At 46.0% G+C, this 142,526-nt stretch overlaps 2 protein-coding genes across 2 annotated transcripts; both read right to left on the minus strand.

The window, feature by feature from the left end:
* Positions 1-15,456: 15,456 nt before the first annotated feature.
* Positions 15,457-21,046, minus strand: HSPA8 (heat shock protein family A (Hsp70) member 8). The gene is made up of 10 exons (XM_032868771.1): positions 21,037-21,046; positions 19,891-19,903; positions 18,938-19,147; positions 18,481-18,686; positions 18,114-18,266; positions 17,461-18,016; positions 17,050-17,252; positions 16,627-16,825; positions 16,191-16,423; positions 15,457-15,888 (listed from the first exon to the last, which is right to left on the minus strand). Exons 3-10 carry the CDS (start codon positions 19,140-19,142, stop codon positions 15,703-15,705), a joined length of 1,941 nt encoding a protein of 646 aa, XP_032724662.1. The 5' UTR covers positions 19,143-19,147; positions 19,891-19,903; positions 21,037-21,046; the 3' UTR covers positions 15,457-15,702.
* Positions 21,047-25,299: 4,253 nt separating this feature from the next.
* Positions 25,300-121,257, minus strand: CLMP (CXADR like membrane protein). Its single transcript, XM_032868772.1, has 8 exons — positions 121,120-121,257; positions 120,395-120,718; positions 46,743-46,900; positions 29,566-29,767; positions 28,785-28,952; positions 28,173-28,295; positions 27,067-27,208; positions 25,300-26,026 (listed from the first exon to the last, which is right to left on the minus strand). Exons 2-8 carry the CDS (start codon positions 120,423-120,425, stop codon positions 25,762-25,764), a joined length of 1,089 nt encoding a protein of 362 aa, XP_032724663.1. The 5' UTR covers positions 120,426-120,718; positions 121,120-121,257; the 3' UTR covers positions 25,300-25,761.
* Between the last annotated feature and the right edge of the window lie 21,269 nt (positions 121,258-142,526).

Genomic DNA, 142,526 nt, shown 5'->3' on the forward strand with positions numbered 1-142,526 from the left:
GATCTTAACACCCCGCCCCCCACCAAATTTGCTGTTGTCTTCAGCTAGGAACAATATTTGTGGAGATACTTCTGGTTTGTAAAAATGGAGATGATGTCTACCCTTTCTTAAGTGGAAGAGCTGGTGGAGAGGGAAAAATGGACATTTTACCTGAACCTCACATTAACGAAGAGCCTCACATTAGATCTTGACATTATCTCAGAATGAATATATCTTCAGCCACAGAGAAATACAGGATTGGAAGGAGATAGTCACCTATTTTTTTTTTAAGATTTTATTTATTTATTTGAGAGAGTGAGCAAGAGAGAACATAAGTGGGGCGTAGGGGCAGACGGAGAGGGAGAAGCAGGCTCCTCGCTGAGCTGGGAGCCCAATGTGGGCTCGATCTCAGGACCTCGGGATTATGACCTGAGCTGAAGGCAGATGCTTACCTGCCTGAGCCACCCAGGCATCCCCACCATCCAGTTTGAAACTTATGTAACCCTTTTGGACTATACCCACAGTATGTTCTAAGGAATTTTTAATGTGAATTTTTTTCTGGGACAAGTACATGGCATTGCTTTCTTTTTCTTTTTTTTCTTTCTTTTTTTTTTTTTTTTTTTCAGGCAGAGATCACAAGTAGGCAGAGAGGCAGGAAGAGAGAGAGGAGGAAGCAGGCTCCCTGCCAAGCAGAGAGCCCCATACGGGACTCGATCCCAGGACCCTGAGATCATGACCCGAGCCGAAGGCAGAGGCTTAACCCACTGAGCCACCCAGGTGCCCCGGCACTGCATTTTCTAAAGCATTCATTCATTCAATGTACCACAATTTTTGTTAAGCAAATTGGTATTTCATTGTATTTGCAGAGCCTAAAAAAATGGAAATGGTCCAGGCCTTTAGGAGACTCTGACCTGCCTCCTTATGACTATTTTTGTAATCAGAGGCACCTGGCTGGCTCCGTGTGCATGCTCAGCATGCAACTCTTGATCTGGGGGTTGTGAGTTCGAGCCCCATGATAGGTATAGAGATTACTTTAAAAAAATATAGTTGAAGGGGTGCCTGGGTGGCTCCATCAGTAAAATGTCTGCCTTTGGCTCAGGTCATGATCCCAGGGTCCTGGGATTGAGCTCCACATCGGGTTCTCTGCTCAGTGGGGAGCCCGCCTTTCCCTCTGCGGGACACCATGCCTGCTTGTGCTCTTTCGCTCTCTCTGTCAAGTAAATGAATAAAATCTTTGAAAAAACATATCGTTGCAATCAAATAATATTAAGAATGTAAAGTTGGCTTATTACGAAAAGGTTTATTATATGAGGTATCTAGAGTAGTCAGAATCCCAGAAACCAAAAGTAGAATGGTTAAGTTACCAAGCGGTGTGGGGGGGCGATGGGGTTGAGGAGGAGGGTGGAATGGGCAGTGGTGATTTCATGGATACAGAATGTCAGTTTTGTTCTGGGGATTTGTGGCATAACAATATAAATATACTTTATACTGTACACTTAAAACTATTCAAGGGATGCCTGGGTGGCTCAGTTGGTTAAGACTCTGACTTCAGTTCAGGTCATGATCCCAGGGTTCTGGGATCGAGTCCTGCATCAGGCTCTGGGCTCAGCAGACAGCCTGCTTCTCTCTCTGCCTCTGCAGCTCCCCCTCCTCCTCTCCCTGCTTGTGCACGCTCTCTCACTCTCTGACAAATAAAATCTTAAAAAATTAATAAAAAAATAAAAATGGTTATGATGGCAAACTGAGGGCTATTGGAAAGGGGAGGGGTAGAGGGTTGGAGTAACTGGGTGATGGACATTAAGAAGGGCATGTGATATAATGAGCACTGGGTATTATATAAGACTGATGAATCAGGGACGCCTGGATGGCTCACTTGGTTGAACATCTGCCATTGACTTGGGTGGTGATCCTGGGGTCCTGGGATCGAGCCCCACATTGGGGTCCCTGTTAAGTGGGGGGCCTGCTCAATGGACTGGGTTGAGAGAAAGGGACTAGTGGGATAGTTTGCGTGCCCTCTGCACCTTTCCCTTGCTCTTGGCTAGCTGGTCTTTCCTCTTCAGCATTCTAGAGCATCAGCCCGTGGAGATCCTTTATAAAAGTAGTGGGCTCTCAGGAGGGGTTAACCCTTGGCAAGCTACAGGGCTAGTCTTGCTAGTACCATTCACAACAAGGTCAGTAAAGGGTGGAGAGTAACCAGACAGGTTCAGGAGTCAGACTGCCTGTGTTCAAATTTCTGCCCATGTCACTTTCTACGTGACCTTGGGCAAGTAACTCGGTCCTCACTTACCCAGATGAAAAGTACAGTTACAAATGGCACTAAACACAAAAGGATTGTTGCTATCCGTGACAAATAATAAATGCTCGATGACTTAGCTACTTCTGAGGGCTAGGTACTAACCTACACCAAGTGTAATTTATTACCCTGTCATTTACACCTTTACACGCCTTGGAACTGGATATCACACACATCCCTTTTATACATGAAGAAACTGAAAGTCAAGTGGTCACATTGCCGAAAGAGACAGTGCCAGGGCTCTTGAACCTAAGAATCAGGGCTTGGGGTGACGCTGCCCCCTGAAGGTCACTTAGGAAATTTGTGGGAACGTTTTTGGTTGTTGGTCCAACTGGGGGCACCTCGGGCCTTCAGCAGGCAGGAGGGAGGGATGCCTCATATCCTGCAATATTCAGGTCAGTTCCGTATATCGAGGAAATTTCTACATCCCAAGTGATTTCTGAGTATCTTCCAAATATTCCTATAGGTGAAAAAACTTTTCATAATTAACTATGTTGTACAATAACATGAAATATTTCTTACAGTTTTAAAATATACTGAATTTTCCCTGAGTGCAAATATCATATAAAATGAGAGATGAGGGGTGCCTGGGTGGCTCAGTGGGTTAAAGCCTCTGCCTTCAGCTCAGGTCATGATCCCAGGGTCCTGGAATCAAGCCCCACATCAGGCTCTCTGCTCAGCGGGGAGCCTGCTTCCCTTCCTCTCTCTGCCTGCCTCTCTGCCTACTTGTGATCTCTCTCTGTCAAATAAATAAATAAAAAATCTTTAAAAAAAAAAAAAAAGAGAGAGAGCGATGAATGCCCTTTGTTTCAGTTGGGACAATACAAAGATTTGCTTACCATTTCAGAAAAGCATGTCTTGATGGCAATGTCACTCACATTGGAGCCACCAAAGTATTGGCCCGAATCAGTCTGAATTAGTACCTGGCTTTCGCAAAGTTTCTACAGGAGTGAGCATCTCACTTGGTTCTTTGTGTCTTCTGGTTTTTCTGAACTTGAGCATTTATCTACTGAAACACGGTATTTTATTGCAGGTTGTTTTTCTTTACTTCTCCTTCAGATTTATAATTACAAATGGAATACTTTGGTTATCTATGAATTTCACTCTGTGATAGGAAAGAGGATATTCCAAAATATTTCTTATAAAAAGAAGAGGTCTGAGCAGGTGGGGAACCCCACTGCATTATAGAATACACTTTCGAATGGCTGGCAGGATTTAATCAATCAGGTTTCCATTCAAATTGGGGATCATGCAAGATTGTCCCTTTGTTCATCTCTAGGCCACACCTCTGTTCCAATACAAAACTGGGTCCCTTCAGTCAACAAATATCCACAACTACTAAAAGAGCAGGTACCACCTACCTCTAAGACAGGTATCATTGCTCCCTCTTTTATAGATGAGAAAACCGAGCGTCTAAGAAGTTTTAACGTTGGTGCAAGTTCTTAGAAGGGAGTTATATTTTAAAGAAAAGTGTTTTCAGAGGGACACTTGCTTGAGGTTTTCACAGCTGGGGAAATATGGTATGCAAACCCCAGAGCTCAGGCTCTGTCCCATGATTCCCAGAGAGGCAGGGCCTACCAGAAGGGGATATATGAAAATGAAGAAGCCACAGTCCCCATCTCAGAGGATCTCCCTGTCCAGAGAGAAGACAGCCAGGCATGTAAATATCTCCAGAACGCGTGAAAAAGACTATCCTAAAGGTGCAAACATAGAAGGAATGTTGAATGGAGAAGTCACCAAACTTGTTTAGGAGAACTCCAGAAAGGGAATATTTCAGATGGATTTTGAAAAATGAATAGGGCGCCAGTTGGTTAAGTGTCTGCTTTTGGCTCAGGATCCCAGAGTCTTGGGATCAAGCTCTGCATTGGGCTCCCTGCTCAGCAGGGAGTGTGTTTCTCCCTCTCCTTCTGCCCCTTCCCCTTGCTGGTGTGCTTTCTCTCTCTAATGAGTAAAATCAAAAGGAAGGAAGGAAGGAAAGAAGGGAGGGAGGGAGGCATCACCAAGTAGAGTGGAAGAAAGAAGCCATTCTAAGCCCACAAGCCCTGTCCTGAGGATGTTATTCTGTCTTGATTCTACCTTTCTCCATTCTTTCCACTTGCATTAGCCCTCTTTCTCCATGCTGCTCTCTGACGGCAGCTTTGTCATGGACAGATCACCATGCTCAACAAATTTACCCTTCATATAAGCATAATACCAAAATCCAGTTGATTAAAAATATTTTTGAAAAATCCAAATTTAACATCACACTTAATGGTGAAATGTTGAATGCTTTCTTCCTAAGATCAGAAACAAGGCAAGGATGTCCACTCTCAATGTCATTCTACTCACTATTTTCCTGGAGTCTTAGCCAAAGCAATAAGGAAAGAAAAAGAAGTAAAATGTGTACAGACTGGAAAGGAAGAAATAAACCATCTTTCCTCATAGATAACAGGATTGTTTCTGGAAAAAATGTTAAAGAACTCCACCAAACCATCATAAAATTAATAACTGAATCCAGCAAGATCTCACAAAACATGGTTAATATTTCAGTTCAGTTATTTTCCTACAAAGTAGGAGCAATTAGTTGGGAAATAAAATTTTAGAACAGTTCTATTACAACAGCATAAAAAATATAATTAGGAAAATTTAACAAAAGATGGAAGGTTTCTTTCTTCTAAACTACAAACCATTGCTGAGAGAAATTTTAAAAGACTTAAATAGGAGCACCTGGGTAGCTCAGTTAAGCTTCTGACTCTTGAACTCAGCTCAGGTCTCAGTCTCACAGTTGTGAGTTCAAGACGCGCACTGGGTTCTACACTGGGTGTGGAGAAAGAAAAAAAGAAAGAAAGAAAGGAAAAGAAAAGAAAAAAAAGAAAAGAGGCTGCCTGGGTGGCCCAGTTGTTAAGTGACTGCCTTCGGCTCAGGTCATGATTCCGGGGTCCTGGGATCAAGCCCCACATCAAACCTCACATCAGGCTCCCTGCTTGGCAGGAAGTTTGTTTCTCCCTCTCCCACTCTCCCTGCTTGTGATCCCTCTCTCGCTGTGTCTCTCTGTGTGTCTCTCTCTGTCAAATAAATAAATAAAATCTTAAAAAAGAAAGAAAGGAAGAGAAAGAAAGAAAGAAATGGAGAGCTATACTGTATTCTTGGACTAGTGCTGAATATTAAGATGTCAAGTTTACCCAATTTAATCTATAAGAGTCATTAAAATCCCAATTACAATTCAAGCAGGTTTTATTTATGGTAGAAACTGAGTTGATTTTTAAAATGTACACGGAAAGGGAAAAGATCTAGAAGAGTCAAAACAAACTTGAAAAAGAACAGAGTTGGGGGAGTCATAACCTGATTTTAAGACTAACTGTAAAGCTATAGTAATCAAACTTACCCAAATACAAACTTAATAAAATCTAACTATTCCAGTTATCTATCGCTGTGTAACCAATCACCCTGAAACTGTGGCTTGATAATGACACTGATTTACTTTGGTCATCACCCCGGGGACAGATGGACTGGGCCCAGATGCCTGATTCTCACCAAGTCTCTCTGAATGAAGATACAGTCCGTTGAGGGCTGGGACTAGATCACCTTCAACCTTTGTCACTCCCATGTTTGGGGCACAGACTAGGAACACGCAACAGCTAGAGCTCCTCTTTCTATGTGGCATTTCCACTTATGGGCCTCACAGGAGCAGGGCAGCTGAAGATGCCTACAGTGAGTGTCCAGAGAATCAGGTGAAGGCAGCATGGATTTAACAATCCAGACTTGGAGATTACCCAGAGGTGCCTTCTCTTCATTCTGTCTTTCGGAAGTCAATCTCCAAAGCCAGCCCATACCCAAGGGAAGAGGAATTAGATGCCCTACCCTCATGCTAGGAATGCCCCCAAAAAATTGCAGAAAAAAAAAATTGCAGACGTGTTTTAAAACCACCATACGAACCAGACAATTGAAGAACCTGAAATAAAACTCACTTTTGGCCTAAAGAAAAATATGGTAGAAACAAGATAGCCTCTGATAAAATGATGGGAAATGCCACTTGGGACTGCCGAGTTTTCCTTAGGCTCCTGATAAGATTAATCAGCAATGGCAGGTGCGTAAAGACAAGAAGCCAAAATTTCATGTGCTTTCTCTCTTCCACCTCAGGCCTGTTTTTTTTTTCTTTTTTTTAAGATTTTATTTATTTGACAGACAGAGATCACAAGTAGGCAGAGAGAGAGGGGGAAGCAGGCTCCCCACTGAGCAGAGAGCCTGATGCGGGGCTCAATCCCAGGACCCTGAGATCATGACCTGAGCTGAAGTGAGAGGCTTTAACCCACTGAGCCACCCAGGCGCCCCCACTTCAGACCTCTTAAACGTGCTGTTCCCACTGACTGGTATGACCTTTCTCCTTCCTAGGACTATCCTATTCATTCTTCAGGTTCAGTGTACCATTTGCTCCTCCAGGAAGCCCTCCTTGACCCCCAAGCCAGGGTCAAGGCCTCTTCGCTGGGGTGCCATAACTCCCTATACTCTGCCCTTTCTCAACACTCATTAACGCCTTGTTGTCTATTTGCTTTTTGATCCCTCTGCTAGATCCTTTACTGGAGTTGAAGCTCCAGGAGGGCCCAAGGCAGGATTTTGTCCACCTTTGTCTCCACTGCACCCTAGTAAGGCTGATGACGGACTTTAAGCTAGGGTGTGTTACATTCCTGAGCTACGGTAGGACTCAAAGCCACACAGGAAGCAGCTGCAAGATCTCTTACTTTGTCCCAAGGTATTGTTCATCGCCTCCTTGTGCTGCAAACTAGAAGTGGGCAGAGCAGATCTGACAGCATGAGTAGCTAGTCCTTCCGTGTGAATAGCCAACACGGCCATGTCCTCCACCGTGGCCTCCCTGCTGGCCTTCCCAAATCAGCCAACTCTCCTTCCCAGCTCCTCTCTGAGAATAGATCGACCTGCTTCCCACTAAAACCAAAGACGCGATAATGGGGGGGGGGAAGGGTGGAGGGGACGACAATTGGTGGCAACGAGATGAACACAGATTAATGATGTGGACCTCGCCCTGGCCACCCCAGCCTGGGCTGGGGAAGGTTCATAGTTGATACCCATTAAAGGGCTTAATGAAATAATTATAATTCGCACCCCAGAGCATCAGAGAATCAATACTGGGGAACTTTGGACCACTCTGGGGGTGGCGTCCCACCGGCTTCGCAGTTCAGCACAGCAGGCAGAGCTGGAGGAAATAAATACGGCTGACACAGAAGTTGCATTAAAAGAGGGCAGTCATAGATTAAAAGCGGCCCGGATCCTGGCGACTGACCGTCGATATCCTTTATTCCCCACCTCGCCCCAATTCTGCCCCCTCCAGGCACTATTAGCCCAAATCAATGGGCTGTCAATTGACATCACCAGCTCCAGCATTAATGCAAGCTCACAAAAGAAGCCCGGCCCTATATTATCACTTCTCTCGCTTCCAAATTACCACGTAATGCAGGCCACCGGCTGCCTGTGCCGTTAACACTACACACGATTTGTTGGGATTGAACTAAACATTTCATGACTAAAGATTTCATCAGAGACTTGATGACAGAAATAAACTGCTACTCACGGGGAAATCACTGGCAGTAACAGAATTAGGCATTGTTTGGGAATCTGGAGGGATGATGGGCCGGTAAAGTGAATTCTGCCCACAGCTGGTGGCCTACAGTGGGACCTGCTTCAGAGAAGGAGACTCAAGAAAAATGCCTTTTTGTTGGTCCCATGAAAGAACAGGTATTTGGATTTTTGTGGAAGGTTTGCTCTTTTTAGGCAAAAGTGGGAAAGAAGTTTCCTCCTCTGTGATAACAGGGAATGTGACTGTTAACAGGTTGAATTGTGTTCCCTTGCCCACCCCCCCCAAATCTAGAGAAGTCTATGGAAAGTAATAAAGGGAAATCTCAATGAAGTGGACTTGATGCCAGAAAGGGAGGCTGGAAGGGGAAGCCTGGACCACTCAATGTCAATTGCAAGAAGAATTATCAGTTCCAGACCCCACCAGAAGGGAAGTCCACAGGAAAAAAGGTTCAATTACAGGCCCCAATAGGGAAAGAGGTATACTGCATCTCCTAGGAGAGATGGTGGATCCATGCAACTCAGCCAGGGAGAAATCCTCCTCCCCCTGACCCCTTTCATGCTTTTCTCCAGTGGACTTTTATTCAAAACAACTCCCCCCCCCCAACTTCCTCCTCCTTCCCCGTAAAACAAAGTTCCTGCCCTTTGTTTGTGGGACTTGCCTATGGTTCTGCGTGAGCTTGCTTGTCCTACATTGCCATTGTTATTCCCAAATAAACCCGTTTTGCTGGTAAAATCAGCAACAGCTTTATTTTTAAGGGTAGCAGATCCTAATGCCCTCAGAAGTTACCTTATTTGGAAATAAGGTCTTTACAGAGGTGATTGGGTTAAAATGAGGTCATTAGGGAGGGTCCTACTCCACTATGACTGGCGTCCTAGTGGAAAGCAGAAATTTGGACATAAACAGATGTGCACAGAGGGAGGTCAAAGTGGACATAGGCAGGGAGAAGACAGTCACGTGACTGGAAAGGTGCTCTACAAGCCCAGGAACATGTGAGGCCCCTGGAAGCTAAGAGAGTGGCCCAGAGCAGTTCCTTCCCTGGTGCATTCAGAGAACGTGGCCTGCCAACACCTTGACCTCAGACCACTGGCCTCCAGAACCGTGAGACTATGCATTTCTGGTTTAAGCCATACCGTTTTTGGTCCCTTTTTATGGCAGCCTTAGGAAATGTTAGTAATTACGACTGCTGTTTAACCAGTGGTCAGTAATAATAGTTCTTACTGAGCACTTATTCTAGGAGCCAGGCAGAGAGCGACACATTTACTGGCTCATTGAATCTGCATAACGAACCTACTAGCTGACTGTTACAATCCCTGTTTCTTGAGAGACTCGGTTTTAAGAGATAAGAGTTTGCTTAAGCTCACACACCTAGTCAACCGCAGAGCAGGTCTCAGACAGAAACAGGACAAACAATCAACAAGCAAATAAAAAGGTTTCTGGTCACTATCTCCAGTTTTCAGATGATTACTTGCCGCCTGCTTTCTTTCCAGCCCAATCTAATTTTCTCAACCCCTGGTGTGGAACCTGTATCTACTTGGATTAAGAGTCTACTGTGTCTCCAGCAGAAGTGCAGACGTTTGAAAACAACAGCACGGAGGGGGACAGGTTTGTCCAAGGGTACAAACTTCCAGCTCACAGGATAAAGAAGTCCTGGGCATCTCATGGAGAGCATGGTGAGTACATAGATTCTGGAAAGTTGCTAAGAGAGCAAATCTCAAGTATCCTCACCAGGAAGAGGAAGTGGTGATTAATGTCAGGGGACGGGGGCATTCCTAAGTGTATCAAACCAACATGTTACGCACCCTAACATTGCACAAGAGTGTACATCAAGTATGGCAATAAAGCTGGGGTGGGAATGAAAGGAAAACCGCTGAATAGCCATGATTACTTGTTTTCTTGAAAGTAAGAATGTTATCTATTATTTCTCCTCATCCATCTTCCCATTTGGCACTGCAGGGGACACACACACACACACACACACATACTCTTTCTCTCCCCTCCTTCCCATTCACTGGGGAAGCCAGCTTTCTAGCCTCTTTCCCTCCCCTTTTCTGACTTAAAAAAAAAAATCATAAAACTGCTTTATGGGGACTTACCACACAAATCATCCCTTAAAGTATACAATTCAGTATTTTTCATATATTCACAAAATTGCGTTTAACCATTACAATTTAGAATGATTTCATCATCCCCAAACAAAGCCCCATTACCTATTTAGAGTAACTCTGCCTTTCTTCCAGACCCTCCTTTCCCTCTGCTTCAGGGAACCAATCTACTTTCTGTCCCAAAAGATTGGTCTATCCCAAACATTTCACATAATCGTATAATATGTGGTCTTTTGTGGCTGCCCCCCTTTTCAGGGATACATTAGCATGTATTAGGACCTCATTTCTTTTTATATTTGAATAATATCCCACTGCAACTGTGTACCATTTACCCATTCATCAGGTAATGGGTTATTGGGGTGATTGACATGTCTCGGCTCTTACGATTGATAGTGCTGTGAACACCCGTGTACAAGTTTTATGTGTATGTATACTGTAATCACTCTTGGGGACATAGCTAGGAGTAAAATGCCTAGGTTGTAATGGCAATTCTGCTTAGCTCTTTGAGACCTGCTAACTGTTTTCCACAGTGGCTGTACTATTTTATCATCACACCAGGATTGTAGGAGGATTCCAGTTCCTCCACATCCTTGCCAAGTTGTTTTTTTTTTAATGACCAACATCCTTGTGGGGAATAAAGTTCTGTCTCACTGCGGTTTTGAGCTGAATTTCACTGATGGCTAAGGATCTTTCCATGTGCTTATTGGCTATTTGTACATCTTCTTTGGAGAAATGGCTTTTCAGATCTTTTGTCCACTGTAGAAATATTTTTAAAATGTATTTTTAGGGGGGGCGCCTGGGTGGCTCAGTGGGTTAAAGCCTCTGCCTTCGGCTCAGGTCATAATCCCGGGGTCCTGGGATCAAGCCCTGAATTGGGCTCTCTGCGAAGCAGGGAGCCTGCTTCCCTCCCTCTCTCTCTGCCTGCCTCTCTGCCTACTTGTGAACTCTGTCAAATAAATAAATAAAATATTTTTAAAAAATGTATTTTTAAGATATTCTGGATACCAGTCCTTTATCAGATACATGGTTTGCAAATACTTTCTCCAGTTCTGTGTGTTGTCTTTCTTCATTTCCTTGATGGCATCCTTTACCTAAGTTCTTAATTTTCAGGAAATCCAATGTCTTTTTCTTTTGTTGCTTATGCCTTTGGCGTCATATCTAAGAAACCCTTGCCTAATCCAAGTCAAGAAGATTTGCAGCCTTTTTTCTTATTGTTCTGGGCCTGACTGCATCCTCTGAACACCCTGAACTGAGGCGCAGCTTCTTAGGACAGGCCCCATTCCCCCCAAGCCAGGCTGCCTGGCTGTCCTCTCCAACTGCAAAGACTAGCTGCACTGCCTTTGCTCGCCCCACTCATCCACAAACTGCCCAGATTTCGGAGGCAGTCTAAAGACACCGGAGTCCATTAGGCAAAAGGTTTTGACAGTTGCCACTGCCAACTTTATTTGGCTAGAGTTATTCCCGGTTTGATCATTTCCTTCTCTCATGCAACTTTAATCTTGGCTCCCCAATTCTGCAAGGAGCAACTGTAGCAAAGACCTGTGGAGGGTCCTGAGCTCAGCCAGCCAACCTCTCACCACTCTATAGCCGTGACCATGACCAGACCCTTACAAAGAGAGGACATTCTACTACTAATCTCTTGGGTGCCTGCTTCACTCCTTTTTATTCTTACACTTGATAAATATTATATACTTATCATGTGCCAGACACTGGAAATACAGGAGTGTGTGAATACTCTTGCATTCTTGGGTTTGAGTTTGAGGGGAGAGAAATTCCAGCATTTCATATAAATATGGTTGAATCTCAGAAGTTCAAAGGTGATGAGGAAAATAACATAGGGGCTCAAATTAGACTGTATTAGGAAAGGCATGCTAACCACTGAGATTTACCTTCTTTCCCCCTCCATGTTTCAAGGCTCTGTATCTCCCCACCACCCCCACGCCCCAAGTACCCTGAGATCCCTACTCAAAGCCATAACCCCAACCAGAGCACTTGCTCTACTGCCTACTGGGAATGCTTTACCTGGAACATGAATGTGAGTCTTCAGTGCGGACTTCCTTCCTCAGCACTTGCTTCCAGGTTAGGCAATTTGTGAAACAAAAGCACAGACTTTAGGGATCAAGTTTCAGGAGCTTTTCTCAGCTGCGTTTGGAGTTGTTTTCTAAATAGCTACTGCCATCTAGTGGAAAAAGAGGTCCTTACATCCAAACGCAGACCCCGAAAATGAAAATTCTCAACTTTTCCCTATTTATGTTCCACCAATCACTCTCTTCTACCTTACCAGAATTCAAAAGGCTGTTTTTCCTATTAAAGTATAGGATACCTGGAAAACTATAGGTACTCCATAAATACTGTTTGAGCAAAGGATTGTTTGCAGGTACAATCATTCCATTTCTTTGTATTACATTTTAAGTACATAAATAGTAATATTGTTGGGAGTAAAGTATTGCTGTGGCTTTGCAGATAAAAACTACTCCCTTACTAGTTTAACAAGTGCAACAATTACTGTGGATTAAACTCAAGGTATTGCTAAATACAGTACCTGAAACCAGCATTAATTCTTAAAAAGCTGCACAACGGAGGTAGTTAGCTTTTTTTGCTCCCTCTGCCCAATCCAGTGAAGCCCTATGCAAAATTATGAGCCAGCCATCAAGCACCACATTTCTGCTTATAACCACAACCTCCTTAACAATTCACCAGAATTAAAAACTGCCTTTGCCACCCCACATATACTTACACGTGCTGGGACCATTTGACCATCCAATCTTCCTTCCTGGGGAAGGTCGTTAAAAGAATCAAGAGGGGTGCCTGGGTGGCTCAGTGGGTTATGCCTCTGCCTTTGGCTCAGGTCATGATCTCAGGGTCCTGGGATCAAGCATTGGGGAGGGGGGAGGGGTGTCTCTGCTCAGCAGGGGGGCCTGCTTCCTCCCTCCCTCTCTGCCTCCCTCTGCCTATTTATGATCTCTATCAAATAAATAAAATCTTTAAAAAAAATAAAAGAATCAAGAAAAGTGGAAGCCATCTATTAACTCTAAACAGAACTGTAAGTGTTAAATACTGCCATCCTCTAGGACCACTTCTCTGCATCTTCTTCTAAGGGTGCTCTAACAACTTCTGGTACTTCTAGCTAGGGTCTTCGCACCAAGCATGCCATTTTATACTGTGTAAAAGCATTTCATGGTTACCAGTTGATCTTGTGTGGGTCAGCCTCCCCTGTTACTCTACATATACAGAAAGCCAGAATACATTTTTACCAGCTTCAATCTACCCCATAAACCAGGCTTATCTCACAGCAGGAACCTCATTAAACACAAAACTAAAAGTTGGTTTGAGTCACTGAGCTCCTTAAATGCCCATGATTGCATAGACTACTTGCAAAAGGCAAAAATAAATCACTGACCATGAACGCAAACAAAGACTACCAGATGAGGACAGAGATTAAGTTAACTAAGTACATGATTGCATGTGTTGAGGAGCAAGATACAAAACTCCCTTTAAGAAAATATTCCTTCCAAGGACACCAGGGTCCCTTAGTCAGTTAAGCGTCTGCCTTTGGCTCAGGTCATGAGACCAGGGTCCTGGGATTGAGCCCCTCCTCAGCAGGGAGCCTGCTCCTCTCTCCACCTCTGCTGCTCCCCATGCTTATGCTCTCAAAAATCTTTTAAAAAAATATTCCAGTAAGTGTGAATCCCAGATGCTGTGCTAAGCTAGTGTTTAATTCACGCTATAATGGAGCAAAAATACAGGTTTTGGAGTAACGCCTGCTAGAATTTCAATCTGGATCCCTCCCCTGTGGCATCTGAGATCAACTCAACTCTGAACCTGTGTCAACTGTAAACATAACCTTGTTCAGATTAGTTATAAAAAAAAATCTAGCAAATAACTGAAGTTCTTAACAGTAACAAGAACTTATCAACTTTGGTTGGGGTTTGTCTTGTGCCGGTTTTCACTAATCACATTTAACCCCCCCCAATTTTCTTACCAAAACCCCATGATTTCAAAGAAACAAACAAACAAAAAAAGATTACATTTCTTTTGAGCAGAGTACTCCAATTGTTTGCTTCAGTTCATATTAACGAAAATAAATAAAACCAGGGCAGATAAAAAGGTGGGGGGAAAAACATCAAGTTATATACATGAGGTCTGGACCTTTCCCAAGAATCATGTATGGTTTTTAAATTTGTGACCCTTGAAAAAAGGAAAGCGAACATAAATCATGCATGGTACCATAAACCTCTGGAGACTAAGCATTACGTGGATACACTCCTAAATCACAGGAGTGTATTATCAACCATTAGGTTATTACCAACCATTTAGATAATGACCTCTGTATGAATGAGGTTTTAGCTATTCTTACAGACCTTGCATAACGCTCTTCAATGTTGCAGTTACTGCAATCATCATGCAAAATCCAAACATGTGTAATACCAGGTCACCCAGGAACCAACAGTTCCTAAGACAGGAAAGTTGAGTAGAGATCAAGGTTTGGGTTTTTTTTTTGCTCAGTTAAAATCTTAGCACATGACAGGATTCATTTCTGACCACCAGATGGCAAACGTGTGGCACAACCAACCCTTGTCAACCTTGTCAATGTATTTATCACCTCTCCCTGGTTTCCTTGCTTCAGGCTTGAGAACTGAGGCCCATCACCACCAAATGACACATACACATGAATATTATGGGAGTCAAATTCCAAGGCCAAGTACTTTTGGTACATAGCACACCACCAAACATTTACTGTCAAAGCCAAATTCAACGTTTACTAACACACCCACTATAACCAAAGACAAGCATGCAGGGATTTGCTCTGAAACCACTTATCTAAAGGCAATCCAGTATTTAACAGAACTGTACTCAAATCAGCTCAGCTTTCAAGTCTTTGAGGTTTAGCCCCATCAACCGAGATCAGAATTAGCCATTTCTGGCCTTTCCTTCTCAGTTGATTCTATGGTAAACAAACCCCAACCCACCACAACTTTGCAGCCAGTTCTGTCAACCAGCCTTTAAAAGTTGAGAAAAAAAAAAAACCAGAATGCAACCCCCACCCCCAGAACATGGATGCTTCAGAGAAATATGCTGCCCTGTACTTGGGTCAGTTCCACATGCTCAATAAACTGCTTCCATGGTCTGGTTATTCCATTATTCAGTTGGCCACCCTCAAACTTTAAACTCAGAAGGATAATCTGTTCAGCAAGCCATTAAGATTTGTGACTCCCTTTTCTTCTTCCAATCAGTTTCTCCTCCACCCCCCTAACAGCTCCCCAAGCGCTGGAAAGCCTATATACAGTTCAATCCTATTTTACTGCTTAGCATCTAGTCATCACAAAATCTAGCTCATCATGAACCCAACCCACTTTTTATACGGACTCAAGTTACTTGTTTGAACTGCTCTATTTGACAATCCAAATACTGTTTTTGGGTGATTCACCACGAGGCCAAACCACAAGGCCAAAGGAGTGTCCAGTCCCCCAAATCAAACGCTGCCCTTGTATACATGGATTCAGACAATTGTATGGTGCCAATTTTAAATACAGTTTTATTTAAGACATTGCATTTTCCACTTAACAATACAGTGCTTATAAAGTGCAATGTTTATTTCCTTTCCCTGTGCACATATTCCATATTCAAGTATCAAGAATGCCCAGTTTTTTTTTGCTATAGCAGCTCAACGTTACAACTGCCATGGAATTTGCTACAAATTTGGGTCCTTTGAATATTGTGTGTGGAACAATGCTCAACCTATTTATTCTCAGGTTGGTTTAGTCAACCTCTTCAATGGTGGGCCCAGAGGAGGCACCACCAGAGGGAGGAGCTCCACCACCAGGGAAGCCTCCAGGCATTCCTCCTGGCATGCCCCCTGCACTCTGGTACAGCTTGGTGATGATGGGGTTGCAGACTTTCTCCAGCTCTTTCTGCTGGTGTTCAAATTCTTCCTTCTCTGCAGTCTGAAAAGAAAGAAAACTTTACTGCAGGTCCCTCAAATAAAAGAAACTTCACAACATGTCTGGTGCAATCAGTTGTGAAGACTATAGACAAAAGCTTATCATTCAATTCTTCCCCGCCCACGAAATCCTGGGTCACTCAGACATCCAAGGAAGGAAGCTAGTTGCCAACATCTGGAATTCTGGTGGAAACCGCGAATGTTTGGACCATTCATCATTGTGACCCGTATAGAAAACCCATCTAATCTTTTGCTGAAACCCTATAACCAACCCCATCCACTCTCAATTTAGTTTAAATTACAAACCTGGTTCTTATCAAGCCAGTTGATGATTTCATTGCACTTGTCAAGAATCTTCTGTTTGTCTTCATCATTTATCTTGCCCTGAAGTTTTTCATCTTCAACAGTTGCTTTCATGTTGAATGCATAAGACTCCAGTGAATTCTTGGAAGACACCTTGTCCCGCTGTTTCTCATCTTCAGCTTTGTACTTCTCAGCTTCCTGGACCATGCGCTCAATATCTTCCTTGCTCAAGCGGCCTGTGAAATTAACCAGTCTTTTTGTTGAAACTGAACTCTTGAGTTACCCTGCAACGACTATAACCCACTGAAGCGGCCAATTCCAGAAAGTGATTCCTTGGCCCTAGTATCCTTGGGCAGTTAAAGTATTTAAAAAATGATCCTTATGACCCGAACCATCTTAAAATGTCAAGTTTAACTCTGAAGTTGTGCTCTTAACTTACCCTTGTCATTAGTGATGGTAATCTTGTTCTCTTTTCCCGTGCTCTTATCCACAGCAGAGACATTGAGGATACCATTAGCATCAATATCGAAAGTGACCTCAATCTGAGGGACACCACGAGGAGCAGGAGGTATGCCTGTGAGTTCAAACTTTCCAAGTAGGTTGTTGTCCTTGGTCATGGCACGCTCACCTTCATACACCTTGGTAGCAAATAAAAATTACTAAGAAGCTGCAAAGATTAGTGCCCCAAGCTCCTAGCTTGGTGTAAGGTCAAATAAGAAAGGCTGCGCTCAGACATCCAAGGAAGGAATTGGCCAACACAAGACTTCTGGTGGAAACTACGAATGGTTTAGGTCAAATCATCACAGCGGGCCGTCTTCCCTAAGTTTCTCAAGACAAAGTACCAATACAATATAAAACATACCTGAATAAGCACACCAGGCTGGTTGTCGGAGTAGGTAGTGAAGGTCTGCGTCTGTTTGGTAGGAATGGTAGTATTACGCTTGATGAGAACAGTCATGACTCCTCCAGCAGTTTCAATGCCAAGAGAAAGTGGAGTGACATCCAACAGCAGCAAATCTTGAACGTTTTCAGATTTGTCTCCAGAAAGGATGGCTGCCTGGACAGCTGAAATAAAAAATATTACTTAAGAAAAGAAATCCCAACCACCTCATTAATCCAACAAATTTCAGTCGCTCAGACATCCAAGGAAGTTGTGCCATCATCAGCTAAGCTTTTGGTGGAAACTACGAATGTTTGAAGAATCAATCATCACAGCATGGGGCCTGACAGGCCATATGTGACAACTGTTTAACTAGGGTAAAGGAATTATTACCTGCACCATAAGCAACAGCCTCGTCAGGGTTGATGCTCTTATTCAGTTCTTTTCCATTGAAGAAATCTTGGAGAAGTTTCTGAATCTTGGGGATACGGGTAGAACCACCCACCAGGACAATATCGTGGATCTGAGACTTGTCTAACTTGGCATCCCGAAGGGCTTTCTCTACAGGGTCCAGGGTGCCACGGAACAGGTCAGCATTTAATTCTTCAAACCGGGCACGGGTGATAGAGGTATAGAAGTCGATTCCTTCATACAGAGAATCAATCTCGATACTGGCCTGGGTGCTGGAAGAAAGTGTACGCTTAGCACGTTCACAAGCAGTACGGAGGCGACGAACTGCCCTCTTGTTTTCACTGATATCTTTCTTATGTTTGCGCTTGAACTCTGCAATAAAATGGTTGACCATTCGGTTGTCAAAGTCTTCTCCACCTAAGTGGGTGTCTCCAGCTGTGGACTTAACCTCAAATATCCCATCTTCAATAGTAAGGATGGACACATCAAAAGTGCCACCTCCCAAGTCAAAGATTAGCACGTTCCTTTCAGCTCCAACCTGCAATTAAAATACAAAGTCATTACTCCTCGTCCATAATTTCCAATGGCTCCAACATACGGTAAAATGAATCCTACACTTTACAAATGGCACATACTTTCTTGTCTAGGCCATAAGCAATAGCAGCAGCAGTTGGCTCATTGATGATGCGAAGCACATTGAGACCAGCAATAGTTCCAGCATCTTTGGTAGCCTGACGCTGAGAATCATTGAAGTACGCAGGTACTGTGACAACTGCATTGGTAACGGTCTAGGAAAAAAAAAAAATTGTTTGTGGTCCATTCCTAAAAATGTCAGTCCCGTAATTACATTGTCTGCCTCTGCATGCACTTGACATTGACCATTAAAAAAACAAAAAAAAAAAACCAACCTCAGTCAAAACTCCATGAATTCCATTTATAGGAAATCTGGTGCATAATGTTCCAACCTCCAGCCACCTCCCTTTAGGGTTGCACACTACTCACCTTCCCAAGATAAGCCTCTGCGATTTCCTTCATTTTCGTCAAAACCATAGAAGACACCTCCTCTGGATAAAAGCTTTTTGTCTCTCCCTTGTATTCTACTTGGACCTTGGGCCTGCCAGCATCATTCACCACCATGAAAGGCCAATGCTTCATATCAGACTGGACAACAGCATCATCAAATCTCCGTCCAATCAGGCGTTTGGCATCTGTAAAAGGTCATCAAATGCAAATGTTATAACACTGCCCATCTATCCAGTAAGAATCCTAATCCACCACTACTCAAACACCAAGAGGATTTATATTCTGAGTTACTCAGACTTCCCACTTTAGAATTACCTTTTTTTAACATGTTATAAAAACTTTCCTGGCTGCCTTATATTCCAGAAACTTCGGACTCAAATTACACGCAATCTAAACCACTTGAACTCACGCCCTAGTGCCTTAATTAACGACTTACCAAAAACTGTGTTGGTGGGGTTCATCGCAACTTGGTTCTTCGCAGCATCACCGATCAATCGTTCGGTGTCCGTGAAGGCGACATAACTTGGGGTGGTCCGGTTTCCCTGATCATTGGCAATTATTTCCACTTTCCCGTGCTGGAAAACACCCACGCAGGAATAGGTGGTGCCAAGATCAATGCCAACTGCAGGTCCCTTAGACATGGTTGCTGAGGAAGGTTAAAAAAAAAAAATAAAGCCCGTTTTGATTTAGCGATCAGACGCTTGGAGCGTTTATGGTGGAACGCAGGCCATGAGGTACGAGGCACTCTGGTCTCCCGTCTCACTCAGCACCTCCCCCAGAAACACTGCCCTTGTGTGAAAACCACGCGGTAACGGCCAGACCAAGAAATGCTGCAGTCGTGGTTGCCGTGCCAACCGCAGCTGGGCTCAGCTCAGACCGAAGAAAGCACCTGCCCCGAGGGTCTGCGACAGTACCGAGCACGTGGTCTCGAGCCCAGAGCTCGAGCTTCTCCCCCACCCCCTGCGCTCCAAGAAACAACACAATACGACCGCATTCCGTGCTCTAATGGACCCCCCCGCCTTGGGTGCGCGCCAGTGGCCGCTTCCTGCTCTGAGAATCTAGGGAAGGCCCGCTCCAGGGCGCCGGACTTCCGCCCCCCCCCCCGCCCCCGAGCGCGGATGCGGCCCTCGCTCAGCACTCCGTGCGGGTGCCGCCCTGACCCCGCGGTGGCCATCACGGCCTGTAGACCCCGCCCCGGGTTTCCCGATCGGCCGCAACCCAGGTCCACCGCTCTCTTCAGGGAGAAGAGAGCCGCATCTGGGCAGGGGGCTCAGGGCCCCCCGCCAACGTGAACACTCAGAAACCGCCAAAGCGCCGCAAACTCTTATTCCGGGCGCGGGGCGCCCATTTCTGAAGAATCACCACGAGGTTACAGAACGGAGACCTTACCTTATGTGTGGGCCTGGCTCAGGCTGAGAAGACAGCAATCCAAGGATATAGCCCCGCGTTCAAGGAGACCGGTTTCCGCCCGCCACCCTGTCTCTTATACCCTGCCTCAGAACCTTCCAGAAGGGGTCCACCCCCATCACCTGCCCATCATGACTTCTTCAGCCAATGGGCGCGCGGCCACCTCTACGAGGTCCAATGACTAAGCCGGCTCTACTCCTCGGGCCTCGCCCACTCCCGCCCCCATCCCTCCCCACCTCGCGATGACGCACTCACCGCAGCGTTCTGGAACTTTCATTCTCGCCCCCGCTCTCCGAACGGCCCGGGGGAAAGGGAGGGTGGAGCCGAGAGAGCCCGCGCGCGGGAGTCCTCAGTCACCCCAGGCGGGGAGTGGCGGCGGCGGCGGGCGGGGGGGGGAAGCCAAGGAGCGTCCGCTTCTGCGCAAGCGCTCTCAGTCAGCGCGGGTAGGAGGGGACGGAAGGAGGAGGAGGAAGAGGGGTGGGCAAATTTGGAACCAGCCAATGACAGCAGCATTGGCCGAGATCTGGATCGACGCGGAACCGGGAGAGGACGAGCGCGGGGCCTGAAGGGAGGGGTCCGGAGCCGGCAGCCCGGGAGGGAAGACGGAAGTAGAGCGAGGACAAAATGGCCGCGAAGGTTGTTTTGCCCATCCCCCCAAGTCCTCATTCTGTTTCCCCAACCCCCGCTTCGGCGTTGTACGGGGTCCTCTAGGCCCTCCCGGATTCCTTGTTCCCACGCTTCTGTCCAGTGTGGCTTTGGGCTAGGTCAGAGCACTAGGAGCTGGGGGGCGGGGGGAAGGTACCGACCCCTGGGCGCTGCCAGGGTGACTTGCCGCGGGCGGGGGTACGCAGATGTGGGGCTGGAGGGAGCCGCGCCCAAGCGGGGTAGGAAATGTTAGCCGGGCCAACCCCCAGAATTCTCAGTCACGATGTTGCTGAAGAAGCCGGCAGCCCTCAAGGCAGAAGTTGGAGGGGGTCCGGCCTCTCAGAACCGCCTGGGCCGGATCCTGTGCCGGACCCCCAGCGAAATAAAGAGCCAAACCTGCTTCCCCGAGTCCAAACAAGTCCGCCACTCCCCACGTCCCGCCAAAAACAGGTTCGGCTTCTCGGACTGGCTCTCTCCCCTCACCCAAATCCCGCGCTTCTCAGTCGTTTGTTAAAGAAAAGAAAACCCGAGTTTTCTCCGTGTAGGAGAGTCGGGCATTAGGAACCTGGGTTCCGGTAACCCCGTGTCCTTGATTTAGACCTTCTAGAACCTCTCTTATTTTTAGAAACATGATGTATTTTTCCTTCCTTGACTTACAAAAAAAACTAAACGACAGATCGTTTAGGGGCATCTTGAGAACATTAGTAATCGAGTCCGCAAAACAATAGTACTTCTAATTGTGGTGCGTGGTGGCAGGTATATGGGCCTTGTCATTCAAACAGCCTTTTACAGTTCCTTGAAATGTTTCCCAGGGTGTTCTTTCAAACAGGCAGGGCTGCTGCTGTCTTGTTTAATAAATAAATGGGCAGATAAATGAAAAAGATTATTTTGAAACTACCTAACAGTGGTGTGGCTGGAGTAAGAAAGGCCTTCCAGACAGTGCCTCCAAAATCTGTCAGAAGAGGACACCTTGTCCTTGTCAAAGCCAGTAAATCCTAGAGACAGATTAAACCTAAGAAGGAAGAATTTTCTTTTCACATTTGCCTTTTTGGGGGCGGGGAGCGGTAGCAATGTTGGCTTGAACACGTGGAGGTATAAATTTAAGATTTCTACTCACCTCCCAAGAAATTAATTTTATATGATGCTTTTACAACGTACAGAGTGCTTTCATTTGTTATATCATGCAATCCTCAAAATATTTTTCTGAGATATGTATTATATGTCCCGGTATTAAGAGAAAAATGAAGTTCAGAGATGTTATTTGTAGAATTTACAGCTGGATGAGCTAGAATGGAAGCTAGTGCTTTTGATTCCAGAATCCTTGGGGTTTTTTTTTTTTTTTTTTTTTTTGTTACATTATAGTATAATTTCCTTTCTAGAAACACATGTAACTACACAACTCAAGAAGTAAGATGTGTGCTGTGGGAGGCTCCTTTCAATTTTCTTTGGTATCGACAATCTTCCTTTTCCTACTCAGCCTATCATGTACAGTCTCTAAACTGTACCCTGCATTTTGCCCCTTGTAACCTCGGGACTACCTACAACATTTTAACTATTGTACCACTGGAAAGGAAAACAAGGGCTCAAATCCAGTGGCTGGGAGTGAATAAAGTAGAGTAGGTAACCTGTCTCCAGTCACTCAACATACATTGTAGAACACGGACTATGCTCTTATTAAACAGAATGATTCAGACTTTATGTATTTAAAGCTCAGTAAGATCAGTGTCCTGTTTCCACCTCTTCAAATACACAAGGTTTCAGACACATTCAGGATGGAAAATTAAAGTTTGGGGTGCATAGGGACTGCAGTAAAGAAGTCTGAAGCCAAAAAAAAAAGTCCAAAGCCTAGGGTGTCTGACTGAGGGATGGGGTCAAGATGAACATATCTGAGTCCCTGTCACATACCAAGCACTGTTCTAAGTGCTTTACATGTATTACCTCATTTAATCTTGTGAAGTTTTTTTTTCCCCCAGATTTATTTGAATCTCTCAGTGTTTACTTTTGAGATTGTTTGAATCCCTTAATGTGTAGTTCTGTCAGCACTTCACCTTGGTGTAAAATATTTGCTTCGTAAATATTTTGATAAAGTCCTTAAGAGCAGGATCTCTGTCATAAGATCCTGCTGAGCACCTTGCTTTGTGAGAAAATAGTACTTGGTATATTTGTCACTGAAACAAATAAGTAGTAGATCATATTCAGACTGAGTTCTGTTCTTCTTTTGGCAGCAAGCTAATGAACAAATTTTCAGTGCACGTTATATGACCTTGAACTTGCCCTACGGTATCACCTTATTTATTTTTTAATTGCTGATACAGATACATCTGTAATAAATATTTGGTTTTTGTGATCAAATACAGTCTCAATTACAAGGCAACTTAGAAGTTAAAATATAAACAGCTTAACACCAGAAATGAAGCAAAATTCTATGTCTTTTTGCAACAGCAACTCTGAAGTTATTTTTATACAGTGTTAACAACAAGGGCATCGACTTCATTATTTTCCAAATTTAAGTTTGGTTTATATATTTTATTGAAACGGTTATTCTCCAAACATTCACATCATTCCATCGGTATCTTCTTCCCACAAACATTTCTTCTACTTTTTAGCTAACTTACTTTTTTTGTTTGTTTCATATTAAAGGATCAAATTTATTTGACTTAAAGTTAATAGAATATGGTTTGAAGCCAGTAGTGTCTCAAAACTTTATCTTAAGCCCAGAGCTTGCCATATCTGAACCCAAAAACCTGACTCTAAGAGAAGTGCACTGTCATTGCTAAAACTTCACCTTATCAGTCGGAATTTTCAATTCCTTAGAATTTCTCAGATTTTAGGTAGTTACCTGCTTTGTGAATTTTTCTGTAGATTTCCAGTGTGAATAGATGTCCAAAATCTGGATATTCAACTGGTATTCTAGCCTTTTAATAACTAACTTGTTTAAATAACCTAAATCTCCATATCATGCAAAGGGGACTGATTCCTGCTTTCAAAGGCATATACAGGAAACCTTGGGTTCAAAGGTAGTAAATAATGATAAGAGCAAATTGCTTGTGATGGTACAGCCGCAGCCTCCATAGTGTACTTGTTTGGCTCAGGTACTCTAGAAATGAGAATTCTCAGAGTTACATAGCAGAGGTGATAGGTTACCACACTACTAGAAAAATAAAAAAGAGTATGGAAGGGGTTTCTATCTTACAATGAGGCAGTGTTAGTATAAGAAGCATTCCAAATATGCCAGCCTTCTTAAATTAATAGCAGACATTCCTTGTATCACTTCCTCAATGTCTCTTATTTCCCAGCTTTTTTTTTTTTTTAAGAGGAAGACAAACCTCAGATTACAATTTTCACCCGAGCATAAACCCCCATTTCTTAAAGAACCTTAGAGGGAAATGCATTTGCACTATATGAGGACTGTTTCATGAGAATTAAACGTAGAAATGAAAAACCAGAGAAGTGGGGCCAAATCCCAGATCTCCCTTTTCCGTTCAAGCATCTGATTTCACTTTTAGAAAAAAAGTTTCATCTCTAGATTCATCATGGCTTTCTCTTTACTGTAACTTGCTGCCCTTTTAATAATAAATATTTGCACCAATGGTGATCTGTTGACATTTGCCCTAAGGTCCTTGCAGGGCTATTTCAGATCTACCGTTCTTGCCATAGGATGAATTTGACTCACAGAATAGTCACCACTATTAAAAAGGCAAGTTCTTGTCTTGGAAGCTGCTGCTTTTCTTTTTTATTTCTCACACACCTTTCTTCCATGAATCAACTCTTTGATGGTAATCCTGGTGAATCACTTCTGTTCATTGTTTCCAAGTTGGTGACAATTTGAATGTTAGCAGTCACTAATCCAGCCCTGTTCTGCCACCCAGGAGTTATCCTCACCATCCCTTCCCTAAATAAAATTCCCTTTCCTTCCAGACCTGGACTTCCTCAGACGCTGGGAAATTACTGAATTTCTCTGTCTCTCAGGAGGGAATGATTATGACATACTTATAATGCCATTAGGAAACGTTGACGATCCCTGATCTTTTTGATAATTTAAGGCCTAGAATTATCAAAAGTCCCAGGTTCACATCCTTCTCCTAAAATGAAAGAAATGGAGGAAACTCCAAGTTTGGTGTAATAATAAGATTATTCTCAACATATTAAGAGAAAACTGATCTAAGCTCCCTTTCTAGTTTAATCAGTCTTAAAATGCTGATTTCGTATGTTCTCAGAAAAGAATGCAATGATCTGTCAGATGACCTTTTAGCAACTCTGAAAGATCTTTCTCTAAAAGACTTCTAAGAACATTGTCAAATGACACACAGTGAATGTTTTTTTTTGCTCCAGAGATCCAGCAGGAAGGTCCTCAGAGGCGTCTGATTTGAGGGACAATCCACAATTATTCCAGCATGTATTTCTGATATCTGTCAGTAACCCTCTGAACATCATTAAGACAGAAAGTTCTTCACAGTCCCCTATCACACATTTTGAATTCCTTTCTCAGTTCCCTTATAGTTGAATAGAAGTGGGAGGTTAGTAGTGGATAGAGGGGGAGAAACTCAAATCATTCTTCACCTCCCACTAGTTCAATTCCTTGTGAAATTAATATCCAAGCCTTATGGTAAATGAAGTCAGGTCAGAAGAAATGTATTTCCTTTTTGAAATTTCTCAGAAGCAATGTGCCCCGTACATGGTGCAGCTAGGTGAAATGTAAGGCTGTGGGTTCCACTTGACTCTGAATAATCACAATAATCCAGTAGGTTTGCAGAAATGCATAGAAAATTTATGAACAACATCTCATTTCTTCTTGACAATGGTGAGCCGAAGTATTGATACAAAACATCTCAGGGGAGAAGTTTTAAGTGTGTTCAGTTCCCCTTTCCCCAACCTTTTCCACCCCAGGTCCTGGTCAACAAATACACAGATTTGGACCCCAGCTCTTCCCCACTCTGGTCTGGAGGCACCATGAGATGCCTTTTTGGAGAGGATCAGTTTACATCCTTTTTCCTGTTTGGTGTCCTATAAAGAAAGTGCTCACTTGAGTGGGTTTCATGCAATGCTCACTGCTACTGAAATGGCCTTTCATCTGGTTGGAGGGGGTTGTGTGGCTGGTGTCTGAGCTTCAAGGACTAGAAGCCTCCTAAGATCCTGACTCTGAGGAAAGCGTGGGAGTCAAGTCCACTCTAACTCAGACGGTTCAGAAGGCTCTGCTCTGGCTGGGGATCATGCTGGGTGCGGTTCTGCTTTGGTCAGGGTAGCATGGTGGACCTTCTTTGGTTCAGAACCCCTCCCCTCTGGCCCCACTAGGCTGTATGTGTGGGTGGCCAGCCCCGGCTGGGGCGCTGCTTCGGTCGACAGTGTCCGCTGGCTGCGTGAGGCACTATTTGCTGTGGAGCGTGTGGAGGAGGAACCCGAGCGCGAGCTCTGAGAGCCTGAGGAAGAGGAACTAGGTTTCACGAGGCGGGCTTTGGGGGCTTCCGCATCTTCCCTGAAGAGAAGAAAACAGCAGAGGTCAACTTTAATCCTGACAAGACCGCGATAGCTTCCACTATGGTTGCTTCCTTCTGAGGTTTCCCAATAAATTCCTCAAGCTGTAAACTTCACGTGATACCACGGGAAGGCAGCCATTTAGGGGATTGGGGACTTGCCCTGTCCCCGAGACTTCATGGCTGACTGACACACATGGACGTTTTCTTAGCCCCGAAGTCAACACTGTTACTCTGGGAGAGTAGGCACTTACCGCTGAGACGGAGTTGGGGTTTGTCTACAAAACCCCTTATTTATTTGTTTGTTTATTTTTTGGTGGGCAGCAAAGCAAGGTTTACTGAGGACTGCAAAGTGATAGTGCAAAGCTCCCAAGGAGGGAGAGGACCCCAGGGGGTTGCCCAACCCTTTTATATTTTTATTTTTTACTTTTTTAAGTCAGCTTCAGACCCTGTGTGGAGCCCAACGCGGGGCTTGAACTCACAACCCTGAGATCAAGAGTAACTGACTGTGCCCACCCAGGCATCCCTACATAAACCCATTCAGTGGCCCAGAGGTTATGCCCATTCTTTATCACAGGCACTGTATAAATGGAAGTGAATCAGAAGTAACATAAAGTTGATCTTTTAATTCTCAGCTGAGGATAGATAGTTTCACAATAAAGGCAAGATAAACCAGACCTTCTGTCCTTAAGCTGGAACTCCTTACCTAATCAGAATAATCATTTTAACAGATTCATAGTTAAGAGGAAATGGGAGGGGCACCTGGCTGGCTCAGTTGGTTAAGGTTAAGGGTCTGCCTCAGCTCAGGTCATGATATCAGGGGCCTGGGATTAAGCCCCAAATTGGGCTCCCTGCTGGGCAGGGAGTCTGCCCTATCCCTCTGCCTCTACCCTGTCACTCCCACCCCCACTGCTGCGTCCCTCTCAAATAAATAAAAAATCTTTAAAAAATATGAGGAAATGGGACATTTATGTTGGCTGGTCACTATAGAGCTAGCTCTGGAAAGGAAGTCTAGTAGAAGGGATGTTGAAGGGAGGTTTACCGAATTTCATTAGGTCTCTCTTCTTCCTCGTATCTCTCTTTGTCTTTCCTTCGGATCAGCAGCCACACCAAGAGGAAAATCAGCAGAGCTCCAGCCACCATGCCCGTCACTGCTCCTGCTATCATGCCGATGCTCTGTACATCTGTTTTCTCAGAAACAAAAGCAGAGGTAAAACGAAACATAAGCCAAGAAATACACGCACTCGGGGACCTGGGTGTCTCAGTCGTTAAGCATCTGCCTTCAGCTCAGGTTATGATCCCAGAGTCCTGGGATCGAGCCCCGCATTAGGCTCCCTGCTCAGCAGGAAGCCTGCTTCTCCCTCTCCCACTGCTTGTGTTCCCTCTCTCGCATGTCTCTCTCTGTCCAGTAAATAAATAAAATCTTAAAAAAAAAAAAGATACAAACTTAAAAAACATAAGCCCTGGGACGCGTGGCTGGTTTAATGGGTGAAGCATGTGACTCGAGTCTCAAGGACTCTTGATTTTGAGGTTGCGAGTTTGAGCCACATTGGGAATAGCATTTACTTAAACAAAAACATAAGCCCCGGACAGGGTGAGTATTTCCAGATCTTTCTATCTTCTTACCCTTGCTGTATGACCAACCCCCTCAATATCAAAAGGTAGCAGATCACGCCACCCCAAAATATGCCTCTGTGACATTAGGACTATTTTAAGCTGGTTTGTTTGAGGTAGGCTCCACACCCAAATTGGGGCTTGAACTCACGGCTCTGAGATCAAGAGTCTGTCCTCTACTGGCTAAGCCAGCCAGGTGCCCCACTTAAGCTGATTATCTCTAAGAAACAGCAGACACAGAGGAGAAGTTCTAGAAACAGAGTAAAAGTTACCCTTTTATAAGGGAAATTTATATTTATAAAGAAAATCTCCATTCGGTCCCCTCCTGGACATAAATTTCTTCAGGAAGCTGACAAATTCGCCCATGTTCCTAAACAGAATTAGCTACCTCAGTGCAACTACTGGATTTATTTTAGTGCTAGCCATGTCCTTCTGGAAATAAAGGTTTCAACCTTGACTTTCCTCTTCCTTGTGATTAAAAGTGTTTTACACGGAACCAATGGGAAAGCAGGAGCGAGCCTGTTGGATACTTACACCGTACAGTGACTCGCACCACACAGCTTTCCTTTCCAGCCTCGTTGCCCGCCGTGCACTGGTAGAGCCCAGAGGACGACATGGTGAGATTGTGCAGCAGAACTCGTCCAGGGTTACTGTAGTCTACACACAAGCAGAAGGATGACTGTAATCCTCTTAGTCACAGGGTCTCTGTCTACTGCTCACCTTACTGCATCATTGACCTAGGATTCTCTAATACAGTGTGGAAGGATGAAATGATCGATTTTTTTGGAATGTGGAAAGGAAGGTGAACATTCTTTGAAACTGCACATCCTCCAGACTTAACAAAAGACTGGGAATGTGGGAGGGACAGTAAGCATCGTAATTAGCTATCATGGATACCCGCTACATCTCCCCCTTGCTTCTGCCACTTTTATGTGCCATTTGAGGAAAGAAAAGACGGGTGGTTTTTCTTATTTTTTTGTTTGTTTGTTTGTTTTCTGTCCAGGTTGACGGATGAAAAATAGAAGCTCAAAGAGGTTCGGCAGTGCGTTCAAGGTCACATGGTGAGTTGCTGACCAAACGGGACTCCAAGTTCAAGGCTAGAGTACCATTCTGTTGTCTCAGCAGACTGGCGGAGAGATGACTTACCAATCCTGGACTTGGGAGGGAGACGCTCATCCTCTCCCTCCTTCTCCCGGAGTCGCTGCCAGTAATACATGATGGGCTTTGTGCCAGAGGCTGACTCACACTGCAGAGTGACGTCACTTCCTTCTGTCTGCTCTCCTTCCAACTCGCATTTGGGCTTTGATGGTCTCACTGGCAAAAGGAAAAAGCTTCAAAGATCACCAAACACCCGATTCAGTGGAAGACCCGTGTCCCGTTGAGCTGCTTCTCTAGCCATCTGTTACGGTCCACTGCTGAGTGGGTCTTTTGGTATGTAACCATGCTTTACAGCACCCCCAAAATACACCCTCCTCCACCCCCCTACACACACATACACCCCATCCCAGCACCTTCTGCCGGTGCCACTGTAATTTTCAGAGGCTGCCCCAGAAACTCCCTCGCCCCCTCTCAAGACACCTTTCAAAGTTGAGTGTGATTTTATTAATACTGAAACAGGGACAGAAACCCATTCACTTGGACGCAATTAAATAGAACTTAGTAGCTTTTGCTGCCAGAAACCAGAAATGGAGTTGAATTGTATCTGAGAGATGTAAGGTAAATACAAGAATGCCATTTAAACATGAGAGGATATTTAAACTTTGTAAGTGGGCTCCCATGGAAAATCGTGATTATTCTTTCTTCTTTCATTATGTCTAAAATGTAGAACGTACTTCTTCCCAGGAAACTGGACTATGGGGCATTTGGCTGTTCCTCACAGAGACCGTATTAATGAGATGGAGGTGTTTACCTTGGCACTCTAGCTTACCTAAGACTTTCAAGATGACATGACTCCACACGTAGCGCCCTGAATTCTTCACCTTGCAGCTGTACCGGCCCTCATCGCTGGGCTTCAGAGGCTCTATCTGCAGGGAGGCGTCTCCTGCCAAGAAATTGGAAGCAAAGGCCACTCGGCCCTTCTGCTCCTCTGTCAGGTTACTGTAGACATGACGGCTGGAGTAAGTGATCACCTGGGGGACAGACCAAGGCAGGGTGTCAAGCAGTGCGGATCTCGGCCTTCATCTTTTGCTGATGTCAAGATGAGGAAAGGGAACACTCCTAATGGAAGAAAGCAGTCATGCCCAAAGCTGATATCTAAGGGTCAAGAGACCTTTTGTTCTAAATGAAGTTAAAAGTACAACATGTTGGGGCGCCTGGGTGGCTCAGTGGGTTAAAGCCTCTGCTTTCAGCTCAGGTCATGATCCCAGGGTCCTGGGATAGAGCCCCGAGTTGGAATCTCTGCTTAGCAAGGAGCCTGCTTCCTCCTCTCTCTCTTTCTTTGTCTGCCTCTCTGCCTACTTGTGGTCTCTGTCAAATAAATAAATAAAATCTTAAAAAAAAAAAAAGATTTTAAAAGTACGACATGTTTGTCTAGGCCTCCTTCTCCTTCCCAAGATAATACCTCTTTTTGTGTGTGTAGCATTTTAATTACGAAGTAGTAATTGTTTCATTAAATGCTCAGAGCCATTTCATTTCATAGGTAAGGGATTTTTGCATTTGAATTACATGTTCAGTGTAGTTCACACAGCTAAGTCAAGGGAGGAAGGGAATGCATCATAAATGCATATAAGAGTATCAAGAGTTGGGGGCGCCTGGGTGGCTCAGCGGGTTAAGCCTCTGCCTTTGGCTCAGGTCATGATCTCAGGGTCCTGGGATCAAGCCCCACATCGGGCTCCCTGCTCAGCAGGAAGCCTGCTTCCCCCTCTCTCTCTGCCTACTTGTGATCTCTCTCTGTGTGTGAAATAAATACATAAATCTTTAAAAAAAAAAAAAGTATCAAGAGTTGACTGTGAGGAGATTTGGCAGAAAAGGATGGAGAAGAGATCTACCTTCCCCCTGCAAACCCCCCCTTTTTTTCTTTTTGAGAGAGAGAGCATGTAGGCTCTACAGCCAGCCCAGTGCAGAGCCCAACACAGAGCTTGATCCCACCACCTTGAGATCATGACCTCAGCCGGAATCAAGAGTCAGATGCTCAACAGACGGAACCACCCAGGTGTCCCTCCCCTGCATACCCTTTCTGACTTTTTAATTTCCCACCACCTGCATGTGAGCTATTCAAAATACGCTACACTCCTTTTGCTCAGCAATTTTACACCTGGTTTATTTCTCACATAGTGTTTTTGCAAGTTAAGTAGTTTCTCCCCTTCTCTGTGGTTTCACTTCCTGTGGTTTCAGTACCCGAGGTCCAGAAGCAGATGATCCTCCTTCTGCCATATTGTCAGAAGGCCAGCTGTGTGATAACACCGTGCACAATGCCTGTGTCGTCTCCCCACGCTCTGTCTCATCACAGAGGCACTGTATCATCTCACATCACAAGGCAAAGGGTGGGTATGGTACAATAAGATTTTCAAGGAGGGAGAGAAAAACCACATTCTCATAATTTTTAAATTATTTTATTAATTATTCTTAATTTCCTACTGTGCCTAATTTATTTATTTATTTTTTAAAAGATTTTATTTACTTGACAGACAGAGATCACAAGTAGGCAGAGAGGCAGGCAGAGAGAGAGGGGAAGCAGGCTCCCCACCAACCAGAAAGCCCAATGTGGGGCTCCATCCCAGGACCCTGGCACCATGACCTGAGCCAAAGGCAGAGGCTTTAACCCACTGAGCCACCCAGGTGCCCCTGTGCCTAATTTATAAATTAAACATTACCATAGGTATATACGTATAAAAGAAACATAGTATATATAGGATTTGGTACTATTCATGGTTTCAGGCATCCAGGGGTGATTTTGGAACATATCCTGCACAGATAAGAGGGTAATACTGTAGGCATTATCCCCATCTCACAGGTAAGTAGCAGAACCGGGATTTTGAAAATAACCATCTAAGGCCATTTAGGTCATGGTCAAGGTATACCAGTTACCTCCCACTTCCTATGGCCATCTGCATTCATTACACGGCTCATTAAGTCCTCTTCCAGAAAGTTTAGAAATGAAGGTGGAAAAGTGACACTATAAAATCAATCTGTTTTGTTCTTTTTTTTTTTAAGATTTTATTTATTTATTTGACAGAGAGAGAGATCACAAGTAGGCAGAGAGGCAGGCAGAGAGAAAGGGGGAAGCAGGCTCCCTGCTGAGCAGAGAGTCCGATGCGGGGCTCGATCCCAGGACCCTGAGATCATGACCTGAGCCAAAGGCAGAGGCCTAACCCACTCAGCCACCCAAGCACCCCAATCTGTTTTGTTCTTACAAAAGCGTGAAGTCCAGTCGAAGGGACTGGAAGAGTTAAAGAGTAGAAGTCAACGCTTAAAATTCAGGTCTGATACCAAGGACTTCATTATTCGGCTTTCCTTTTGGGAGGCTTCACTGCCGATTAGTAAGAGGAAGTCAGTTGGGAAAAGATTATATCCCTTCCTACCATAAAATATGTATGAGGTCATGTCTTTGTTTTCCCAGGCAGGGACACCAAAGTTTAGATTACTCTAACAACAACAACAACAACAAAATCCTGGAGCACCTGGCTGGCTCAAACGATACAGCATGCCAGTCTTGATCTTGGGATCGTGTGTTCAAGCCCCACTTTGGGAATGGAACCTACTTAAAAAGTAATAATAATAATCTTGAGTATTAGTGAAATTTCATCTGCCTGCATCATAGCCTATAGGCTTGGAGATTTTTTTCAGATTTTTAAATTTATTTTTTCAGAGTAAGAGATCGAGCAAGTGTGAGTGGGGTGAGGGGCAGAGGGAGAAGGAGACTCCCCACTGACGAGGACCCTGGGATCATGACCTGAGCTGAAGGCAGATGCTTAACCAACTGAGTCACTCCGGCGCTCTAGCCTACATGGTTCTGGAATCTTCCCTGGTTCTGTGTGTCCATCACCTCACTCCTATTAGTCACAAAAACTGTGCTGTTCTAGTCCACCAAGACCTCAAATTATATAACTTCAGCTTTGGCCATTCTGCCACTCAGCATATGCTTAAACTCATTTGATTTTAAATGTCAGCGAACAGTTATGGGACAACTGCTTCCCATCAAGTCACAGGGAAGCTATTCAGATGAGTAAAAAACCCTCTTCCTGTCTTCAAGTAATTTATAATCTAATGGGATTAGCAAGGAGAGAAGTATAAACATAGAAAAAGGATTAATGAACTTGAAATAGTATCAGAGAGAATGTCCCAGAAAAGTTGGAGGCATTTGAGTTAGGCTTTGCAAGACAAGCAGACTAAATGAGAGATGATAAAGTCAGGGAGAAGGCTGCGGGGAGCATTCCAGATACACAGAAGGACACTAAAAACAGGCACACAAGCATTCGGGAGTCTCCCGAGCACATTTCTAGCTGCAGCTGTTCAAATTGTTTCCCTCTGCTCAAGTCCTGAACTCCATCCTCAATCACGTGACGCCTTGCAACACATCAGATGCTTTCCTGAAAAGACTTGAACCCAGCCAATAAAATGTCCATCAGATCTCTCTCGATTATATCAAAATTCTTCAGTATCATCCATTTTGCCCTCACCATTTTTCTTTCTTTTTTTTTTTTTTTTAAGATTTTATTTATGTATTTGACCAAGAGAGATCACAAGTAGGCATAGAGGCAGGCGGAGAGAGAGGAGGAAGCAGGCTCCCTGTTGAGCAGAGAGCCTGATGTGGGGTCGATCCCAGGACCCTGAGATCATGATCTGAACGGAAGGTGAGGGTTAACCTACTGAGCCACCCAGGCACCCCACCCTTACCATCTTCCTGACAAATGTGTTTTTTCTTTTCTCTTCATGCTCTTTTTCATTGGCAAATTATTTATTGAGCTCACAGGCCAGAGTACTGTGCCAGGTGCTGGAAAACAAGCAGGGATAAGACCCAGCTCTTACCCTGTGGACTTCACAGTCTTCGGTGGGGAGGGGGGCAGGTGAGATGGGGGAAAAGAAAGTAAGAGAAAAGTAAAGGTAGACACTGTAGCTGATAATCAATTTAAGACATTTTCCGTTATCCAGCTTTGCCCACTCCCTTCAACCAGCACGGCTGCTGTGATAATTCTCATATCCTTATCTCTATCCTGACTCAGTTTTGAACTCTGGTTTACCACTTCCAGCTGTCTGGCAGTTGTGTATTTCTGCCCACTCCAATCTACCTTATTATATCACGATGTAAGTGGATGCCAAGTTAACAGTAACGTAAAACTCACATCAGCTCTTTTCCAGCTCAGAACTCTTCGTGGTTCCCTCTACCTCTGAATGAGGACAGGATTCAGTCTATAGTTCTCGGCATTGACTTCTGCGTTACCTTCCCAGTCCCATTTCCTCTTTTGTCCACCTCCCTGGGCACCGTCAGGTAACACTGCCTCCCTTTCTTTAGTATGATTCATGCCCTCTTGTACTCAATGCCTTTGCCCACTGCATTTTTCCATAGAGAAACTCCTTCTTCTCCATCTCTTGACATGAAGAACTCCTATTCATTCTTTCTGGGTGCCTTGGTGGCTCAGTCTATTAAGTGTCCAACTCTTGATTTCAGCCCAGGTCATGATCTCGGGGTCATGAGATCGAGCCCCTTGTTGGGTTCCATGCTCAGCAGGGAGTTTGCTTAGGATTCTCTCCCTCTGCCCCTCTCCCACTCCTTCTCTCTCTCTCTCCCCCCTGTATCTCCCTCTCAAATAAATAAATCTTCAAAAAAATAATAATTTCCTTTTATTCTTCTAAGTCCCAAATCAATCTTAACCTCTTACGAAACCTTCCAGGTTATGACACTCAGACTAATGGCCTCTTCCCTCCCCACTCCCAACTCTTTGCATCTTTGCAGCATTTTTATGAGAGGAGAAATGGTGAAAGACTTGGGCACATAGATTGCTAGATCCCCTTCCTATCATGCTGGGTGTGGACCAGGAGACCCTTGGGACATTCTGGCTATATATATGTCTGTTGCCCTTAATTGTCTTTGGCTAGGCTAGAATGCAATTCTGCAAGCCTTTATTGAATACACATTTACTGAAAACATACTCCGTGCTTAGCACTGTGCTAGAGATGATATCAATACAAAGAAAATTGTTTTGGGGCGCCTGGGTGGCTCAGTGGGTTAAAGCCTCTGCCTTCAGCTCAGGTCATGGTCCCAGGGTCCTAGGATGGAACCCCGCATAGGCTCTCTGCTCAGCGGGGAGCCGGCTTCCTCCTTTCTCTGCCTGCCTTTCCCGCCTACTTGTGATCTCTGTCAGATAAATAAATAAAATTTAAAAAAAAAGAAAAAGAAAATTGTTTTATGAAAGTGTTGAGGGCCAGGATGTGCCACCCAGAATAAGCCACTTTGCATGTGCATAAGAATTTCAAATACTAAAGGCATTTGAGTTCTTGAAGTTGCTTGACTTCAAAGCAGAGTCTCCTCTAAGAATTTAAGTGTAATAAATCCCCTCCTGAAAACAACTCTAATCTTTTCTTCTAGGAGACCAGAAATCAGCACCACACCCAGACAGACAAGATCACAAGCTAGCATATCTCTAGCATTCTAGCATCTCTAGCATATCTCGCACTCGTTCTTCTAAGGGCCCGTTTATCTTCCTCAAAGGTCGTTTTTCCCAAAGTGTCCTTCTTCCTCTTCTCTTTCCCCGACTAAGTTAGGTCTGTAGCCCAAATTCTAGCCACCCCTTGGAGTTACATCATCTGTGGGTACTTAATCTCACACGTTACCTACATGGTACACAGAAGTTAATAGACTTCTGTTTGTTTTTCTCCTATTAACCCTTCCCTTTGTTGTATACCTGAAACTAATATAATTGTTCTATGTCAAATATATCTCAGTAAAAAAATTTTATAAAATTTTTAAAGAGAGAAAACAAACCAACTAACAAAATCTGTCTTTTATTCGTCTCATTTACAGTGCCCCAGCTAGAAAACCTAGGAAGGGAAAGGGGAAAAAGATTTCCCCTCCTCCTACAGTTTTAAAAGAAAACTTAAAAAAAAAAGGGTAAAATTATGACTCTCATATACAAAGAAAATAAGCATGTGTCAAAGATTTTATTTAACTCATTAATAAATGATGGAACCAGAAAGATTTTACAACAGGTTCAAATGAGAATCAGACAAAGACTTGTAGTCTCCGTGGGACAAAATTCCTTTGCATCTCTATACACAGGACCCACTGCCATGCTGTGGATATGGAAACAGGGACATTGCTATGGGCATTCCACAAGTTAATTTCTATTTCTGTGGAGATTAATATGTGAGGAAAATTAGATCGTAATTTATCTGGAAATATGGAGTCTGAGCATGAAGATGATGTCTGGGAGGGACCTCCCTATGGTATACTGTATGGGGGGTGGTGGAAGCAAGTGTTCAGATTTTGGTAGGGAGAGATCCTCTATTGGTATGACTGGTATGACAGTAAGGGGAACTAGATTCCTTGAAGGCTGCTCCCCTCTGCCCCCCACTCCCCTACTGCCCTCCCCCTCAGCAGGTGGTTTCACAGTTCAGCTCTCTGGGTCTGTAAATGAGAATTCCTGCTGGAGTACCCAGAAGAGCATTCGTTTCCTTCGGACTGGAATGAGGGCTGCCAGGGAAACGGGAGCTAGCTTCACTGGGGCAGCACCATCGGCTGCTCCTGAAGGCTCAGATGAACTCTTCAAAGACATTTTGCAGCCAATTGGCAAGCCTGACCAGTTAGAGAATGTTTAGAATGAGAAGAGACGGTCGGAAGAAGAGGAGTGATCCATCCACCTCCACCCGGAAGAAGAAATGCGGACAAAGGCTGGATTTGAATGTTAAGCTGAAAAGACCCAAGAGCACAGTCATTTATTCAACAAATTTTGAGCCTCCACAATTTGCCAGCACCTGTTATAGGTGCCTGAGGAAGATCCATGAACACAGCAGGTGAAAATCCCAGTCCCTGGGGAGGATGCATTCTGGTGGCAGGAAACAGACACGGAAGACCACTGTATGGTACATTTGACAATACTACGAAGATAACAGAGCAGGGAAGGGGGTGGTAGTCCAGGGGGACAGACTGCAGTTTAAATAAGGTGGTCAAAGTAGACCTGGCTGGAAGGAGACATGAGGGCGTGTCTTAAAGGAGACGCCAAACTAGCCTTGGGGAAAGAGAGTTCTTTTTCTTTTTTCTTTTCTTTTTCTTTTTCTTTTTTTTTAGATTTTATTTATTTATTTGACAGACAGAGATCACAAGCAGGCCGAGAGGCAGGCAGAGGGGCAGGGGAAGCAGGCTCCCTGCCAAGCAGAGAGCCCGATGCGGGGCTCGATGCTAGGACCCTGAGATCATGACCCTATCCGAAGGCAGAGGCTTAACCCACTGAGCCACCCAGGCACCCGGGCAAAGAGAGTTCTAAGCGAAAAAAAGAGGCAAAGCAGAAGCCCTTAAGGTAGAAGCATGCCTTGGCGTGTTTGAGGAACGTAAGAGAGGCCAGGGCGCTGGAGTAAGCCAGGCGGATAGCAAATGAGGTCAGGCAGTAGGGTCAGATCCTGCTGGGCCTCCGGGCCATTGTGAAGATGATGGTTTTCACTCTGCGGGAAGTGGGGGCTATTTTAGAGGATTTTGAGCAAGAGTGTCATGATATGATTTGTTTTGAGAATAGGCTGTAGGAGACAAAAAATGGAAACAGAAAAACCAGTCAAGAGGCTATTGGAGTTGGGGAGCCTGGGTGGCTCAATTGTTAGACATCTGCCTTCGACCCAGGTCATTCATGATCCCTGCGTCCTGGAAGTGAGCTCTGAGTTGGGCTCCCTGCTCAGCGGGGACCCTGCTTCGCCCTCGCCCCTCCCCCTGCTTGTTCTCTCTCTGTCAAATAAATCATGTCTTTTAAAAAATTGTGTATTTGTGGTATGAGAGAAAGAGAGGAGTCCAGGGCTACTCTCATGTTGGGGTGGGAGCCTATGAGAAGAGAAAGGAGCTACCAACCCGGAGAGAAGACAGAGCCGAGGAGGCTTGAAGTCGGAGGCAGTGTGCGGGGTGAGGCTGATCAGGAGCTTAGTTCTGGGCTTCCTACCTGTGAGACTACCTGTCTAACAGCCAGAGGCATGGGGTAAAGCACATGCATATACATGTGTTAGATATTCAAGAGGGAGGCCTGGAAATACGGGTTTGGGAATTCTAAGCTTGTGGATGGTATTTAAAGGCCTGAGACTAGATAAGATTCCCCAATGGCACGAATATAGAGATTAAGAAAAGGAGGGTTAAATGAGACTCTCCAAGGAGTGGATGTCTAAACACAAAGATAGAGCTCATCAAAATACCACCAACAGGGGCACCTGGGTGGCTCAGTGGGTGAAGCCTCTGCCTTGGGCTCAGGTCATGATCTCAGGGTCCTGGGATCAAGCCCTGCATGGGGCTCTCCGCTCATCGGGAGACCTGCTTCCCCCCTCCCCTCTCTGCCTGCTTGTGATCTTTCTCTGTCAAATAAATAAATAAAATCTTAAAAAAAAAAATACCACCAACCTCAGAGTAAAACTGTTGACTGTCCTCTCTTTAGCGGACTCTTCAAGTCCAGCCTTTGCTCATATTTCCAGCTTTATTCCTGGATGACAACTCCTCTTCCTCCTACCCGCTCTTTCATAAAGACTCTGAAGTGCACCTTGAAACCACCCACTGAGGGAGGAGTCAGTAGGGGGATGGGGGCCACGGGAGCAACCGTGAAGAGGTCTGACTACTCATTATCCTACAATGGAGGATCTCTCCCTACCCCAACCTGAACATTTGCGCCCCCAACCCATACACAATAGGGAGGTCCCTCCCAAGCTTCATCTTTATGCAGAGGAATATTCTGGAAAGTACAGGAAACGCACGATTTCAAAGGTCCAGTGCTTAATCCCAGACAAAAGTTCTGTCTTGAATTTCTGCATTCTTTTTGAGAGAAGCTGTAAATTCTGGGGGAGGGGGCGGAGGGAAAGAAAGGGATTTAGCTTTAGGAATCTGGAGCTGAGATCCTAGCTCTGAAATCTGTCTTGGGCAACAGACTTCAAAATCTCCAAGGCATAGAGCTCAGGTTTTCTGCAGCCAAGTTTAGGGTCTCATTTTTCCTCACATATTAAAAGAAAATGAGGACAACAATTCTTAGCTACCGACCTCACAGGCTCCTAGTAAGAACTGTAAGAGCGGAAATCTGTGAAAGGACGTCATTCCTTTGCTCGCTGACCATCTCCTGACTATTCTGGGCCAAGCACAGCCCTTGGCCCTGGACTTAGGAAAATATGCATTAGGCCTAGAAATGAAAATCCGCCAACACAATGCAATACTTCCAGTTGGAGAGTTCTGTTTTTATTTAACAAACACATATGTGTTATTTATTTTATGTGAGGCACTGTTCTAAATGCTTTATAAGTATTAACCCCTTGCATTAAAGAGAAAAAAAAACAACCCACGTCAGTGAAAAGTTCACAGCAAGATCAAGGAGATTAAGGAAGTGAGTGTCCCCAGCTTAGACTTGAGGGCATTCTTTTGTTTGATATATATTTTTTTAATTAATTATTTATTTGGCAGAGAGAGAGACACACCCACACACATACAGAGGGAGAGAGAACACAAGCAGGGGGAGCGGGAAAGGGAGAAGCAGGCTTCCTGCTGAGCAGGGAGACCAATCAGATCCTGACCTGAGCAGAAGGCAGCCTCTTAACGACTGAGCCACCCAGGTGTTGGTTTGATAAATTCTTTAGAGAGGGCCTTGTTTGAGGTGGGAACATATATCCTAATCTGAAACTGGGCCGGCACTAGTTTATCCTGCTTGAGTGGGAGCGTTCTTTTCCAACCTCTGGGGTTCACAGACTCGACGGCATTTCCCATGGAGACTGGACATCCCAGAAAGGAGTTTATTGGGGCCTGGGAAAGGTTTCTTTCCTATTCTTATCCCTCAAAGTGCAACCAGCCTCCTGTTCCCTGGTGTGGTCAGGGATCGGGAGCACAATGGCAAAAGAAACGTAGATAAAATTAAATCTCCTTAACAACTTGCATCACGTTGACAAATATTTAAGGAATGCAGAGTACAACCTTCCTCCTGGAACTCCCAGCCGTCTTATAAGGCCTTGCTAGAGGCAAAAGGCAACCCTAGCTCGACCACAGCCAGACCTCCAGGACCCTGGTTCTCTTCGTTAACATATGAAAATTCCTTTTGGAAACTTGCTTTCCCTCTGCCCCTCCCAATGTAAAAGTATACAGGCAATCGCTCCTTACAATCCCGAAGCAGCTCCTTCTTTCTTTTTCAGAATGTTTTGTAAAATATTTTATTTATTTATTTGAGACAGGGAGAGAGAGCACAAGCAGGGCAAGCAGTAGAGGGAGAAGCAGCCTCTCCGCTAAGCAGGGAGCAGGGTACAGGGCTCGATCCCCTGACCCTGGGGTCATGACCCTCGCCGAAGCCGACTGAGCCAGGCAGGTGTTCCAAGTTAGCTCTTTCTGCCCCTGGGTCCAGTCCCTGTGCCCTTTTTTTTTTTTTTTTTTTTTAAGATTTTATTTATTTATTTATTTGACAGAGAAACACAGCAAGAGAGAGGGAACACAAGCCCGGGGAGTGTGAGAGGCAGAAGGAGAAGCAGGCCTCCTGCTGAGCAGGGAGTCCCATTTGGGGCTGGATCCCATCCAGGAACCTGAGCTGAAGGCAGACACCTAACGACTGAGCCACCCAGGTGCCCCCAGTCCCTGTGTTTTGATAAAAAAACACCTTCTGGCACCAAAAACATCCTAAGAATTCTCTCTCTCTTTTTAAAGTAGGCTCCCGGCATAACACAGAGCCCCGAGAATTCTTTCTTAACCACTCACTGCCAGACCCCACAACACATCAGCCCAGCACCATGTCTGAGGAATTTCCTTGTCCTACCTCACTGCTTTCTGTTTTTCTCCAATAAAACCTATGAACTCTGACCCAGAAAAAAAAAAGTACAATATTATTTTGCAAATAATTTGATAGGGTTCCCAGCATCCGTGAAAGCTCCCCGCTCAAGGAGTCTCAGACCAGGAAAAGCCAGGTCGCAGCCCTTCTGATACGGTATTTGTTTGTTTTACATGTTTGCAGGGTGTTCTTGGCCCCACATCCTGTTGTACTGGGTAGAAAGGACAGGTTTCTTGGGGCGGTGGAAGCAGCTGCCGTAGAAATGCCAACTCACTGGGATAATAGGGAGAGGAGGAAATATATTAGCAACAGGAAACAAACTTTAAGCTTTAGAGTTTACCTCCTCTTAAGAAAGAAAGGCGGGGCCTGATATTTGGAGGTAGGACAAGTGAGGTGGGAATGCCTTGCAGGTACTCAATGAATGTTACTTTCTGACTTTTTCATGTTACCTCATAGCTGCATAATCATTACGAGGAAGTGAGTTTGTGCTTCCTAGGAAGAATGAAGAGATTCTAAACCAAAAATCAGTAAAGAATTGGGAATTGGTTTTTTAATTTGTTTAATTTTTATCCTAAGTAAACTCTATGCCACATATGGGGCTTGCACTCATGACCCCAGAGATCAAGAGTTTCACGTTCTAGGGCACCTGGGTGGCTCAGGGGGTTAAGCCCCTGCCTTCGACTCATGTCTTGATCTCAGGGTCCTGGGATAGAGACCTGCATAGGGCTCTTTGTTCAGCGGAGAGCCTGCTTCCCCCTTCTCTCTCTGCCTGCCTCTCTGCCTACTTGTGATCTCTGTCTATTAAATAAATAAAATCTTTGAAAAAGAGTCTCACATTCTACCAACTGAACAAACCGGGTACCCCAAGAGCTGGGTAATTTTTAGGAATTTGGGGGTTTTGTGGGATTTGGGAAGTTGGTGAACCTTTTTGCTCTAGGGGATTTCTTTCTTATTCATTTTACTATTTGGACGAACATTTCATATTTTTGAAAGCCACATTTGACTTTGGAGAGACTGAGTAAGGTGCGGTCCACAGGAGACTCTGGCTGCTTTAAGTCTCCTATAGAATAGGAGCTTTCCACCTTTGAACAGACTTACACCAAGAAACTTACATCCGTGACCCAGCACGCACATGGAGTGCACTAGACAACTGAAGTGTAAGTTTCAGGAAATAGCGTGTGTGCAATACACTGATATTTTCCAGTCTGTGTTAAACAAACAAACAAACAAAAAACCCAGTCTGCTCGCTTAGAATCCACTACTGAGTCCTGACTGGAAAAAATGCTGCACCAGGACACAGTGACGAAGAGTGAGCAAGCTGGGAAGTCACCAGGTTTACATTCAAGCCGGAGCCCCTCCACTTAGAACTCTGCACTTTGGTCGGTTAATTTACCTTTCTGAACCTTAAGTTCCTCAGTTGTAAAACGGGGGTAAGCTACTTCATTGGGTTTTTGCTAGTAAGCCCTCACGATCGCTTTTATTAGGCTGGTTCAGGGAAGTCGCTAAGGTTTCCAAAATTGTCCCGCCTAGTACCCAGAGAACATAAGTCATTCCATGCATTTGTAGAGCAAAGCCCCATAGCTGAAAGCCTCCATCTGTTTCCCACACTTGTGCACACACTGGACTAAAGCTCAGCCCTCTGAAGTTGGCACCTAAGGCCAGGGCAGCCTGGGCTGTGCCTCATCTTTGGTCCCTGTCCTTGCATCTCTGAATAGCCTTGTCCCCAAGCTTGAGGTCCCTTGATTCTCAACAACACGCTCTGATATGTCTTTGTCTTGGATCATGCAGTCTTCTCTCCTTTTGAAATGCCTCTCTTTTATTTTTGCTTCAACAACACCTACACAGGCCTCAAGATCAAGCTCAAAGGCCACCATCTGTGTATTAGCCTGGGTACTAGATCCCTATGTAGAATCACTGACTTCCTCCTGTGAGCCTCAGCCCTTTGGACATGGCCCCACCACAGCATCTGGTATATCCAGGTAGGGCTGACTCCCGAGTGCTTTTCTCCCCTTCCCCCCAAATCTTGTCCCATTATTTAATGGGGGAAAAAAGGGGGGCTGGGGGAGACACCTAAGGTAAGTATTTAACATCTTTGGAAAGCAGACATTGTACAACTCCAAAATAATCTTACTATAATTAAATAACCATTGCCTAATGTGAGCATTTCACACGCATTTAGGACACAGGTTGGGGCTCAGTTCCAGCCTTGCAATTTGGCTCAGTTTTTTTCAGACGCACATTGAATATCAGGTATGTGGGTGTCCCTTTGTCCTAGCTGTGGTTTTAATTCTAGGAAACACAGAGCTGAGACTAAGCCCTTGCCCTGGGGAGCGGTGGGGGAGAGGGGTGATGGGAGAACAGTGAACATAAATTTAATCCTTTTGCAAACAAACAAAAAATGAAGTCCATGAAATGCAGCTGTTGTGGGGTTGTGTGTCTTGTGACATGCCTGGTGGACCTGTCACAGATGCATTTTTGGGTTTTTTGGGGTTTTTTTTTTTTTTTTCGTTTTGTTTTTAAAAGATTTTATTTATTTATTTGAGAGAGAGAGAGTAGTGAGGGAGGGAACACGAGCAGGGGTAGTGCGAGAAGGAGAAGGACATAGAGGCTCTTCAGCAGACTCTCAGCATGGAGCGTTGCTGGGGCGGGGTGGGGGGGGGTCGTGGGCGTGGGCTCCATCCCAGGAATCCTGAGATCATGACCTGACAAAAATTGAGAGCCAGAAGCTCAACCCCTTGATCAGGAGTTTTCTTGCTCAAGATCAAAGACTAGAGGGAAAGGAGAAAAGGAGGTGGCCAGAGGGATTTGGCACATAAATGAGAACATCTCTGCCCTAATTTCTCCACACGAAAAATAGAGGGGAAAGGTTTCTGCTGTGTGTTCATGACTGACCCTGGGGGAGATGGTCGCTCTGACTTTGGAAAGTAACTGTGTTACCACCCCTAGAACCAGGAGGAGAGCTCCAGAGTTCTAGAGGCCGCGCTATCTACCTAGGCTGAAATTCAAATATTTGCCAAATTGCCTACCCGCTCCCAAATGGTCTCTGCATTTCTCAGCCTCCTAGACAAAAGGGAGGGAGCCAATTCTGCTCAGATTGAAATGCAAGGCTAACTTTGGGGTCTAGGTTATTGGCTAGCCTACCTTAGGCACCATATCTGGTCGAGCCCCTCCTGTATTTTCTCTCACCCTCACTCATTCCAAAAATGGTGGCAAATGTACCCATTACATTTGTATATTACACCTTGATATCCCATCTACCCATGACTATAGTGTAAGCCCCTACTGTATAGTTTAAAATTGTTCAACTGATCTTGCTTCTACTCAAATCTCTTTTAAATCAGTGTGTGCTTCCACACAGGACCAGGTTGATCGCTTTAGACGCATCTATGTCCCTGTCGCTCCTAAAACCCTTCAAGAACTCCATGACAATGTAAGAAAGTATCTGAGCTTCCTACCTGTTCCACAAGACCTTTTGTGTTCTGGTCCTGCAATCTCTGTGAGCTCACATTTTGTACTCCACGTATGCTAGCTGCTCGTGATTTCCCAGAACTTTGCAGCCTTTGTGTCTACGCTCTTGTGATTTCCTCAGTGCAATCAGGAAATTTCTATCAGCACTCAGATCAGCTGCGACTTCTTTACGGGAGCTTCCCTTGACCAACGCCCCCTCCGCCCCGCCAACTACTTTTGGTCAATGGTGCCTCCTTCATATTCAGCTAGAACACTCTGCCCATTTCTATCATTATCTCTGTCACTTAGTTCTCAAGTTATGTCTTCACACAACTACCTCCTTCATGTGGATAGTGTGAATCCAGTATTTACTCAGTTTAACCTAAATTTATTTTGAGGGGCACATGGGTGGCTCAGTCGGTTAAGCATTTGCCTTCGGCTCGGGTCATGATCCCAGGGTCCTGGGATCCAGCCTCAGGTAGTCGGGCTCCCTGCTCAGCAGGGAGCCTGCTTCTCCTGCTGCCTACCGCTCCCCCTGCTTTTGCTCTCTTAATCTCTCTGACAAATTAATAAATAAATAAAATCCTTAAAAAAAATAAAAATAAATTTTAAAAAAATTGATTTTCGCTCTTTTAGAACTTGCAATAGTACCAAGATTCTTCCAGGAATGGGGCCTTGGCACAACTGATTCTGTCTGGAATAGTTTTCTTCCCACATTCTCCTTATTTCCTACATAACACAGACTCTAATTTCAAATTATTTATGAAGGTAGCACAGCTGGCAGTTAACAGCCCAGGTACTGATACCACAAGTGCCTCATTTCAAATGGCACAATGAGTGACCTTAAGCCCTTTTCTCACTTTGTGTGTTGTGTCTGGGCACACGCTGTATGGGGTTCCTTATTTATAAAATGAGACTACTAATCCTAGTTATTAATCCTCCTGGGTTGAGTAAAATGAGATATTACTATGGGCTAAATAGACTGCAACCCAGAACATAGCTTAATGTTTAAGGACTCTCTACTTAAAAAAATTTTTTTTGGTGTTTTTTCTTTTTCTTTCTTTTTTTTTTTTTTTTTTTAATTACTGAATGGCTTGGCACTGTAAGCTCCAGGGAGGTGGGGACTTTGCCATCTTCTTCACTATTGTGTCCCAGTGCCTAGCTCAGTGTATGGTATTTGCTAAATAAATCCACATGCTCTGAATGACCAAATAAATCCCGATCCTTACTTTGGAGCATTAATTGGAGACAAGTAGGGAACTGTGGCTGCTTAAAGCCGTATCAGTGGCCTGCTTTAATCAGCAACGAACTTCTAAGCCTTATATTCACTTGGCTACATAAAAAAGCAACTCTCTTTTTCCTTTAGTTTAAATGAAAGCACTTGGGTCAAAGTTAGACGAGTGGAGGCATTCTTCTTAAATTTCTGTAAGAGGAACATGGCTCTTATTTACTTGATTCAGAACAGAGAGTATCCTATCTACAATTGACTGAGAATCTGCTGGAATAAAAATGCTCAGTTTAAGGTGACCTTGCTCTATGGAGAACAGAGTCTTAGGATGATGTACTGAGAACCAGATGACACACAGTATCAAAATGACAAAGTGATGTAGGAGCTGAAATCCAACAATGATCCTGGATTTTATTTTAGTGAAAACTTTAACTTCTTCCAGCACAAACCATCATTTGAAATCAGAGGTATAGACAGAGAAGAAAGGACAATCTTTCACTTTTTAGTAGGGTGAGAGGTAAAGTTCTGAAAAGGAAGGAAAGTCTAAAGTCAGTTTCCCTGGCTTAGTTTATGTGATTTTTTAAAAAAATCACAAAACTTTCCACCTAAAGTTGTTTTCTTCTTAGATTTTTTTTTTTTAAGCAATCTCTACACCCAACATGGGGCTTGAACTCATAACCCCGAGATCAAGAGTTGCATGCTCTGCCAGCTAAACCAGCCAGGCACCCCTCAGCCAAAAGCTTTTTAAAAAGTAACTCAGTTGGGTAAATGGAATGAGAAGAGTTATGCTAGAAAACCCTGCTTGAGGAAGGCTGAATACAGCCAAGGCAGACAGGATAATACAGTAGCTACTCACTTCTTGCTCTCAACAGACCAGTCCCGTGGATCATTGGGAGCAAAGGGCTACAAGTTCTGTTCACACTGCCCGAAAGCCCATAGGCACCAAAGGACCTCCCCATCCTGAGCACACAAGACCCAGGGCCAGCCCCTTCATTTTCCAACTCCAGAACCAGTATCAATTCTTTTGCTGACCCATCACATGTGTGTCAAACATTTTCAGTCATGCCCTGCATTGTATGTTGTTTGTTACATTACATAATCTCAGAGCTTGAAAGTCATGACTTTGTGCAAAACTTCAACATAGGCAGGTGGTAATGGTTTCAGAGGAAAAAGGGGAGTAGGCTTCCTAGTATAGATCTGGGGTCTGGCCACTAGACTAGGGAACCCAGCTAATGCATCTTAGCTCCCTTCTTAGGAAAAGACACTAACAGTGGCGATTCCCTCCCTGGGCAAATGATAGGTGGCTTGCTTGCTTGCCTCAAGAACCCAGAACTTCTTATCTTTAAGACCCAAGTACCTTTCCTTGTTGATAATTTTTATCTCTAGAGTCTTCCAACTATAAGCCAGATGAAAGAGCTATTCTAGCCCTTTCCTCCAACAGAAAACCGGAGGATGAAGAAAGACAGCTGTGGGAGGATGAGGGGATGAGTGGGGAAGGGGATGGGCCAACTGTACACTTACCACTTTTTGGTTCCCTTCATTGTCGGTGAGCAGCCATTCGATATCCAGGGTGTCTTTTTCTGGAAGCCCCAGCTGATGGTGACAGGGCAAAGTGACCTTTTCTTCTGCCACTCGCTTGATCTCAGTGTGAGTCCCCAAGGTTCCAACATAGTAGGAAACTGGAAGAGGAGAGCATCTTCAGAAATGCACAGCAATGTGTGGGAAGCAAATATTACAACTAATAATTATGGGGTGTTCCTGTGGGCAAGGGTCAAATCATGGTGTTGGAAGAATCCCAGACCAGAGGTACCAGAAGTCCCAGAATCTCCCACTGGCTCCTCTTTAACTGAATTCATCATTAGCTTCTGGAACCCCCTGAATTCTTAGCGATCCGTACTTGTCCTCTTTCCTACCTTCTTGGTTTTTATGAATGATGAAATAAATCACTCAGGTCAACAACTTTGTTTTTTGAACTTTCTCTCCTTTACCAGCAGAGGCTTGCAAAAGGGCAGAAACCAAAGGAAAGGCAGGGGTTGGCAACCTTCCCAGAACAGGCTCCAGATATCACTTGGCCCCTTGAGCCACCCTTAGAGAAAGGCTACCCCCACAGGCCGACAGGTAAGGGCAGCAGGCCTCAGGGAACGAGTGGAATCTTTTTTTATTTTTTATTTTTTTAAAGATTTTTATTTATTTATTTGACACAGAGAGAGATCACAAGTAGGCAGAGGCAGGCAGAAAGAGAGAGATCGGGAAGCAGGCTCCCTGCTGAGCAGAGAGCCCGATGCAGGGCTTGATCCCAGGACCCTGATATCATGACCTGAGCTGAAGGCAGAGGCTTTAACCCACTGAGCACCCAGGCGCCCCATGAGTGGAATCTTATAGGCAGTTCTTGATTCCGTTAGAGACCTCATTCTCTGCCCCTCCAAGTTCTATCTTCCAGTCTCTATAGTCTCATCCCACGTGGCTTCAAAATAGGAAGGAACCCTTCCTGTCCAAAGTGAAATCCCAAGTTACCATATTGGGATCCTGTCCCTCCACGCATCCAGTATCCCCCTGGCCAACAGGATTTCAGTTCCACTTTTGGCTTTCTTTACCCCTAATTTTCATCTTGTTCCAGGAATAGTGTCCCACCAGCAACTCTAGGCTCTAAGTTCACTCACCTTTTCTCCTTCCTGTTCATTTCGGACCCTGTGGACTATTAAATCCACAGTGTTAGAGAACGTCACCTGGATTCTAGGTATCACCTGTCTGGCATGAAGGTGTGCTCTAAGATCCTCCTTTGCCTCCTTGCATACAATAAAGGAGCTCAGAGTGAAAAGCCACTCACAATGCTCCTCCGCAAGGTTCACAAGGTAACAGAATCATACCACCTCCAAGCTGGGACAGCCCCATGTGTCAGGGTTTCTGGTGAAGTCCCGTCTCCTGGGGAGCACTCATTCTGCCCCTTTGGAGCACTAAAGATCAAGGATCGTGACTCACAGAAGCAGATAAGCTACCTTTCTTATTCCCCGTTCCTTTCCCAAGATATTAGCAATCAATCTGTGGGAAGGAAAACGGCCTGAAAGGAGGAAGAAGGAAGCAGGGGAAACTGTAGTTCCCTCTACACAGTAGGCAGGCTGGGTTGATACGGCAGGGCTGGGCCCTCAGAGGCACCCGCCAGCCCTGCCAACAGAAATAGCAGGTGGATTCCCAAGCTCCAGGGCAGAGAAAGGAGACTACAGATATCTGTAGGGCCTAAGAAACGGCCTTCAGAACCAACAGGATAAGTCCCTCATAGGGTTTTACTGACATTCCTAATAAGGTTTCTGCTATTTCTGTTTAAAACTTGAAACTGCAAGGGGAGTGGCCAGTTAGGGAGTAGTTGTGTGGTTTGGCTGTACACCGATGACTCAGCCCGATGAAGAAAGGGTGATTATCCAAATCTACAGATGAAGCATGAAGACGAGCTTAGCAATTTGTTCAAGATCACGCAGCCAGGAAAGGACAGATCAGGGGCTCAAGCCCAGATGTGTCTCACTGCAAAGCTCCTACTCCAATAGCCATGCTAGGCAGCTTCTGGCTTCCTGGACACGTGGTTCTCCCATTAGCCTGCAAGCTCCTTGAGATCAGGTACCAACTGACCACAACCTTCCCAAAGCGCTCAGCCCAGGACCCTTCACTCTGCAGGTGCTCAATAAACAATTGTTGGATTGACTTGAATTTAACCCATGGACTCATTTCACCTGGGAGCAGACTGAGGCCCAGGGATAAGGGAGTTGCCCTGAAGTCCTACAGCTCCTTTAAGGCATAACCCATATAAAACCTATCCTCCCTCAGGCCCCATGAAGCAGCTATAGAAAGGCAAGGAGATTAGCCAGTTTGCATCACACTAAGCTAAGCGTGGAAGAAGGAGCTCTGGCTTCTACCCCTGCTCACTTGGATACAATGATCAAATGAAACCAACATCCCATGCCCCTGGTGAAGCTGGAGAACCAAGGACCAATTTAGTGCATACAGTAGGCACTATGCCTCAAATAAATAAATAAATAAATAAATAAATAAATGCGAAGAAACAGCTATGAAAGTTGCTGATTTGAGCCACTAGAGGGAATCAAAGGCTCAGGTTTGGTTGATGTCCCAAAAGGAAAGGAACACGGTGGTGGGTGGTGTGCTTTGCCAGCATGTGAAGTTCTATTTATACCATAGCCAGAACTAAATACAGCCCCTCAGGGAGGGGGCTGCCCAGGGAATACAAATGACTTTACCACGGCAGGGAAACTCAAGATGAGAGGGCATGCATCTCTAGTCTTCCCTGAACTTCAGCGCCCCAGACTTCGGGACGGGGGGCTCACTGGGATCCCTGTGAATTTCTCAAGTTTTTCCTTTTGTGCATCCCCCTCCCCACCCCTACACCTGTGTTCTGTAGCCTAAGCAGACAGGGGTTGGGCTCTGTATGGAATTCTTGGGCCTGGGGAAGCCTGGGCGGCTCAGCCGGTTGAGTCTGCCTTCGGCTCAGGACAGGAATCCAGAGTCCAGGGATTGAGCCCACATTTGGCTCCTCGCTCAGTGGGGACCCTGCTTCTCCCTCTGCCCGCTGCTCCCCCTTCTGTGCTCTAACAAATGAATAAATACAATCTTTTTTTTTTTTAAGATTTTATTTATTTATTTGACAGACAGAGATCACAAGTAGGCAGCGAGGCAGGCAGGGAGAGGAAGGGAAGCAGGCTCCCTGCTGAGCAGAGAGCCCGATGCGGGGGTGGGGGGGGTGGGGGGGTGGGGGGGGCAATTCCAGGATCCTGAGTTCATGACCTGAGCTGAAGGCAGAGGCTCAACCCACTGAGCCACCCAGGTGCCCCTGAATAAATAAAATCTTAAAAAAAAGAATTCTCGGGTTTGGCAGTGGACAAGCACATGTCTCCACTGCCCCGTGGGTGAGTGGGAAGAGCTAGCTCTAGGCTCCCAGGCATTGAAGGGTTCATCTTTATTAAGAAAGACTGTAAGAGATCATCAGAATTTAACTTAGGAGGAAACTACAGCCCAGAGAATTGGAAATGTTGAACAGAACTGCAAATAGGGAAATACAGCCGATCCTTGAACAATGCAGGGATGGGGCACTGGCGCCCCCTGCAGTCCAAAATCCACATATAACTTCTGACTCCAAAACTTGATTAGGAGCCTACTGTGGACAGGAAACTTTACTAATAACATAAACAGGCAATTAACATATATTCCGTATGCTATGTGCACTGTGTACTGTATTCTTACAATAAAGTCAGCTAGAGAAAAGAAAATATTAAGAAAATCATAGGGAAAACACATGTACAGTACTGTACTGTAAGAAATCCACATGTAAGTGCATCCACACAATTCAAGGGTCTCCCCTGGGTGTCTAGGATGTGCCCTGCACTTGATGGTGGGGGGAGATGCTGGGAGGTACCAGTGGTACAAACATTCTCTGTGTGCACATCCAAGATTTAGTCCTGGAAGCCTCCAGCTTTCCCTAAGGGAAGGCTTCTAATACAACTCGGGCACTTAACACAGGCCATTTGAGAGCCAAAGCTTGGGAGAATTACCCTCCCTGAGCCTTACCATTCTCATCTGCGAAATGGGAATTGAAGGAGACACTGACTAAGGCACCCAGCACAGTGTCAGCACATAGGAGTCTCCCCGCTAAAATGTCAGTTCCCTTTCCTTGCTTTTCTTTACGACGAGAAGGGTCGTTTTATTTTCTCAGATGATGGCTGCCTACATTCAGCTAAGATGAGTTCAAGATTTTGTTCTCTAAAAGACATTTACATTTATTAAAGATTTTCGTGAGCCTGTAAGACTTTCAAAGAGATGGGCAGGGGTAACTTTTTCGTTTTCATCATGTATACTTTTTTTTTTTTTTAAAGATTTTATTTATTTATTTGACAGAGAGAGATCACAAGTAGACAGAGAGGCAGGCAGAGAGAGAGGAGGAAGCAGGCTCCCTGCTGAGCAGAGAGCCCGATGCGGGACTCGATCCCAGGACCCCGAGATCATGACCTGAGCCGAAGGCAGCAGCTTAACCCACTGAGCCACCCAGGCGCCCTCATCATGTATACTTTTATATAACTGAGGGAAGTAAGACATAATTAGAAGATGAAGCCATTGAGAAGAGACTAGTACATTTTATTTATTTATTTTTAAAAGATTTTATTTTTTAATTTATTTTTTAAGATTTTATTTATTAATTGGATACAGAGAGAGGGAGAGCACAGACAGGGGGAGCCAGAGAAGGAGCAGCAGGCTCCCCACTGAGCAGGGAGCTCAATGCAGGGCTTGATCCCAAAACCCTGGGATCATGACCTGAGCTGAAGGCAGACGCTGAACCAACTGAGACACCCTGTCCCTGTTGTTAGACCTTCTAACAGTCCTGCCTGATAGCAGAATGAGCAGTAACAGTTAGTGAACTTTCCATTATTGGAGTCATTCAGGCAGGGGATATGTCAGGAGCTGTAAAAGCGATCCTTACATGTGGATGATGAATCAATATTTAAAGTTCTTTCTAACTATAATATCGTATGAAATATTAACTGATAATATTAATATTCAAGGCACTGTCCTCGTTGAATGGGATGCAAAGTATAAGACACAAATGTATACTATTATCTGTCAATGTGTTTTGTCACCATCAATCGGCTCATACACAATTGATATAAACGATCTCATTCTGTTTCATTGTTAACATTGTTTTTAAAGATTGTTGAAGTGTTTTTTTTCCATTTTTTATTTTATTTATTTTTTTTAAAGATTTTATTTATTTATTTGACACAGAGAGAGAGAAATCACAAGTAGGCAGAGAGAGAGGGGGAAGAAGGCTCTACGCTGAGCAAAGAACCCGATGTGAGCTTGATCCCAGGACCCCGAGACCACGACCCGAGGCGAAGGCAGAGGCTTAACCCACTGAGCCACCCAGGCACCCTGTTGAAGTGTTTTTTAAAAGAAGTGAAGGGAACTGACCCAAGCTATTACTGAATTTCTTTCTTATCTATGGATGTTTTAATCCACAAGGGGGCAGAATTTACTTAGAGAGGATTAGCCATGCCTCATCTTTAATGCAGTTCTATTACTAAGGATTATTATTGACAAAGAATTATAGATGACCTTGGATTTAAGCTTGATAAGCACTTTGTTGCCATTTGTGATTATATACTAAATTTCAAACAACCCGCATTTAATTTTCAAGGGCAACAGAAATCAGAAAAACAGATATTTGAGAGGAACTTTTTACCAAGGCAACAGAAATATACACTATTTTAATAGCTTCAGTTCACTGTTTTCACTTTGTCCAACTGAAATGGATGTTTACTCTGAGGCCAAAAACCTTATCTTAATTGCAGAATTTATTATGAAACAAAGCAATTAAACAGGTGCTGTGAAGACTTGCTTTAGTAGACAGTCAATAAGAAAGACAAAGGGAAGGAACAAAAATCCATCACAGATGGCTTAGAGGGACTGAGGAATCAGCACAAGAACCTTCCAGGTCCTTTCAGTCTTGACATTTAGTCTTGGTTCTAGGCCAGTCATTTACAGAATTACAAAATCCTGGGATGTTCCTATTATATCTACAATCTCAAGCTTGGGAAAGCCTATAGAAGGTCGTTGTCTTGCCTTTTGAACAATTTCATATTTAAAACTCATCTGCTGAAACATATCAAATGATTCCTATTCTCTTTTATCATTGAGAATCTGAAATCACGGCAACACTGTTCCAAGATATTGAGACTTCTGCTAGTATCAAATTTTGTATTATTGTATATCATGAGATATTTACGGATACCAACTTCTGTATCACGGGATAATCAGGGATACTGTCTTCCATAGAATGTCTTTAATCAAACACCTTGTCTTCAATACTTCAGATTCTGGGTGCCACAAAAAGGAACAGTGACAAAATCGTTGGCACTCACAGGGGAGTAACTAGGAGTGCTCTTTTGTTCACTGAGTATGAGGGGCATTCCTGCTACCATACTAGGAGCTGCTGGAAACAAAGATCAATGACATTGTCATTTGTCTATGAAGAGATCACAGTAAGAAACAAATAGCATTCAACAAGCCCAGTTTAAGGCAGCGTGCGATCAAGATCAATGTGAGGGTCAGGGAGTGGTAAGGGAATTCAGAAGAGGAAGATCACCAAGGTGATCAGGGATGGCTTCCTAGAAGAGGAAGTATGTTACCTGGGCCTTGAAAAACAGATTGGAATTTGAGCAGTGATAAATGATGGGGTGGAACTCCAAAGATTGGAAATGGCAGCCCGAGTGCTTAGGAAGCTAGTTTCTTTTTTTTCTTTCTTTCTTTTTTTAAAGATTTTATTTATTTATTTGACAGAGATCACAGGTAGGCAGAGAGGCAGGCAGAGAGAGAGGAAGAAGCAGGCTCCCCGCTGAGCAGAGAGCCTGATGCTGGGCTCGATCCCAGGACCCTGGGATCATGACCTAAGCTGAAGGCGGAGGCTTAACCCACTGAGCCACCTAGGCGCCCCAGGAAACTAGTTTCTAGCAGACCTTAGTATTTGACAGATTGGAACATCACCTTGGACCCTTGGTCTTGACAAGTTCCCAAGGAATGGTCAGTAATGTAACATGAATGGATGCAAGCTGTGTCACAGCCCTACAGTCCAGGGGCTAACTATGTAACAGTAATGTTTTATCCTGATATCTCTAGTAATAATTGTCAGGGAGAGGATACTGACGTGGTCCAGAGGGATTAATCACCCCGCTGCTCAGAAATACACCAGTTATCTCGCAGATTTCTGTTCTCAGGAATGTGCAGGTTCATTTTCCATACATGTGTTCATGTTCACGTAGTCAGGAAAACACACACATACCTGTGCAGAGAACCTACTAGCATGCCTGTGTCCAGACACCGATCAGACAAGAATGTGTGCCTTTGATTCCGAGGCGCTGAGAACCAGTTCCCTCACTAACCTATTTCATTGACATGTCTATTTATAGCCTCTGTCTCATTCCAAATGCTAAGTCTCTTTCTAAATCTAAATCTTTTATTACCTTCGGCAGGGAGATTTGAACAGAGTGAGGAAATTAAAAATAGACACAGACTTACTACTGAAAGTGCAATGGTCAGTTTTCAGGGATTCATAGCAATGGAGAACTGAGGTCATGCTGACAAAAACCCACTGATGAATTAAAGCACCAGTTCAGGCTTTACCTATCCCATCTACCTTCCTATAAAACTAGGAACAAAGAGAAGTTGACCTTCAAATAGAAGATCTCTTTCTCCCTCCATCACTTCCTCTACTCACAACTGTCATAGAGATTTAAAAATGCTTTAACAATTCCCTAATTTTTTGGTAATCACAACATCTCTCAAGAGTAGGTTGACGGCATGAGAGAGCCAAACCATAATACCTCGAAAATGAATAAAGTAAAAATTTCATTCAAAATGGGATTGGGGGGACACCTGGGTGGCTCAGTCTGTTAAGCGTCTGCCTTCTGCTCAGGTCGTGATCCCAGGGTCCTGGGGTCGAGTACTACATTGGGCTCCTTGCTCGGTGGGGAGCCTGCTTCACCCTCTGCCTGCTGTTCCTCCTGCTTGTGCCTTCTTTCTCTCTGACAAACAAATAAATAAAATCTTTTAAAAAAATGGATTTGAGAAGTTCTAGTGGACATGCTCACACATGTACCACTCCTCGAAGCTTACTTTACCTACCCCAGCAGGAAGAAGGAAGGTTTTCTCTTTGCCCAGCAACAACCCAGCCAATGAGAATCACCACAACTCAGCCAATGAGAAGTCGCTGCGACCTGGAATGCTTACTCTTGTGTGGGACTTTCCTTTCTAACAGCCCCTCCTAACTCCCTTCTTTCCTCTCTAAAAGAACACTCCTCACCTTGGTCTGTGGACATGTCTGTGGTTTGACATGGTTTGCATGTCCCAAATTGTGATTCCTCTGCTATTCCTGAATAAACATATTTTGCTGATAAACTAAATGGTTATTTTATTTTATTTTTTAAAGGTTTTCTTTATTTGAGAGAGAGCACACACACAAGCAGGGGAGAAGAGCAGAGGCAGAGGGAGAAAGCAGACTCCCCTCTGGGCAGGGAGCCCGATGTGCGGCTCAATCCCGGGACCCTGGGATCATCACCTGAGCCAAAGGCAGACGCGTAATGACTGAGCCACCCAGGCACACCCTGGTTATTTTATTTTTACGCTTCACAAAACAAAAAGAATCAAGGAAGCTGTATTTTCTATTCACAGGGAAATCACTTCCTATATGAGAAAAATGATAGATAATACACATTTGCCATCCAATATATTTTAAAACCCCTCTATGGAACCGTTTATTGACAATAGCTAACAATTTCTGAATGCCTGTTATGTGCAAAGTATTGTGCTACTTCATTTATATTCATTCCCCTCCACCCCGGCCTTTTTTAAAGTAGGCTCCACACCTAGCATGGAGCCCAACCCAGGGCTTGAACACACAACTCTGCAATCAAGACCTGAGCTGAGATCAAGAGTTGCATGCTTGGGATGCCTGGGTGGCTTAGTTGGTTAAGTGTCTGCCTTTGGCTCAGATCATGATCCCAGGGCCCTGGAATTGACTCCCATGTCGGGCTCCTTGCTTGGCGGGGAGCCTACTTCTCCCTCTGCCTAACACTTCCCCCTGCTTGTGCTCTCTCTATCTCACTCTTTGACAAAAAAAGAAAAAGGTTGCATGCTTAACTGATTGCTGGGCCACCGGGTACCCCCATATTGATTTCCATTTTTAATCTTCTCAACAATCCTGTAGAGTAAGCACTATTATAACCCTCTTTTTACAGACAAGACACTGAGACACAGAGAAATTAATTTGCCCGAAATCACCAAATTAGTAAGGAGTGGTGCCACGGTTCAAATCTAGCCATTTTAACTCTAACATCCATATCCTTAATGGCATATCATACTGCATCCCAGTACATATATTTAACAGAAATTTCATTGATCTAGTGTTATGCTAGGATTCTTGTGAGTTCCCTCAGAGCTTCTCTACTCTTGGTCATATATAGAAATGCTTCTCAATCTTTCTTTACTTATGCTCCCATTTTTGGCATACAAATAAACTCACACTCTTCTTATTTGGAACATATTAAATACTATGGCTGAGCAATGGCATTTTTTATAAAGATTTTATTTATTTATTTGACAGATCACAAGTAGGCAGAGAGGCAGGCAGAGAGAGAGAGGAGGAAGCAGGTTCCCTCCCGAGCAGAGAACCTGATGTGGGGCTTGATCCCAGGACTCCGAGATCATGACCTGAGCTGAAGGCAGAGGCCCAACCCACTGAGCCACCCAGGCACCCTGAGCAATGGCATTTTTAAGTATGCTTTTAAAAAAACTACACGTGAATATAATGCTGATCAAAAGAAGATAAACAAAAGAGTACATACTATATGATTCTATTTATATAAGTTACAAAAACAAAAAAAAATTAATCTATGCTTTTGGAATTCCAGAGAGTGGTTACTCTCGGAGGAAGAGAAAATGAGTAGAAGGGAACATGGGGAGGCTTCTAACGTGCTGACTATGTTTTATATCTTGATTTGGGTGCCTGTTTGGGCATGTTCATTTTGTGAAATTCATCAAGCTGTACACTTGCGATTGTGCACTTTATGTATTTTTATTTTTTTACTAATTATCTATTGGTGCATGACAAACTGTTCCAAAACTTAGGAGCTCAAAACCACCAAATAGCTTATCTCAGAGTTTCTGTGAGTCAGGAGTCCAAGCAGAGCTCAGCTGGGTAGCTCTGGCACAGGGTCTCTCAGAAGGTGGAATTAAACTGTTGAATGGGGCTGTGGTCTGGTCTGAAGGCTCAACTGAGGTACAGAGAATCCACTTGTGAGTTTACAAAGTGGTTGTTAGCAGGTCTCAGTCACCACATAGGCCTCTCCACAAGGCTGCATCATCACAGAGCAACTGGCTTCCCTCAGGGTGAGTGAACCAAGAGGGAGCACAAGAACGTGCCTAAAATGGAAACTCAGAGGAGACATCTGTTGCCATATTCTATTTGTTATAAGCAATCACGTAATTCCAGCCCACATTCATGGAGAGGGGTCTACGATGAGGAATCATTAAGGACAATCTCAGGCTGCCTATCCCACTTTTAAAAAGCTTTAAAAATTACACAATAACTTCCTCTGCTTTTCCAGTCACAATGATAATCACTGTCATATAGATTTAAAAATGCTTTAACAATTCACTAATTTTTTGGTAATCACAACACACCTCAAGAGTAGGTTGATGGGGACGCCTGGGTGGCTCAGTTGGTTAAGTGGCTGCCTTCAGCTCAGGTCATGATCCCAGCGTCCTGGGATCAAGTCCCACATTGGGCTCCTTGCTCGGCGGGGAGCCTGCTTCTCTCTCTGCCTCTGCCTGCCATTCTGTCTGCCTGTGCTCGCTCTCTTTCCCTCTCTCTCTGACAAATAAATAAAATCTTTAAAAAAAATACTTAAAAAAAAAAAGAGTAGGTTGATGGCATGAATTTTTCATTCTGTTTTATGGAAATGTAATAATAAGCTTGATATTATCGCTTTTATATTTGCATAACACTTTTTAGATTTCACCATTCTCTCCCATCTGTATTTTGAGTTTTGTTATGCAGAATAAGTGGGAATTATAATTTAGTGTTAGTTTATCTGAAAGTACTCTGAAAATTATAAAAACATTTTATAATATTAATATCTAGCATTTATTGAGTGCTTACTATATGCCAGTCACTGGGGGCACCTGGGTGGCTCAGTCAGTTAAGGAAGAGTTCAAGTCTCGGTTTTGGCTCAGACTGTGTTCTCATGGGTTGTGGGATCAAGCCCTATGTCACGCTCCAAGCTCAGTAGGGAGTCTGCTTAAAGATTCTCTCCTTCTGTCCCTCCCCCAACTTGCACAAGCTCTTTCTCTCTCTCTTAAACAATCTTTGGGGTGTCTGGGTGGCTCAGTGGGTTAAAGCCTCTGCCTTCAGCTCAGGTCATGATCCCAGGGTCCCGGGATCGAGCCTTGTATCAGGCTCTGTGCTCAGCGGGGGCCTGCTTCCTCCTCTTTCTCTGCCTGCCTCTCTGCCTACTTGTGATCTCTGTCTGTCAAATAAATAAATAAAAATCTTTTTAAAAAAATAATCCTTAAAAAAACCCCTATATGCCAATTACTGTAAGCTATGGCAGAATATATATGTATGTATATATAATGAATGTGTATACATTCACTTAATCATTTAACCTGATGAGGCAGGGTTTTGCCTCATTTTATAGAGTAAAACCTAATAATTTGCTAAGATTTCAGAGCTAATAATTGTTACAACCAAAATTTCAACCCAAAGAGTCTGACATCAGACTTCCTATGCTCTACAAAGAAGGTAAACTATAATCCTCATTATCACTCTGATAATACATCTTCCTGGAATATGTCATGGGGAAATTTTTATAAAAGCTGTGTCATCCTGATCTTGGTGTTTGTGTGGAGGAAGGAATTGTCTTCTAGATTATGGGAGGTAGAACGTGAAAGACAGTAATTCCCCATACAGTGCTTGTAACCAACCTTATAGACTATCGCAGTCTTTCTCCAAGAGGCCCATGCTACCAACCTGTGGTCATTCAGGTCAAGTGCTTGGAATATACTCTTACTAACATGTTCATAATAGAAAGTTCACCATACTCATCATATCGTTCATTTAACACCATCTCTTTTTAAAGGGCTTAAAAATAACTAGGGTATTAGATAAGCTCTTAAGGACTACAGGAGCTTTAATATGCTTCTTACATCAAGGGTGTGAGCAGAATTATAATCAGGCCTAGCACATGCTTCGCCGGAAGCATCTCGGGGTTTCTCTTTTTGAGACAGATAATGGCAATTAAAAATGTGGACCTTGATTTGTATGCTACTTAATGATGGTATGCAGATAAATCAGCCAAAGCAGACTTTAGCTTCTCACATTAAGGTGGCAAGAATAGATCCAGAATTGCAATTTGGCTTCCTACACTCAGGATATATCCCTGGAGAACGTGTCAGGTCTCTGCAAGGGAGAATTCGTAATGCCAAGTAATTTCCCCTAACTTTGCTCTCTTCCTGTTACTCACTCCCACCCAAATGACTCAAATGGCTGCTTCATGTTCATTTATTCATTCATTCACTCATGTGTTTATTCAAATGGCCTAATGATGAGTCTTGGCTTTGGCCTGCCCGAGGACTGTCTTCCAGATGATCTCTGCATCAGCCACACAAACCGTTCGGGTTGAGTTCCCTCCCTTTCTTCCTGCCCCCACACCAGGTGTACTCGGGCTTGCTGGGGAGGACTAAGGTAGAGCAAGACAGCACCCAAGTGCTTTCTAATTTAAGATGGCTGGCTCCCAAACCCAGTTAATTATTAGCATTACTTAAAGAGCTTTAAAAAACTTATCTGAAGAATGTTGGATAAACGAGGTAAACAAACAGAACAAGAGGGCATACAGGGCAAACAAAGTCTCTGGCCCACACCCGGCCCTCGGTTTCCCTCCTACAGGCGACATTTGCTATCAGTTCATGTGTAATCTGTGTCTCGCCCTTGACTCCTGGTTTGGCTGGGTATAGAATGTTAGGTTGGACAGAATTCTGACTCAAATTTCAGAAGGCATTGCTCCATTGACTGTTAGTTTCCAGAGTTACTGGTGAGAAATCGGATGCCATTTTTTAATTCCAGTCTTTTGTAGGTGACCTCTTTTTCTCTCTGGAAGTTTTTAGGGTCTTATCTTCATTCCCAGAGTTGTAATATTTTGCTACCATGGGTTTTTGTTTGTAAGTCTCTTTTTCTATTCACTTAATGGTTGGCTAGTCAGTCTGAATCCCTATTTCATTTCAGTGTCAGGAAATGTTATTATACTACTTAAAAATAATTCCTTCCATTTCCTCTTCTTCTTGTTTGTATATATATATGTGTCAGATGTTGGCCTCCTGGACTGATCTCTAATTTTCTTTCTTTCTCTCTCTCTCTCTCTCTCTTTTTTTTTTTTTAGATTTCTTATTTATCCATTTGACAGAGATCACAAGTAGGCAGAGAGGCAGGCAGAGAGAGAGGAGGGAAGCAGGCTCCCCACTGAGCAGAAAGCCCGATGTGCTGGCTGGATCCCAGGACTCTGCGATCATGACCCCAGCTGACGGCAGAGGCTTTAACCCACTGAGCCACCTAGGTGCCCCTGATCTCTAATTTTCTTATCTCTTTCTCATGTTTTCCGATTGAATGATTCCAAGCATTTTTTACAAAGTCTCTCTTGCGGGGGGCATTATAAGGTAGTTGTTAAAATGAGAGAGATTCAACGGATTTGGGAGACACTCCTTTCTAGTTGTATAATCTTTGATAATTTCCTTACCTTGCCTGTGCCTCGGTTGTCTCATGTATAAACTGGGGGAAATCATCATACCCAACTCACGGGCATTAAATTCAGATTAAGGGATTGTTAGTTTTCATATATGCTTGGTCCAGTCGATACTGCTATTATTGCTAGTAACATGTTCCTTTTGAAAAACATCTTACCATTTCTTCCCTGATGTCTCTGTGGAGATTAATCACAATTGCATAGTCTTGTTTCTATTCGTCTTCCTCTTACTTTTCACAAGTGGTTCATGTTGGAGAGAGAGATACCTAATAGCCATTTGTAAGGGTTGTGAGGGAGCACATTTTTTTTTTGCACCGCAGATTTCACTGTAGGCTTTTTTTTTTTTTTTTTCCCCTCTTCACTGTGGACTTCCCAAATGTCAGTGCCTGTAGGCTTTTTCTCTGAAGCGGTTTTATTTCTCCAGAGAAGAATTCTTAAATCACCCATCTGTCAGTGGGAGGTGGGCAGGGGCTGCCAAGGATCACTGAGCTGTGAGTCCAATTTGAGATGCAAATCCAACAGTTTCAGAGAGAGACACTAATTTGGGGAGTCCCTGGGTTTACAGTTGTCCCTTTGCTCCTTGCTGTGTCTGGGGTCTCTGAATCGGCTTCTCTCAAACTCCCTTCTCCTATGGATGGGATGGGGGAGAGGCCAGGGCTTTCTATGGAAGGTACAGAAAGAGAAATGTAGTTCTTTTTTTTTTTTTTTAAGGATTTTATGTATTTATAAGAGAGAGAGAGAGAACAGAGGGAGGAGCAGAGGGAGAGGGACAAGCAGACTGAGCTGAGCGCAGAGCCCACTATGAGGCTCAATCTCACAACCCTGAGATCATGACCTGAGCCAAACAAAGTCAAGAGTTGGACCCTCAACCCACTAAGCCACCCAGGTGCCCAGAAACTTAAATCTTTTTAAAAGAGATTTTCACTTGACTCCCCCCCATCCCGGCTTTAAGAACATGCCTTAGCGCCATATTTTGCTGTGTCTGTATAGCTTCTAGTTCTTAAGACTTCCCATGAACTGGCTCGCCTTCCATAAGCAACAGGATCTCACTTTTACTAGATTTATAATACTCTGTCCTTAACCTGGTATAGATCATCCTTTGGGGGGGGGGAAACAAAACAACATACATTTTTTTGAGATGAGATACAAGAACAAGGTCACTCTTGAGGCTCCACCTTGAAAAAAGCAGACAATACACACAGCAGCTAGTTAAATAAACCCCCCCAACCCCGACTTTCTGCTAGGCTCGCCAGCACACAATGAGCATGCGCACACAGCCACAGCTCCCTGCGTCTGTTTTGCGGTTGAGAACTGCTCTTAGTTCAAGTCACAGATGCCCCATGTTATGCAAGGAGACAGTGGAATTGCATGGGCACCATGAGAAAAAGAGAATAAACAATGAAACAAATACAGCAAGTCCTACCTTAGGCGTTAGGCATAGAGATAACTTTTTTTTTTTTTTTAAGATTTTATTTATTTTTTTGACAGAGCAGCAGATGGAGGAGAGGGAGAAGCTGACTCCTCGCTGAGCAGGAAGCCCTACCTGGGGCTCTATCCCAGGACTCTGGAATCATGACCTGAGCTGAAGGCAGAGAGGATTAACCAACTGGGATACCCAGACATCCCAGGTGTAGAGATTACATAAAAATAAAATGTTGGGCACCTGGGTGGCTCAGTGGGTTAAAGCCTCTGCCTTCGGCTCAGATCATGATCCCAGGGTCCTGGGCTCGAGCCTCCAATTGGGCTCTCTGCTCAGCAGGGAGTCCGCTTCCCACCCCGCCCCCCAACTCTCTCTGCTTCCCTCTCTGCCTGCTTGTGATCTGTCAAATAAATAAAAACATTTTTTTAAATGTTAAAAAAGAAGTCTTAAGGGAAAAAAGAAGAAAAATATACAACAAATTTAGGCAGTTGGCTTTTAGAACGTGGCCCAAAGCTAACATCAATGAATTGTCATCAAAAGGTTTTCTTTCCTCAAAAAAAAAAAAAAAAGTCTTTCTTTGCATATTTTAAACTGGAAAGGTCCCAGAGAATTTGTTAAGTCAGTAGTCTCTCCTCCATCTGCTTCCTTTCATCCAAATATTGGCCAACATTTGTTTCACGTTTATTTCCTCCCCCGTCCTCCTGTCCTTGTGGACAGACATCCATTTTATTCCTTTACTCTCATCTTAATGGGATTTGGGGAGCAAACAGAGAAAAACACCAGTGGTCAGTCTACCACATTACCTAAAAACTCAGGAAGTGATTTGGGTGGGAGCAGGTAATTTCTTTGATACTGTAGACATTTTCTCTACACCATTTTTTTTTTTTTAGAATAAAGACTTGATAATATCTGTAGTTTTCTTTATCGTCCCTTTCCTCTGTTCAACAGATAATCATCTTTGTAGGGTGTTGTCCCTATGCGGTGACCCCGCTGTCTAGCTCTGTGCCCACTGGGACGGGCTTTCCGGAACAGAACTGCTTCTCCTTGTACTTGGGATGTGCATTAGGACACGGTGGTCACGGTCCTGCCAGAAGGCATTTCTGCTGTAACACCCTTTGGGCAGCATAGTAGAAAAGAGACACAGAAGCTGCTGTTTCCCAGCAGATTCTGATTGTTCTTCACAGGACCTTACCTGGGAGCAGGGTACAGAAAAATGGGAAAGCAAGTCTCATCTGGAATGAGGAAATTGTCCGCCATTTTGCTGATTTTGACATAGGAAACCCACAAAGAAAAAGTGGGTGGGAATTTTGTTAACGTCTTGCCTGCCTGCCTGCCTGCCTTCTTCCCTCCCTCCTTCCCTTCCTTCCCTCCTTCCTCTGTTCACCAGGCATGTCATATTTAAGCTATTTTGGTCAGATTGGGGAACAACGAATCAAGGCTCTCAGAACACATTAAAGAAGTACAGAAATCCTGGGGACAATGCCATCATGCCCAGCAGAGTTCCTCCCTCTCCCCTCACCACTTTTGCTGTGTTTGCAACTTGGAAACCCTACCAGAGACCGAGGCCTTCTTAGGAAAAATATTTGTTGAAATCTTTTGTTTTCTCTGTGGTCTTTAAAAGCCACTGTGGTTTTTAGCTCTGGAATCAGCTTTTCTGGGCATGTCGCATTGGTCTCCTGCTGTGACCTTTCGGGGGACACAAACTCTACAGAGCTCCGGCAGAGATCTGAAGATTTTTGTGATTGAGAAGTTGGTGGTGAGCCCGTGAGGAGCTGCGTGAGACACACGGGACACGCAGGCGGACTTCCACGACAGCTAACTCCTGGTTCAGCCGCGTGAGCATGTCCCACGTCCCAGCCTTGCACAGGAGTGCTGGGGAAGACCTGAGGGTGGTATTAACACCGGCACCCTGGTTTCTGCCCTCGGGAGCACCCAGTACTGTGCTAAGGTCTATGAAAGAATCCAAGGCTATTATAAGACGGCACAAAATTGGCCACCTCAAAAGCCACGGGAGCTCTGAGGAGATGGCAGCCCACGTGTGATGAAAACCAGGGCAGGGAATCAGACTACCAGTCTGAGGGCTCACAGCATTTCCGTAGGTGGGATGGGTGACAGGGCGAGCAGAACTTGGCCAAGCCAGAGAGGCAAGCATGAGGGCTGGATGTTCGAGCAGGAGTGAATTCACTGCTCAGGGGTGGACTGCAAGGGAAAGAGGAGAGGAGCGGAAAGGAAGGCGTGAGTCATCTGAGGTGAGAATGATGAGAGGGAAGCTTCTAGAAAAAAATACTATGTGAATTGGCCCCTAGAGAAGAGCTCCAGTTTTGTTGTTGTTGTTGTTATTTTTAGTTTAACAACTGTCTCCGTTCTTTTTTTTTTTTTTTACAATGATTTTTTTTATTTATTTGACAGAGACCACAAGTAGGCAGAGAGGCAGGCAGAGAGAGAGGGGGAAGAAGGCTCCCTGCTGAGCAGCTGAGCCCGATGCGGGGCTCGATCCTGGAACCCTGAGATCATGACCTGAGTGGAAGGCAGAGGCTTTAACCCACTGAGCCACCCAGGCACCCCCTGTCTCTGTTCTTATGTACCATTTTCCCAGCTCGCTGGTTAGCCATTCTGTGAGATTTATTCAGAGGCAGGTAGAGACTTATTTTTGTCACCCCGGCTCCTAACCTTTCTTAAACCTCCATGCTTTTGGTGGGTTGCAGTGTCACAGGTGAGAGAACGGAGACAGGAAGGGACATGGCTCTGTTTCATTCAGCACACGGGCCTGTGTGGCAGCAGGGGCCTAACGGGCCAATATGCCTGGGTTGTGTCTCTCAAATAATCTAATAGCCATCTGTCCATATCACTTTTTATGTATTTATTTATTTTTTTAAAGATTATTTATTTATTTATTTGAGAGGTGGCAAGGAGGAGAGAGAGAAGCAGACTCCATGCTGAGCATGGAGCCCGAGACAGGACTCTATCCCAGGACCCTGGGATCATGACCTGAGCCAAAGGCAGACGCTTAACCAACTGAGCTACCCAGGTATCCCTCATCCATAGTTTTAAGCTAAAGCAAGACTTCAAAGAAATGTCCTTGTGGCAGGTTGTTCTGGGCTGTGTTCCCAAGTCCCCAGAGACACAGGGGCATGTTCCCCTGCCCTTAGGTACGCTTGGGGCGGGGGGGGGGGTGGAGTTTGCAAAGCATTGCCCTCCAGTGGCCTCACCTTGGCTTACAGGATCAAGTGGAAACTCCTTTGGTAGCACTCAGGGTTCTGCAGGATGTGGTCCTGGGCCACTTTGCCCTGCTTCCTACACCCTCTCCTACGGCAAGAGTGGGCATGCCCTCAACAGACAATTCCTGAGCACATACTGAGCGCATCAGGCTCTGGGCTGGGGGGGTGGGAGGAGCTATACAGGACGGAACACATTCCTATCCTCAGGAATTGCGGGAATTGCCTTGTTCGTGTTCTTTCCTGACTCACCTTCCCTGCCTGGACAATCCCTCTCTTTCTAGGAGCCAGCCCAAGTTTGTCACTTTTCCTGTGCAGCGTGAATTTCTTTTATCCGTGTCCCATGGGACTCAGTAGACATTTTCATTATAGTTTTCCTATTGTCTTGTGTCTATGGACATGCTCATCTTCTTCCCCCACTAGACATTAAGTTCCCCACGTGGGGGCATGTTTTGCTCGATCTTTGTAGTTATACAATGCTTGTCACCCAACAGACCTTCAGTGAACATGAGCTGAACTAATTAGTTTTTCAGAAAGACATACAACTTCTCTGGGAAGCTCGTGGGAAAGCATTAATGAGTTTATTCATTAACTATGCATTCATTATTTACCAGCTTTCTATTACTGAGCCAGGTTTATGAAGATAATAGTGAGGAAAACAGAATTAGTCTCTCCTCTAATGAAGCTTACGATTGTGTGAAGCAGGATCATAAGAATACAAGAAAAATACTTAATTGTAAATATTTTTTATATTGAACGGGATAAGTTAATATGATTAAGTAATCACCTCAAATCTATAAATGTGATGTTATAAAGGAAAAGTATGGGAAGCTATAAACATATAATTCCATCATTAAATATATCTGATTTCTTAATATCCTAGGCAGTTATATTGTTTGATTACAGTAAAATTCTTCCCTTTTAAACTTTTCCTTAACTTACTAAGTTCAAGTCCTTTCTGAACTATATTGTTAGACTCTTCCACATTTTGAGATAATGTCCTCTTTTCCATAAAAGACTTCTTGGACAGCTTGAGGGCTTGAGGGAACCGTATCTTCCACATTTAAAAACCAGAGATAAGAGCCCCCCCCCCCCACCCCGGGCTCTGGCAGTGGAGTGTGAGACTCCTGACCTCGGGGTTGGTTGTACATTCGAGCCCCACGTTGGTGTAGAGATTACTTAAAACTAAAATCTTAGGGGCACCTGGGTGTCTCACTGGGTTAAAGCCTCTGCCTTCGGCTCAGGTCATGGTCTCAGGGTCCTGGGATGGAGCCCTGCATCGGGCTCTCTGCCCGGTGGGGAGCCTGCTTCCCCCCCTGCCCCCGCCTGCCTCTCTGCTCACTTGTATCTCCGTCTGTCAAATACATAAATAAATAAGTGAAAAATAACTAAAAACGTAATCATCAATGACCTTCTCAAAAACTGAGTCATATAAAGTATAGATGCGGGAAGAACCCTGAGGAACTACTATGCCAGTCGCTAAGTTTATTGAGCCCTGGCAAAGGGCTCTGTGAACATTATCTCTCTCTCTCTCTTTTTTTTTTAAGGTTTTATTTATTTGACAAAGACAGCGAGAGAAGAAACACAAGCAGGGGAGGTGGGAGAGGGAGAAGCAGGCCTCTAGCAGAGCAGGGAGCCTGAGGCGGGGCTCGATCCCGGAACCGTGTGATCATGACCTGAGCCGAAGGCAGACGGTTAACCACTGAGCCACCCAGGCGCCCACGTTATCTTTTTCTAATCCTTACAACCACTCTATAAAATAGGTACAATTTTTATTCCGATTTTACAGATGATTAAACTGAGGCTCGGAGAAACCAAGCCTCAGGAAAACACACGCCTAAGGAAATACGAGTAAACGGCACAGCCAGTGCTGGAGACAAAGGACTCGTGGTCCTCCCTGTCCATACTACTTCTCATCAAGCCCCGTTACCTGATGGACTAGGGCAACTGAGTGTCAAGTCACACAGAAGCAAGTTAATTGTGAAATTGGGACAGGAACTCAGGGCTTCTGATGCCCGGGGCACTGTTTTTTTCCCAGAACCTATGTGTCACTTTTACATCTAATCCTCCCACCCCTTCCTTTTTACCAAAACACATTTCCCCCCCATGGTAGCTCCAGGCCCAAAATACTAGAGAAAGAAATATAATTTAGAAAACCAAGGATTGAATTTCATCTTCCCCTCTGTTTCACATTGGAAACCACGAAGCCGCAGAGAGGAGAGGACGCTGCCCACACTCAGAAAAGAGCGAGCCGAGGCGGGACTGGGTGGGACACTCCCTTCCTAGGAATGCAGACGGTGAGAAAGCACAAGGATTCAACAGGGAAGCATGGGAAGTTAGAGGTGGGGGCAGAGAACACCACCTTCCAGAAACGTGAAACTCTGGGGCCTGAACAGGGGACCCCGAAGCGGGTAAGTGGCCCCCAGGAGGCCCAGGCAAAGATCATTAGTTCCCAACCACCAGCATCCCTTGGAACAGCTCAGGTCACTTTTCCAGGGGAAAGTGGCCCCGGGGCCGCAAGCCTCAGGGAGCTTGGTCCTGCCTTCTGAAAGAAAAGCTTCCTTGCAGTAGAAGAGAGCGTTAAGAAGAAAAATGGTGTGGCTGGATGGTGTCTGCCAGATCAGGAGGGAGAAGAACCCGGTCAGCACACTTCCTTCTACACTGGGTGGAGGGCCCTAGTGATGCTCTCAGCCAGACAGAAGTGAGCCCACCTTCCCTGGCAGGCACCCACTGTGACCCGTGACCGGCATCATTCCCGTGTCCTCTGCAATAGCAGAGAATCAGAGAACAAGCATTCTGAGTGAGGGGGTTTGAACTATGGAAAATCTTGGGGGAAAGAAAAGTAGTTCGTGAGTCAGAAAACAGTCCACAAATCTAAAACTTGATTGCAAGTTGCTTCTAGGGTCACCCAGAGGGCTCCATTGGTTAAGCGGCTGCTTTTGGCTCAGGTCATGATGTCAGGGTCCTGGGATCGAGCCCCACGGAGTTATAGTTGGGCTCCCTGCTCAGCAGGGAGTCTGCTTGTCCCTCTTCCTCTGCCCTCTCCTGTCATGCTCTCTCTCTCTCTCAAATAAATAATAAAATCTTTTTTTTAAAAAGTTGCTTCTAAAACACCATCATGGTATCCATGTGCATAGGATACTCCTATCCAGGTGAAAAAAATGTGCTAAGACCTCCAAAATCTTTTTCTCCCTCAAATGGGTATCAAAAATAATCTATGTCCTTCCAAAATAGGATCTAAATGATTGTTTTTCCACCACGCAAACAGTTCAACCATTCAGTTCTAGTTCTTTGTTCTCCCTCCAATATAAAAGGTATAGAAATTTCACTTGCCCTGTCAGTTGCATTAAGAAATAATTTCCGGTGGGGCGCCTGGGTGTCTCTGGTTAAGGGGCTGCATTTGGATCTGGTCATGATCCCAGGGTCCACTGGGCTCCCTACTTCTCCTTTCCCTTCTGTTCTCTCTCTCTCAAATAAATGAATAAAATCTTAAAAAAAAAAAAAAAGGAAAGAATTATTTTCTGGTAGCCACAGAGGTTAGACAACAAATATGGAAAAGAATATTTTGAGTCTTGGAGGGAATTTTTAACTCCTCTTAGCTTAACTTTATGTACTTAAGATTAGGAGTCAACACAAAACAAAACAGACAATAACAACATAAGCCTCAAACGTACTCCCTCAAACTCTTAAAATAGTAGGTTTAAAAACAGTGTGGAGAATGGTCACCAGAAGAGCTTGGGTCAGAATGGAGTTCTCGTGCTGCCATTTATTATGCGGCCTCAGTAAGATCCTTAACTTTACTAAACCTGGTTTAATTATCCATAAATTGCCTAATAATGGTCCCGATTTCACAGGGCTATTTTAAGGATCACAGGAAGGCTTTTTTAAAGCACGCTGTTACAACGAGAAGTACCACAGTGGAAGACAGCATATAATCCTAGCAAGAAGGAGGACGTGTATATCAGAAACCTCTTTCAGGAAGGAGCAAGGAGCAGAGCTAATTGTAAACATGGGGCCAGGGCCTCTGCTGGTCCAAATAGCGCCTTTCTGAGTAAACTCAGAAAAACAGGATTTATATCTTCCTCTGGGCTGATTCAGCCCCACACGGGACAGGGGCTGGGAAGTGGTCGGCGGCCCTTATACAGGGACTGAGAAAACGAATGATTACTTCGGGTAACTGTCAAAGACAATTACTGTATGATCCCACTTACATGTGGAACAGGGGAAGCTATTTGGCGGGTAGATGAGGAGAAATCGATTTCTTAAATAGCTATTACATAGCGTTCCTATTTCTCTGTGCTAGGACATTATAATCACACACAAAGGCATTCCAAAGTTGTTGGGGTGACCTGGGGAAATGTGCAGGGAAAGATGAAACATTTCCAGGGACTTGAGTAGAGAAGCGACACAGGACCTAAGGACTGGATATGAGCTGGAAAAGTAGCCTAGGGCCAGACCAGGACAAGTGTGTGCGACATTTAAGGAGATCAGAATGTATCCTTGCTGCCTGGGCAACGGGGAGCCCGAGGAGTCTGTGAGTGAGGGTGTTCTGTGTTCCCAGCCGCGCTAGCAGACAGCGCTGTCCGCAGTGTTCGACCACTGCCCTGCGAGGAGCAGCTTGGATGGCGGGAGCCACAGCTGCGATAAATCTGAGAGCACCAATAAACACAGGAACCGTTTTGATGCTGTGAAATTCTCCCTTTTCCTTATTCACCCCAAGAATAACAAACTACGGGGTGCCTGGCTGGCTCGGTTGGTGGAGCACGGCGCCCTTGATCTCAGAGTCCTGAGTTCAAGCCCCACATGGAGCATGGAGACTACTTTTAAAAAAATGAGTGGAGGGGAGCCTGGGCTCGTCTGTTAGGGGTCTGCCTTCGGCTCGGGTCATGATCCCAGGGTCCTGGGATCGAGCCCCACATCAGGCTCCCTGCTCGGTGAGCCTGCTTCTCCTCATCCCTCTGCTGCTCTCCTGGCTGTGTTCTCTCTCTTTCTGGCAAACAAATAAATAGAATCTTAAAAAAAAAAAAATTAGTCGAATAGCAAAATACTCAAGAATGCTGTCAGGCAACGTTGTGATGTTCATGCTGATGGTCTGAAAAAGCAGTTCTGTGAAAATGGCAACCCCGATTTGCATGGTCCACAAGTGATAGGTTATGAGTGGTCAAGCCAAGGAGAGACCGTCATTACACCGCAAGATGACAGAATGGTGGGGAAAAATCCCAAATGTGGTGTCTGTCAGAGATATTTTCCAGGAGTATTGGGTTGCCTGAAGTAAGAAGGTTGCCCACAGACTTGCATTCCTGTGCAACATTTCGTGGCCGGAACCGAGATTGTTCCTTAGAAGCAATACTCGAGAAATGTGGGGCCCAGAGTGTAACTTTAACTCATGACATCCCCTAAGTGGAATCTTACTTACGGGGGAGGGGGGGCGGGGGGCAACTCCCCTGGGCTTTACGAGTGGTGAGCTGCCCACACCAACCGAGAGCATTTGTCCACCTTCCAAACTGGGGAAGTAGACCTCCTCTGTCCAGTTCCCAGAGTCCCCTAGAAGTTTCCATGCAACCCTTACTTTACCAGAAAACAAAATTCACCTTCCAGGTTGGGAATGTTGACTTTTCCCTTCAAACCCCATTGGGAAAGTCGGCAACTATGGTATCAAGTTCAGAGGCAACCGGTTCAGAGGCAGGGAGGGCCAGAGGGAGTGAGAGGAGAAAGGGCTGGTGCTGCTTGAGGGGCCCCAGGGGAGAGATGGCCATCGCCTGAAGAATGAACAGCCTCACTAGAGGCTGTGCTGGGGACATGCGCTCACTGTTTGCTTTGGCCAGAGCTGGCCCGGAGGTCTCAGGGTTACTTCTCCCCAGGGACCCGGAGCGGCCCCAGGCAGCCCCTGCTCCCGGAGCACGCTGCCTGCGGCCCGCAGCCGTCGCCTGGGGCTGCCCCACGATTTCCGGAATTTCATAGAAAGGGGAAGGCCACCCCCACCCCCGCGGGGTCCGGCTCCTGGCTGACGAAGAAGTCACAGGGCCGCCCAGGCTGCAGAGCTTCTGCAGGGCGGAAGGCACCCGGCTCAGTGATTGAAACCACATGGGCTGACCGGCTGCAGGGTTGCAGAGAGAGGACAGAGACAGAGAGAGACCACCAAGACCCCCCAGACCCCGGAGGGCCCAGGCTGTGCAGCCTTTTCCAGCTCCCTTCTCCCTTTGGCTTCCAGAATCACATCCTCCAAGGACCCTGGACTGCCCGTTTCGCTGCAGAAAGAGCACTTACCACAGCTGTTTTAATTCTTTTCTCCCCCTACCCCCCTACTTAATTTAGCATAAGAGCATTCCTCACCTCCCCACCCTCAAAATAGCAGAAAATGACCAGAAATCCCAAGGGCCAGGACCTCGCTCTACCTGTGGGAGGGTCCCCAACTCCCTCAGGTAAAACAAGCAGAAAGGGCTGGATTTTCCAGGGAGGTTGGGGGCAATTTATCAAACTAGTGTAAAATGTACATTAATCCTAGTGTAAGAGACAGATAAAACTCTTTTAAATTTAAAACTTTAAAGAATTACAGGACTAATACATAAATACACTCCCCTTATTAAAAAAAAAAAAAAAAAAAAGGAATGGGGCGCCTGGGTGGCTCAGTGGGTTAAATCCTCTGCCTTCTGCTCAGGTCATGATCCCAGGGTCCTGGGATGGAGTCCCGGATCTCTGCTCAGCGGGGAGCCTGCTTCCTCCTCTCTCTCTGCCTGCCTCTCTGCCTACTTGTGATGTCTGTCAAATAAATAAATAAAATCTTTAAAAAAAAATAGGAACAATTTAAGGGCTCCCTTGACCTATTCTCAATCTTCTTCCCTTCCCCCACATAATTCCTAGTACAGATTACTTGAATATTCTAAAATTTTCTGTGTCATATGTACATGTATGTGTTCATATAGACATGGAAAACTTTGTTTTACCTCGAACAGAGCTGGATTCTATGGTATGTATAGTTTTCAATTTATTTTTGCTAGGTTTTGGAAGTTTTCCATGCTGGAATATAAAGAGCTACCTTCAGTTCCCAAATGGGATTTACAATTATAAAAGGTGAAGAAAAAAAAGCAAGATAGGGGGATTAGCTAATAGTTGCTTATCAGCAGTTTTGACCTATGGGCCGAACCTAGCAACACTTTTCCTGTCCCTGCCGGGTCCCCCACTACCCTGCACCTTCCATATGGCTGAGAGTTATATATTAAGAATGGTTTTTACACTTTAAGTGGTGGAAACACAATAAAAGAATAATGTTCTTTGTCCCATGAGAATTATATGAAATTTAAATTCAGTGTCCATAAATCAATTTTATTGGAACACAGAGCTACACTCACTCGGGTTTGTATCGCCCATGGCTGATTTCACACAACAGCAGCAGAACTGACTATCTGTGGCAGAAATTGCATGGCCTACCAAACCGAAACCATTTACTGTCTGATCCTCTGCAGAAATACAAGGGCAAACCTCTAGCCGCACAGCAGTTTTCAACTCATCCACCTTGGATGAGAGATGTTCAAAGCTTATTGGATTCCTAGACATCAGAAATAAAACACAAGAAAGAGAACTGGGCTGTGCGCTATAGGGTCTGGGTTCCAGAGCTGGTGCAGGACCTCAGTTCCCTCTTTTTATGGCCCAGTGTCCATATCTGGAATCCTGAGGGGTTGCCCTGGGTCTCAAAGCACCATTTCCATGGTAACATTTTTTAAGATTTTAACTTGGTAAGTTTCCTACATTTGTTGTGGCTTGTCAGCCATATGTCAGAAGATGGGTCATCATGAGTTGGGAGAGAGAACCCTCTAGATTAGGGTATGGGGGGTGGCTTGGTGTCTCCATTATTCCACCATCCCCTGCTTTGCTACACTGCCATCCCACCTCACCCAACCTTTGCTAAAAGGCTTCCTCTCTGACCACTTGAGATCAGAGTTTTTCAACTTTGGTTTGGTTTCAAGTTTTTTCAACTTTTCAGAACAGTTGACATTAGGGCCAGATAATTCTCTGTTGTAGGAGCTGTCCTGGACCTTATAGGACGTACAGCAGGATCCCTGGCCTCTGAGCACTATATGCTAGTGGTACCTACTCCATAACCCCTCTCCCCGCTCAGGTTGCAACAATCAGCAGTGTCTTCAGAGACACTGCCAGATGGTTCCCCCATTTGAGAACCACTACCCTCCGGGGGCTCTTTCTAAGCCTGGCTCAAGGTAACCAGATTCTGGCTCACAATGGCCTCCTCCATCTGTGCACTGCTGAGGCATTTACCCTGTATTGTCATTCATCACTTAGGCATACAAAATTAATTAATGAGTTAATTTAAATAATTTTTCATGAGGTGGCTCATATTGTCTCATATTCATCATTTGCAGTGTGTAGATCTCACCCCTCCCCCAAAGCATAGTGAATGTTGTTTTTAAGATGGGGACTGTGTCGTAGCACTTCTTTGATTTTGCATGAGTGCACACAAAGAGTTCAATAGTAGTACTTATTCACACAAATTTCCTCCTCTTTGTTGTGGCCCAGAAGATGGGCTACTGGGCTACTATCTTTGGTAGAGCCAGAAAGAGAGAATTACGTTGATCTAGTCAAAGTTCTTGGACCTGGGTGTCAGGGGTGGGATAAGGAAGATCTGATTGTCTAGGCACTCCTCTTAGGGGTACTCATATCATCTTAAAAGTTGAAATGTGACCCTAAAATTAAAGAACAACTCTTCTTTTTTTCTTTCTTTCTTTTTTTTTTTTTTTTTTTTTTAGAGAAAGAGAGAGAGCACAAGTAGTGGGGCAATAGGCAGAGGGAGAGCACCTTGCTCCATTGAGCAAGGAGTCTGATGCGGGTCTCAATCCTAGGACCCTGAGATCATGACCCAAGCCAAAGGCAGACACTTAACCAACAGAGCCACCCAGGCGTCCCAAAGAACAACTCTTTAGGGATGTTTCCACAGCACCCAGCAGAGGGGACGGAGGAACCTATAGTAAGTGGCTCTGACCTCTGATCCCCACAGTCAAAGCACTAAGTGGGAGAAGGGGTACATGGGGTTTAGGGGATTTCTGTTGTAAAATCACCTAAAAAGTTGTGGTTGAGATTCCTGGCTGGATAGGATTTCTTAAAATAGACAGTCTGCTGCTGGCCAAGAGCCCACAATTTATTTTCTCCAAGCCAAAGTCCCACATCTCATCTCTAGAGTCTCTTGTGTAGGTCGAGGAAGGAACACAACAAGAACCCAGTGGAGGTTTCTGACAACCTAGTCCCTGAGTCAAGTCTCTTCTGTGTGATGGCACCCCAGAATTCTAGGTCATCTTATTTCTAGTCCTAATCCCAGTTTTTTAGCAAACTGCCTAAGGGAAGGATCCATGTCTCATTGTCCTTATGTGGTGGAAGGAACACTGGCCAATGGAATCAGAACCCATGGACCTTAGTCCCCTGAGTGACTATCACTGATCAGTTTCCCTGACCCTCACTGCCCACCTCTGTTTCTGTGTGTGTGTGTGGTGGTGGGGGGGGGTTGGTGGGGGGGGGTGTGTGTACTTTAAAGATTTTATTTATTCATTTGAGAAAAAGAGAGAGAGAGAACTGCAGAGGGAGAGGGAGAAGCAGAATTTGCACTAAGCAGGGAGCCTGATGTGGAGCTCAGGACCCTGGGATCATAACCTGAGCTGAAGGCAGATGCTTAACTAACTGAACCACCCAGGTGCTTCCCCCCAACTTCTGTTAAACAGGGATAAATTCACTGTGGTGGATCCCCACCCCCTGGTATTCATGCTTTTGTGTAATCACTGGCCCTTGAATGTGGGTGGAATCTGTGGCTTGCTTCTAAGCAGTAGAACATAGCCAAGGAGATGGGCTGCCACTCTCATGATGACATCAAATTACATAAAAGTCCTACCTCAAAAGACTGGAGTTAGAAGCACTCCTACTAGAGGCACCTGGGTGGCATAGCTGGTTGGGCATCTGACTCTTGGTTTTGGCTTGGATCATGATCTCAGGGTCGTTAGCTCGAACCCCATGTTGGGCTCTGTGCTCAGCACTCAACTCAGAGTCTGCTCGAGTTTCTCTCTCTCTTTCTCTCTATGCCCCTACCCACCACGCTCCACCCCATGTATGCTCTCTCTCTCTCTCTCAAAGAAATCTTTTTTTAAAAGATTCTATTTATTTATTTTGACAGAGAGTGAAAGGACACAAGCAGGGGAAAGAGCAGAGGCAGAGGGAGATGCAGACTCCCTGATGAGCAGGGAACCCGATGTGGGACTCGATCCCAGGACCCTGGGATCATGACCTGAGCCAAAGGCAGATGCTTAACCGACTGAGCCACCCAGGTGTCCCCAAATACATAAATCTTAAAAAAAAGAAGAAGAAGAAGCAGCAGCAGCAGCAGTCCTGCTGGTCTTGAAGAAGCATGCTGCCACGTTGTCTGCCATGATGTCTGCTACATGACAGGGAACTATGGGTAGCTATTAGATAGCTAGCAAAACACAGAAACTCTTTGCACTACCATCACAAGAAACCGAATGCTGCCCACAATCATGTGAAAGGCTCAACCTTCCTCAGCTGAACCTCCAGACGAGAACCCAGCCCCAGCTGACATCTTGTTTGTAGCCTTAAGATACTCTAAGCAGAGGATCTAGCTAAACCAAGTCTGGACTTCTGGCCCACAGAAATTATGGTAATAAATGTGTGTTCTTTTAAGCTGCAAAATTTGTGGTCATATGTTACATAGCAAGAGATAATTAATACACCTGCCCCTTTGGTTTGTGTGTGAAGGGCTTTGTAACCCATAGTGCGCCACATAATCCCAAGGCGATATCAGTCCAACACCCAGCCCATGGTCAGGCACATCGTACTCACAATAACTGTTGGTGGATGGTGATATTCTTGGTAAAATGAGGTTAAAATGGCCATCAAGGTGAGCATCGTGACAGAGAAGTCTGTGACATGACATGGCAAAAAGGCAAAAGATCGTGGGTTTTTTGAAAAGTGCAGGGGAGCCCTTCACCTTGAATATTTATGGGCAGATTGCTCATGAAAATAGGTTACCAGCTGATGGATCCCTTCCTAGACCATCTCTCTGACTGTGTTGGGTCTGTTCCCATTCCACTGCCTGTGTGCAGGGGCCCTGACCATGTCTACTGTCCCTTAGATTTACAAGGCTCTAGAACTGGGCTCTGTACTAAGCCACCAGTGTCACTTGAGAACTTGAAATGTGGCCAATTGGAACTGAGATGCACCCAAAGTATAAAATACACCCTGATTTTTAAGATAGTGCCATAAAAATGTAAAATATCTTGTAAACCATTTTTTCGAGTTGATTACAAGTTGAAAAATATTTTGTGTATTTAGGGTTAAGTAAAATATATTTTAAGTTAATCTCACCTTTCTCTCTTTGCTTATTTTTGACGGCTAGAAAATTTTAAATTACAAGTAGGCTTGTATTCTATTAAATTATATTTCTATAATTTCTATTGTAAAATGTTGCTGTAGAATAACATTAGATTGCCTGGGCTTGCAGCCAATACTACTCAATAGCTGTGTGATTTTGAGCATGGTGTTTAACTTCTCTGTGCCTCACTTCCCTCATCTGTAAATGCAGATAAGAAGACCATGTATTTTCTTTAAAAAATGTTGAAGAGTATAATACTGTATTGTTAACTCTAGGTATAATGTTGTACAATGGCTCTCCAGAATTTATTCATCTTGCTTATCCGAAATTATGCTTTTTTTTTTTTTTTTAAGTAATCCCTGTTCCCAACATGGGGCTGGAGCTCACAACCCCGAGATCAAGAATCACATGCTCTACCGATGAAACCAGCCAACAGCCCCTTATTTATTTATTTATTTATTTACGTATCTCTCTCTCTATCTATCTATCTAGATGGGGGAGACAGAAAAAGACAGAGAGACAGAGAGAAAATCCTATGCAGTTTCCATGCCCAGTGCAGAGCTCAACTCGGGGCTTAATCTCACAATCCTAAGATCATCAGCTGAGCCAAAATCAAGAGTTGGATGCTTGCTTAACCAACTAAGTCACCCAGGTGCTCCCCTGGATGATTTAATTTAAACAATTAAAAATTTTTTAATTAAAAAATTTTATTTTGAAATTATGCCTGTTGACCCACAGCTCCCATTTCCCCCTCCCCCAGCCCCTGCTAACCACCATTCTGCTCGGATTCTGTGAATGTGACTGTTTTAGATGGCTCATGTAAGTAGAATCACACAGTATTTGTCCGTCTGTGGCTGGCTTACTTCACTCAGTATAATGTCCTTGAGGTCCATCCATCTGTCCCATACTGCAGAATGTTCTTTCTTTTTAAGGCTGAATAATATTCCATTTTTTAAAAAGGATCATTCCTAATAGTGTGTTTGTAAGTATTAAATGAGATCCTTCATGGAAAATGTTTAGGGGCCCAAGTGTACACTCACTAAATGCTGGTTCTTATTATTTCCTGCTGTTGGGGGAGGACAGAGCTGAATCAGGCACACCCCTGTTCTCAGGTGACCATCTGGTGGGGAGTTAGACATGTAGACAAGAAGAACTAGGCCCACCCCCTTGGCTCAGTGATGTGTCCGCATTCTTAAAACTGCCCTTAGCTTGTGTGACACCCCTTCTCTAGCATTTCCTCCTTTCCACCCCAATCATTGGTTCTACTTCCTCACAGGTAAGTCTTATGAATACTGGTGCCACCCCAGCTTCCCTTTTATCGCTCTCCACACCCCTAATCTTTTAATCACCCTCAAGGCTTTCATGCAACTAAGAGCTGATAATTTCCTAATCTAGCTCTACTACCTAGACCTCTACCCCTAAATCCAGCAGATCCAGCAAAAGTAGGTCTCCTTGGATATATCACAGGTACCTCAAATTCAGGGGGACCCCAACTCAAAATCATGCCTCCCATGTTCCTTATCTGATGGAAAGGAGCCATCCTCTACCTCCTCAGCCAGAACCAGAGTCACACCGGGTCCTTGTCTACTCTTTGGGTTTATATTCAGCCCACCCCTGTCCTGTGGGTTCTGCCTCCCAAATGCCTGTGACTCCGACCCCTCTCCATCCTTGCTGCTCTGCAAGCACATCGTACTCATGATACATACCCACAATATGGGTCTGACATATAGATCTTCACTGTTTCATCTGCAAAATGGACTCCAACCTTTTAGTTTTATACTTTCTGATTTGCTCACTACCTGTTTTCTAAAATGCCATTTTGGGGGGCATTTTTTTACTGGCTCAGTCCCTTGTGCGTCCGCCTTCAGCTCAGGTCACAATCACAGGATCCTGGGATCAAACCCTGCGTCGGGCTCCCTCCTCAGCTCGGGGAGTCTGCGGCTCCCTCTCCTTTTGCCGCCCCCCCTCCCTGCTAATCCTCTCTCATTCTCTCTCAAATTAATAAATAAAATCTTTAAAACTCTTAAGTTAAATTAAATGCCATTCTTTTCAGGTTCAATTTCAAATGCTGCATGGTAGAAAGACCCTTGGAGATCTGACTTTTCTTGGTCCACTAATCTCATTCCTTGTAAGTGTTCCACTCCCATGCTTCATTGAACTGCTTCTTACTCTGCACATGAGCTGTTTGCTATACCTCCATCTTTGCACTCATGACTTCCTCCACCTAGAGCACCCTTCCCTATCCCTAACCTTTTATCTTTTCTATGGCCCCTGGTCTACCTGCCATCGGTGCCTTCAGACTTAGGGGTCTCCTCCTTCAGCAGCCTCTTTTGTTTTCCCTTCCTTCCCATTCCCCTAGCACTGCCTGCACACCTCCACCCTAGTGCTCTGTGTTATGACATCTTACCTACTAGACTGTCAGTGCCTGGAGAGTCAAGGCCATATCCTTCCCCACTGTAGCTTCAGCACCTTGTGCAGTGCTGGTACACAGAAGGTGCTCAGGAAATGGCTGTTAAAAAAATGAATGGAGGGGAAGATGGCAGAGTAGGAGGACCCTGGGCTCACCTCTTGCCACGTGGCCACCTGGAGAACACCCACATTGGCATTAATAACCTAGAAAGCCACCCGAAATCAACAGAAGACTCTCTGCAGCCCCAAGTAGACAAGAGGCCACAGAGAGGCAGATCCAACTCCTCCAATCATTCTTGGCAAGATCCCATCAAAACAGTGCCACAAGCCCAGTGTGCAAGCAGCCCAGTCGAGGGCCAGCACCACTCCAGAGTCAGTCCTGCTCTGGGGAAGGGGAAGAGAACCACACACCAGGCTGACTATGAGCCCAGCAGCGGGCTGAGGGCAGGCAGCTGGCTAACTGCAGGCCCTGCCCACCAATAAAAGCTTCACGGGGACAACACAGGGACAGTGCCCTGCAGTTTGGTGCTACTTCCTCTCTGGTAAATGCCTGGTCTTACTCAACTCAAGCCAAAAGCAGATCCGGACCTGCCCACTAATAGCACAGGCACCAGACTCTACCCACAACGGGCAGAGAGCCATCACAGGCTGGACTGAAGGCAAACACAGCTCCGCCACAATGGCAGGACGCCCCTGTAGCAACACACAGAGTAGACACCCCCGAAGCACCATTTTCTGGTGAAAAGGAGGCACGGCACTGCAGGACCTCTTCTTCATAAAGCCATTACTTTCAAGTGCGGGAGGCATAGCTGATTTTCCTAACACAGGGAAAGAGACAGAACAATAGACAAAATGAGGAGACAGAGGAATACGTCTCAAATCAAAGAATGGAACAAAATCAGAGCAAGAGACCTAAACAAAATGGAGATAAGTAATATGTCTGATAGTGAATTTAAAGCAATGCTTATAAATATCCTCGCTAGAATTGAGAAGAGTATAGGACCTCCAAGAGACCCTCCACCAAGAGACAGGAGACGTAAAAAAGAGCCAATTAGAGATATTGGACTCACTAAGTGGAAATAAGAATAGACCACCTGGATAAATAGCAAACAAGAGGAAGTAGAAGAATGGATTAGCCACCTGGAGGACAGAGTAATGGAGAGTCATCAAGCTGGGCAGATGAGGGGGGGAAACAGACCCAGAGAACTCAGTGACACTGTCAAGCATAATAGTCACCTGATAGGGATCCCAGAAGGGGAAGAGCGAGAAAAGGGGGCAGAAGAACTGTCTGAAGAAATCATAGCTAAAAACTTCTGGAATCTCGGGAAGGAAAGAGAAATCCAGATCCACGACGCACAGAAAGCCCCCAAGAAAACCAACCCAAAGAGTTCTGCACCAAGACACTAAGTAAATAAGATGGTCAAAAATAGCGATGGAGAATTTTAAAAGCAGCAAGAGAAAGGAAAGCAGCGACATACAAGGGAAACCCCATACGGCTGCCAGTAAGTTTTTCAGCAGAAACTTTGCAGGCCAGAAGGGAGCGGCATGATAAATTCCAACTGCTAAAAGGAAAAAAATCTATAGCCAAGAATAATCTATCCAGCAAGGCTTTTATTTAAAATAGAAGGAGAGACAGAGTTTCCCAGAAAAACAAAAGTTAAAAGATAGCCAGCCACCTCCCTATCACACACGATGCCACTGGCCTGTGGGTCCCAAATTCATGGTCCAGCCACCCCCCTGCCCAAGTCATCATGCACGACTTGCCACCTGCTCAGTGCCAAGTCATCACACCTTCACCACAGATTGCCAAAGGCTCAAACTGGCACTCTTCCCCTCAAATTTCAGCTGCTGTGCTCAAGTTTGTGCACAGAAGTGGGCATAATTATGAGAGCATAAATGAAGCAACCCAAACAGTGACAGTAATTTGGTAGAATATATAATGGATAAAAGGAGTGTGCTAGGCTGAGAACATCTCCAACAAGCCAACATCAAAAAAACAATTCATACTGCATGATTCTGGTTGATAAGAGAAAGAAACCCAGGAAAAATAAAAATAAAGAGGGACAGAGTATCAGTGGTCTGAATTTCTGGAAGCCTGAAGCTTAGCATGCAAAGATGTGCCTGCCGGTAGCAAGAGAAAGGGGAGAAAATTTAGCCCCATGACAGGATCACCCTAAATTTACATGTTCATAAAATACATTGGTTCCTGTTCTAATTCCTACCAGTCACATAACAGACACACGCCATCTCTTGATTTGGCTTGTGAGTGGGAAGGATTTTGATGCCTAGGACTTGTTTCCTTGGACAGTGGGGATCTTTAGCCCCAGAATTCAGACCTTCTAAGAGACAACACAGATCACGCACTGAAGAACTCCAAGTCTGAATGCCAACCCCCACCCCCCAACCTTCTGCCCTCATCCTTGGTGGGAAGAGAGCCAACCAGGTGCATGGCCCCGGTTCTGGTTAATACTAAACTTTTTTTTTAATTAGCAAGACTTCTCCTTCACTGACCTGCTATCACTGTCCTGTTCCATCAAGCTGAGATCTAGGGTGTCTGCTCGACATCTTGGCTTCTCCCTGAAACATCAGTCACATTAAGGGCTACTTCCTCCCTATCATGGCTGTACCCCCAAAGAACATTTGTTCACTGCTTTTCCAGGAAAGAGTATGTTCTATATCCTGTCTAATCAAAGCATGCGCTCAAGCAAGGGGAAATGGTTAAGAGGCGGTGAGGGATGGGTCAGATACCGGGGCATGTTCTAGATGATGACCAGAAGAGATGGCTGGAAAGGATATGCCACAGCGTGTGGCTCTGAAGAGCCCACTGAGCCGTGGGGAGAAGGTGTTTTTGAACTTCTGGAAATCTTAGTGCTTCCACGGCACGCATGAGAATGGGATTTGCTCAGTGTAGAAAGGGCATGGGAGAAATTCAACATTAACGAGGAAGACATTGCTCTTCCACGGACAGAATAAATTCCTGGAAGACAGGGGGGCTGTCTGGTACCCATCTTGGTGTTTTTCATAAAATGTGCTTATTGAAACAAACTGAATTCGGAGCCCCGAGTACAGTTATATCCCAGGGTAACAAAAAGACGGCAGGTCAAGCGATCCTAGCCCATGTAGGTTTCTTGATCAACACAGTGAGAAGAGAACAAGTCGCTCTGATGTATTTGGGTCCTTCCATCTTATCTCAACATCTTTCTTCTATGGCCAGACTTGTCTGTTCAAGAGCGGGCCCTTCCATGTTCCAGGCAGAGACGCAGTGTGGAGATGGCAGCAGGAAGCAGGATGGGGGAGCATCCAGGAGCTTAGGGGAAAGGACCTCTGGAGCATGAACAGGTAAGGCCATGGAGAAGAAACCACTCATTTCTGCCTAGAAACTTATTCTATGGAATAAGTTACTTTATGTCATCAACGCCATTTCCCCAGCAATTTTGTATGATAAAGCCCATAAGCTTGGGCGCCTGAGTGGCTCAGTGGGTTAGGCTGCTGCCTTTGGCTCAGGTCATGATCTCAGGGTCCTGGGATCGAGTTCCGCGTCGGGCTCTCTGCTCGGCGGGAAGCCTGCTTCCCTCTCTCTCTCTCTCTCTCTCTCTGCCTGCCTCTCCGTCTACTTGTGATCTCTGTCAAATAAATAAATAAAATCTTTAAAAAAAGCCCATAAGCTTTATAAAGTGTGCTATATAATTCTTCTTAATAGAGTTTATTAATTCTGCATAATGAAGTCCACAGCTGCCTGCAGGGACCTGATGGTCAAAGCCACTTATGTGAACTTTCTTTGGCCTTCTAGAGCTCTCTTTTAGGTTGGATTTACCTGACTGCCTATGAGGCTGTCCTGGGGACACCTGTGACGTCTCCAACCCTTATCCTCAAGGTCCTTCACCTCTGCTTTTTATGTTCTTTTCTTCCCCTGTGCTGGTGTCCTAACTTGTTCACTCTCTCTCATTCATTCAAAAGATTCTTATTGGCCACTGAAGAATTTTACTAGGTTTTGGCTAAATAGAGATGAAGAAAAGACTGTCACTTTCCTGGGGGAACTCACAGTCTGGGGCAGGGGGAGACAGATACACGCACACACTTCCAGCTCAATCTACTGAGCGTTTGTCAGGGGCATAGGGGAACATAGCTGTACTTACGTCCTCCCTATTCCTACTTCCAAAGCCAGGAAAGAATCTGATAAATTAATTCATGCTGAGATACGGGAGTTTGATGGGAACCAAGTGAGGTACCCTTCCAAGAAGCATTTTTGCTTATTTCCTGGCATCTTCATTTTTTGCACGTTTATTGATCAAAACCAATATGGTAAGTGTGTTTAAACTATTCCAGTTCTTTTTTTTTTTTTTTAAGATTTTTTTCATTTGAGAGAGAGAGAGAGAGCGTGTGAGCACAAGCTGGGGGCGGGGGAGGCAGAGGGAGAAGCTGATTCCCCAGCATAGCAGGAAGCCCAATGCGGGGCTCAATCCTGGGACCTTGAGATCATGACCTGAGCCAAAGGCAGACGCTTAACCAACGGAGCCACCCAGGCGCCCCTAAAATGTTCCAGTTCTAGTACAACTCCTCTAATTCAGGCTTTCACCCCTGCACTCCTTTTCTTCTTCCTAATAATTCCCAGCCCCCTGCTCCTCACTCGCCTGTCGGATTAATTCACCTGGAGTGAATTCTGATCACGGCCCTTACAGCTGCTGGCCAAGCAGTTGAACTCCCTCCACCTGGATCTCCAAATTTATAGAATGGTTATGGCGATGTCCTGCTGATTTCGTTATGTATTTGTAGCAAAGAAATGGGATAACATTCATGAAAAAAAGATTGTAAGCATGTGATTCTTGTTACCATTTTAGTAGCTGGCTTCAAGGCGCTGGCCGGGAGAGAAAATCCATCTGCAGCCCATTCCCACTCCCCACTTGCTCCCGGCTGTTTCCGGCTCTCCTCTTGGCCTCCAAAATGAGTGCTCCAGTCTTACCAGATTGGTCTAGTCCACATCCCCTGAGTATGTCTCCTTAGTACCCCATCTGCTCCATCTTCCAGGCTATCCCTTCTGCCTAGATGTGCTTTCCTCCCCTGCTGTTCACCCATGCCCTACCCTCTTCCAAATCTTACCTTCTTTTCCTCTTCAGCTAGTTCTATTTCTCCTCCTCAGGACAGACCTCCTAACCACACTGGCTCATGGCAATTTCTCCCTCTCCTGAGCTCCTTCCCATGGTACCGCATACCAGGCAGGTGGGACCGCAGCCTTAAGGAAAGATTACAGAGCTTCTCGATGGCTGTGAATTGTTTTCTCCTCTCAACACCCCTGAATTATGTCCACACCAACCCCCACCCCCGCCCCGCCCAAACACAGATGCTGAAATCCTAACCCTGAGTACCTCTGAAGGTGAAGGTATTTGGAGATAGTCTTTAAAGAGGAATTGAGTTACAACGAGACCATTAAGATGGGTCCTAATCCAATCTGCTTGATGTCTTTACAGAGGAGATTAGGGCACAAACAGGTGTAGAAGGAAGACCGTGGGAAGACACCTGGAAAAGACAACCATCCACGCCCCTGCTGACACCTTCCTTGATCTTGGAATTCTAACTTCCAGAACGGTGAGAAAGTTCGTTTCTGTTGTTTCAAGAAGTCACTCAATCTGTGGTACTTTTTTTTTTTTTTTAAGATTTTATTTATTTACTTGACAGAAATCACAAGTAGGCAGAGAGGCAGGCAGAGAAAGGGAGGAAGGGAAGCAGGCTCCCCGCTGAGCGGAGAGCCTGATGCGGGGCTCGATCCCAGGACCCTGGGATCATGACCCGAGCCAAAGGCAGTGGCTTTAACCCACTGAGCCACCCAGGTGCCCACCCAGGTGTGGTACTTTCTTATGGAAGCCCCCAGCAGACTATAATCACCCGGAAAGGCAGCCACTTTTGATCTTCTCCAAAGCTCCACTTGGGAAAATACTTGCCCAGTCCCTTGTCATTTTTTTCTCATTTGGCTCTGTATTTCCCCTGTGTCTTTTCACGTGGTGTACCCTACAGCCCAAGCAAGCTGTAAATTACTAAAACTCGGGGCCATGACACCTATCACACGTCCGCAATAGGGCCCCAAAAGGGGCTGAGCACAGGGGTTGTATAAGAGATGCCCAGAGGGAAAGCATGCCCAGAGGGAGTGTTTCAGCCAGGGGGCTCCTTCAGACTGCCCTCAAAGGAAGTTCGCTGAGGACCTTTGTTCCTATTTCAAAGGGTTTTTCTCTAGGAAATGAAATCTCTTGCCATGAAACGCATCTGGCTGAGAGAGTACAGAGCCATGACATTAAATGTAATTGACATTAGAGCATCTCCCTGGACTTCTGTTGATGGCGCTCCCAGGCTTCAGAGTGCGGGTTGCACCAAGCACTGACATTCAAGCTTGCCCATCGTCTGGAACACTGAGCTCTCCTCCTCTCTGCAGGCGCAGAGCAGCCTCCGGGGGTTGAGCAAATAAGAGTTTCAGCTACTTTCTCTTTGTGGAGGAAGGAGCAACTCAAAACTTTTATCTGATCTTTCTCTCTGAAGTTTCTTTTTTCTCCTGCCAGCTTCTCCTTTGAGTCCTTTTGCTTAGATCACAGAAATCCCCAGAGATTTACCTCCCCCACTTAAGATTTTAGCCCAAGTATGGAAAACATGAAACCCGTTTTCATGCGCTTTAATAAAGCAGAGGCAGGCTGGAACACTGAAAAGGGAATTGACTATGGACTACCAGGGAAGGGAGCAACAAAGGCAGAAGTGGATTTAACTTCTAACAACATTTACAAAGCCTTTGTTTTTTAAACAATTGGTCCACTTGCTCACACTCTTCTTTCCATCTCTAGGCTGAGTAAATTTGTAATTCTTTGGCTTTTCTTCCTTCAAAAAGTGGGTTGATGGCGTTCCCAGGGATGAATATCATAGTTCTCAGCTCTCCTCTGTGGCCAGACAGAGCATGGGCTCAACCATGCCCTCTGACGGCCCCTGCCCTACACAGGTAGTGTCAAAGATGATCTCCTTGCCCCCTATCTTGACCTCTACTCGTCAATGAGAAGCTAGTTCCTCTTTGTAATTGGGGTACAGGCCAGCAAACTTGAAGACACAGAGCTAGGTCCCTATCCTAAAACCCTGACGAAATAGGTCAAGAACTTAGGAGGCATATCGGCTACTGGGACAGCCCTCCGAGGAAGCCACTGTTCTGTGATCCTCACCAGCCTCCATTTGAAAGCCTAAGCATCTTACGCATTTGTGCTATCCATGCAGCTGGGGCCTTGCCAAGGTGGATATTTTATCCCGGAGTTTAAGTTATTTATTTATTTATTTTAGATTTTATTCGTTTACTTGAGAGAGAGAGAGAGCATAAGGAGGGGGAGGGGCAGATGGAGAGAGAGAAGCAGACTCCCACTGAGCAGGGCACCCCATGCAAGGCTCCATCCTTGGACCCTGGAATCGTGACCCGAGCCAAAGGCAGATGCTTAACCAACTGAGCCACTCAGTGCCCCTTAAGAGCTGAGGGATACATGTAGTCCTGGGAGAACGGAGGAATCGTGGAGGTAAAATAGCTGGACCAGCTGATCGCTGGGTCTGCATTCCAAAACAAAAGGCAGAAGAACTTGGAGAGGTGCTGGTCACAGTTGCGGAATGTTTTAGGTGGGTTTAGGACATTGGGCCTAACCTTAAATAATCCCAGTTCAGGAGAACTTCAGAATGTCAGAGCTAGAATATCTTAGAAATCACCAGGACAACTTTTTTTTTTTTTCCCCTCACTTAAAGATGAAATGAAGACGCAGAGGCTCAGTGTCTTGGCCAAGGGTTAACAAGGTGCAGGTAAAGGATGCAGCAGGGATGGGAGGAGCTCTGGCCTTCCGAGTTCAAGTGCAGCTTGTTCTAAGTGCCTCCAGGGTACCGTCCAGAGGAGAGTGGGGAACCACTGCCTTCTCCTAAGGCACCAGACTTAGGGAGGGACTCAGCACAGACCATGACCCTTTCTGCAATCATTTCTGCAATCATTACCTGAATTTTTTTCCTGTTCCTTCCTACGTGGTCCCCTCTGCACAAAACCCTCAGGTTTGGTCACACAGATCATTCACCACCACCACCACCCCCCAGCCCCGAGAAATACTCTGCTGCTTTGCTTAAACTCTGATGGCCAGCCAGCCTACGTCAGGGCAGGAAGATGGGATAAGGGGAAGCACCCTGGATGGTATGGTTGGGGGGACTGGGGTTCTAAAATCATCTGCCTCCGACCTACCCTGGGATCTTAGGCAAGTCACGTGCTGCTTCTCAGCCTCAAAGTGCCCTTCCAATTATAGCCTGCCATCCCATCTATCACAGTGAGCAATCCCTTCTAATGAGTTATCAAGCTAACTCTCAGCTCACCCAGATAACATAATGCTGTAATCTTGACAAAATGCCTCTGTCCTGGAGAGAGCTATTTAAGAGCGAGAAAACAGTAGAGAATTGAGGCGCTGTGGAAGGCCTGAGCACCAGTCCCCATTACTAGAAATCAGACTGGGGGGCTCTAAGGACAGTGCCACCACGGTCTGCTGGCTTTGGGTGGGCCCAAGAACCCACTGTCTCCCTCATTAAAAGGTACTGCTCGTTATTTCTCCATATGTTGTGCTGTTTGGGTATATTATGTTAGTTTTGCAATAAATCACAAAGCCAGAGAGACTACCCAAATATTTACGGTCCCTAAGATCAAGGTTTATTCAACTGTTAACCTTCCACTGCATGTTGTGATAAATACAGAAGCTCTGGAACCAGACAGACCTGGACTTAAAATCAGCCTTATTGCTTATGGCTGTTGGGCTTGGGAAAGTTACTTCACTCCTCTGAGCCCTGGGTTGTTTTCATTTACCAAGTATGGTGCTGACTAGTACCTGGGTCCCAGGTCGTTATGAGGATTAAATAAGATGGTCCCATAAAGGGCTTCTCAGTACGGCCCAGAGAAAATGTTCAGTGAATATTAGCCATGACTGTTGGGATCCTGTATCTAATTCTAGATTGATTTATTTATTGGGGGGAGGGGCAGAGGAAGAGGGGAGAATCCCAAGCAGACTCCCCGCTGAACATGGAGCCCACCGTGGGGCTTGATCTCGAGACCCTGAGATCATGACCTGAGCTGAAATCAAGGGTCGGACACTTAATAACCAACTGAGCCACCCACGGGCCTCTCCTGCATCTAATTCTTCAGCCCCCTTTATGTGCCAGGTGTGGTGCTGGGCCGTGGGGGTTTCAAATATAAAAGACAGTTTTCTCAAGAAGTTGGTGAAGTAATTCCCATCCGGGTTTGGTTCTAAGACCTTTAGAAAATGTGGGAAAGACCAAAGGTCTGTCAAAGCATTAAAGACACAAATGGGCTTCAGTATGGGTGTGTGTGTGTTATTTTTTAAAATGATTAAGACAGTGTCTGGAAAGCTCAGCAAAACCCAGTGTCTCCTGGGAGCTATTTAATAGCTGCTTAGAGCGAGAATATAAATATCGGTCTTTGAACCTTCCAGAACTCGCTCCTGCACGATTACCTGCAGGCCACTGTGAGGACACAGATGCTGGCCCCACCCCGGGCGAGCCCAGGCAGGAGAGGAAGGGGGAGGAAGAAACAGACCTGGAGGCTGAGTGGCTCCTAGTGTCTGTCTGGGCTCCCCCTGCTGCGGGCTACAGTGAGGCCCTCCCAGCAGGTGTGGGAATCATCGGAGTGTGTCCAACATGGGAACAAGAGAGCATGAGGACACACAGCTTGCTGGATGGAGCCAACAAAGGTCGAAAATCTGTGTGTTGCGCTGGTTATAATTTATATTAGCCTTACTGCTTCAATCTTAACTATCTCATGCTTAACAAAATAGGAAGTGGTCAACCGACTATTGGAAGGCAGTGAGGTTAAGTGCTGTTATGTTGGAGACACTTTGCTGGGGTTGGGGGGGCAGGGGGTGGGGTGGTGGTGGGAGAGTGGCGGGGGGAGGCAGCAGCCTGGGCCGGGCTGAGGTGTGGGAACACCTACAGGATGGCAGGGATGCCCTGAGTCTACAAGAATGAGTAAGTGTTTTCCAGAATTCTCTGGAAGGACTTTCAGTTGATTAATAATTGCTGCTTTAAAAAATTCTTTTTGGGGGACCTGGCTGGCCCAGTCTTTTAAGCATCCAACTCTTGGTTTCGGCTCAGGTCATGATCTCAGGGTTGTGGGATCAAGCCCCGAATCAGGCTCTATGCTCAGCAGGGAGTCCGCTGGAAATTCTCACTCCCTCTCCCTCTGCACCCCCTCACCCCCACTCAGGCGCGCACTGTCACCAAAAAAAAAAAAAAAAAAAAAAAAATTCAATTTCTAGTCCAAAAGGGAAAAAAATGAGGAATTCATCCATTTTCGTATTATATCTACCATGTTCATTTGTTATTAAGACCTCCTGCCTAATGATGATGGTGATCATCTTTTACTTTTTTTTTTTTTTAAGATTTCATTTATTTATTTGACAGACAGAGATCACAAGTAGGCAGAGAGGCAGGCAGAGAGAGGGAGGGGGAAGCAGGCACCCTGCTAAGCAGAGAGCCCAATACCGGGCTGGATCCCAGGACCCTGAGACCATGACCTGAGACAAAGGCAGAGGCTTTAACCCACTGCGCCACCCAGGCGCCCCTGATCTTATTTTTCTAACAAGCTATTAAACATTCTGCGAAGCACAAAACAAACCCCGGTAATAAGGTTTTATTGCAATAATCCAGCTATACCCTCATAAACCTAATTTTTTTTTCCTGAGAAGGTTAATAAATACTGACATTTGGGGAAGAATGGTCCTTGGGCGCATGGATAGCTGTATGGCTTCTCTGCATGTTTCATTTTTTTTTTTATAAGTTTTCTTTTTTTTTTTTAAGATTTTATTTATTTATTTGAGAGAGGAAGAGAGACAAAGTGAGAGAGGGGACACAAGCAGGGGGAGTGGGAGAGGGAGAGGGAGAAGCAGGCTTCCCGCTGAGCAGGGAGCCCAATGTGGGGCTCGATCCCAGGACCCCAGGATCATGACATGAGCTGAAGGCAGACGCTTAACTGAAACACGCAGGGTCCCCCTTCTCTGCATGTTTTAATGACATCCTAAATGCTGGCTCACGTGCGCATTGACTGTTGAAGAAATCTGGAGACCACAACAGATACTCAACACAAGAACCGAGGGACGAGGGGCTGATTTATGCTGAAATTTTGAGATGTTTTGGGTGAGAAACAGGTCTTCAATTTACTGATTTCCTGAGATGTACAGAATGAATGGCTTGGGCCTCCTCCCCCATGAACCTCTCAGGCACGAATGTTTCAATGAACTTGATAGAACCTGCCTTCCCACTTTTTGATTGAAACCGGTAATTTTAGGTCTCCTTAGCATTCCTCTCACAGTGACACTGAAAACAGTTAAGAAAAGCTGTTACTCATCCAAAGGGATGAACTGTGTGCCAACTCAATGCCAGCCCAGGGTTCTGCCAGATGGAATTTGCTAGAGAAGTCATCTAAGACTTGGTCTCTAACTGCAAGTTACTTATAATCCATTGGGAGGTAGAGCTAAGATAGATGAAGCAAGTAATTTAATCCATTAAGTATTTATCAAGCCTCTACCGTGCCTGGGCACTCTGTGATTTCTGTTCCTTACATACAGAACCGCTGGACCTCACTTCTAAGGCAATGGTCCTCCAAGAGCCTTTTTCAAACAGCATCATCTGGGAACCTGTTACAAATGCAAAATCTTAGTCCCATCCCACGGTCTCTGGGGTGGCCCAGTGCTCTCTGTTTTAACAAGCTCTCTGGTGCTTATGACTTGCACCCATGCTCAAGTTTGAGAACCACCTGATTCAACAGGCCCAGGGTGGGACATGTGTGTTTGGGCTCCTAAAATGTTCCAAAGCTTCCCAGGGAGAAGTATGTGAAGCCAGGCCTGGGGGCCATTGTGCAGCTGCAACATGAGGGATGCAGTGGGGCAGAGACCCAGGACAGAAAGGAGTTCAGTCTAGTGGATGACATGAGCAGTGAATGCTGCTTGAAGCGGAAAACTTGCTTGTCAGGGGTGGGGGGTCTGCAGCCCACCCTGCATCCTGAAGTTGAGCAGGACCCCAAGAGCTGCAGAAGGACCTTTCAGGGGACAGAGGAGCAAAAGGGCCAGAGGCAGGAAGGAGTGGGAAGGGCAGACAGTAACCTGCTCTTAAATCAGCGCTGAAGAAAGCATCCATTTTTTTCTTTAACAAATGTTTCCTGAATGTCTAATCTTGTAGCTGATTATTTATGATTTATAACTCACTGATTTCCAAAAAGGATTTGAGGTCGTTTACAATATTAAAACACATCTAACACAGGAACATGAATAATGCAAATAGAATAGAGTCCCATTAAAAGAACTAGGAAAGAGAGGCACCCGGCTGAATGAATCAAGACCTTGCTAGGAGCAAGGCCCTGCAAGAGATGCTACGGGGTTTGTGCAGAGATGAAGGATGGGACGCACATGGGAAGATACGCACAAAAAACCATATTTGGGCAAAGAGCTATGCAGGTGTGAGATGGTCTCCAGCTATGGAAGAGGGTGCCCAGGGCTTGAAGGAAGGAGAGGGTTTGGGTGCTGGGATGAGGGCCACAGCTGGTAGTGGGAAGGAGCTTCAGTGGAAGTAAGAATATCCACAAAGTCCCCAAGGCAGGTAGTAATGGTGATCATGGGTAGGATAAATCAGTGGGAATCATGAGATTTCTCATACCAAAAAAGCAAGGCTAAATCTTAGAGAGAGCCAGGGCATGAGCAGGGAGGAACGGGAGAAGCAGGCTCCCTTGCCGAGCAGGGAGCCCAACAAGGGGCTGGATCCCAGGACCCTAGAGTTATGACCCGACCTGAAAGAAGACGCTTAACCGACGGAGACAGCCAGGTGCCCCATCTTAGATGGTCTTAACTTCACTCGGAGAAATTTGTGTTCCGTTTGCTGGTCAGTGGGAAGTCACTGGGGGTGTCATGCAGGAGAGTAACACGAAGGAAGCTGAATTAAGCAGAAGATGTAGGATGGGGTGGAAGCAGGGAGTAGAGGCAGGAAGACCACTCGGGAGCTCGGGGCTCATCTGCAGAGGAGTAGGGGTGGCCCAAGCTGGGGGCGGTGGGCAGCGGGAAGCAAAAGGAAGGGAGGTAGTTGAAAGAGAGGCTTTGGAGTTATGACAGACAGCTTGCTACTCAAAGTATGGTCCTGGGACCAGCATCAGCGGCACCTGGGAGCTTATCAGAAATGCAGGACCTGAGCACCCCACCCCCACATACACCCCTCAAGAGTCAGAATCTGCATTTTAACAAGAACCAGGGGAGATCTGTATACAGTAAGTTAGAGAAGCATTGGTTCCTCGGACCTGACAGCTTGCTGAAGGTGGGGAGCACTGAAAGGAGATTCTAGGGTAGCATCAGATGTTTTGAGGATTAGATCATAAAGGGTTGGGGATAGAGTTTGAATAAGTTTATGTTGAAGTGGAAAAGACCAGACTGATGGCCCGCTTGCGGGCTCAGGGGCCCTGAGCAAGAGGGATACGTTGGGAGCCAGAGTATTCGCTCTCATTTTCGTATCTTTACTCTAAATCCGAATTATCTGGGGCAGCCACTTAAATCATATTGTGTACAATTTTCTCTGAAAAATGGAAAAATGAGAGTACCACCCAGATTTCAAAAGTTGTATAGGAAAAATAAAATCCAAATTGATTCACCACGTTTGCCTACAATAATCATAGTGATGATACTAACAACATAGATTACCATTTACCGAGGACTTGCTCTGTTCCAGGGAAAGTACCATATAATTTACTTATTGAAAATCGGTAATCATGCCTACCAAACATCTGTCTTTACTTTTTGCTAATTTTTATCTCGTTTGTACCATATAGTCTAGCTATCTTCCCCAACAGACCCTTCAGAGTTTTCCCAGTACTTAATATTGGGCCTTACAATAAACTCATGTCTGTTGTTGTTGTTTTGGTTTTAATGAATGAAAAACCAATAGCGTGAGAGTAACGGTCCATATGGGGTTTTAGATATTGTGTTGTTTGGGCTCATATTACATTGTATTTGTTTCTGCATCTGGCTCCCCTAGGAAGAGACAAGTTTCATCATTCTCCTGTTCCCAGAAGTAAACCCACCATCAGGCATATATTTAAGTGCTCAATAAATTTGGACGAACGAATGAGCCTGTAGTTTGCACTAAAAGGTTTTTAAAATGCAGTAATAAACTCCTAAAGTTAGTAAAAGGGGATTAAAACCAAAGAATTGTGTAATATAATCAAGTATGGTTTCATTTGGCCAAGGAAGAAAGGATGTCGTAACTGAAGAGGGGTGAGCTCCACAAAGTTCTAGAAAAATGAAACAGAAACATGAGGTTTTGACAGCGTCATTCCACTCTGTGCGGGGAACAGACTGTTTTTCTAATGAAAACAGACACCTCTTCCAGCTGGAGACGGCTTCTCCCGTTATACCAGCCTGCTAGAAGGATCTTTAAGTCTACTGTGATGCCCTCTGGTCTGGAATCTGGCCTCCTGAGGACACACAACAGGCCCTGCCCCCATGGGAGGGGCCTAAACAAGAAACTGATCTTGATACAAGCCGCTAAAAACAGCCTCGCAAAGTAGAAAGAAGTTTGAATCCCAGCCACCACTAAGCCTGAAACCTCAGGCAATTTACTTGGCTTCCATGGGCTTCAGATTCTTCAACTGTAAGACAAGAATGAAACTAACCTCCCAAGCTTATGAGCATTAAAAACCAAGCAAGTGTGTAGAAAGCTCCTAACCCAGTGTCTAGAACCTAATACAATACCATCCATGCTTCTGTCCATCCGTGCCTCTGTCCATCCTGAGCCTCCCCGCCCCCACCAGATAACCCTCTCACGGTTAACAGGGACATATTATTATTCTGTATTCCTGTGGGTGTATGCAGGCCCACGTGACCACCTCAAAGTACCGTTTTCCTGTGGTCTCAGCGAGCCTTCCTTCACCTCCTTATTTGCAGATCCTGCCTTCCTAGCAATTCCTCCAGCTGACCTGGGGGGGGGGGCAGTGTTCTTTTTACCCAACCCCAAGTCAACAGGATGGGTCCAGACCCTCCTTTATTTATTTTTTTTTAAAGATTTTATTTATTTATTTGACAGAGAGATCACAAGTAGGCAGAGAGAGAGGGGGAAGCAGGCTCCCCACGAAGCAGGGAGCCCGATGCGGGGCTCGATCCCAGAACCCTGAGACCATGACCTGCGCAGAAGGCAGAGGCTTAACCCACTGAGCGACCCAGGCACCCCGAGACCCTCCTTTAATCTTTCCTCCTCCTAAGCGCTAAGAGAGCTTAAGGTCTACTAGGACCCGTGGAATCTAGTACCCTCTCCCCATGCAAAGACCATGGAAATCACAATGATGCCAAGAGCAGAACTTGGCCGAGGTCAACAGACCAGACTGGACCATGGATGCTGTCAAGCCATGTTTCCCTTTTCCAAGCTCTGTTAAAGGTCTGCTGCTTCCAATTTGCAGAAAACGGTCTTAACTTAGATCTTAAGGGGAAATAAAAGAAAAATTCAGGGGCGCAGGGACTGAAATCCCTATCACAAAGCCATATGGGCTTGTCTTACTTTAAACTCCTCTAAAAACTCTTGATTGAGGCCCTGATCTTTCCATTCATTCCACCTTCCAACCTCCCTTTGGTCCTGTCTTGTTCTTACCATGTAAGCCTGAAGGGGGAGCCATTGAGCCCAAGCTCTGGGACATCTGTAGTGTTTGAAGGTAAGGACATTTCTAGTAGTTACTGCCAGCCTCCCTGAGGCCAGGTGCCTCTCCTCCAACTTCATCACTTTCGTCCAACCCCAGGGCTACACCCTCTTCAGAGGAATTGACTATAAATGGTCATCAGGGGAAGCAGCCAGAATGCCAAGAGCTATAAGCCTGACAGAGCTTGTGTATCAGCCTGACAGCTTCAATAGCCCGGAGTCTCCATGGAATCCCAAACAGCCCTTGTTTCTTCCTCCCCAACCAAGGGCTGCCTGTCTGCCTCCTTGGCCTTGTGTAAACAAGAGAGAGCAGGCTGCATTTGGAAGAGAAGGCTGGTGACCTTCCTCAGTGCTGGAGCACAGGTCAGCACGTCACTGCTCAGCCTGAACGTGGACTCCTTCCCCACCTTTAGGTCTTCCTGACTTTTAGAAACCAGGGCCACAGGAGTTTTATCATCTCAGAAGTCTACAGCCAAAGGTGAGACATGTCCACGAGCAGTGTCAATTCCTTGGGTCTGACATAATAATAAGCACAGACGACGTGACCTAGTGTCTCCTATGGCCCTGGGCACACCATCAGTACTCAATAAGTGATAGCTATTGTTATCAATAATCTTCTAGATCTTCAAGAGCCTCCTACGAAGAGGTATCTGCTTTTCTTTCTTTCTCTTTTGCCTTTGGCAGCTGCAGAAACAGGCGCTCGAGGAGTTCAAAGACTTATTCAAGGTTTCATGGCCACGGAGCCCGAAAGATGGGAGCGTGGAGCCGGGCTGGTTTGGTCACAGAGATCATTCTGCATCACTCTTACCCAGGATGACAGTCCTAGCTCTGACTAAGTACCTCCCTCCCCTTCTGGGCTTGTAGTATGAGTTGGCATCGATGATCTCTAAGGATTCTCCCCATATAACCTGCTGTGACTTGGAATTGCCAACTCAGGGAGAAGGGGAGCTCTTCCCTGGCTGAGAAATCTACCTCCATCCCCATCACGCAGATCAGGGAGGATGATGATGTTCCTCAAGAAGCAAATGAAGAGCCTAGGCTCTCTTACTAGGCCCCGTATGACAGACCACCTGGGGTGAAGGACGCTTCACAGCAGAATGCCTGATCTTCAACCGACTGAGGACATCAGCCTGCCAAGGTGGGCAAAGGAAGTGGGGCTGGAGAAACTTCTCCCAAAGAACCTGAGTTGAACATGTTCCCAGCGCTTGGAAATCTACCACCATCAATTCCTCTTTCCACGTCAGCCACTGCCCTCCTCATGTCCTCTAAGTGATACATGGGCTTTTTCCCCCCCACGATGAATCTGTAGGAGGAGGGTCATATATATCTGCCCAAGGCAGTGCTGGGGCATCACACCCCAAAGCTGAGGCTGGGGTGTTCCAGCTTCAGCCAGAAACACCAAAGGACAGCCACCCACACCAGGCTCTCCCCATGTACATCGGGATTCAACTGGTTTCATTTTGTGGCTTTTCTCTAAAAGTCCTTTCTGACCAGTCTTGGAAACAACTGTGGCAGTGGGCTAGTTCATAGGATAGGGCTGTTGTTGGGAGTATGAGGACCCCTGGGGCTGTTTTCCTCCCTGACATTTCAACTCTGCTACAATACCTCTGGGAGAGGGCCAGGGCGGCCATTCAACTGTCCTTGCCCAACAGCCAGTACCCTTCCTAACGCCACCCTTTCCCAATCAAAATTCACCTCCTCCCAGAAGCCCTCTGAGATTTGATCCAGCAGTGCTGCCTTCCCGTCCTGCCCCCTCTGTGGAATTTACAGGGTTCATAGGCTGCTACTTATGTTCTCATTTATATTTCTCTGAGGTTGGTGCTGTCTCAGGGTTCTACTTTTATTTTTTTATTCTCTATTTTGTGTATCCCATTAGATAAGGAGGACTTTAGGACCAAAAAGCCGAGTCTCCTCATCTTCCTCAGTCCTGAGTTTTGCAGCGTCCAGTCTGGGTTTTGCAAGGGCTACACTGCATTCATGTAGCGGGTTCCCTCTGCCCTCGAGTCTCCAGGATCGGGGCACATGAGAGGGAGGTGGGGAAATCCCTGCTCTTCAGAGACCTTGGCGCTCCATAAGGAGGGGAGGGGCAGAACAGAGCCGGTCCCCCAAAGGACCAAGTATCTATTTTTGCACCCTGAAAACGGGCCCCTGCTGGGGAATCGTCTCACGGCACTGGGCTCCCCGGAGACAGCTGTTCTCAGAAGGTCCAGGAGGAGGTGCAAAGAGGGAGAGATGACGCTTTGGCTGTGAGGGCCTCCGGGACTCCCAGGGGAACCCACAGGCCTCATATATATTTATGCTAATGAGTACTGTGCAGCCAAGAGCCCCGCCAGGCTTGGGGAGCAATTGGCCCTGCTCTGAACACAGTCTGCTTTGTCTGCAGGGCCTTAGGTTCAAATTGCAGATCTGCGTTTGGAAGTACAGCTGACATGGAAACCTGCCCAGGCCTATAGCAGAATCGCAGTGGGCTCTGGGAGAAAGCGGAGCTCCTGACCCTCTTTTCTTGGACAATGCCCTGAAACCCAGGGGTGGCTGCGGTCGCCTTGTCTACCTTCCAGGCTCCAAGAAGGGCCGTGCCCAGGTCCTCTCAGGCAGGGGAGGTTGTTACCCTATTCTGAAGGCATCACCTCTCCCCTTCCCCCCACCCTCCACCCACCAGCCACTCACCTATTCCAGTAATAAAAACCTGTGTGAGTTCCCCCTTTTGGCTAACTTAAATCTGTTTCACTGCAAGGAAGCCTGCTTTTTCTTGTTGCTTCTAGGAAGGAAGGTCGGTCCACAGCCATCTTACAGACTACCTCCCTGGCCTGAGAACTCCCCGAGGCCTCCTCTGTCCCGGCTCAGCCACCAGTTTCTTTATCTCTTCATCCCTGGGCGCCTACTCTGTGCGAGGCAGCAAGCATCCCAGGAGGTTCTCCATTCTCACAATCCTATGGTCTTAGTTGGGGAGAGAGGCAGGGGAGGGAGCAAGAGACAGAAAGATACATTTATTACAACAAGTGATATCTGTTGGAACGGAGCTATGGACAAAGTCTTTGGGAGCAGAGCCAAAAGCAACACGCTCACCTCTGAGCCTGGCCACGAAGGCCAAGGAAGACATTCCCAGGGTGAGAAAGGAAGGCAAAGGGCATTCTAAGCAGAGGGAAGGCTGAGCATGAAGACCAGAAGATCTGCAGGGGTCTGCCCCCTGGGGAACAACAAACCACAAGAAGGACTTTGAACCCTATCATCCAGTCTAGAGACAACAGGCTGCTGAAGCCGTGTTAAGACAGGGTAATAACCCTGGTCAGCTTCGAGTCCCAGAGGGGAGCCCTGGAGACAGTTCAGGCTGGGCTGGGAAGGGAGTGGGATGAGAGGAGGAAGGGCGGCTGGGAGTCTGCTGTGCTCATTCAGGCAAAAGAGAAAGCCATTTAAGGAGGAGTGGCACTTCTCTAAGCCATTTTTAAAGTAACATTTAAAAAATAAAACTTATACCTATTGGGGCACCTGTGTGACTCAGTCGGTTAAGCGTCTGCCTTTAGCTCAGGTCGTGATCCCAGGGTCCTGGGATAGAGCGAGTCCTGCATTGGGCTCCCCGCTAAGTGGGGAGCCTGCTTCTCCCGCTGCCCCTCCTCCTGCTCATGCTCTCTCTCTCTCTTTTGCTCGCTTGCTCTAAAAATTAAGAAAATCTTTAAAAAAATAATGTGGCCAATTTGTTTCAAAGAAAATAATACATACATAAATCTTATGCCTACTTATTATACCAAACCTGGCAAATAAGGACAAAAAAATAATGAAGAAAAGAACTATCACCAGTAAAATTTCCTTCCAGTCCGTTTTCTGGGCATTTACATACACCCAAAGTAATCATCATACCGTATGTACAGTTGTGTAGCACTTTCCTCAGCGTTATCCGAGTTGTGAAAACTGTTATGTTTTGCTAACAGCGTTATATTCAACTGTACAGATTCATGAAGCATAATTCACTTAGCCATTATCCTAGTTGGGGACATTTAGTGTGTGTCTGCGTTTCTACTGCAGTAAACATTTTTTAAAATTTCTTTCTAAAAATGTTTTTAGAAGATGTTATTTGTTTATTTGACAGAGAGAGAGCACAAGCAGGGAGAGCAGCAGAGGAAGAGGGAGAAGCAGGCTCCCCACTAAGCAGGGAGCCCGAACTAGAATCATGACCTGAGCCAAAGGCAGATGCTTGACCAACTGAGACACCCAGGCGCCCCTGCAGTAAACATTTTCATACATAAACGTTGTACATTCTGATTATCTCTTTAGCACAGGTTCCCAATGATGGCATTATTGGGCCAAGGCTGTGAGTGTTTTTAATTCCTGAAGTAGACTTCTAAACTGTTCTTTTATTAGAGAGAGGAGGGGGAGAGAGTGCATGTGCAGAGGGAGAAAGAGAATCTCAAGCAGGCTCCAGGCCCAGGGCAGAGCCTGATGCAGGACTATCTCACTCACGATCCTGAGACCATGACCTGAGCTGAAATCAAGAGTCTGATCCTTAACCAACTGAGCCACCCAGGCGCCCCTCTAAACTATTCTTTAAAATGGTTTGTGCTGATCAAACCTCCACTAATCACGGATGAGCCTTCCCGAGGGACAAACCAAAAGGGCCACAGTCTTCCTCTTCACCATTTTGATGTCACCTTTCCAGGGGGCAGAACATGTGTCCCCTTGAGCCCCTGGGCACAGACCAGGAGCCCCTCTCTCCTCTTTCTCATTTCCTCCAAGCCAACACTCCCTTTTCCTGGATTCCCCAGAGCTGATCAGTAAAAGCAGATATGGTTTGCCTGAACCTCTTAGAAAGAACTCACTTCTGGGCTAGGATGGCAGGTCCAGGATTATTCCAAAGTGAGCCACGTGTCACCCATGCTCGAAAGATCGGCGCTGGCATGAGTCAGAGCATAAGCAACTGTTCCTGGTACAGGATGGCTTTTCCTATGGCTGCAGCCATGGCATAGCCTGGATTTCTGGGAGACTCCCTGGTTCTGTCCTGTTATTGCTGAAGTGTTCTTACACTAGTCAGACCACAGACTTGCTTACGTTCGTAAAGCAGTCTTACATGAATATATCCACGGACACATGCAGATGTGAGCTGGCACATCTCTGTGCATGCCAGATGGAAGTCTGGGCCCAATACCCACAAGGGAATGACTGCACAGGGCCTGGCTCGTTACAAACATTTTAATGTATATGAGCTCATCTCCAGAGCTGGTGTGGTTAGGGAGAAGAGCACAGGCTTTGCAACTAGATATACACAGGGTTGTGACTTTGGCCAAGTTTCTCTGTCTCTGAGAGCCCTGCCTTCCTCCTCCGTGAGATGGGAGTTGTGTCCTCATTGGGCCCCAGTAAGTGACACAGTCGATAGAAAAATGGAGCTCTCCAAAGGCCTCCCATCTCCCCACCGATTTTTAAAATTCCAGCTCTAGGAGTCTTAAGCTTTCTGCCGGATGGAGAGACCAGGTCTTACCTCCAGAGGAAGCTCTTCTTTTACCTACTTTTGAAGCTTCCTCATACTGCCCTCCAAATCCAGCTCTTTGGGAATAGGAAGGAGTTTGAAAATTTTTTCCACATGTAATAGGGAGTTCCAACTATGGTCTTCTTTCCTATTGAGGGAAACAAGATGGTCCAGAGAGACGGGCAGCACAAGCAAAGTTCATCCGGACTTAAATCCCATTCTATCCGGAATCTGGCACTTCTCCTACCTGGATACTAAGGGGCTATGAAATGTACGATTTCTCCTCTAGGCCTGACACTGGGTCTCCTGGAGCTGATCTATCAAACTTTGGAAAAATAAATAACAGAGTCTCCCATCTGCTTCCTTCTTGTGGACATGTGTTCGGTCTCTGGGGAGATTCTGCAGTGGATGAACTTGCCGGTCGATTCATTTTCTGAAGAAGGCCGTTCAGTCTAGGGGCGGAATCCTAACGTGGTTTATATCCTTTTTCTGTTTCAGGCTTTCCTTTAATCTAGAAATTAGGAGAACACTTAGGGTTGGTTTCTTTTCTTTTTTTCTTCTGTTTTTAATCGTTGTTCAGGGTTATTTAATTCATACCCTGTTACTCAATCCAGCATTCCTTCCCCTGGCCTAAGCCATCTGGTTTGTGTTCGTTGTGAAACATGATAGTGGGATATTAAGATTTTGAAAGTTCAGGCAGGAAAAGGGGGGGAGTGGGGGGAGGCTCTATCTTGCAAAAGTGGTAGCATTTCCTCCATCTTTCATGACCCACAAATGTAGCTGGAAGCACTTTAGCTTTGACTGAACCGTGATTTACTTGGGCCGTTGCATTTGTCGATAAAGGCTGAAAGCTTGAGAGTCTCCGTGGCAAAAGGAACCAGAGCTTGATGGGTCCCACATATCAAAGAAACTTCAGAGCAAGGTGTTTCTCAACTGGATCCTTCTTCAAGAGTGGCTCTGAAGGACCCCCGTCCTGGCCTCTGCATCAGGCACAAACTTTAAAGTTCACAGTTTTGACTCCTATGGCTGTTGAGTTGTCTCAAGAAGTTTTCTCAGCTGTTTTCCTTTTTTTTGAAAAATTAATTTATTTAAGTAATCTCTGTACCCAATGTGGGGCTTGAACCCGCGACCCCGAGATCAAGAGTCGTACGCAGCTCTGACTGAGCCAGCTGGAAGCCCCTCATCTGGTGATTTTTTTTTTTTTAAATCTAGGGTATAAACAAGTACCACGGGCCCATGATGAAACGTTCAGGGCTTCATAGGGAAGAAAAAATATAAATGATTCAATATGTATGGTGTAAGACGAAAACAACAGCAAAATACTTAGAATGGCACCCAGCTTATAGTTAGCACTCGGGACATGTTAGTTGTTGTAGACAGAGTCGTTCTTGTATGGCTGTCATTTTGTCTTTCTGTTTTTCTTGTTGTTTTTGTTGAAATGCCATTTCTTTTTAGGAACAATTTTTAAAAGGATGTTTCATATTTTTGTTTCATATCTGTAGTCAGCCATATTTGAAAAGGGGACCCCGATGTCATGCCCAAATTTATTTTGGTCCCTGAAATCTAAAAGTCCGAGAAACACTGACTTAGGCATATCTATACTTTCAAATCAAGTTTTGTCTAACCCACCAATGAATTCCTTTTCAAGTGGCATGAAGGACACTTAACCCCTTTCCATATCTGTCTATAAGGGATGGAGATCTCTGGACAAGGAGTTAGACTGGTGACCCATGAGCACCACAGCTCTATAGAATTGAGATAGAGCAAACGGGACCCCAGCTGCTGAGACCTATATCCCATTGCTCCAAACTACTGCCTTCCCTCCTCCTACCTGTTCCTCTGACTCATTTGCACCTGCTGGAGCCACTGGAGGCAGGACCTATGTCTCCCTTGAGAGATTATCTCCCCAGTGACAGTGAATGCTTTCTCTCTATGAGCCAAGCCCATCAAGCCAAGCCTCACCTTTGCTGAGAATTAACAGAGCATGTAAAGAAGACAGTGCATGTATCTCCTTGGCCCTATTTATATTGCACAAGTGAGAATCACCAACATTTCGTGTAATATTTCACGTGTGACATCTAGTGTAACATACACACAGCTGTGCCCAGAGTTTAGGACAGGTGGGTCATTTGTTTGAGAAGCAGGACTGTGTACCATAGGTGAGATACAGCAGGGACACAAAGATGGCGCAAACCAGGATTGTGCCTTCAGAGATCTTACAGTGAAAGAAGACGTGTGTGAACAACTATATTTCAAAGGGTAGAAGGCGCTTACTGACAAAATGGAAAGTTCATGGCAGTCTAGAGCAGACAGAGATTACTTCAACTGGGGGGAATAAGGACAATTTGGGGTAAAGATAGTATTCAAACCATTTCAGCCATCCTCTGTCTTGGTGTCCAGAACCCCTCCCTGGAAATCCTCACAACGTTGGGGGATTTGCTCCTTTGATGCAGTGTGTATTGGGGATGAGGGTTCAGGAGGCAAGGACAAGGGCAGGGAAGATGGGAGGTGGACACTGACCCTGTGGCTCCTGTCTTCTAGGTCTCCTCTTGGAGGTTCTGGTGGGTCATCTCATTTTTGCTGAATTGAGAACCCTGAAATGTGAGGACTGAGCCACCGGTTTCATTTTAATAAATTTTTCAGCCTCAAGAACTTCACGGTTAATTTTTGCTTGAACCCAAATGGAAGGTCCATGGGAATCTAGAGAAGCCAAACAGGGTTGGAAATGTGGGCTCTGGATCAAAGATAAACCAGAAAACTACAAGGTGCCATGGAGGTCTAGGAAGCTGAAGGGTCTGGACCAGCTGGGTCTATACCTTCCCCAAGGCTTCGTAGGGATTGCAGATGGGTTTTCATCTTGTCCTTGCCCCCTGAACCCCCACCCCCAATACACACTGCATCGAAGGGAGTAAAACACCCCAAAGTAGTGATTTCCAGGGAAGGGCTCTGAATGCAAAGACAGAGGCTTGCTCTAGGATGTCTGAAAGGGCTTTCATCTACTGCCCCGCCCCCTGAAGATCAGAACCTCAAAAATTCATTCCTAGGGCTGCCATCCTTTTGGATTTATGACATATATTTAAAATATCTTGATTATGGTGATGGTTTCATGGGCATATACATACGCCAAGATGTAACAAAATGTAGGCTGTAAATATGAGCAGTTTATTGTATGTTCGGTGTACCTCAATAATTGAGGTTAGGGTTTTTTAAGTACTTAGGGTTCATGTCGAGTAACCTCCCCAGAGGGGTGCCTGGGTGGCTCAGTCGGCTGAGTGTCTGACTCTTGATTTCGGCTTGGGCCATGATCTCAGGGTTGTGGGATCAAGGCCCGTGCCAGGCTCTGAACTCAGCGTGGAGTCTGCTTGAGATTCTCCCTCTTCCTCTGTCCCTCCCCATGCTCTCTCTCCCTCTCAAATAAATAGATAAAATCTTAAAAACAAAACCAAAAATCCCTCCCTAGAACAATGCCCTCAGTAACTCCAGACCCTACTCTCTGGCCAGATCGGGCTTCCCTGAAGGGTGCTGTTTAATGTCTGTAGGGGAGGCCGAGCGTGCCAGTACAATACAGATAGTTACGATGGGAGAACAGCCAAATTCGCGTCATTTCCTATACTCAGATTCCCACTGTCCTCATTCCATCCCTTCACCCCAGCCTTCTCCATCATTTTCACAGCCTAGGAGACCCAGGCTCCAATCCTAGCTGGCTGTCACTTGGTAATTGAGTGACATTGAACAAATCACTTCTCCGATTTCAGCGTCTCGTACATCAATAAAATGGAGAGATCTTAGGGCTCTTATGGAGATTAATTCAGTCTACATATTGGGTTCCTGGCACATGTCATGACTTCCATTAATGACGGTTAGCCCTGCCATTATGATAACTAGGGGAACAGTTCAAGGAGACTGGAGGGTTTGTTTCAGGAAGACCAGAGCAGGGGCGGAAGCATATATGAAAAGACCGTTTTCCGCTACACACAGGGCTTTGGGGTAGGAGGAAGACGTGTGGCTGTGATGCAGGAGAAAGGACACTGTCTCTGCAGCTTATTGGCTGTGTGTCTTGGGACAATCACTTAAACCCCTTCCTCTGAGCCACAGTTTCTGTATTTGGTTTTGGGTTTTGGGGTTTTTTTTTAAGATTTTACTTATTTATTTGACAGAAAGAGAGAGAGGGAGCACAAGCAAGGGGAAGGACAGGCAGAGGGAGGGAGAGAAGCAGCCTCCCAAGCAGCCTCCCCACTGAGCAAGGAGCCCAAGGTGGGACTCGATCCCAGGACTCCAGGATTGTGACCTGAGCTGAAGGCAGACGCTTAACCCACTGAGTCATCCAGGCCTCCCCACGGTTTCTGTATTTATAAAGTGGGGGTTGCTACTACGTACTTCAGGGTGTGGTTGTGAGTCGTGCGTGAGGTGACACGTATAGGAAAATGTCCAGCACAGTGCCCATCACAGATGAACGCTTTTAAAACATCACTTTACAAAGTGAAGGGCCCCTGACTTCAAGGCCATTGTGGCCGTTGTGAATCTCTGTAGCCTCGGTTGGGGCCAGTTTCCAGGAAGGCTGCCTCCAGCTCAGGGGAGAAAGTCCTTCCCCCTGCTAAGTGCGATCTCAGAGTGGAAGCATTTCTATGTACTGAGCTTCCAGGTGTTTGCTCCGGTGAAGGACAGCGGCTCATCTTCCAGAAAGGGATTTCTGTTGGGTGGAAGCTAGAGCAGACAGATATAAAAGTTTTCAACAGGTTTTCATGGAATCCTGTGCGTCAGGAGGAAAGGAGGGGGGAAGGGAGGCCGCACAAAAGAGCTGATGTTCCTTCTAAAAGCGACTCTCGTGGCAAACCCTATAGCAGCCAGAGGAAATAATAGTAAACGGGAGCGAAGGGCACTCTTTCCCCGTAGGGCAGAATGAGGGGTCGTGGGTGTGCTGGAGATCACACCTCGAGGCTGAGTGTGTTAGGAGGTGGTTTGGAGATTCTGGGGGAGGCACTGTTGTCTCTCAAAGCAAGAACCGTCACGGCCTGTCACGGGAAGGCCGGCAGCAACCAAACTGGCCGCGATCACTGGGGCAGCGGCCAGCGTCATGCACGCTCTCTGCGATCTCTAACTCAGGCGGCTCTATTCCTGAAAACCAGTTTTGGAAAATGTGTACACGCTTCCAGATCCCTGCGGCTGGTGAGCTGCGGGCCGAGCCTGGGGCTAGCTGCGGGGACACTGGGCTCGAGTCCCAGCTCTGCTATCAACTATCCCTATGGTCTAAGGAGAGCCGCCTAACCTCTGTAAGCCTCCGTTTCTCTCCCTCCATCTCTCCCTTCCTTCCTGAGCAGTATTTTCCATGGACCAGCAGCGCTGGCTGGGAACCAGGAAATAGAATCTGAGCCCACCAGTAGCCCCCCATCACCAGATCTACTAAAGCAAAGCTGCATTTTAACAAGATCCCCAAGTGATTCATAAGCATCTGAAAGTCTGAGAAACACTGGCTTGGAGGACTTGAATAATACTTAATTTATGGCATCAGCATTATAGTCAAACTGCTGGGGGGCCAGATCCTAACTTCATGGCTCCTTAGCCCAGCAGATTAATTAACCTCTGTAGGGTCCCATGTTCTCCTCTGTAAAATGGGATCCTGATGGGGGCACCTGGGTGGCTCAGTGGGTTAAGCCTCTGCTTTCGGCTCAGGTCATGATCTCAGGGTCCTGGGATGGAGCCCGACACTGGTCTCTCTGCTCAGCAGGGAGTCTGCTTCCCCATCTCTCTCTGCCTACTTGTGATCTCTCTCTGTCAAATAAATAAAATCTTAAAAAAAAATGTGATCCTGATGGTACCTAGTCAGTAGAGTGGCTGCGAGGATTAAATGCACTAACGTATACGATGATCTTTGCACATAATGGGAGCTCATAAATGACTTTTGGCATCTATAAAATTTCTCCGTTGGCTAGGCATGCCATACAGGAAACGGCACATGTGTCTGTTAGACACACCTATACTGAACATCTAGCTCTGCTCTCAGCACGGAGGATACAGAAGTCAAAGACACAGGCAAAGCCCAGACTCTTGCAGAAACGAACAACAGGCAAGTGCATGAATGGAGGCGAAAAGGGTATGTCGGACTGTGATGAACATGAGGGAGAAAATACAACAGGGTAATGTGAGAGTGAGCAGCAGAGCTCTGTTTAGAACAGGAAAGGTGGGTGGGGCTCAGGAAAGGCCTCACTGGTGCAGTATTTGCCCTGAAACCTGGAAGGCAAGGAGCCAGCCTTGCAAAAATCAGGGGAAAGTACGTATCTGGGGGAGGGAAGAACAAATGCAAAGACCTTGAGCCTGCAGCAACTTTGGCAGCTTGGGGACAGAGGCCTGGGCAGGGTCAGATATGCGGGGTCCATTCTAGTGCAAGGGAAAGCAGTAGGGGCCCAGCCAGAGCAGCAGCAGGGAGCCTGGGGGTTTCAGGGCTGAAGGATGCAGGTAAGAACACCAGGAATTGCTTGGGGCTTCAGCCTCCCACAAAGGAATGCCACAGAGACCTCCATCTGCAGAGCTGGAAGGACCCAGAAACCTCCCCCCTTGCAGGGTGAGAACCGAGGCCCAGAGGGCAGGCTGCTCAAGGTTACTTCTCAGCACCACCCGAGGAAGGCCCCCCAAACTGGACTATAAACTAAGAATGTGTGTTATTTCCAGAGTCAGACAGAACAATTATTTTATGTGGGTCTCTGCCGCCCCATCACGTGTCCTTCCCCCCCACTCCATCCTCCTCTGTCCCAGGCTCTGCCTGTTGCCCTCTGGCCCCCTCCCCGAAACCCCCTCCCCAAGGACCCCAGAAGCAAAGCCTTCAAGTCACTGTGTATTCACCTCACATTGTACACATTCTTGTTCCTCTGTCAGTCTGCCGTCCCCCACCACAGACCTTGATGAGCCGGGTCTTGGGTCACACGTACGGGTCCATCTCCGCCCACAGAACCAAGCACCCAAGGATTGCTCCATAATGGAAATCTGTATCTTCTTTAAAATCCACCCACAACCAAGCCCTTCGAGATCCCAGGGAAAACAACACACACAGAGGAAACTTACACAACTAACCACCCCGGGTCAGAGACATCTCTCCCTCTTAGAAGAGAAGCAATGGTTTGCTTTCCTGGCCACACAGTGGGATTGATATTGTGGCAGAAATCAGCTTTGTCGGGAACAGCTCTAACTGAACGACCGCACACATTCATCTCCAGGCCTTGCTGTCACTCTGTCCCTGGGGCTGCCCTTATTTCAGAGCCTCTACTGGGCGTGGGACTTGGAATAGAGAGAAAGTTGACAAATGTGGGTTGTGCTTCTTTGAGTGTGAGGCCGCTCTGCCAGCCCAGAAAGACGAATGTCTTTTCCTTCCCTTGCCCAGTGCCTGGGATTTTATCGGTTGACGGTCAGGTTCAAGAGCACAAAGATCCCAGAAGATAACATGCCACTGCCATCACGCAACAGACTTAAACCGTAGCTTGGACTGAGGTTTACTTTGAGAAAAGCCAAGGTCTAGCGAAGCTGTTGGGACACAGCAGGAGGGGACAGACTCCTCTCCCGGAACACAGACTCAATGGGTTCTTGTTTGCAAAGCTGGGCTCAGCTCTGGCGAGGAAAAGCCAGGCACCCAACAGGAAAACAACGATGCAAGTTCCGAATACAGCTTTTGCAGCCTCCTTATTCCTTCAGTAACTAAGTCCCGAGAGCCTGCTGTTTGTCACACCTGGCTCTGTTCTATGCTGTGATCCTGTGTTTTATTCCCCGTGTCGGAGTCCCCGACCCCAGGAGCAGAGCCTGCGGCGTGCACTCTGGTGCGTGTGCTGTCTGCTCCTGATGGCGCCGTCCTCTCCCCAGTCCCAGGGAAGGAGAAGCCAGGGAACTTCACAGCCTTTATAAAAACATCATCATCTCACGGACAGAAGAGCTTAAACAGGGGCGCCTGGGTGGCTCAGTGGGTTAAGCCTCTGCCTTGGGCTCAGGTTATGATCTCAGGGTCCTGGGATCGAGTCCCGCATCGGGCTCTCTTTTCAGCGGGGAGCCTGCTTCCCTCTCTCTCTCTCTCTCTGACTGCCTCTCTGCATACTTGTGATCTCTCTCTCTCTGATAAATAAATAAAATCTTAATTAAAAAAAAAAAAGAAGAAGAGTTTAAGCATGAATCCCGTCATGCCCATACATGAGGGAGTCAAGACACGCTCCAACCTTTCAACCCAGTTGCGCCACATGTGTGACCCCGGACTCCTTTCTTCCTCAGGCTATAAAGCCAAAGTTGTGTGTGTGAACACACATCATGGAAGGTTACAGCCACACTTTTCCCAGGGCAGATAGGTGAGGTAGGACTCTTCCGCTTCCTCAATTCCTGTCAAAGGCAACTTGGATCCTGCTCTGTAGCTCCTTAGAGGTTTTTACGTTCTGTGGGGATCCTGTACAGGTCATACAGTCTGGTTCAGTGGGCCTGGGGTGGGGCCTGAGAGTCTGCCCGCCTCAGCCAGCTCCCTGGGAGGACACGGCCGCTCGTCTGAGGGCCACACTCTGGGTAGCAAGATGGCTGACCAGCAGAACAGTCTTCTTGGGACCATCATGGCTTCAGCACTGAAAATCCAGTGTTCTGTGGCTGAAAAACCCCTCAGTCCTGGGCAAATCAGGATGGTCAGTCACTGTACATCTTAGATCTCAAGGCCTCCCAGAGTAGAGAGCAGCCATAGCTGGCAACAATCTTTCATGGAGCGCATGCACGCTCAGGGAGCGGCGGTGGCCATGGGGCCACAGAGGACTTTACATGGGGGCAGTGAAGGGTCCGCTGAGTGCTGTGGGATGCTGCGGCCACTCATGAGGGAGCTCCTGGTCCTGCAGAGGAGTGGGATGAGCAATGAATTGGGGGCCAGGAGAACTAGCTTCTTGTTCTGGTTCTGCTACTAACTGGGGAAAATTTCCTCATCTCTGATCCTTTTTTTTTTTTTTTTTAAGATTTTACTTATTCATCAGAGAGAGAGAGCACAGCAAGGGGAGCAGCAGGCAGAGGAAGGAGCAGGCTCCCCACTGAGCAGGGAGCCCGAGGCAAGACCCGATCCCAGGAGCCCAGGCTTATGACCTAAGCAGAAGGCAGACCCTTAACCGACTGAGCCACCCAGGCGCCCCCTTCTGATCCTTTTGTATAAAATAGAGGCTGACAATATCTGCCTCACGATGCTGTCATAAGGATCTAACATACTCATAAGCACTAAGCCTGGAAATAAAATAAAATAAAATGAAAAATACCTTTAAATCTCACCAATGCTTTCTGTCATCATTAACTGACAGGTATCTCTTCTGTGTTTCCTGCCTCAGTGACAGAGCCCTGGTTAGCGATCCACCAAGACAGAGGAGAAAGGAAAGACGAAGACTTTTAATTCCATGTACTCAGGAAGGAGCCTTCCACCCCCAGAGGGCCTGCAAAGGGCCAGGGAATGAGTCGGTCAGCATGGCTGGGTTGGCCTTCTCCGCTAATGAAGCTAAAAGTTCAGAGGATGCTGGAAGGAAAAGCTACATGTTCTCCAAATTATTACAGTACATGGAAAATAAGTCACCAAAGTATAAAAGGCCTGAACGACCTCAGGGCCCCCACCAGCTGTCTTACCACCTCCCACCAACGGACCTGCTCACCACAGAGCTCAGACCACCTGACCTCTCCTTACAAGGAGAGGATGTAGGTCCCTTCAGGGAGCAGCTAAGTGTGGTTGTCCCCCCAGAGGTGGGAGATATGCTGGGCAGGCCACTCTCCCTGCAAATATGTCCACTATCTTCTGTTCCATGCCTAAGATGACCCTTTTCTCCCTGGGGTCTTTTTGATGATAAAGAATCCTCATTAAAAAAAAACCCTAGGAAGAGGTCACTTTTACTTTTATAAGCTTATATTTTACATTTTACTGTACTTAAGTAAAATGTACTTTACATTTTACTGTACTATACTTAAGGATGAACTTTCTCATCCTTAAGTTTGCTCACTCATTCATCCACTCTCCAAGTATCGACTGAGTGTCAGCCACTGGGCTTGGAATCGCAGACGGTAGGATCCTGCCCCTGCTCGCAATCCCACAGCATCGACAGAGAACCCCAGACGCCCGCACGATGTGGCGCAGCTACTCCAATGGGAGTACGGGGGTGCCATGGGAGTACAGACGGGTGAGCCGTGCTCCCTGCCTGGGACAGTCAGGGGAGCCTTCCCGGGGCAAACGGTGGTGGAGCCTGTGGTCTTGAAGGTGAGGTGGGCGCCGATCGAGGTGGGGGAAGGGTGAAGAGGCAGCCGGGTAAAGAGAAATTTGTGGCCGACAGCATGGAGGTGCTGATGAGCAAGGCGCGAGCCCGAGGGCAGCCCGGGGCACGGCCCACAACAGCTTAGATCCTTCGAGAGCGGAACCTCTTAGGAGGGCTTCTTTGCAGAGGGTGTCGGTGTGAAATTGGAGATGTGGGATGGGGGACAGAAAGGAAAAGAGGTGCACACCAAAGATAAGCTTTACAAAGTTCACACTTGTGCTGTCTTCTTCTCTCTCTGTATCTTCCTGTTTGTCTCTGTCTTGCCCTCTGTGTGTTTCTCTCTCTGTCTTCTGTCTCTCTCTGTATCTGTTCTCTGTCTTCTTTTTGTCTCTACCTTTCTCTCTGTATCTCTGTTTCTGTCTCTCCTTCTGTTCTTCTCTCAGCATCTCTCCAACTCAGTGTGTGTGTGCCTCTGTATCTGTCTCTCCCTCTGTCTCATCTCTCTATAAGTGTCTCTGTCTCTGTCTGCATGTCTCTCTCTCCGTGTCTCTCTGTCATTAAGTGCCAGATCCGAGAGCAGGACATACTGGGCCCAAAGAGAGAGGGAAAGAGCCAGGGGGAAGGTCAGGCTAAGGTGGCGGGCATGTGAGGGGCTGTCGCTGGATTCCTCAGGGCTTGGCAAGCTGCAGGACTCCAGGAACAGGGAGTGAGAGGCAGGGCAGCAGAGAGGATGGCTGGGGAGAGGTGGCCCCATTTCTGCCTCTCCTCCTTTGCAGGGCAGAGAGGGGAAGGGGGGAGCCGGCTGCACTTGGCCATTGGCTGGAGGAGCCCCGGGGATGGAACTCCATCAGAGGGAAGCAGATGGAGAGCAGGCCTCCGCTGGAAACCCAGACTCTACCTGCCTGGCCCAGGGATCATTCTGAGTGGGAATTGTAGGTCTGCAGAAATCTGGGACACTCGGCTTCACCCTGTTTAATGAAGAGGGATGTCACAGTCTCTGCTGTTCAGGTCAGTGGAAAAAACAGACATTTTCCTTCTCACCTTGAGGTTTTCCTGTCCTCCCAAATTTAAAAAGGAAATATAACTCAACATGTCTTGACTGTGGGTGTTGGGAGCACTGCGGTCTAATTTTGGTCGGGACAAATGACTGCCTGAAAAGGGGAGAATGCAGGGACTTGCGCCTCCTTCTCAAGCCACATCCTCAAAGAGTGGGCACACCTTGGTCCCCAAGCGACCTCCCGGCTGTGTGTTGCGACACGGATGCTACCCGTCTGTCTCTTCACTCCTGTCTTCCCCAGACCAGTGCTGGAGCAGGAGGCAGAGGGAACGTACAACAGAACACCTAACCTCTTAAGTCTCCCCTTTCTGACCTGTGAAATGGGGATAATTCCTGCCTCGCAGGCTGTTGTGAGGATACGAGAAATCACTTGTACGAAAGTCCCTAGTACAACACCGAGAACATAGCAGATGCTCAGTAAAACATGATCTGATGCCAAAAGGAGAAATGAGGCCTACGGTGTCGGCCCAGCCGGGGCAGCCAGAGTAGGCACAGCTAACCGGGAGTGTGCAACATGGAGGGCAGAGCCTGGGAGAAGGGCTCACAGCGAGATGCCATCCCAGCTGCAGCCCACAGACACTCTGCCCAGTGGGGTGAGGAAGGGCACCTCTTGCCCACGGCTAAGTGACACAAAGCAGTCCTCTCCCAGAGCAGTGGCAGGCAGTCAGCTGGGGTCCCAGAGCTTGGCGGCATTCCCCAAAGGACATCTAGGAACTTGTCTGCAGGCTGGAGGAGCAGCCGTGGCTGAAGCTCTAAAGGCTGGCCTGGCTAACCTGGCATCCGCTGACTCGAGGCAGAATATGCCTACGTCGTCCCCACCCGCATGGGCTGACCCTCTCCCAGCAAGGACACTCACAGCCACAACCACAGCCATTTATTCACTGTACCAAGCAGGACGCTGAGATTCCTTACATGTGTCATCTCACTTAATTGTCATGAGAAACCTAAGACATCATTATTAGAGGCAGGGACCGGGGAGACAAGTAGGGGCCAGAAGGTGAAGGTCCCGCGATCCCGAAGTGGGGGTTCCGAGGACCCCGGGGCCCAGCTCTTAGAGAAGTTGCTGCCCTGTTGGTCTACATGGAAGCTTTCTCTGCCTCCCCCTGCTCTTCCCTTGAAGAGTGATTGGAAATAATAGAACTGTCACTGGAAGTAATGAGAAGTGACAGAGGCTGGGTTAGAGGCTCATTGCTCCAAGTCTGAACCATCCCGACAGACACAAGCCTAAATTTAAACAATGAAGTCACAAAGCAATTTCCCCCTCTGAGATTTGATTTCCCCGCCCTCCCACCAAGAAAAGGAAGACTATGGCAGGGGCTGAGTCTCTGTTCGATACAACGGATTCCTTCTGGAACAGAAAAGTCCTTCTTGGCTTGATCCCATTTGCTTTCCATGCAGACAAACACCAGTTACAACCCTTAATGAGCAGACCACCATTCTTAATGAAGAGATCCAAATTCATCGATATACTTCTTTCTCTTTTTCTTTTCTTAACATCCCCTGAGGGATGCAGGAGTTGAGGTAGCTACGTAGCTGGCAGGTTGTGATGAAGAATGAGACCATAATTCTCAAAAGGGAAGGACATTGGGAGGTTTAATCCCTCTAGGAAGCATCTGGCTGAAGGCCAAGGACACACACTGCTTAAATATCCTTTCTGATGATGAGGTGGGGTGATCTATCAACCCATCCGCTGTTTCTTTAGCACCAACCTCAAGACGTGAAAGTGCTGTGAGGGACAGAGGAACATCAGGCCCAGTCCCTGGAGACCTACAGAGAAGAAATACCCTATTTCCACAAGACAGCTCATAATTAAGTTCCTTCCTCCTTGGGACGCCTAGAAATCTTGGTACTTTCCTCGATGCTAGTAGCACTTTCATATATCTGTAATTCCCTGTTCAGGCCTACGTTGCCCCCAGAGGCCTGGGTTCTCAGATGGTGGAAACCATACCCTTCGCATTAACGGAGTCTCGGAGCCTAGGACGGAGCCTGAACCAGACAAGGTGCTCCCCTTCTACAGCTCTTCTGTGAGAGTTTGTGGATGAAGTAGAAATTGTGCACACGGGTAAGGGAGGCTGAGGAGCAGCGCCACCATCCATGAAGACGCATGAGCTCAGAGAAACTCCTCTGTGAACACCAAGAACCCAGCGGTTTAGCTTAGCTTTTCTCCCTTTTCTACTTCTACGCCTTCCTCTTCCCCCTTCTCCTCTCCTTTCTCCTCCCCTGTCACCTTTCCGACCTGAACTCCCCAGATCCCCCTTGCTGCCTCACTGCAGAAGAGCCTGCCATATTCCCCACTGACTGGGGAACCATTCCAAAGATGGCTGTCGCCCCTTCCGCTCTTCCCAGGAAGGAAACGGCTTTCTCCCTGGCTTTCCACTGAAACGAAGCAGCCTTCAATCTTATCACCACCAGACTCTGGCTGATGCTAGTCACACAGTGATCCAGCTGCCTGTCACTAGCAAAATAAAGGTTGTTTGATTTCAGCATTCCTTCCCACTTTGGTCTATATGGTGCCAAAGGAAATAAACTTGTATTTTTCCAGAATCCAGACAGTTAGGAAGTTCAGATAACTAGATTTTTTTTATATATATAGTCTGCATTCTTTTTTTGGGGGGGAGAGGTGGGAGGCAAAGAAGTGAAAACTGGTGGAAAAAGGAATTTAACTAGAAAAGCAACATATAAGGCAAGTCATACCGAATCACACACCTTCACCACCCATGGTCTCAGGACTGTGTGCTAAGAAGAACAGCTCATGAATCTGACCCCACAGAAGGTCAAGGTCTCCACAATAACCTTGAGTACTATAAGAGTCTTCTGATTAACCATAAGAGCTAGTAATCCCTCTAAGAGAGATGAAGGAATTCTAAATCACAAACAATAGTCATTAACCCAAACAAATCAGATTAACCATTTGAATGAGGTAAGGGGAAAGGGGTAGGGGATAAATGTTCTCACTGAGTTTTCCACTGTGGGATTTATCTTTTGGCCCCCTATAAACGAAGCCTCTGCTTCTTGGTAACACAGAAGCCTTGATTTCAGAACTGTGTCCCTCCTGGGAAATGAAAAGCAAATGGTGAATTTTGCTTGCAAACAGTTTCACACATTGGGCCCCCTACACAGAGATCTACCAAGGCATCCATGTTTGGGCCTGTTATGTAGGTAACTGCTTAGGATAAGGTCCTCTGGGTGAATATTTCAGTTGCTATCCTTCCAGGGCATAGGTCTCTGATCATCCTACCCTGACCTTCAACAATGCTCCCTGGCTAACAGTGCTGCAAACAATACTTCCACTACTGCTCTCTTCACATTAGGGGGCTGACCCTTCTAGATTTATAATCACATGCAACCAGTTGCTATGAGTGGACAGTGCCTGAAAAAAAATCAGATAGTCATGGCCACACCCATGTGTTCCTAAACACAACCACATCTCCACCAGCCGGCATTAAAAAAAAAAAAAAAATCAGAAAATATTAGTGGTATCAGGAAACATAGAGATAACCTTAGTCTAATAATTTCATTTTGCAGAGAACGAAACTGAGGCTCAGAGGGGTACGACTTTCCCAGAATAACCTAGCAAAGTTACGAAGGCGCTAGAGCTACTGGTTTACCATTCTATTCCTTATGCACACGTGCACACACACACACACACACACACCCCTCTTTGAGACTTTGGGAATAATCCCCTCTTCTTGAATATACCAGACATCCTACAAGGCACAGTAGACGTTTCCAGGATTTCCACTTAGGATGGCCCAATTGAAATGTTACGACATCTGTCCTATTTTTCAGACAATTTTTCAATGTAAAAACCACTGCCAATTATTCAGCATTTAGCTCATTTAACTGGCGCATCTGACAGCAGTTGTGATCTTAGAGCTCAACTACATGAGCTGAGAAGAAAGGAGAGACTTTTTCTATTTCAAGAATGTGTGAAAGGACAGATTATGGAATTCGGATTCTAGTCGTGGCCCTTCTACGAAGCTAGCTATTTAACTTAAGCCAAGTCCCTCGGAACTTTGGTTCCTTCTTCATCATAAAAAAGGGGGTAGGGAAAAAGGGGAGTACGTTTAGATGAAGGATTTACTTGCGTAGGAAGGGCATCAGGAGGTCAATGAATCCCTAGAAGTTCTAGACAAAGTTCAACGTATATGTGTCTTTTTCTGAGGAGTGGTTTCGTGGTTTTCATTAGATTCTCAGTGGGGACTGCGATTCTAAATTTTAAGAACCTTTGATTTTTAGATAGTCTCTTAGCTTTGCCCTAGTTCTGACAATCTTTGACTCCATCTTTTAAAAATGTCTGTCTAGTTCATTACCATTAGGTACATTCATGAAATATACTCCACTCATGTGTACACTGCCCAGCTAAGTATAAGACAAAAATAGGATGAGACAAGACATGAGCCTACTGGGAAAGTATCATTATTATGACCATCATCATTAATGTGGGAAGATGAAGGCAAGGCATAGAATCCTACTGAGACCTGTCACTGAACTACAGACCAATGTACTGTGCAATCAAGCCTTCCTCAAACTCATTTTCTTAGAAATAAAGTTCCTTCCCCACCCTGGCAGAAATTTCAATGAAGAAGTTTATTGTGAATAACAAAATAAGTTTGTGTAACAAATACATTTTCTGGACCCTGTCCGTGTAATGTTCTGTGCATAATTTTTTTAATGGTACTGGTCCTATTTGCATTAATGGACAGGAAAACACAAAAGCAAGTTGAGTTAAAACTGGGCTCCTCACGGGGCATCTGAGTGGCACAGTCAGTTAAGCATCCAGTTCTTGGTGTGGGCTCAGGTTGACATCTCAGGGTCATGAGATCGAACCCTGCATCAGGCTCCATGCTCAGCACAGAGTCTGCTTTTGGTTCTCTCTCCTTCCCACTTGTGCTCTCTCTCAAATAAAAAAATAAATCTTAAAAAAAAAAAATGACACAATTGTGTCATTCCACAGAGTAATAATCCTCCCCATTTTTCACCTCTCTTGAACTTAAGTGTTTCAGATGTTTCAAAAACCCGATTATCTTAACAAATGGTCCCCAGCTTTGAGTCTCTGCAAGGTACGGAAAGGGGAACACAGTTGAATGGGACAGCACCCAGTCTGCATAGAGCTTAGGCTCTTACTAGAGCCTGAGATGAGCATTTAGATCACCATCACGCAAAAACCACGTAACAGAAAGGCTACTGTGATTCTAAAGAAGAAAAGCCTATCTTGGTCGGGGGAAATTGTGGATGGGCCCGTGAAGGAAGTGGTCTTTGAGAGGAGATCTGGAGGGGGAACGGAATTTTGATCTGCAGGAGCAGAGAGCACGAGTACATCTTTGCTGGAGGGATTATCATAAACAAAAGCATAGAAACAGAAAGAAGCATGAGGCCTGTTTAGGGCACAGGAAAGCAGCCCGATTCCCTGCAGAGCCTCCTGGGGTGGGACGAAAGGAGGTGTGATTGACACCGCGTGTAACATCTTTAACCTGAGAATGAAGTGTTTGTACTCGGTATTATAAGCAATGAAGATTTCCAAAGGTTTTTGAAGGAAGGGACTAACGTCATAGAATTATAGAATTTTTGAATTAAAGAACTCCTTACCTCTGCTTTAGGGACAAGAGAGTCAGAACAAGAACGCAGAAAGTTTGCCTGTTTCCTAAGTCCCAATTGTTTGCCTTAATACCAGCTGCCTCACCAGGTCATGCTGGTAGCAGTGTGTAGGGTAGAGAAAAGAGCTCAGGCAGGAGACCAATATGGCAGCCATTATGGGAGTCCAAGTGAGAATTTAAGGTGGAATAATGAGGACCTGAGCATGGGCGGTGGGGGGATGGTCAGAGGAGGGGGAGCCCATGAAGTATCCCTTCTCTCTCCTCCGTGGAGCTCGGAACATTACTTGTACATTCACATTAGAGAGGTGTGGCAGGTCCAGAAAACATGAAGTCAACTGGTCCACCCTTGCAAAAAAGAGGCCAGAAATCATTCCAGCAATTATCTTAAGCAGCCTGGAGCTATTCCTTTAAGGGACCAGTAGACGATTTTAGGATTCAGGCAACTCTGAGGGTTTTCTTTCTGGCTTTGCTAGAGGGCCAGGCATACCGCAGCTCAAAAGCCCTTAGCAAATAAGGTTCATCCAGCCCACGGAGTGACTCCCTAAGGGGCTTCTTAGCCACAAGGGAATGTCTGGCATAGAGGGGTCCCCCTCAGGGGCCGATCTCTGGATCACCAGCATCACCTCAGGTCTCCTGCCTTGTCCCTCGTCCGTACCCTTCAGCTCATCAACTCTGACTTTCTACCTGAACCGGGATGTCAGGAGTCTGAGTGTGTCTGACAAAGAACACAGACGTGGCAAAAGCTGAACAGTAGGTGTGAATGGCAAACATCCAGTTGTGCAGAACGCGAAGTCTGGAGTCTACTTTTTCTCCTCCACATGGCCTTCTGTTGGCACTAATTTTATAAGGACAGAACCAACAAAGGAATCATGAGAGGCAGCCTCTATGATAAAGAGACCATCAGCCCAACAGATTGTTTTCTCACCAAAGGAACGGTCACACGTCATCAGCACTCAGTAAAGAAGGGACCATGAATCAATAACATCTTTTGATGCCTGTCTTGTCAGTTCCTCTTTCTCATGAACTAAGATGACTGTGATCAAGGCCAGTCACTTGGTTGCAAATGACTGTGCAGGACGAATGTCACTTTTCACTTTCCACCATCAACTGTGCCCTGTTGGGGCTGGTAGAGAGCCGGGGTTCGAACACACTTAGCTTAGTTTTCCATCCCTTCCGCACACCCTTCCTCCCCCAGTCCCCTCCTTGAGGTCAGGTTCACCCTGACATCTCACCCTTCAGGAAGAGGGCTAAACCGGATTTCCCAGCAAAGAACAACTTTGGTAAGCCCTTCTCCAGTGACAGAAGGCTGTGTAGACAGGGCGGTTTAGCGAGCACTCTCTCAAGGCAAACAACCTACATTCAAATCCTATCTCTGTTAATTACGAGGTAGCCTCGAGCAAGTTATCTGACCTATTTACACCTTGATTTCTTCAGCTGTAAAACAGGGAAAATAACAGCGGGTAGCCCATAGGATTGGCGTGAAGGGTAAATGAGTTAACAAGATAGTTACTCTCAAGGGCTCCGCCTAAGTACTTAAAGAATTCCAGCTGTTTTTAATAAGGGGGATCTGATGTTTGAGCCTAGTGAACATCTGGTGATCCACAGCTTAGGGGCAGAGGCCGGTAAGGGTGACAAAGGTGCCATCCAACTGTGCCAGTTGTGCACAGGAGAAGGATTGCCAATACTTGGCCGGTATCTGAAGGAGCTGAGAAGCTACTGGCCTCTCACCTGCCCCACTTGAGCCAACCATATAGGCTAATGCACCTTTTTTATTTCTCTACCTCGGTGATTACCGATCTGAGGTGGCCTAGAAGGACATGCTTGTGGCAGGTTATAGGTTTAAAAACAAAGGAGAGAGAGAGGGGGGCACCTGTGTGGCTGAGTGGGTTAAAGCCTCTGCCTTCGGCTCAGGTCACCATCCCAGGGTCCTGGAATGGGGCCCTGCATCGGGCTCTCTGCTCAGCAGGAGCCTGCTTCCCTTCCTCCCTCCCTGCCTGCCTCTCTGCCTACTTGTGATCTCTGTCAAATAAATAAATAAAATCTTTTTAAAAAGAGAGAGAGAGAGCTCTAGAAATCCACACCAGGGAGGCTTTTACGTGCTTCTTCACTTTGGTGTGGGGGTTTTCTAGGCATCAGGCCCTGCCACACCCCCTGGTGTTTCAGGCTGTCAGAGTGACAAGGGATTTAGGAACCGTTTAATTTGCTTGCTTTGAAGCTAAGGAAACCAAAGCCCCGGGTAGTGAGTTGTCCAAGATCACCCAGCTGGTCAGCTCAAAACCAGGACTAGCTCTCAGGAGGTCTGATGTCCTGCATCGTGCTCACTCTACAACACCCAACTGGCTCTTTGGTCTTCTGAACCCTGGCTAACTTTTCATCCTGTCCCCAGGGAGCTCCCCACACATCCCTGGTGCATATCATGGCTTTTCTTCCGCTCTCCTGCCTGCCTTCCCTGCCCCTGCCACCTCAGACACTACTGGTCTTCCTGCCTGCTCTTGTCCACACACATCCTTGATGCTACTGTCCTGCCCGGTCCTGCAAACCTTCCTGCTTCCAGTCCAAGTGAGAATGTGCCCCAGGGCCTCTGGGCTTTCAGGAGTCCCCCCTGGGTGACACCCAGCTGGACATCCCGAGAGCTCTTCTCTTTGCCCCAGAGCCTGCTTCTCTCTGTCCTTCCATTCCACTCCATTTTCCTTCTGTCTTCCTGACACTCCGCTGCTCAATCTCCCTCAGTCTTGCGCTTCTGCTTCATATCCCCCGTTTTCCTCTTTTCTCCCGAGCTCCCAGCCCCTTCGGCTTCTCCCTCCTCTTGCCCTCCCTGGGTCGTTTTCCCTGCTCCCGGTCCTGCCTGCGCTCTGGCCTTTTCCCCGTCCACCTTTCCGTCTCCTCCGTCTCTTCCTCGATTCCCTCGCGCCTCCGCTCCAACACATCTGTTTCTAATCTGAGCCCTCGAGGCGCCTGTTTGAAACAAAAAACTCCCCCCACCCTCAGGAACCTGGCACAAAAATTCCTGAAGAAACCTTCCTCCCTTCCCCAATTCTCCCGCCCCCCCCACCCCGCCCCGCGCAAGACTCCCGAAACTAAACACCAGCCGCCCGCCCGCCCCCCAACCCCCAACCCTCCACCTCGGACAGTTCACGGCCAAACTCCACCAGGAAACACCCCCGGCCCCAGCTCGCTCCCGGGCCCAGATGTGTGAGGCATTTTCGATGGCCGACTGGGCGGGCCTGGGCTGCCAGATGTGCGCCTCCGGAGCGCCGAGCGGGCGCCGAGCCGCGCGCTCTCCCCGGGGGCTGCGGGGACCCGCGTTCGGAGCCCGGGGCTGGCGTGCGCGGGGGCCGCCCGGCGGGTCTCCCGCGCTGCCGAGCACTCACCTAGCCAGAGGAGGACGCGGAGGAGGCTCATCCCGATGCCCGGGCGCGGGCGCTTCCCCGCTCAGGCGCTGCAGGGCTCCGGGGCGGCCGGGCGCAGCAGACGGACCTTGGACGAGCTGGGCGCGGCGCCTCGGGGTGCGCGCGGGGCGGCTGCGGCCATGTGCCGGCGCGGGAGCCCGCCCCGCGCCCCGTCCCCGCGCCCGGTCCCCGCAACCCCCCTGGCGCAGAGGGGCTTCCAGCGCTCGCCCGGACGGGAGCGGGGACCAGGGTCGCGAAGGGAAGGGCCAGGCGGAAAGACGCTACCGCTTCGCGGAACACTTTTCCCTGTTTGGAAAGAAAAAGAAGTGAAGAAAGAGGTGGGGGGGGGGAAGAGTGAGCTGGAACCACATGGTCGCCTCCCACCCGCAGCCCCTCCCTCGCCCTCCCCCCGCGCCCCCGCCCGCGCCCGCGCCCGCCCTCGCCCTCGCAGCTCGGGGCCCGCGGGCCGGGCCGCACCGGCTGGAGCGGAGGAGCCGCGGCACCGCGGCCACGAGCGGAGGGCCGAGGCCTTGCCGGGCTTCAACGTCTCGGTTCCCACTTTGTCCCTCTCTCCACTTCTTTCCTGCATCTCCTTTTTCTACCCACCCCACTCCAATTCTCTCACGAATCTGCTCTTCTTCCTGCCCCCTTCTTCTCTCTCCCCCCATTTCTATCCCATTTACATTCTCTGGGCTCCCCTCTCTCACCTCGTCCCTCCTCTCCCTTCTTCCCTCGCTGCTTCTCTCCTCTCCTCTGCGCTCTCTGTCTGGTTTTGTCACAGGAAACCACAGGCTGACCAGAAGGACGATTAGGCGTGGAAGGGACAGCGGAGACAGCCTAGCAGCCGTCCGCTTGTTGCTCTCCTGGCTTCCCTGCCTGTTTTGGCATCCCAGCCACCGTGCGCCCGGCCTTCCCTTGGCCTTTCGCACCCGCTCTTTCTCCTTCTGCTGTCAGGAGTTACGGCGGCCCATCCTCGGATCCGGACCCGGGCAGAGCTAAGCTAGCCTTCCCCACCAGGCCCCCCCCCCCCGCGTCCCCCGCCCGGGAGTGGGGCCCCGGAACTCAGGGGAACCCGTCCGCTAGGAAGCACTGGGGCGAGGTGCGCTGCGCGAGATGCTGGCCAAAACATGCATCACTCCCTTTCAGAAGGAAAAGGCGTGGAATTCCCTCTGCATGGAAGGGCCGCGCTCTGGGGCTCCAGGGACCTGGCCTCTAGGCCCTCCAGGGACCTAAGGCCAAGGCAAGGGGGGCTCCGTGCACTCCGGGTTGGGACTCTCCCGTTGAGCAGCAGTGGCCGTGCGCAGGTCTCCACGGCCCAGGGCTCCTGCGGGGCACACCTATCCTGGACTCTGAGAAACGCTGGTCGCCTGCGCTCTCTGGTTCCCAGACTCTGGATGTCCCTGGCGCTGTGGCTTTTCCTTCAGCCACACTGAGGCGGGAGGAACGACTCCCCTTCAGCCTCACCTGTGTCTATAAACCAGTTGGCAGCTGGGACCAGCGCTCTGAGAAGTGGGGATGCTATAGGAGAGAGGAACCCTACAGGCCTGGCCAGCTGCCGGATCACAGATTTGCCCCAATTTTTCCAGTCCTCTTTCTAAGGGTGTTCGATCCCAGGAGCTGTATGGCCCTCTCTAGTCTTTCTGGTTTTGATGAAAACCAACCCATCTCATAGATGGGGAAAATAGAGGTATGGGACCCTCACAAGGTCACTCAGAAGGGATGGCAAAAGCAGGGGCTTTTGTAGGAGCTTTGGGATCAGCTGTAAGTTGTTTTAGAATTCTAACATTTGTTTATTCATTCCATCCTCCCTTCTTTAATACATATTCATTATGCATCTACTCTTAGCCAGGTGTTTTTATTTTGTTTTGTTTTGTTTTTGTTTTTTGGGTTTTTTTTTTAAGGTGGTGAACACACAAAGTGAATGGAGCTTGGTTATTGACATTTTTTTGAAATTTGGAACTAATTTGTTGGGGCACCAACTACAGACTAGGAATTATATTAATTATTTAACATTTATCTTTGCTTTTATAATAATGCTAAGGTATAGACCTTTTTAATTCCATTTTAAAGATGAGGAAGCCATAACCTAAAGAAATTAGTATCTTGTCACAGGTCACAAAATAGTAAACCCCCCCCCCTCCTTCAAGGCACCCCTGTGGCTCAGTAGGTTAAGCGTCTGCTTTCAGATCAGGTCATGATCCCAGGGTCCTGGGATGGAGCCCCTAGTCTGGCTCCCTGCTCTGTGGGGAGTCTGCTTCTCCCTATCCGTCAACCAGCAAGTGCTTTCTTTCTCGATCCTTCTCTCTCTCTCTCAAATAAATAAAAAATTTAAAAACCCTCTCTTCTATTAATATTCTAATTTAATATTCTAAAATACTCTTTTTTATGTTATAAAAGGTTTTAAAGCTCTGAGTATTTTCATTTTCCATTTTACAACTTCTCGTCTAATAGCAGATATTGAAATATTCACAACTATAATTCATATGTGAATGTGTTGAAAAATGTTTATTCTTCTTAAAGGCTGAGGAAGGTGGGAGGGAAAATATATAGAGAAGGTGACTTTTTCTTATTTCTGCTTTAAAATTTTATTAAGTACTTTGAGTAATTTCAGACTCACAGAAAAGTTGCAAAAATAGTACAAAGAGTTCTTGGATACTCTTAGCCCAGACACCTCCTTTTTTTTCCTTTCTAAAGGAGGTATTTTGCAAAAGTTTTAAAGCCCCATCTTTAATCTCCCAAGCACTGTGGCCTTTCTCCTGAACTGCGTGACACCATTTATTGCTGGAGGGCTGGTGTGCATAGGAGGGCAGATGTCTGTGGGTGTAAGCAGGCATGCGTTTAAACCAAATTGCTCAAGCAGAAGGTAACAAGACTTCACTCCAAGTCATTAGTCATCAGCATAGGAAGTGAGTTGACTAGGCTGAGATTGGGTCATAAACCCTTGGTTTTCCCAGGTCCAGAGTCTTAAAACCAGTAGATAGTTGGCCTGTGTTCCTTGGAAAGGGTCTTTGCATCCCTGAAGATGACTGTCCCTCTCTCTGAAGCCTCTTTTCTATTATCCTGCATCTGTGGGCCCAAAGAGGAGAGTGCCTTGGGAGGGCTCATTACTCAGCAGCTTGTTGCCTACCTACACTATGTCCCACACTGACCGGGCTGGGTGCCATGGGAATCCAAAGAGGTATGCGGCAGTCCTTACCCTAAATGGACCTCTCTGTCCAGTGGGAGAGAAAACGTCAACACGCGAAATGTTTCAACAACAATACAAGAAAGTTATGTAGTTAAAGTGCCTGAGTAAATTACCAGTAAGCCCCAGTAAGTAAGAAACACTGTGAATTCTCAGGAAGGAGGGAGCACTGTAGGCTGGGTGGTTGTGACGTTTCCTTGAGAGAATGAGGCTTCAGTCCAGCCTTGGGGGCTGAATAGAATTTCATTAGGTGAGAGGACCTGGTGGGCATTTCTGGACAATGACGTAGAAGTAGGGATAGTTTGGTGTATTCAGGGAGCATTGAATGAAATGAAAAATTGGTGTTGGGGAAAAATGCCCTGGGACAGTTAGCCTGAGGGAAAAATGGTGGAGTCCTAAATGTGAGGTAGAAGATTCTGGAAACTATTCTGCAGCTTCTCCAGACTCCTAGAAAAAATTTTTAGCAGAGGGGCCTTTGATGAGAACCATATTTTAGGAGATATAAATTGGTAGCTTTTGCCCAGAGATGACCCCAATGTTTGGCCAAGGATGGAGGGTTTTAGCACCCCTTTCATAACCATCAGAGGATGGAGGGTTTTAGCACTCCTTTTCATATCCATCAGACTCCCTCCCCCCATGCTTTAATGATGGCAATTAACATTCTCTCAATATTTTCCTTTTTTTTTTTTAGATTTTATTTATTTATTTGAGAGAGAAAGAGAGCACACACGAGCAAGCAAGGAGGGGGTGAGGAGGAAAAAGCAGACTCCCTGCTGAGCAGGGAGCCCGAAGCGGGGCTCCATCCCAGGACCCTGGGATCCTAACCTGTGCTGAGGACAGGTGCTTAACCGACTGAGCCACCCAGGTGCCCCTCAATGTTTTCTAAAATAATATGCACATGTAGCTTCAAGACAAGTGCCTTTTCCTGCTCCCCCACTCTATAGGGAGCCAAGATCGCCACCCTACACCTCTTTTTATAGGAATTTTAGAACCACCACAGGGTGCAGTAAACATTAAACAAAAAACGTGAAGCAGAGGAACTGGTTAGAACCTGTTGCACCACATGGGGAGAAGATGTGAGGGTGGTGAAAGGAACATGGGAGATATTTGGAAAAAGATTGCATAGTTCATAGCTGACGGTCATTGCGGGTCATTGCGGGTAGGAGAGGAGGTGGAAGACAAAAGACGCACCAAAGATAACTATAAGTGATGTCATATATTTCTGTATATGCTAAATTAATAATATTTGTTCATTGACCTAGTATATTTCAGGGCTTAGAAACATCATCCATAAGCCTCATAATACCACATTACAATGAGGAAACAGGTTTAGGGATAGTAAATCAATTGCTTATTGTTCCATGGTTAGTAAGTGTCGGAGTCAGAGATTGAAATCCCTTATGCCTCACTATCTTTTGTTTTTAAAGATTTTTATTTATTATTTATTTGAGAGAGAGAGAGCTCAAGCAGGGGGAGCTGCAGAGAAGCAGACTGCCTGCTGAGCAGGGAGCCAGCCGTGAGGCTCCATCCCAGGACCCTGAGATCATGACCTGAGCCCAAGGCAGACGCTGAACTCTCTGAGCCACCCAGGCGCTCCCTTCACTATCTTTTGATGGCACTACTAACAAACTAGGTAAGTTAAGTAAGTTAACTTGTCAGGAAGGGAAAGATACATTTGAGACCTGGTAACTTTAAGGGGTTGGGAGACCATCATTTCTCTATCTACCCATCCACTCATCCATTTGCTTTTTCTATTTTTTCTCTCAATCAAGAACTCAGGAGGCCACCTGGGCGGCTCAGTCGGTTAAGTGGTTAAGTGGCTGCCTTTGGCTCCGATCTGATCTCTGGGTCCTGGGAAGGAGCCCCTGGGTTGGGCTCCCTGCTCAGCGGGGAGTCTGCTTCTCTCTCTGCATCTGCCCCTTCCCCGGCTCATGCTCACTTCTCTCTCTCTCTCTCTCAAATAAATAAAAACTTAAAAAAAAATTTTCAGTAAATCTTTGTTAGGTACCTACTATGTGCCGAGCACAGGCAAAGATGTCCTTGCCCTCCAGATGTTTGTGGTGAGTTAAGGAAGTTGGAGAACAAAGAATCAGTCAGGCAGAGCAGTTCATGGGCAAGTTCATGGGGCTGATAGCAGGATTCTGTCCCTAGTGTAGATGATGTCAAGGAAGACCTCCCAGGGGAAGTCCTATAAGCAGAGGGGAGGGGGGCACCATGAGGAAGAGGGATATCTGTGCTGCTGCCTTGTCTCACAGGACGACTGGGGACCAGGGACCACACATCTTTCGGTCCCTTCAAGCTCCAGCATCCACTTGTGCCCACTTGTCTCGGATGAAGATACAGGCTCGGGACAGCATTTAGAAGAAGGCAGCTGTGGCATAATTGCTGTTTGCTGGGCTAGGAGGCAGAAAGTTTTGGTTCTTAGTGGCTTTGAGTAGGTCACCTGACTTCGGCAAGCCTTCCTTTCCCCTTTTCCTAACACTGTTCTGAGGGAGAAATGAGAGAACGAAGAAAGCGCCTTCCACAAGTGTGGTAGATGTTCCAACAAAATCAGTTGAGTTCATAGGATTCCATTCCCTGGAGTAAGGAGCCAACTTCTATCTCATTTCCTTTTTCTACTAAAACAAGGTTCTCTTTCTAAGCTCTTTCCTGTCTCACAAGGATACTTCTGGACCTGGCTGTTCAGGGTGCTGTTGCTTTTTATGGCGGGACAGTGCGAGGCCCCAGCTGGCTTTCAGGGTCAGGCCTGAGGCTGTGCCTGGGGAGCCCCGAGAGCTCGTGGAGACTAAGGAATAAGGAGCTCCCACTAATGTTGAGAAAGCAGCTCTTCTCCCCCGAGGGGGCCTGAGAGTGAGGGAGAGGTGCCGAGTGCTGGGCTCTGCTCGGTCCCACACCATGAGAGGCCCGTCCCCAACTTTGATCCGTGTGGTTAGTTGAGGCAGGATGCACAGACCTGTTTCTTGGCACCACAGGGCTTTGAGGGGGCCGGTGGGAGAATCAAAAACGGAGATGAAACACAGAGGTTTACGTGACTGCTGAGCCGAAGGATTCAGAGTGGCTCCAAATGCCACCCTTTTCCCTGAGGTCAGCTAGCCCCGGGGGTTCCCCCGAATCCTACTTTCAATTCCTCCTGAAGTCACACCTCAGAGAGGCCGTTCAGACTTTTCAGGAAGACAGACAGATTTTTTTTTTTTTTTAAGATTTTATTTTTAAGTCATCTCGACACCCAACATGGGGCTCGAACTTGTAACCCTGGGATCAAGAGTCGACATTCTACGGACTGAGCTAGCCGGGGGCCCAAAGACAGGCTGATTTCGAATTCTCGCTACTCTCCTTACAGTGTCCAGCTTGGGCAAGTGTCTTCTAATCTCTCTCAACCTTCCTTATTTCATCTGTAAGGTTTCTCTAGTGGTTGTTTAGAAGATCACATGAGGCTATATGAGAAAGCACTTAGCACAGGGCACATGAGGGCCCAGCGAAAGTTAGCTCCCTTCTCTGTTCTCCCTTAATGAACACAACAGTAAGTGCCCAAACTCCAGCCTAGACAGTAACGGGATCTACTGGCGCCCCTTTCCCCTCTCAGCTTTGGGAAGATAGCATCTCTCTCCTTGAAGGATGAAGTCTTGCATTTCCTTAGAAATACACAGCACAAGGGGGTAGTAAACGTATTTGTAGCTTTCTCCCTTCCTCACCTCATTCCCCATGTCTGAGTTGAGGTCAAAATCAAGAGGCTTTTTTGTGGTTAGTAATACTCAGAAGTACCCCCAACACAAACTGTCATAGAGAAGCCAAGTAGGAGAGGAACACGATTCAGCACAGAATTTCAGATCCTTGGCTCTAAGGGAGTATGAGAAGCATCCCCTCTAACTTGTTTATTTTATGAAAGGACACAAGCTCAGAGAGGAATAGCAACTCATCCAGGGCTACACAGCGAGTTGGTGGTGTTCAAGTTAAGAAGATTCCTAGTCTGATTCCTAGACCACGGTCTTGGGTGGGCTGCTACAATTCCATGGGTGACCAGACCCATGTCTGGCTTCCTTCTGCAGCCAAACAGAGCCCTAGGTGATTTTTCTGAGAACCCGGCAGCCTGTTTCCTTCTGTGACATGTAAGCCCGTAGCAGAGAATGCAAACTGCCAAACCAGAAGACAGAAATAATTCATATCTTTCCAGCGGGGGAATGGAGACCTGCTGTCCCCAGCTCAAAGGAGCGCTCATGCACTTTTCATTCATTCAGGCTTAAAAGACGTGTTCCAGCCCGAAAGCCTGAATTAGATCCCCTCACACCCCCCCCCCACCTCACCCCATGCAGCTGCTGTCTCCACTATGGAGCTGCATGGATCTGTAGACTTCCTTCTGGTTGAACTTCCCCATTTTACAGACTGAGCCCCAGCCTGCAGATGTGCTATCTCAGGGTCACACTCAAGTTAGAGGCAGAGCCAAGCTTGAGGCTGGTTGCCTAGCGACCAGACCCGTTCTCTTTCCCGCCGTGTGGAAGATTACCAGACAGCCTCTTCCTAAAAGGTCAGGAATGAGAACAGAAAAACCCATGGTGTTGGCTGGCAGGAACAGGTGTGATAAGACCCAGGAAAGAGCTGGAATTTTTTTTTCTTTTTTTTTTTCTGGAAATGGACGAGGCTGTCAAAGCTGCAGTGTAAAAGGGAGGATGACATATACGAAACCTGGATATACCCCCAGGGTCCTGAGGGGAACTCATATTTTCATGGGCTGAGATGCTGAGAGTTGTCCACAGCTGCGAGCAGCTGCTCATTGGCAAGACTGATGTCTGTGGTGGCCAGGCTGAGGGGACAGGCGACTGGGAGGAACATCTCCCACCTTCCCAACTACCACACACCCACGAGCACATGACACACGTCACTGTCTTGCAGCCTTTTGCTTTGTCTGGCATCTCTCCTGACTATACTGTTCCCGGGAGCAAGGTTGGGGAATAGGACAGCTGTGGCCGGAAACGGCCCTCTGAGAGGCAGTGGAGAGTAGTAGACAGAGCCCGAGGAGTGACATCAGGAGACCAGGATTGCAGCAGACTTGGCTTTTCTGAGAGTCACCTCGAACAAATTATTGAACCCGAGCCTTCATTTTTTTTTGTCTGAAGAAAATACGGCTGCTGGTGCTTTGTAAACTCTTGAGTTCTTGAGGAACGTGAGGTAAATATTATTAAGAGTGTCAATGGTAGGAATTGAAATGACCTAATTTGAGTGGGTCATTCTTCTCTGTGCCCCCTGTTTCCCAGTTAGGGTAGAGAATCAGTCAGTCAAGGAATGTTTAGTGCAACCCCATGACAGACACGGTGGGGCCCACAGAGGAAATAGAGCCCAGCCACGGGACTCAGGGTGATCCTTCTCCCCTCTGACTTCCCCAAGCATGTGCCGAGCACAAAGACAGGTTCACTGGATCACCCAGCCTTCAGCCTGAGACATACATTAGTGAAGTGCTTCAGAATTTAGAAGAAGGAAACTATTATTTTGTCCTGTGTGGTCATCAGGGACTGCTTCGTGAAGGAGGTGACTTTTAAGGAGGATAAAACTTGTACATCCAAGGTTGGGAGAATCAGACATGGTTCCCAGTCCCAAACTCACCAGCCCGGAGCTTCCCCACTGTTCTGAACCACATTAGAGGGAATCCAGCAGTTCTTGCCAGGTGGAGAAATTATAACTCTGGACGTAATCGGATATTACATCTTGTACTCACAGAGCGCTCACTTCAAAGCCCTTTAAAGATATGATCTATATCATCTCTCCGAAGTGGGCAGAGGTAGATAAACAATAAAGAAGGATACTCACAGACATGAAATGAGGTCTCAAGATTCTAGAGCCATTTGGAAGACGAGCCTGCTGATCCCCTTCTTGGAACTCTCCTCCTCCATCTTTATCCGCGGACATGCCCCCCTCACCGGTGTGGGCACTCACACGGACCCTCCGGTTATGGAGCAAGGGCTGACCCACTATAAATGCATCCTTAATGAATTCTTATGCACAGTGAAGGTAAATGAAATTCCTACAAGGAGGCTCTGTGCTTTGAGTTGGTTCCTTATCCCAAGAGCAAGTCAGGTATCTGGAGTGCTCTCTCTGGTGACCAGTGGAAGCTTTCGTGAGATTCCTGGCTGGGCTTAGGGCTGGTGGGTCAAGTGGAAGCTAACTCGGTTTCCCCGGGACCATTCTTTAATCCCTCTGAAAGAAACTGACCCTGATAACCGCATGTTTAAGAATCATCCATCTAGGGGTGCCAGTGGGTTAAAGCCTCTGCCTTTGGCTCAGGTCATGATCTCGGGTCCTGGGATCCAGACCCGCATCGGGCTCTCTGCTCAGCAGGGGGCCCGCTTCCTCTTCTCTCTCTCTCTGCCTGTCTCTCTGCCTACTTGTGATCTCTGTCAAATAAATAAATAAATAAAATCTTAAAAAAAAAAAAAGGAATCATCCATCTACATACTCGATAGGATGGCTCACATAAAACACACAAACAAACCAAAACCAGGACATAACAAGTGATGATGAGAATGTGGAGATATCCAGACCCTTGGGCACTCTCGGTGGGGATATAAAATGGCGTAGCTGCTGAGGAAAACAGTATGGTGATTCCTCAAAAAAACTAAACATAGAAGTACCATATAGCCCAGAGATTTCACGTCTGGATATAGTCTCAGAAGAATTGAAGGCAGGGACCCAAAAAGGTATTTGCCCACCCATGTTCATAGCAGTATCATTCACCATAGCCAAAACGTGGAAAAGACCCAAGTGACCCAAATTTTCACCAACAGACGAATCAGATGAATCCACAAACAGAACGTGGCGTATACACACAGTAGAATATTATTCGACCTTTAAAAAGAAGGAAATTCTGTCACATGCTACAATATGAATGAACCTGAAGGACATTATGTTAAGTGACATAAGCCTGTCACGGAAAGACAAATACTGTAGGATTCCACTTATACGGAGGACATAGTGTGGTCTTTTTCATTTATTTATTTAATATATTTAATATAATTAATTAATTAATGATCAGAGAGAGGGAGCACAAGAGTGAGCAGCACACACAGGGAGAGAGGCAGGCAGAGGGAGAGACTCCCTCCTGAGCAAGGAGTCCAATGTGGGACTCGATCCCAGGACCCTGATCATGACCTGAGCTGAAGGCAGAGGCTTCACTGACTGAGCCACCCAGGCCTCCTGTGTGGTTCAACTTAGAAAGACAGAAAATAGAGTGGGAATTTTCAGGGGGTTAGGGGCAGGACAGAATGAGGAGTTGGTGTTTAACGGGTTCAGAGTGTTAGCTTTGCAACATGGAAACATTTCTGGAGACGGGTGCTGGTGGTGGTTGCCTAACGATTCAAATATACTTTAAAAAAATTTTTTATTTATTTGTTTGTCAGAGAGAGAGAGAGCACAAGCGTGGGGAGCAGCAGGCAGAGGGAGAAGCAGGCTCCCAGGGACCCCGACTTGGGGCTGGATCCCAGGACCCTGGGATCATGACCTGAGCCAAAGGCAGACACTTAACCAACTGAGCCACCCAGGTGTCATGATTTAAATATACTTAATGCCACTGAACTGTACACTTAAATACAGCTAAGATGATAAATTTAATGTTACATGTATTTTACCGCAATAAGAAAAATTATTCCTACAACATCCCCTACAACATCACTTCCTTAAAACAAACAAACAAACAAACAAACAAACAAAAAACTCCTCCCGAACTGTCCAGATCAGGTGTGACCTCGTCTATCTTTCGGAGATCATTATAGAATTCAAATTGTTCAATCTCGAATCAGAAAGCCCAGATTCAAATCTCAATTCTCCCACTTGTTAGCTGTTTGTTCTTTTTCTTACTGAGCCTGAATTTCCTTGTCTTTGGTCAAATATAATATCCAATTATTACTTCACCAGACAGATGTGAAGATCTAATGACATAATTTTTTTTTAATTGGTCAAAAGTCTCTTTTAGAAAATTAACATATAATGCATTATTTGTTTCAGGGGTACAGGTCTCCAATGACATAATTTATGTACATGTAGTTAGCAAACCACAGAATGCTAAACAAATATGAGTTTTCCAGAGAACAATGAGGTTCTCTCTGGGGCCTACAGTAATATTTTCCAGCTTTTCTCGCCAAAAAGCTCCTTTAGTCACACCTACATTCCTTCCAATGCAGCTTCAGCCAGCTTGGAAATAGCCTTTCCACTGGGACATTTCCAAATTCCCAGTTTAGAGATCCTTCCATCTGGCAGGTGTCAAAGGGGACACCAGGAACTGTAAGCAGAACCATTTGGAACCAATAACTCTTCCGGTCCGAGGACAGAATCCTTCTCCAGGTCTCCAGCAAATTCCTGGCTGTCATAGCAACCCCAAAAGCAAAGGAGGACTGTTTAGCATCGTCTTTGACTGCATCCTGGGCGAGGAATGCACTCAGGTTGGCCCAAGTAAACAGTGTTCACTGGTAAGCACTCTGTGCCTCTCTCTCTGGGCCTGAGCTGGCTGAGGCAGGGAGCTGGCCAGCCTCAAGCCCACTGATTCCGACCTGTGTCACAACTCTCCATCTGCTGCTCCTCTCCCAGTGGCTTGGCCAGATCCAGTGTGGGGAGGGGTTTCCTAGAAGAGGCCCACTTGGGATTTGAAATTAACTCCACCATGGAAGCAGTGGTCTACACCTTGTATGAAGACGTATAAAGATGGCTTGGGGAGGAGGTGGCTGATGGCATGTCCGTGGTACTTCAAGGGTCCTGGTTCAGTTTGCAAGCTGACCCTCCTCCAACACGTGCAACCAGGGCTGTTTTTCTCTAGGGCTTGTGGTAGAGACGGAGCAATGCTGAAGATCTAAAAAAATGTAACCAGCTTCACAGTACAAAAAGAAAACGTGAAAATAAAATTAATAGACCTCAGTAACTCTACAAGGAGGCTGTTATGCCATTTTCTTTAATTATTACATTTATTATGAGATTTTTACCTATTCAAGAACAATTCGCAGGCTAGTTTTTCATCATTGGCAGAATTCCTGATAGGGTGCGATGATTGCCAAGAAATCATTGTTAGGCCAAATTTTGAAAAGTAAAACTATATAAAAAAAAAAAAAGCAGGATTTTCGTAGTTAAAAAAGTTAAAGATTGGTTTATTTATTTATTTATTTATTTATTGGGAGAGAGAAAGCGAGCAGATGGAGAAGAGGGTCAAAGGGGGAAGTAGAGAGAATCTTATGCAGGCTCCATGCTCGGCACGGAGCCTGACTCGGGACTCGATCTCACGACCCTGAAATCATGGTCTGAGTTGAAATCAAGAGTTAGACCCTTAACCAACTGAGCCACCCAGGAGCCCCAAGATTGGGCATATTTTAATATGCTTAATAGAATGTGGTATGAAGCCTCTGAAAGGCCTATGAAGGCTTTAAAATGTTCCTGCTTACTCCTTATAAGTTGGGTTCCCCCCACTTTCTCCTTTTCTTTCTTTTTTCTTTCCTTCTTCCTCCTTCTGTCCCTCCCTTCTTTCCCTCTTTCTCTTACTCTCCCTCCCTCTCTCCACCCCTCTCTATTCTTCCTTTCCTTTCTTTCTCTCCTTTTTCTTTCTTCTTCTCTTTCTTTCCACCAAGGGGCACCATATTGTTGCTGCCTGATACAGAAGCAGCATGAAATGGTGCAGAAGATCTAGGAACTCAGACAGCTTGTGTTCTCACTGTAGGAACCTGGGCACACTGCTGCTTATCTGATCCTCTGCTACTATCTGTTCCCTTGTAAATGAGGTAGAAATAGTTGCTTTCAAGACTTCTTATGAAAATTAAAGTGCTTTGTCCAATGCTGGTTGTTATTACTACTTACAGAAATACACACTCCGCTTCACCAGTCATCACACAAACGTTGATATGAATGATATGGAACATTCCTATTCTAAAATGTGCAGCAATCATCTCTAGGTTTCTAGTTCCTTCTGTGCCCAGGCAAGTGTAGTATCCTATCTAAAAGTCAATGTTGTTAGACCTATTTGATTATCATGTTGCTCTTCCCTGTGGCTGGTGTTACTATGGAGGCATCAACTAGTTCTGGAGACTTCCTGCTGTGTTAAGTATCATCTCTTTGTCTTGCAGGGGGTTCAGGGCTGGCAGAGGAGACTCAGGGACGCTGGGGGCTCCCAGGAATCTAAAGCAGTAGCTACCGACACTTACCAGCATGAACTAGTGCAGAAGACGCATACCCAGAATGGAAAAATTCCAATATTTAATTTTGAATATTTAATGAGTGTACCAGCTATCTGTCTTCCTTGCCCCAACACAATCCATTATTAATTTCTGCCTTTACTCTGTCTGTCAACACTTAGTTGTTGTTGTTTTTAAGATTTTATTTATTTATTTGATGCGGAGAGAGAGAGAGCATAAGCAGGGGGAGCAAAAAGGGGAGAAGCAGGCGCCCCAGGAGCAGGGAGCCCAATGCAGGACTTGATCCCAGGACGCTGGGAACATGACCTGAACCAAAGGCAGACCCTTAACTGACTGAGCTGCCACCCAGGCACGCTCCAAGTGTGGTTCTTATGCAAAGCACTAGATTAGATACAATGGGGGACATTAAGAAGAGTAAATAAACATACCCTAAAGAAACAAATGGTCTAGTAAGAGAGCTATGGCAGACAACCAAATAACGTCCGTAAGAACAGTGTGAGAAAAAATGTCGTAAGAAAAGAATACTCATCTTGGGGAGCATGAAGTCACATGGGACTAGTCCGATCATGGAAAACATCATGAAGAAGGTAACTTTTGGGACGCCTGGGTGGCTCAGTGGGTTAAAGCATCTGCCTTTGGCTCAGATCATGATCCCAGGGTCCTGGGATCAAGCCCCACATCGGGCTCTCTGCTCAGCAGGGAGCCCGCTTCCTCCTCTCTCTCTGCCTGCCTCTCTGCCTACTTGTGATTTCTGTCTGTCAAATAAATAAACAAATCTTAAAAAAAAAAAAAAAAAGAAGAAGAAGAAGGTAACTTTTGAGCTGGGGCCCTGAAGGAAGGGTAACATTTAATACAGGAGTAAGAAAGACATGGCAAGGGTAGAGGCTCAGGGAGGAGGAAGGGGAGTGATTTTGAAGGATCTGCAGGTGGTGACCGTTTAGGAGTTTAAGAAACTTCTGGGTGGAGATAGACCAGTAGGGTGGCATTGGGCCAAATCACTGAAAAAATGTCTAGGCTTCACTCAGTAGGCACAGGAAACTGTTACAGGTTTTTGATCTGGTCTTTAAAAGATGGATTCGATTTACTTGTAACCCCCTTAAAGGGAGGCGGTGGGATAGGAAATGGTTGAAGGAGGTAGGGGGAGTGCCTTGGGACCAGCTGGGGGTGGAAAGCTCACCTTCAAGGCATTCAGCGTTCCAGGCGAGAGGTAAAGAGGGCTGAGCTGGGACAGAAGCGGTATGCCTAAGGAGGCGATGACGAGTCGCAGCTTGTGAGTTGAAAGTTGTGAGATGTGGTGACTGATTAGAGGAGCAGGGCGTATGGGAAGGGATAGAGGTAAGTTGATTGTAATGTTGATTTCAAGCCAGGATGACAGGAAGAATTACCGTTCGAAGACCAGAAAGAAACATGGAAGCCAGGAGAGAAAGCTGCTTGAGAGGACGACCGAGTGAATGACTTTATATTGAGTTTGAGGGACCAAAAGGACCCCCTGGTGGGATGCACACTGGTGTTCTAGCTTGAATGTGGGTTATTAGTTATCTACACCAGGAGAGACCCGAGTGCCCCCTGGGGCAAGACTGCTAATGGACAGTGAAAACTAATGAGCAAACAGGATGGTTAAGGGTACTGCGATCTCCCAGCATCATCAGGGCAAACGATAGGGCTACGGTGTGTGTTGTGGGGAAGGGGGTGGTCCATGGTGGAACAACTGGTTGAACCAAACTTTTATTTATTGTTTTTATTTGAGAGAGAGAGACAGAGAGGGAAGGAACATGAGAAGGGGAAGGGACAGGGGAAGCAGACTCCCTGCTGAGCAGGGAGCTGGATGTGGGACTCCATCCAAGGACCCTGGGATCATGACCTAAGCCAAAAGCAGACACTTAACCAACTGAGCCACCCAGGTGCCCTTGAACCAAACTTTAAGAGCTGATATCTTCTTGGTCAGACTGGCAGGTGCAGCCATTTGACGTTAAGTGCTGGCTTGTTCAATGGTCTCCTCCTCTGCTCACGCAGCAGAGTCACTGGGGGCAATTTGATGTGACATACTCCTATCTTCCTCACCTCAAGGCTGATTCATTCCTTCTGGGATGGGGCCTGGCAATTTGTGTCCTTAAGTTCTACTTCCGACTCCGGTTCTCAGGTGTTAGTCCAGCGGGAAATGATGACTCTCCTCCCTGCCCAGCATGGGTCTCGGTTGCTTGCCATAGAGGGCTGGTCCTGTAGGTGAGAACCTAGTCCTCCTGGTTTCCTCCTCTTCCTTCCTCCTCCTTCCGAGTGGGGAGAAGACAGCCACATCGAGAGTCTGGTCCTCAGATGGGCAAGAGCTCTGCAGAAAGGTGAAGGTGAGAATCCTTCCAGGGAACCCTCTGCAGAGACATGACAGTGGCACCCTGGATGTGCACCAAGAACCAAAGGCCATCCCCACCCGGCATTCCCTCCTCAACCTCCACCATTTTGACGCAAATGGGGAAAAATACTTTACATGCTCCTCTGCTCTCGAATTTTGCAACCCAGCAGCCCCTGCTGATAAAAACAAGCTCTGAAGATGGCAAGAAGGGATCAAGGAAGAATCATCAGTTTACCCTAATTCCTCTTTAAGATGCAGAGGCAGTCATAAACTCTGCTCTTTCAAATCATCATCAAGTCTCTGAGCAACGTATACAGATGCGAACAAAAGGGAAAACACAAGAAGCTCTTGTTAGATCAGTCGGAAGGGCTGCCATCTGAGTTTTCCAGTGTACTTTGTGCATTCAGCAGCCCAGGCCTAATCATAAACAAATGGTAATTCTGCTCCAGCGGCTGAGGCTCTGGAGAGCAGAAATATGCGCACGGTTCAAGGGGCTCAGGGCAGTAGGTGGGAGCTAGTGAGCCTGGGTGGTCTACAACTGGAAGAGTTTAGAGACTGTTTGCTCTCATGGCAAGTGCTCTGTTCTGAGTCTAAGCTCCCCCCCGACCCTCCCCTGCCCCTTCTATAGCTCCATCTCCAAACCTAATTACGCAGCAGAAAAACTAAACTGGGCAAAAGAATTTAGGGAAAACTAAAAAGAAAAAAAAATGGGGGCAAAGACTCAAGTAGTCCTAAATCCCCTTAAACCCTTTAGCGCTCTGGGGATCAGGGAGGGGCGAGGTGGGAGGCTCGTGGGTGGTGGGAGTATGTGCAAAGAAAAAGGACTGCAGAGAAGGCTGGGTGTAACCGGGGCTTCGGACTGAGATTTCTGCAGAAGGCATGTCCTCTTTTGGACCTCATCCAAGGAGTTCTGGTCCTGGAAGTGCCGGAAGGGCCCCAGTCAAGCGTGGAAGCTTCTGGGGAGTAGCCTTGATCATTGAGATGTCATGAACGATATTATGTAGAGGGCTAATATTATAGTGCCTTTTAGATGGGGATGCTTAAGCCTCTGGATTATGGGAACCACAGAATAAATATGGGACATCTTGAAGGAATACAATTTTACCCAAGTTTTGTTTGTTTGTTTTTGCTGGGGGGACTATAATTTTTAATATTAAAATAACCTTGGATATATGATAGAATAGCGTGTAAAATTTTCATGAATTTATGAAGATAAACACAAGAATTAAAAGAAGTGTCTCCCCTCTTCCCAATAAATAAATAAAAGAAGTGTCCCAGTTGTAGTGATCTTTTCAGAGAGTTATTTTCTTTCTTCTGCCTTCAGAGGTATATGGGGGAAATTTTGTTGACAGTCACTGCCCTGATGATATTTCACAGGCTAGGTGAGTTACCATGATTTTTCGGGTGTCAGCTCTCATCTCCTGCCAGCCTGTGAAGCTCACTGTTTTGGGGGTCTCCAGGGATGGGCTCAGTCTTTCCTTTCTCCAAGGCTTTGTCCAAACTGTCACTTATGTCTGGACAACCTCCCACTTCCTGACAGCCACATCCAGTTCTCTTCCTCTCCTTATAATGCAATTCAAGGTCATTTTACCCAGGAGGTCTTTGGCTAAGTTAAGAGAATTGAATCTCAAAAGAGAATATGTTATGGAATGAATAAATCATGGGGATGAAAAGTACAGTATAAAGATGATAGTCAATGGTATTGTGATAGCGTTGTGTGGAGACAGATGGAAGCTACACTTGCGAGCATGTCATAACATACAGACTTGTTGAGTCACAATGTCATACACTCGAAACTAGGGTAACATTGTGAGCCGACTATACTTCAATCAATCAATCACTCAAAATTAAAAAAATAAAAGAAAAGAAAATGAGAAAGAAAATCCAAAGGAATTGTCAGACTGAACTGGCAAAATTCCACTCTGATTTTAAATATTTGCACAGTCTCATATAGGACTTTACGGTGTATCCAACTGTCAGATGCATGTCTTATTAAGAAATCATTACAACCCTAAGAAGTATATAGGGCAAGGCACTTTGTATTAATAATTTTTAATACTGCTTTCATATCACAATAATATTTTTAGTATGTTGGGTTAAATAAAAAATATTAATTTCACTTTTTTACCTTATTTAATGTGACTACTAGAAAATTTTTAAATTGAGATATAATGGACATACATATTAGTTTTAAGGGTACGACATAATGATTAAATATATGTATATACTGGGAACTGATCACCACAAGAAGTCTAGTTAATATTCACTGTCACACATAGTTACAAATTCTTTTCCTTGTGATGAGAATTTAGAAGATCTACTCTCTTGGCACCTTTCAAATATACAACACAGGGTTACTAGCTACAGTCACCATGCTGTACATTACATCCCCAGAAGTCTGTACTTCTTGATCCTTTCACCCATTTCACCATCCCCCCAAGCCCCTCAGGCAAGGATTATTTTTAATCCTCAGTTACCAGGGAGGCAAGGGAGCTTTACAGACATTAAGTAACTTGCCCAAGATCATGTAACTATGAAGGGGTTCTTTCCACTCTGTAATGAAAAAATAAAAAAATGACCTGAAATAAAGTAAGTGGGTGACTACACGTCCTCTCATGTCATCGTGGAGCATTATTTGAAAGTTCTCCTGGGTTTATCTACTTCTCCTGGCAAGGAGACCTTGGTGGGTTATAGATCTTTGCAATCACCCAGAACTCTGCACTTAGGAGAGCCCTCTAACTCGGCTTACTGCTTGACTGTTGCTGTCTTGAAATTCTGCATAATTTTTGAACAAGAGGCCCTGAATCCTCATTTGCACTGGGCCCAGCAAATTAGTTCTCTCTAAGAGAATAAACTCCTATTTCTGTGTCTAGGAGAAGAAACTGATGTTTAATTTTGTTATTTACAACTAAGGCAGGGCTCAGACTCCTGGACGTTACATGTTAACTTGTAGATATGGGTCCAACATGTATCTATTTATAGAGATACAAACGATTTCTGTCCTTCAGAAAAGACGCTTTTCTTTCCCAGTGGAACACGAATTAGATTTGTCTCTAATTTTAAAAAACGTAATTTGTTGTGCCTGTCCCTGTGGGTTATACCAACCCCACTTCCTCAGCTGCTTTTGGAAACAGCGCTTCCAGCTCCCTGATGCCCTTGTGGGTTAATCATTTAAATAAAATCATTGACAGGTGTTCATTCTATTTTGTAAGGGCATCATGGTTTTCAGTATTTTCAGAAATTACACTTCGACAGCTCTATATTCCAAGCGCTTCGCACCATATCACACAACCGAAGTCACTCTTTGTTCCTCAGTCTGCTGACCAAGATCACACTCTGAGTTCTTCTTGTGCATTGATGTTTATGCATTTTAGGCACATCTGTTAATTTCTGTCTTGTTGCTCCTTCTATCCCGTCTAGTCTTTAAACTTGTATTTGGCATTTTAAAAAAATAGATGATATATTGGGGCGCCTGGGTGGCTCAGTGGGTTAAGCCTCTGCCTTTGGCTCATGTCATGATCTCAGGGTCCTGGGATCCAGCATCGGGCTCTCTGCTCAGCGGGGAGACTGCTTCCTCCTCTCTCTCTCTCTGCCTGCCTCTCTGCCTACTTGTGGTCTCTCTGTCAAATAAATAAATAAAATCTTTAAAAAAAAATTAGATGATATATTCACTTGGTTCAAATTCATAAAGTTCTGTATAGGAAAAATGTGTATAGGAAAGATCTTACCTCCTACCACTATCCCAGACACCCATTTTTCCTCCCCAACCTCTACAACATCCAGTGATATTTTCTATGTATATTGCCAAGCACGTTTATATATCTTTTTGTCCGTTTCTCAGTAAGTGGCAGAATGTGCTACACAATGCCCTGGACTTGCTTTTTTTTTTCATCCAATGATATATATTGAAGATTATCCAATTTTAGTGCATAAAGAGCTCCCTCATTGTTGTTTATGGCTATATATTATTCCACTGGATACATTTATGATCATTTATTTTACCATTCTCTTATTAATAGATATCTAGGTTGTTTCCAATTGTTTATAAGAACAGGCAATGTTTGGGGCATCTGGGTGGCTTAGTCGGTGAAGCATCTGCCTTCGGCTTGGGTCATGATCCTGGGGTCCTAGGTCCAGCCCCACATCAGGCTACCTGCTCAGTGGGAAGCCTGCTTCTCCCTCTCCCTTTCCCTCAGCTTGTTTCTCTCTGTGTCAAATAAATAAATGAATAAATCTCTGTTTTATCAAACAAATAAATAAATAAATCTCCGTTTCTCTCTGTGTCAAATAAATAAATAAAATCTTAAAAAAAAGAACAGGCAACAATGCATTAAATAACTATGTCCATATACCATTTTATACATCTATAAATTCCCAGAAGTGAAATTGGTCGTTCAAAGGACATACAAATTTATGATTTTTAAAGTTTTTGAGGACTTACTCTGCATAAAAGTTGTACCAGTTTCTACTCCTGCCATCAATATATGAGAGCCCTGGGCAATACTACAGCAGTGTGTTGTGACATTTTTGAACTTTGCAAAGGGGCATATTATATTATAGTAATTTTCACTTGTATTTTTTTTATTAATAATGAAATGAAACATTTTGTTCATGTGTTTCTTTTGGGGGGACTGCCCAATTTTTCTATTGATTTGTTAATCTAACATATAAGTTGCAAATATTGTTTTCCCCAGGTTGTCTTTTCTTCAAACTCTGTTAGTGGTGATTTTCACTATGTGGACTTTTTATTTGATATTGTTGGGTTTGTATTCTCTTCTATGGCTTCTAGTTTTGCGTCACAGTTAGAAAGGTCTTTCCCAAACGAGGTTACAAGAGAACTGTCCTAGATTTCTTTCTGTAAGTTTATGGTCCCATGTTTCACATATAAATCTTTGATTTGTTGGGAACTTCTTTTTTTTTTTCAAGGTTTTACTTATTTATTTATCAGAGAGAGAGAGAGAGAGAGAGGACACAACCAGAGGGAGCAGCAGTCAGAGGGAGAAGCAGGTTCCCTGCTGAACAGGGAGCCCAGCGTGGGACTCACGATCCCAGGACATTGGGATCATGACCTGAGGCAGATGCTTCACTGACTGAGCCACCCACGAGTCCTGGGAATTTATTCTGATGTTATGTGTAAAGTATGATTCCAGCTTTATTTCTTCAGCAAATGGTTACCTTATTGTTCCTAAGCCATCTATCAAATAATCTATAGATAATCTGCTAATTAGAGATCCCAACTTTATACACAAATTTGCCTCATGTATTTGTATTATTTCCTCATGTAGTTTATGATCTGTCTATTCATTGTATGAGCACTGCATGATTTATGTTAATGTAGTTTCAAAATGTATTTAATATCTGCCAAGACTTGTGCTCTCCTCATTTTTTAAAAAACATTTCCAGGATATTCTTGCATGTTTCTTTACCCACATCAACTCTCGACTCAAGTTTGTTTTAAAATATCTTGGTATTTCATCGACAGTGCATTAAATTTACAGATATGGGGAGTGGAAAACTGGTTTCTTAATCGCGCTCTCCTGTCTGGCTATCAGAGAACATGGTAAACCTCATCAGGGAAATACAAAACAAAACCACAATGAGATACCACCTCACACCTGTCAGAATGGTTCAAATTAACAACTCAGGAAACAACAGATCTTGGCGAGGATGCAGAGAAAGGAGAACCCTCTTACACTGCTGGTAGGAATGCAAGCTGGTGCAGCCACTCTGGAAAACAGTATGGAGGTGCCTCAAAAAGGTAAAAATAGAGCTACCTATGATCCAGCAATGGCACTACTGGGTATTTACCCCAAGGATACAATCATAGTGATTTGAAGGGGCACGGGCACCCCAATCTTTATAGCAGCAACATCCACAATAGCCAAACTATGGAAAGAGCCCAGGTCTCCATTGATGGATGAATGAATAAACAAGATGTGGTATCGATATATAATGGCATAATTACTCAGCCATCAAAAGTATGAAATTTTGCCCTTTGCAACGACGTGGATGGAACTAGAGGGTATTATGCTAAGCGAAATAAGTCAGCCAGAAAAAGACAAATAAGATTTCACTCACGTGTGGAATTTAAGAAACAAAACAGAAGATCATAGGGGAAGCGAAGGAAAAATAAAATAAGATGAAAATAGAGAGGGAGGCAAACCATAAGAGACATCAAACTCTGGGGAACAAACTGAGGGTTGCTGGAGAGGAGGTAGGTAGGGGGATGGGGTAACTAGGGGATGGGCATAAAGAGGGCACTTGGTGGAATGAGCACTGGGTGTTAGAGGTCACTGATGAATCACTAAACTGTAACCCAAACAAGCTAACTAACTAGCTAACTAACTAAAGCTAAGCAAGAAAAAGAAAGGAAGAAAGACAGAAAGACAAAGAAAGGAAAGAAAGAAAGAAAGAAAGAAAGAAAGAAAG

The sequence above is a fragment of the Lontra canadensis genome, unplaced genomic scaffold (genome assembly GCF_010015895.1).
Source record: "Lontra canadensis isolate GAN:19392208 unplaced genomic scaffold, GSC_riverotter_1.0 scaffold36, whole genome shotgun sequence".
Taxonomy (NCBI): domain Eukaryota; kingdom Metazoa; phylum Chordata; class Mammalia; order Carnivora; family Mustelidae; genus Lontra; species Lontra canadensis.

Excerpts from the sequence above, each read along its gene's own strand:
- HSPA8 (XM_032868771.1), bottom strand. The coding sequence starts at position 19,142 with ATGTCTAAGGGACCTGCAGTTGGCATTGATCTTGGCACCACCTATTCC. Across the intron at positions 17,253-17,460 it reads GGCTGTTGCTTATGGTGCAG|CTGTCCAGGCAGCCATCCTT; the intron begins GTAATAATTCCT and ends TTTTTATTTCAG. Across the intron at positions 16,424-16,626 it reads TACCATCACTAATGACAAGG|GCCGCTTGAGCAAGGAAGAT; the intron begins GTAAGTTAAGAG and ends TTAATTTCACAG.
- CLMP (XM_032868772.1), bottom strand. The coding sequence starts at position 120,425 with ATGAGCCTCCTCCGCGTCCTCCTCTGGCTAG. Across the intron at positions 29,768-46,742 it reads ATGAAGGGAACCAAAAAGTG|GTGATCACTTACTCCAGCCG; the intron begins GTAAGTGTACAG and ends TCTGTCCCCCAG. Across the intron at positions 26,027-27,066 it reads GAGAGACCTAATGAAATTCG|GGAAGATGCGGAAGCCCCCA; the intron begins GTAAACCTCCCT and ends TCTTCTCTTCAG.